The sequence below is a fragment of the Schistocerca serialis genome, chromosome 2 (genome assembly GCF_023864345.2).
Source record: "Schistocerca serialis cubense isolate TAMUIC-IGC-003099 chromosome 2, iqSchSeri2.2, whole genome shotgun sequence".
Taxonomy (NCBI): domain Eukaryota; kingdom Metazoa; phylum Arthropoda; class Insecta; order Orthoptera; family Acrididae; genus Schistocerca; species Schistocerca serialis.
Window position 1 is genome coordinate 146,864,371 of NC_064639.1, and position 134,488 is coordinate 146,998,858.

The 134,488-nt window shown below is 43.0% G+C and overlaps 1 protein-coding gene and 1 non-coding gene across 2 annotated transcripts; both read left to right on the forward strand.

The window, feature by feature from the left end:
- The first annotated feature begins 16,299 nt into the window (after window positions 1–16,299).
- LOC126455809 (cuticle protein 7-like) lies at window positions 16,300–101,680 on the forward strand. The gene is made up of 2 exons (XM_050091569.1): window positions 16,300–16,429; window positions 101,087–101,680. The coding sequence occupies exons 1-2, from the start codon at window positions 16,361–16,363 to the stop codon at window positions 101,678–101,680; spliced, it is 663 nt and encodes a 220-aa protein (XP_049947526.1). The 5' UTR covers window positions 16,300–16,360.
- Window positions 101,681–125,065: 23,385 nt separating this feature from the next.
- On the forward strand, window positions 125,066–125,140 carry Trnas-cga (transfer RNA serine (anticodon CGA)). Its single transcript has one exon. It is a non-coding gene; the product is annotated as a tRNA-Ser (tRNA).
- Window positions 125,141–134,488: the final 9,348 nt, after the last annotated feature.

Sequence of the window (134,488 nt, forward strand, 5' to 3'; positions counted from 1 at the left end):
AAATTGCTTCGCTGGATTAACCATGGCTACAAACCTCAGGAAGAATACTCTGGTATTTGCTTTTGACAAAGAATCCCGTCCTGTTCAGCCGACATCCCTGGAAATTGATGACTGGATTACACAGGTAATTGGTCTAAATTCTGAAACCGTTCATACCTGGCAACTGGATCAGGAAAAATACTGTGTTTTTGTCAAGTTAATCAGTGCTTCGACTGTTGATAAAGTGTTACGAAAGTGGGGCTATGAAGTAGATTTTGTGCATAGAAATGGTTATAAAAGTAAGGTTTCCATCTATAGAGCGGACATTCATTACAAAACCGTTCGTGTCTTGAATCTCCCCATTGAAATTGAAAATGATAAGATTAAGGAAGCTCTTTTAAACTACGGAGACGTTAAATCAATTGCAAATGAAAGATGGTCGCCTCGCTTTAAACTGCAGTGTTTTAACGGGGTCCGCTGTGTAGAGATGGACGTTAAGACGAATATTCCGTCTCACATAACTGTTTGTGGGTATAAGGCACAAATTGTTTATACAGGTCAGGAAGCTACATGTCATATATGTAACGAAACCGGCCACTTCAGACAGGAATGTCCGCGGCGAACTGTTGTGCTTAAAAGTAATTTGATACAGCGTCAGAAGCTTACCTTAAATGATCTGTTACCAAAGAATAGCCCGGAACAACTGGTTGAGGATGTTTACGCAGCGGGACAAGCTGATGTCTCCCTTCACGATAACAGTCAATTTCCCCCGTTAACAACAAAAGGAAACCCCGTTGCCACTACTCGTGAAGCTGAAATGCAACCGAAAAAACGACCTCTGGAGATAACTGATAGTTGCTCAGAGGACGAGCTGTCTTGTCCCACTCCCTCACTTCGCAAGCAAAAACAGTGCGATGAGAAGGCAGAGGAACCTGAAGGCAAAATGCGAATGGAAACTAATGAACAGAAAGATAATACACATACGGTACCAGAAAATGAAAGGGGTGTAAGTAGCATTAATTTGCAAGAAACAACAGGTGCAGTAGCCGATTGCAAAGATCAGAATCTATCTGTTAATAAACAAATTCAGGGAGAGGATGCAAAACTGCAGTCTCCATTTGTTTCCCTCGATCAGAAAGTGAGTGAAATTAATAAAGAACGAGGAAGTGGTGGCCAAACTGAAATCACGGTCAACACCTCAGGGCAGGCGCCGGGAACCGAAATTGCGAAAGCGTCTGCTGCTGCTCCAGATAAGCCGCGAAGTAAAATACCGACGCAACCAAATGAGAATGTAGCTCGTAACCAACGGAAGGGAAAATCCAGTAGGGGCGACCCAAGCCCAAAGAATGTTCCGTCCGAAACGGTCGTACACGAATCACTGGAGGAAAAATCAGAAAGTTTACCAGGAAATCAGTCTGCTTGCGGCACAAGAGAAAACATCAGAAGTCGAAAAAAACGGGACAGTAACTAATAAACTGATTGAAGTGTTATTCCATGTTCAGCCTTCCGAGAAAACTGTTACAGCTTAACTGAACCCTGAACCACAGTAAACTAAATTAGTTCAACAAAACAACTACATAGTGACAGCACAATGACGCAATCTTATTCTGTCACCACTATAAACATAAATAAAATCACGACCGGTTTGAAATTATCGGCCCTTAAGGAATTTTTGTACGAATCCGCGACTGATATTGCCCTGTTACAAGAAGTTCTAATTTCGGATTTGGTAATTCCCGGTTTTGTCAGGTACATAAATGTGTCTCCCGAAACAAGTGTTGGAACAGCTATTTTGGTAAGGGAAGGGATTACAGTAAGCGAGGTGGAACGACTGGAATCCGGAAGGGGAATAGGACTAAATATCTATGATGTGACTATCATCAACTTGTACGCCCCTTCAGGAAGTTCTCATCGAGCTGACAGGGCACGTTTCTTCAAAGATGATCTGATATACTTGTTAAGGAAATCACCAAGACAGTTATTACTTGGAGGTGATTTTAATTGTGTTTTAAATCGAAAAGATCAGTTACCTAATTTTAATTTCTCAAGTGAACTAAAACAATTAGTTACTGGTTTAGAATTAAAGGATATATGGGAAATCAAATACCCCTCCACTGTTGAGTTCACTTATGTCACGGCAACATCACGTAGCAGGATTGATAGACTATATATTTCTAAAAATCTTGTAACTTCCGTGACAAAAGTAGAAACCGTTCCTACGTACTTTTCAGACCATTCAAGTGTCTTAGCTTGCATAAATCTAACAAGACAGCCGGTTCGCCGATTCAAGAATCAGTGGAATTTGAACACTTCCTTGTTAGTTAATCATGATTTAGAAGATCTGATTAAAGAAACATGGGCAATTTGCCTGCGAGCCCGTAGTAGATATGCCACTGCTATTGACTGGTGGGTTAAAATGGCAAAGCCAAAGTTGAGGAAAGTTCTTATTCAATACAGTGCCCAGAGCGCAAGGGAAAGGAAATGCACTATAGAGTATTACTATTCCGTTTTGAGAGATCTATATGATCAAGTCTCAGCAGGTTCCTCATTTCGGATAGCAGACATAAAAAAAGTCAAAGCCAAGTTACTTAATATCAAGAGAAGTCAAATGGAAGGGTTGAAAATAAAATCGAAGGCAAATTCGGTGTCAGCAGATGAAACTACTTCCCTATATCATTTAGTGAAGCATACGAAAAACGGGAGAAGGACTTTTATTGAAGAAATTCGAACACAACACGGCACGATTCTCAGAACCCAGCAGGATATCATGGACGAGATTTATCGCTATTATTGCGAGCTATATTCTGTACATCAAAGTAGTGATGCTTCCTTGGAAGAATTCCTTGACATCCTAGCCCCACAGCTGACAGAAGATGACAACGAAAATTTTCTCGAGGTTGTCAGTGAAGAAGACGTGTATGAGACTCTGTGCGCCTCGCCACCAAAAAAATCCCCAGGACCGGATGGTCTGCCAGCAGAGTTTTACATCCGTTACTGGCCAATAGTAGGTGCGAAAATTACGGACATTGTAAATGAGGTTATTCAGGGTAAAATGATTCCGGCTGAGTTTAAGGAGAGTAAAATTGTTCTGGTGCCAAAAAATAATGGAAACAAAGATTTAAATAATTTTCGTCCAATTTCACTGCTGAATTCTGATTATAAATTAATAGCTAGAATAATAAACAAGAGAATTTCATGCCTTACAGATAAAATTATTAGTCAACATCAGAACTGTGCGCAAGGCAGAACCATTTTTCAAAATCTAGCGGAATTCAGGGATATCATTGCAATAACTTCTGTAACAAACATAAAGTGTGCTTTATTGTTTTTAGATTTTTATAAGGCGTTCGATGTAGTTAACCATGAATATCTTCTACAGACATTGAAGAAAATAGGTTTCAACGATAGGGTTATCCAGTTGATTAAGAACATAGCAACTGGAATAAATGCTAAAATAGCGGTGAATTGTCAACAATCCAGGCCGATGCAAATACAACGAGGTGTTCCTCAAGGAAGTCCTCTGTCCATGTCGCTCTTCGCAATTTCGCTGGAACCTTTCCTCCGACACGTCCATGCTACATTAAAAGGCTTAACATTATCAGGAAACAAAACAGTTATAAGAGCCTATGCTGACGATATAGGGGTCATTATAAGGAATAATGACGAGGTAACCACGCTAGCAACAGTGATTGATTCGTACTGTAGTGCATCTGGAGCCAATGCAAACGGAAAAAAAAGTAAGATGTTAAATCTCAGAGGTTTTGATAATATCAACGTCGAGTGGGCAAAATTAGTCGGACAACATAAAACACTTGGGATCACTCTGACAGCATGCCCTATGAAAATGACGGCTTTAAATTGGAAAGTTGCAGCAGATAAAGTGCAAGGAGCCATTGTAGAGAATTTAACTCGATATATGAACCAAGTTCAACGAACACAGTATATCAACTCATGCATCCTTGCTAAGGCTTATTATACTGCCCAGCTGTTTCCAATACCGAGAATGATAGCGAGAAGAATAATGTCCAAAATCACAAAATTTTTGTGGAGAGGTGAAGTGTTCAGAGTACCTGCTAAAGTAGCCACTTTAGATACTAAAAATGGTGGACTAGGATTAACTGACATAACGGATAAAGCCTCTGCTCTTTTTATCAAAAGGCAAGTTAATTTAATAAGAGACTCGCGAGAAAGCATAACCAGCCAACTTTTCGAGATCATTAAACCTCCAAGCCTGCTTCCCCCGATTGACGTGCAGAATATCAACAGTCGCTTACAGCACGTGAGGATTTTCTATGTTGAGTTTAGTTATGTCAGTGTCGAACTCAGGCAGTCCCGACACTTAACATCGAGAGCCATAATGCGGGAACGAAAGAAAAGCGAAGGAAGAAACAAAGTAGAACGACAGTTTCCAAACATTGAGTGGACTGAGATTTGGAAGAACATTAGTTCTAATGTGCTCACGTCTAATATAAAAACGTCATGGTACAAGACAGTTAACAACATAGTTAGCACCAATGAAAGACTGCACGCAATCGGACTCTGTGAAACAAATTTATGTCAACAATGCCATCTAGTTGACACAGTAATTCATAGATATACTTGCAGTGGTCACATGAATAGTTGGAAGTGGATCCGGGAGCAAATAGCTCTGATTACAAGAACATCCCCTGAGTATATATCGCTGTCATTGATAAACAGGCCTGAAGCACGCTATTTCCCAGAAGCAAAAAATAACGCTGTGTACTGGTTGCTGGGAAATTTTGTTAACTACGTCCTTAACAAATTAGGATCCGATAGCATCATAGAGTTCAAGGTACACATGCTGTGTGAGTTCCACAAAATTAGAAGCTATTCGACTCACAAGAAAAAGTTCGGTAATATGCTAAAAATTGTATTTGAAAGAATGGGCATTGGTTAATATAAAAAAGAAGACTGTGTTGACAGTGATGTATTATAGTTACCTTAAGGATACTATTTAAGATTTTACAGTATATTTATTATGTGTGCTTTCTCTACTTCAGAGAGTAGTTTTTTGAAATTTATAAGCTAATGTACAGAACTTATGTGACATTGAGATTGTGTGTCTAATAGTGCCAAACACAAAACATGAAAGGTGCATTATTGGCTTATACTAGAAATTTGGAAACAGACAGTTTTTTATAGAAATTTCCTTATCGATTGGTTAAAACCATAAGATTCTATCCGATAAATGTAATATTCAATGGCTGGCACATTGCCCTGTTCATTTTTGCAGTGAAAGACTGATTATATAGATCTGATCACTTGAAATACTTAGATTCAATTAATGTCCAGAAAGTGTAGTTGGAAGGCTAATCAACTTTATTATATATCTCCTTTCCGCCATTCTCAAGTATTTATGTTTAATTTAATTCTTTCTCGTGATTTAGTCAGTAACACAATCTTCTGTTGTTTTCCTTAATGTCAGCGCAATTGAAATGATCAAACCGCTTTGTTTAAATAGCTTCATGTATGTATAACTTAGTATGTATTTGCAATGTGTAACATTGTTTCTTTTAATAAAGGTTTTATATATAAAAAAAAAAAAAAAGAGGTCTAGCCGCTGCAGTCATGGACTCTGCGGCTGGTCCCGGCGGAGGTTCGAGTCCTCCCTCGGGCATGGGTGTGTGTGTTTGCCCTTAGGATAATTTAGGTTAAGTAGTGCGTAAGCTTAGGAACTGATGACCTTAGCAGTTAAGTCCCATAACGTTTCACACACATTTGAATATTTGACCAGAAATTCAAATTATTTTTTGGCCAAAGGTCCCAATAGTAATAACTCAAAAACAATTTGAAGCTGAAGTCCTGGATAGCAAATTCTTAAGAACTAGTTAAACTTCTCCAAGAGATACTAAAATATATTTTAATAAAGGACAGTCATCAAAATTTCACTATTAAGAGACAATATATAATTAAAAATTCTTAAGACCAATTGCATTCACGGTTGAAGGCCTAATTGACAAGAAATTCAAATTATTAGTCGTCTGAAGATCCCGATAGTAATAACTCAAAGAACAATTGACGGCTGAAAGCCTGGGTCGCAAATTTTTGAGAAGCAATTCAACTTCTTTGAGAGATATTTAAAGAACAATCATCAAAATTTCAGTTTTAAGATATTTTGTCTAATTAAAATTTCTTAAAACAAGTTACACTCACGGCTGAAGGCCTTATTAACAAGAAATTCAAACTATTTGTCGGCTGAAGGCCCAAATTGTAATAATTAAAAATTAAAATATTTAAAAAAAAGCAATCATCACAATCCGACAAAATCAAGAGAGAAGTGAGTCTCAGGCAGTGCTCCAAGAATCAACCTGGGAAAATCACTCAACTTCGTAAATGATGAGATAGGCAGCCAAGAGCTGTATTCACTTAACCGGATGGCAACTCAATCTAGTTTAAACACGGACCAACACCATGATAGAATTACCCAGGCAATGTGGAACCGGTGGACAGCACTGCGTCTTCACAATCTGATGTTTAGAACATCCAGAAGCAGAAGAAACCACTACGACCAAAGTAGTCCAAAAGAAACAAAATATTCGAACCACAATCGAGGAAGCTGTCGAACTACATGCCTCACTGCACAGTAGTGGCAAGGCGAGGAAAGGTACAATGCCGCGAAAATACGCTAACCTCCAGCGCAGGTAACTGGGGCGTTAGCGGCCCTAGGTAGAAAAATACCGCTGGTTGAACTTCACCACCGGCCGCTGTGGCCGAGCGGTTCTAGGCGCTTCAGTCTGGAACCGCGCGACCGCTACGGTCGCAGGTTCGAATCCTGCCTCGGGCATGGATGTGTGTGATGTCCTTAGGTTAGTTAGGTTTAAGTAGCTCTAAGTTCTAGGGGACTGATGACCTCAGATGTTAAGTCCCATAGTGCTCAGAGCCATTTTTGAACTTCACCATTAATAACACAAGGAATTGAATGATTAATAATAAGAAGTGGAGGACAGCTAATTAATTTCGCCAACTCCAAACACTCCACTCATTGCTCTTCGTCTCAGCGACCCTGCGAGCAGTAACGCGCGAACAAACGGTGTGATCTCAAAATAGTGGAGGTTTCACTACTGGGTTAATGTTCTTTCAACTCAAACGTCCTGGCTCCGGTGGACAATGAGGTTGTGGAGCTCGCAACTGCAGCCCCTCGATCCGGCAGTGCCTGCGTGCCGCCAGCAGTCCCGGCATGTCCTCCCGCTGCCAGACCTCAATGCTGCTCTGCCCCAGCCGAACTCCCCGAGGAGCCGGAAAACACTTGACGTCCCTCCAAAGATAGTACCACCGTACTAGATATCGATAACCGCTGCTGCTGCCACTCGCAGACAGACAACGCTAGCAAACGAAGTTGCGACAGTAAACGCAAGAAGAAAACGAGATGCTACTATGCATATTACCACAACCCACCAACAACACCAACGTGAGCCGCAACACTGCTCAGTAAGTACCTTTCCATTTTATTATGAAAATGTCAATGAACTGTTTTAAATCTATAGACTATATGTGCAAACGAAAAACTTGTTTAATATAGCTGGAAACCCATCGAAAATGCCTAGTAACTAAAGTGAAATGTGCATGGGATACAAGATAAATAAAAAAAAACCTTAATGTGCAGCATGCAAAAGATGATTTAGTTTTGAACTACTGTAATTTAACTGAAATAGTCTCTCTCTCTCTCTCTCTCTCTCTCTCTCTCTCTCTCTCTCTCTCTCTCCCCCCTCCCCTCCCCTCCCCACCCTCCCACACACACACGCGAATAATGATGATAAGTGTTAGCTTTGTGCTTATAGCGTCAAACTCTGCAGTGTGGGTGTCTCCTCAGTTTTGCAATTGGTGACTTGGAGTACAAAAGGGCTTTAAATCATCAGGGCCAAAATGTAGTACATGAATAGCGTTTTTCCGTGCGAGATTGCCCTGCAAAATATCTGACAAAAATGAAACAGCACCTGTCGATGTATATTATCAGCCCCTGTAACCCGATGGCATGCAGAGAAGAACTACTTGTCACCGATGTCTCGTGACTCCACCTCTGGATGTGATTTTCCATGCATCGGAATATTCATTGATCGTGAGAGGGACCCCCCACATACAGCAAGATAGATGCCGCACAACGTGGCACGACCTTCTGTCTTAATAACAAAGTATGATAAGATATATATTCAAATAAAGCGAAAAGAAGTAGAGTCATAAACGTTTATATTCTTACGTGATTTTACGAGCGCCCATGAGAACGCAAACCTACAAGTACAAGATTCAGATCCACAACAAGCAATCGCAACATCATGTTCTCATCTCACGGTTTTGGACAAAGCAAAAACTATTTTATGTTTCAGGAGAGGGTAACAACTTTGAATTTATAGCACGACAAAGTGAAAAGGAAATGTACGGCGATATAACCAGCTTCCACTGGACCAAGTGTGGGCAATCTTTCAGCTTCAATTTTACTGCTTGCAAGCACAGGGCCGCACCTCGGCTAACGGAGTAGTGGTGACCAAGCAAAGGCACTATACCCTCACCACCTTAACTAAGCTTCACCACAGCAAGTGAACTGAGATGGTCCCTCCCAACGCTTTGTTCACTGTAGGATCTTCAGAACAGCGTGGACCAGAGAGCCGTAGTCTTCCTTTCCACACCACAGACGTCCTCCAAACATAGCAGCAGAATCTAGCATCCAGCCGAACCCGGAACGTAAAATGATGTGGCGAATGCTCTTCCAAACAAGACCGACTTCATGGCCTGCAATCCGCGAATGATTCCCACTGGTCGAAAACGGACCATGCAAAGAGATTGCTGCAGCACTCATGTATATTAATCCAAACTTATCATAGCAGACCCTCGTAAAGTGTTCGAATGTGAAGAAATGTAAGTGCCTCGTTAACAGGCAGCTTACAATCTGTAATTATTGCTTTTTCTGTAGTTTTGAGTAGCCTCTTCAAATTTATTGGCTTTCTTAAGAGAATAGTGCCATGACAAAGGATCAGCTTTCTTAGTAATACGTGTGTAGGGTGCTTACTAGCTGGTATTATCAGCTGCAATTAATTTGAGATGATGATCCTATATTTCAGTTTTGATACTTTGGAACATATAGCGATTCGCATTTGAAAATGAGGTATGTCGCATTTGAAAATGAGGTATGTAATTTCGAAAGGACTCTATCCGAAATTCCTTTAGCTGTGGGAGAATATGCGGGTACAGACTCAACACGTTTTTCTTGAAAAATGGATCTCTGAAGATCAAACTCAGCTACTTCGTTTGACAATCAAACACGGTGGCCACCAAATCTTGGCGACGGACTAAATTAGAAGGAAATGAGGATGGAGAATAGACGGGAAAAGTAACGATAACCATAATGAAGGCACAGACAGTTATGAAGGATACATAGAAAAAGGACGAGGAGAAGGCTCTGTCCAGTCACTTGGTAGAAGAAGAACGTAAGATTCACGTGATAGTAGAACGTCATGCCGCTTTGCCGTCTGAAATAGCTGTGCATGACTTCAGTTCATTTAAGCCAGAAGCTGTACATGAGGTACCATATACCTTTGGAGTTATTAATAATCTGTGAGTAGAAAATAGAAAACTATTCAGTGTGGTCAGAATGAGATTTTCACTCTGCAGCGGAGTGTGCGCTGATATGAAACTTCCTGGCAGATTAAAACTGTGTGCCCGATCGAGACTCGAACTCGGGACCGAGTTTATTCAGTGTGGTGTTTATGAAATAACTGAGAGACCACAATGTCATTGAAAGCAAACTACGAAAAACGTGGAAACTACTGCACGAGTTCTTAGTCATCTCACGTTTCTAAACTGTTGACTGCAGTTGATATAGAGAAGGACTGAGCAAGAAAGTTCAGGAGTACAGGCCTGTGATAAGTTTATGGTCAGAAAAGTTAGAGCTAAATAATGGGGGTTGGTGCTTATCCTAAGCTTAATTCTGGTAAAGAGAATAGAGGGAAGTTGAGTATTTTCAAGGCATTTATTGATACAGAGAATGTCGGGGAAACCGCAAAGCGGAAAAATGTGTTTGGGATTCCAGAAAAAAGAAACGATGAAACGCGGACTGTGATAAGCTATGAAAGTGGATACTCAAGAGATACTATGGCGCACTAGAAGTGTAAGAGAGAAATCAACGAAAGAAAAATCGGAATAAGAGTAATAGCGCAACTTCTGTCACAGATTAGGTTCACGTTTAGCGCCGCTTTACTAACTGCCAGCAAAGAAAATTCGCAAGGCCAGGTATTTTTCATAGGGATAAAGGAAGTATTAAGAACGGAAAAAAGGAAATAGAGTTAAAACAAGCAGAAAATTGGGAATACTATAATTAATGAAACAGATTTTTTCGTAGAATCTATGATCTAACATTATGTAAGGACGAGACAAAAAAAGCTTTGTTCGCCAAAATACATCTGTTGAAGCCAAGCATTGTGAAGGCAAGAACTGAGGAAGAAGCTTATGAAAAGATCGTGTAACAACAAAACGTGCACAATGACAACTGGGCGCTATAAAAATTTATTAAACTAAAAGAAAAAATGAAAAGGCATCAGCAGATAAAACTGAAAAATTTCTTACCAGGTGGAGGTCAGGTTGGTTGTCGTTACGTGAAGGTTTAGAAGGCTAGCTAGCTACCTTGAAACTGGAGGGGACGCCAGGTAGTAAAAACTACGGCGGAAGAGAATGATTTGAGCGTGTGACACAAGTTACTAAGGGCGCTACATGTAGCAAAAATACTTTGATTGAGAGACTGGAGCAGGATGTAGATCGGAGACGGATTCACACCCCTCGAAAGACATGAAAATAGATAAATATGCGTATTTCGCCTTTACGTCATGTAGTGAAATTTACTGTTACACGCTTGACGGTTATCTGGGACTTTGCAGAGACGTTTTTGTATGCTGCGAATGTGATTTCTTCTCAGACACATCGGAATTCCGTTTTACATTCAATTATCACTGTGTTGTTGGCATGAATGCATTCTGGTTGAAAGACATTCTACGAATATTTTTTGTTTTTGATGGTGCCCAGAAAGTTTCACAGTTGTGGTAAACGAGAAATCTCCGACAGCTCGTAGATATATTCGTTTTCTATGAACCGTGGATAACAACGTCTCGTGGAGGTCACAGGTTCGATTTATTCCGATTCTTCTGCGGTTTGTCGGCCTAAGACGCTTCGTGAGGCCAAATGAGAAACCGTTAGAAAGTTTCGAAAAATGGCATATTACACCGAAAATAAAAACTTACTTCTACCCTCTGATGTTTTAAATCTATAAATTTTATTCTATTTCCCAAGAACTTTTTTCCATTTCTACATAATATTCGTACACACACATGAGGATCTCGTCACCAACAGAAAAGTTCTTCCTTGCTAAACATTTCTGAGGAGACTGCGTAACAGTACAAGTCAGCAGTGGGCATGTATGGGGAATAGAGTGGCTGGGCACGACGGCTTATGGTACGCAGCCACGTTGTACCGGTGTAACACTTCCAGGAAAGAATGGTAATTTTTCAGTACTTGGAGTTGTATAAATCGTCGTAGAATATAAAACAATTACGGTCGGCTGCACTGTATTAGTCTGGTTTTTGAATTATCTGCATCGTATAAAATAATACATGTAGCGTTCTAGGATGAGATTTAAAATTTGGAAACTCGGTCATCTGAGTCAAAAGTATCCTGACAAAGGCAGAAAAGTTATTCACTGTGTTCTTGGCTCTATAGACCAAGAATACAAATGTTTCCAGGAAGACCTTCAGTAATTTTGTTCCAACTCAGAGGGAGGTACATAAGAAAAATTGCTTGAGCTACTTAAATGATGCTTCGCTTTCTATCAGTTAAATGTAAACTGAACAAGTACGCATTCTAGTAAGAAAAACATATGTTTTAACTTTATCCAAACTAAAAGTTAAGGAGAGACACCAAAGACTTCAGTATAATAAATATGTTCAAGTTAATGTACGTTGCAGTAGTTACGTTGAGTCGAATGGGCATGAATACGGAAATATATCACAAACTTTGATTTTTATCTTGATAATAGCTTACGTTTGTGAATTTTGGTGTGTTATCGCTGGTTATATTAATACTCTAATTTCAGGTGTATGGTCCCCAATCTCTGTTGAGTTCTTTTTTTTTAATGCTCTACTTTGTCTACAGTTGGTATAATGTCAAGATTCCTTAGCTGGAAGTATTGTACCTTACTATATATTGTAAAATAATCTTAAATAACTGATCAAACTCTTTCTGTTGTAATTTATCTACGTAGATATTTTTATGCTCGTACTCAGTGTTAGCAGTGTAGTTCAGTATATCCAAGCGAAATATAATTTTAAAAAATACTAAAAAAATACGTAATTAAGAGATCCTTATCGAATTTGTACCGTGAACGGTTACACTAGGGTTGCCAAAACAGTACATCTTGTAGTTTCCGCAACTGAGTGCAAAAGGTTTTGCAGATAGATCTTTTGTTTGCGTTTATGTAACTGGAGATGACATGTATAACAGTTTTAGAAAAAATATTATATTACTGTTCATTTGTGTCAATGTCGAATATTACTTGGCGGTCACGGCTTAGAGCCGAGAGAATGTTAATGATCTCATAATGTAAAGCCATATAACAGCGTAAGTATACTTAACTAGTTAATGACTGATGATGTAGGGAACCAGACATGTTAGGTTACTTACGCATACGATGATGATTATAAAAGACAGAAAATCAGTGTCTCAATTCCCCTGAACATAGTTTGTATGCTTTTGATTCATTTCACGACATCGACGAGGCGAAATGCAGAGTGATTCTAATTAATCTTTCGCTATTTGAGCCATTGGAGACCGTGAACTGTTTATAGTAAGGGGTACGATACTTTATAGGAATGACATTCAGAATGTGCGCGGCAGGATTTGCATTGTTAATAGTTTTAATGTCACGGCTTGTCGATAGACGCCGGTACTGAAATGGCGACGAAGGGTTGAAATACAAGTATGAGTGTGCATTCCAGTTGCAGGCAGTCAATATGGGTCTGCACAAGGTGAGCGGGACTATATTCGTAAAGCTGTTGTATCAAAAGAACGCCAATAATATTGCTCCTCTTCGCTAGTATCGACACGTTAAAGGAATGCGATATGCCTTACACAGTGAACAAAAAATTAGGATACGTTGTCGACCTGGCCATAGCAGTGCAAAGCAAATCTCTCGAACAAGGGGCAAAGACTTCAACGGATGACCTTGAAATTCTTAACAAATACTACAGAAGATGGCGTCTGCACCCAGACCCTTATAAGACAGAAGTCTGCACTTTTCACCTCAACAATAAAGCAGCCAATGAAAGGCTGACCGTGTTATTTGACCAACAGAGGGTAAAACACAACTTCCACCCTTATTATTGGGCGTAACGCTGGACAGGATCCTAGCCTACAAAAGAACATCTTGAAAACTTTGGTCAGAGGCTCAAAACACGGATAATATTAGGAAATTGGAGGGTAGTACCTACGGTGCAGATGCATCAACTCTGCAAACAGCAGCAACATCAATACTCTACACCACTGCAGAATAGCGTGCTCCTGTCTGGCAGAGAAGACACCATACCAACGTGGTACACGTGCAGCTCCACGATGCCATGCGTATTATCACTGGGACATTAAAATGTACCCCCAATACCATGGCTCTCCGTCATTGCCAACGTAGCACCGCCGAAACAGAGACGGCAAAAATGGTTCAAATGGCTCTGAGCACTATGGGACTTACTTCTGAGGTCATCAGTCCGCTAGAACTTAGAACTATTTAAACCTAACTAACCTAAGGACATCACACACATCCATGCCGAAGCAGGATTCGAACCTGAGACCGTAGCGGTCGCGCGGTTCCAGACTGTAGCGCCTAGAACCACTCGGCCACTCCGGCCGGCAGACGGCAAAAAACTTCTATTAAAGAATGACAGAAAAACACAAACAGACGATGCAAAATGCCTACTTATTCGAGATGTCATTAGAAATTTATCAAGTCACCGACTGAAGTTACGGAACTCGATATGGTGTAACAGCTATATAAAAGGAGAGGATAGCTTCACCCTTACAGACGCTTGGAAAAAGGAATGGGAGAACTCAGTCAGTAATTATCACCTGATAATTGACTCCTCAAAAGCACTAAAAGGGTTCGACTTTGCTAGGAAAGACTGGGCTACGCTCACCCGTATCCGAAGTGGCTACACTAGATGCAAGGCAACCCTCTAAAAATGTGGATTCGCAGATAACCAAAGCTGTGACTGTGGGGCACGTGAGCAAACTCTGGACCACATCACAAAAGTGTGCCCTACTGGGAAATTCAGTTGATCAGAAGTAGAAGCCACACCTCGAGTTATGAAGTGGACCTAAAAACCTGGTCATCGATGTGTAACCAATAGCTTCTAGTCTCGCAAGATACATGTCATATTTCTGTAAATCGTATCACATTGCCCACTTGCATGTATAAGAAATATTTTATTCGCTATTTCATTATTTTAAATATATTTTTATATATATTCCTTTGCATTGTAATGGCAATTTTTGTGTATATGCTGCTGGAATGTTATACGATAAATAAAATAAATAAATAAATAGGAATGCGGAGAGGTCCTCTTTCCGCGTCAGGGTTGACGATGATGATTCGGAAATACGAATTAAGTTGCGACTTGGGAACTGTTCCTCCGCCACAAATTTTTGAAAAAGTTCCTTTTGCCATGGTCGAGAATGCTAGACGCAGTGCACAATCTTCAAGCAGAGCTCTAGAAGAGCATAGCGTTCCAAAAGATTGGAAAGGGGCATAGGTCATCCCCGTTTTCAAGAACAGATGTGCAGAACTATAGACGTATATCTCTAACGTCGATCACTTGTAGAATTTTGGAACACGTATTATGTTCGAGAATAATGACATATCCGGAGACTAGAAATCTACTCTGTAGAAATCAGCATGGGTTTCGAAAAAGACGATCGTGTGAAACTCGGCTCACGCTATTCGTCCACGAGACTCAGAGGACCACAGATACGGGTTCCCAGGTAGATGCCGTGTTTCTTGACTTCTGCAAGGCGTTTGATACAGTTCCCCACAGTCATTTAACGAACAAAGTAAGAGCATATGAACTATCAGACCAATTGTGTGATTCGATTGAAGAGTTCCTAGATAACAGAATGCAGCATGTGATTCTCAATGGAGAGAAGTCTTCTGGAGTAAGAGTGATTTCAGGTGTGCCACAGGGGAGTGTCGTTGGACCGTTGCTATTCACAATATATATAAATGACCTTGTGGATAACATCAGACGTTCACCAAGGCTTTTGCGGATGATGCTGTAGTATATTGAGAGCTGAACATTCAACTGTCCACCTTTCGGAAAGCGCTGCGAATTGTGAAATGGTTTCCCTACAAACGTCACAGGTGTCCGTACAAACTTCACATCGTTACCAACTTTTTTAACGTGATATTTGTAACCTGGAACATATACATGGTACCCAACTCACAACTGTTACCCACTCATGTGGAAATTAAAATATGTTTCTTTCAATGGTTCCTTCGTTATTTCTCTTCCGCATGTCCTTACAAATGTTTTGCACAAACTTGCATTGTCCTACGATCACTCGTTTTTCTTGGAGACTCTCCCAAGTGAGAAAGTTTAATTATAATGACACTGTGTATGCTGTGTACTTAGATCCATAAGAAGCACAGTATCAGAGAAGGAGGGAAAAATAAAGTGCGATAGACAAGTAAAGAAAAGGACTGAAAGGGAGAGAGAGAGAGAGAGAGAGAGAGAGAGAGAGAGAGAGAGAGAGAGAGAGAGAGAAAGAGAGAGAGAGACAGATAAATAGACAGACACACAGATAGATAGATAGTTTGATAGGTGAAAGAGAGAGAGAGAGAGAGAGAGAGTCAGAGAAAGAGAAATGGAGTTACATATGGATCTAAAGAAGCGTATTTAAGAATAAGGCATTCTGGCACTTTGGCAGTTTGTTAGAGAATCTGAGCATATGGTTTAGGCATTCGAAATAAGAAACAAGTTAGATAAGCAGTAGTGTGCGTTGAGTTTGGTGAGTTACTGCCACTGAAAGGAGTTTGCTTCTGCACGATCGGTCTCAAAGGTCAGCACTCAAGGTATCGCTCCGAGCGGTCGGCTCTTGCTTTCGCCGCCGAGGCACCGCCTCAGATACGTTCTCCGGCGCGGCCTTAAGATGCCTGCCCAGTATGGCCAGGGTGGGGGACCTCAGGGAGAAAAAAAATATCCTCCGATAAGTACTTTCCCTCCACTGTGCCGGAGATTAACGAGCTATATAAACCAGCGCAGACGCCTCGAACAGTCACACAACAGCGGACCTCCTCCACTCCCAGGACAGCTGCAGCAGTCGCCTCCCAACCACAGCCGAGATGCAGAGTGTCGCCGTCCTCGCCTGCCTGCTGGCCGCCGCCCACGCCGGGATCGTAGCGCCGGCCCACCTCCCCGCGGCTCCAGCGCCGGCGCCGGCCCACGCCGTCGTCTACGACCACTACGCGCCGCCCAGCTACAAGTTCGACTACGCCGTGGCCGACTCGCACACGGGCGACGCCAAGACGCAGTTCGAGCACCGCGACGGCGACCGCGTGACCGGCGCCTACAGCCTCATCGACGCCGACGGCACGACCCGCATCGTCGAGTACACAGCCGACGACCACAACGGCTTCCAGGCGGTCGTGAAGCGCATCGGACACCCGACGCCGGCGCCGCCCAGGGCCGTGGTCGTGGCCGCCCCCGCTCCGGCACCCGCCGCCCACGCGCCGGTGTACGCCGCCCCCGCTCCTGCTCCCGCTCCCGTCGCCCACGCTGCTGTTTACGCCGCCCCCGCACCGGTGTACGCTGCCCCCGCCCCCGCCGCCCACGCAGCTGTCCTGGCCGCCCCCGCTCCCGCCGCCCACGCATACGCGTACCCGGCTGCCGGCCACGGTCCTGCGCCCTACCACGGTTAGAGGACCTGCCGCCCAACAGACTGCATCGTTGTCCACCACATAGCTCTCGGCACGAGAGCGGTTTACATGAATGACCCGCCACCGCATCGCTTAACTAACTTCGCCACTGTTGACCCATCATCGCACGTTCATCGTCCATTTGCATGTACATTGTAAAACATATGAACACTGTAAAATAAAATTTATTTTCTGAAATTAAGTGCTCTTAGCATCTTTATTTAACCTCTCATTACTGATGTCTGTTCATTCCTACTGTGCTTGTCAAGCCACTGAAAAAATAACTTTAAAATTGTACCCTATGATTTTCATTTTCTAATGTTACTGGATGGGGTGAGACAATAGTCACTACCGATTGTAACTCACTGAAATCGTTAAGGTAATCTTGTTTGTTTGTGGTAATTATAGGCATAAACATCGGAGTGCACTGCTATTAAATCAGTCATCTGACATTACTAGAAAGATGCACCAGATTAGCTGCGTATAACAATTAATCTTTATGAACGACAGACTGTTTCGCTATTTATCGCAGTTGTCAAGTACCTGCGAATACAATTTTGACGAGGCCGTGTATAAATTTGAATGTCACTTGTATTAAAGTGGCTATATTGCACTCACGTCTCTAATGATGTTACTAACTAAATTACTAATTAACTATATTTAGGTACTAAAATAATATAGCTGTTCATCTGGGTAATCTTTATAAACATATAAAGTCGTAAGAGTATAACTGTCAGAGTACTGTCAAACCATAAAAATCGAATGGCTCTGAGCACTATGGAACTTAACTTCTAAGGTCATCAGTCCCCTAGAACTTAGAACTACTTAAACCTAACTAACCTAAGGACATCACACACATCCATGCCCGAGGCAGGATTCGAACCTGCGACCGTAGCGGTTCCAGACTGTAGCACCTAGACCCGCTCGGCCACCCCGGCCGGCTCAAATCACAATTAACATATCATTTATATATATTCACCAAACCTTAAAAGTTCACCAACGACGTAATATGGACGTCACATCGTTCTAGACGTTAGAATAACATGGTCGCTTTAATGTAAATGACATTTATACACTGACTCACCAAAATTCTATTCGCAGAAAATACCGAAACATCTGTCGTTAAAAAAGATTAACTATTATAAACAGCTATCCTGCTACATCTTTCTAATAACCATGTCATTGTCTGACATGTATTACGCTGCTGATCCTAAAGAAGAAAAATCTCTGACATTGTTTTTTGTTGACTCTAGCCTGTTGTGAAGATGTTTTATAATGAAAGAAGTGATTTTGGTTTAAAAGGGTGGTAAGGGTGGTACAGAGGAAGTTATAATTTAATAATAAACGAGTAGAATAATAATTTAACAGTGTTACACTTACAACGAAGGCTGCCTACAATTTACGGATACGTTTTGACAAAAGGGTATCTGTAATGGATTGCCAAAAGTCAGGTAGGCCACCAATAAGTAGTGAAACTAAGCTTAAAGGTCTACAAGAGATTATTCGGTGCCGTATAATGTCTACTCTTAGGCTGGTTCTGGAACAGGATACTTCTAGAACGTAAGTGCGGAGAAAATTCCAAATTCCAACATTGTATACCTCATTTCATACATGGGTTGCTGGAAGACGAACTTGACCATTGGCTTCAATTTTGCGAGAAAATGTTAAATGAATTAATAGAAGGTGATAATGTCAACAGACACAACTCTACCTATTAATATATAAGACCATAGAATTGTTTTTGAGAGGCAGTGAAATAAAAAAAAATTGTTCAAATGGCTCTGAGCACTATTGGACTTTACTTCTGAGGTCATCAGTCCCCTAAAACTTAGAACTACTTAAACCTAACTAACCTAAGGACATCACACACATCCATGCCCGAGACAGGATCCGAACCTGCGACCGTAGCGGTCGCGCGGTTCCAGACTAAAGCGCCTAGAACCGCTCGGCCACCCCGGCCGACCACTGAAATCAAACTGGTGTTATCGTTTGGGGTGGTATGTCGCGGAGTAATATATTGGGCCATGGTTGTTTGATGGAACAATAGCTAGAGAGCACTACGTGGAAATGTTGACAACCTGTGCCATTCCGGGCTATAAATAACTTACGATGACTTCAGCTCACTTTACTTTCAACGTGATGCGGCCCACTGCATTACGTAACAACTGTGTGATGAGGTATTTGGTGGAAACTTTAGTAGACAGCGATGGACAACACAAATGCCATCCAGATCTCCTAACCCTACACCCGTGAACTTCTTCTTTTGGGGGTATGTTAAAGATAAAGTGTATGCTAGAAAAACGCAAACACTTGAGGACGTGAAAGAAGCTATTCGCAACGCTTTTGAAGACAATCATTCTAATAAACGACTGTGTAAACTAGCGTGCTAAAGTGTCCCAGATTGTCTGACTAAATGTATCAACAATGATAGAAAACATTTCGAGAGAGAACGTCATACACAATTCTCTACCTTCAACAAAGTGTTCATTTATTTCAGAGTTCCAATAATTTGTTTTGAATTCAATTAGGTTATGATGATTAGTGAGTTGTGCCCCATGTGGCATTTATTTGTTAGTTTCTTATTTGGGCTGAGCAGACAGGGTCTTAGTACCCTCTGTTACGTCTGACCAAGAACAACAATATACCAAAGCATATTACCAAAACATTCACAATAATAATAACAGTAAAAAAAGGCACTGAGATTGATATTCCTTAGTGTAGCACATTTGAAGCCGTGTTTAGTGATATCAGAAGCGGAAGGGACAATAAAAGAGGAGAAGTTGAAATCAAAATGACAAGGGCTATTATTAAAGAATAGAATTTCAATAGAGAATTCTTGTAGATAAGAGAGAGTGAGCTGCGGACGAGCATATGAATGAGATAGCTGTTGTGATAGAAGGTCTTTTGATGGTTGTAAGAAATTTAATTTCTCTGATAGTTTGACGAAGGTTGTTCCAGAAGTCGGGTTCCAGAGACAGAAAATGATTCAGAGAACATGACAGTGTTATGTAGTGATACAGAGGAAGTTTACGTTGCTGCGAACGAGCATTTTCGCCGTGCTCTTGAAACAATAGTGTAAAAGTTGAGATAAATAAGAGGGAGTGCGGTGACTGAGAAGATGACAGAGCAATCACGAGGTATGATAGTCTCTACACTTATTGGCACGTAACCATGATAATACTGAGTTTGACAACAGCAGCAGGAAAACTGTACAAAGTGTCATATGTTCTGATTGACACCAGTAAATCTTTGTTTTGCCGAGTACCACAGACGTTATCAGTCAGCGAAGAAAACAGATTTACACTATTAGCAATAAAGTTCATTGCAATCAGATATTCGCATCAAACGTTTGTGGCTAAACTGGTCACCACTGAACAATCATTTTCAATAGTCCATGGGTAATTTTGGGCCTAAGGCTGCCACAATACATTCTAGAAATCACCATTTTCGAGAGGCTTTTACCAATATACATGTAGTATTTTGTATGCCACTTCCTTTGCAACATAATCGACAGTTTTTGAGCCACATTTTAAGATCAAGCAAACAGCCCTACCGCAGCGGTAACACCGGTTCCCGTCAGATCACCGAAGTTAAGTGTTGTCGGGAATGCCTGACACTTGGAAGGATCACCCTCAGGGTCTGCCGACTGCTTTTGGCAAGAAGGGTGCACTCAGCCGTTGTGAGGCCAATGGAGGAGCTACCTGACTAAGGAGTAACAGCACAACCGGCCACGAAAACTGACAAGGGCCGCGAAAGTGGTGTGCTGACCACATGCCCCTCCAATCCACATCGGGTGACGCCTAAGGGCTGAGGACGACGCGGCGGCCGGTCGGCGCCGTTGCGCCTTCAAGGCAAGTGTGGTTGGTGTTTCTTTGATTGTTTATTTTAAGATGTGGTCTACATTATAGAAATGTTCATAAGACAGCAAAAGGAAGTAATAACAGACTTCATCTACGGCCAACAACAGTTGACTGCATGGCTTTTGGCGATTTCTTTTAAGTATCTCGAAACAGTCGAGGACTCGGTCTGTGAGTGTAGAAGACACGCAAATTATTTGTTCATTTATTAGTTAAATAGTAACATTACTCTAAACCGTACACAGACCAACAGGTGTCTCACAAGACACGATTACTTTTGAGCCATTCGTGGTGTTAAAGCTGGTATATATAGTTAATCAAGTGGATCTAAAGCACTGTTGTAACAACGCTTGATATCCAATACACATCGGTGGAGTGATCTGGCCAGTTTTCCGTCTGCATGAGGAATGCGTATTCAGGACAGAGATTCGTTCACATACACAGAAGGGAATTGCGAGTGAGAGAAGTTCGATAATGTGCCTCACGAACAGTAGTGACATAATTAAAAATTAACAATTTTCTAATGTTTTCCTTTCGTTGTAGTGTGAAACCTTGTTTCTTGCAAAATTTCATGATTCTACGGTAAGTACACCGTAGGTTTTGACGAGCGAGTTTGCAAAAATCAATATATGTGACTAAATGACCATATCTTTTGACTGCATTGACTTAGAAGCATCCAGTTTTTATACCGCCCAAGGACAACAGGCCTAAGCAAATGACACGCATTTCAGCTTGATGCGTAAACCCATTCCTGAGAAGAATAGATTTTCACCGTTGGACAAACAGGCAGGCAGATAGACACAGATAGACAGGCGGACAACAGAGCTATCGTAGAAGGGTTCCGTTTCCACAGACTGAGGCACAGACGCCTCAAAACAGAAAAATTTTAAGAAATATAATAAATAAGATATTTTATAACCAATGTAGCGCTAAAGAACCTTCATTGTAGGCTTCAGATTGTAGTTGGTATATCTATTACGAAATGTGGAAACAACAAATCTTTAAAATGAATTTAGGATCGATAGTTGTAATCTAGTATTCTGTTCATTCGTAGGCAAACTGAAATTCCACGATCCTTGGAATAGCACATTATCACAGAAAATTAGTTTATTCCGACTCTAGTTCAAAGAACATTATTTACACTACTGGCCATTAAAATTGCTATACCACGAAGATGACGTGCTACAGACGCGAAATTTAACCGACAAAAAGATGGTCCTGTGATATGCAAATGATTAGCTTTTCAGAGCATTCACACAAGGCTGGCGCCGGTGGCGACACCTACAACGTGCTGATGTGAGGAAAGTTTCCAAACGATTTCTCATATACAAACAGCAGTTGACCGACGTTGCCTGGTGAAACGTTGTTGTGACGCCTCGTGTAAGGACGAGAAATGCGAACCATCACGTATCCGATTTTGATAAAGGTCGGATTGTAGCCTATCGCGATAGCGGTTTATCGTATCGCGACATTGCTGCTCGCATAGGTCGAGATCCAATGACTGTATGCAGAATGTGGAATCGATGGGTTCAGGAGCGTAATACGGAACGCCGTGCTGGATCCCAACGGCCTCGTATCACTAGCAGTGGAGATGATAGACATCTTATCCGCATGGCTGTAACGGATCGTGCAGCCACGTTTCAATCCCTGGGTCAACAGATGGGGACGTTTGCAAGACAACAACCATCTGCACGAACAGTTCGACGACGTTTGCAGCAGCATGGACTATCAGCGCGGAGACCCTGGCTTCGGTTACCCTTAACGCCGCATCACAGACAGGAGCGCCTGCGATGGTGTACTCATCGACGAACCTGGGTGCACGAATGGCAAAACGTCATTTTTTTTCAGATGAATGCCGGTCCTGTTTACAGCATCATGATGGTCGCATCCGTGTTTGGAGACATCGCGGTGAACGCACATTGGAAGCGTGTATTCGTCATCGCCATACTGGCGTATCACCCGGAGTGATGATATGGGGTGCCATTGGTTACACGTCTCGGTCACCACTTGTTTCCATTGACGGCACTTTGAACAGTGGACGTTACATTTCAGATGTGTTACGACCCGTGGCTGTACCCTTCATTCGATCCCTGCGAAACACTACATTTCAGCAGGATAATGCACGACCACATGTTGCAAGTCCTGTATGGGCCTTTCTGGATACAGAAAATGTTCGACTGCTGCCCTGACCAGCACATTCTTCAGGGGTCTCACCAATTGAAAACGTCTGGTCAATGGCGGCAGAGCAACTGGCTCGTCACAATACGCCAGTCACTACTCTCGATGAACTGTGGTATCGCGTTGAAGCTGCATGGGCAGCTGTACCTGCACACGCCATCCAAGCTCTGTTTGACTCAATGCCCAGGCGTATGAAGGGCGTTATTAAGGCCAGAGGTGGTTTGTTCTGGCTACCGATTTCTCAGGATCTATGCACCCAAATTGCGTGAAAATGTAATCACATGTCAGTTCTAGTATAATATATTTGTCCAATGAATAGCCGTTTATCATCTGCATTTCTTCTTGGTGTAGTAATTTTAATGGCCAGTAGTGTATTTTGTGTTCATGAAACAGTAGTCAACGTAGGACAGATAGAGTAAACCTGCATTCTACAATTGTTGTGACCAGCGTTACCAAAACTGAGTAATATGTTTTACTGTTCACTATTCTGTGTTACGTTCACTGTGTTTATGTTGCCCTTGAACCCACGCATCCGTCCGAACAGGACACCTTTAGTAATTTTTTTTTTTCAGCGGCAGCGTGATTTTCATCCAAGTGGACGCCCTAATCCACAGCACTTCTCATAAATCATGCGACATATTAAATATAACACTAAAGTGCATATAACAATCAATAATAAAATCTTAATGTCACTTGACAGTGTTCCAAACGATGCAGAACTTGTTATTGTTTGCCAACTAGAGAATCAATGAACTTATACTAAACACAAATTCAGTAACCATAAAAAGAACAGATACAACGCGATATTCTGTTCTAGGACATAACCTTCTACCACATGCATTAACAAATAACGCGCATCAGAACCGCCACAAGAAACTCAGCGTTGAATCACAAGAAAATTTCTTCAGAAAATCGCCGTTCATATACTGCGTCATCGCAGCCAAAATGAAAACACCTTGAATGGCCTTTACCGAGATTTGGAATCCACAGAGCCGTTCACTCGCAAGAAGGATCATGTCTGGGTCTGCTGGCGGCTACGTCTTTTTGAACCAGTTGTAGCTGCAGCTGGCCGTAACCGCCATTCCCACGTGGAACCTCATTGGAGGTTACCAACGTAGCCCGCGGCAGTGCTTGAGTGCTTGATACACAGCCTAGCGGTAAAGATAGAGAGAGAGAGAAGAGGGGGGAGGAGGGGAGGAGCCAGTGCTGTTATCACATGCACAGCGTAGCTCTGTGTTCCTCTTCCGCCGTCTTGCTTCCTTGTTGGGTCTTCCCACACTGTCTTCCAGCTCGGTGCGGATGCTTTAGTTAGCCGTTGGTCAAAGAGATTACCTGTCGATCCCAGCATTAGCTACAAGATGTATCTGAGATCGATAGTTGTAACCATCATAATAATTACTATTTTCATTACATCCTTGGTAAAATAATTGAGAATATGTTGTGTATATAGTTCCGCGTAGTCAGCGCGTACGCAACTTTCCCACTAGAGTGCGCCCTGCTAAGCACAACAGCGCAGGCGCAGCGCTCGTCTGTCTCCGCACTACGACATGGTGCTGCCATAGAGACGGACCAAATTCTGCTTCCGCCGATCCGCATATTAATATGTAACGCAGCCAATGAGATTGCTGCTAACATAGAACCTTTTCTCCTCGCAGATCACACTCGTGCAGTGATAAATGAACGCGCGAGGTATTATAACGAGTGTACAGACCTCCGATTAGCCAGTCTGCATTTGTCTGCACCAGTCTATAGTCAAGATCCAGTCTGCGCCTAATAAGATTACCATATTCCTGTACATAGCCATGAAGATAAATGTATAGACACTCTCGTCAAGTATCAAAGATACATGTGAGAATAAGATTAACGTACCAATACCAAAGGAACTTCGGATTGTCAATTGTAAATAGCATCCAGAACCAAGTTAAGTAATTTTTATGCTTGTTATTATTTTAATAAATGTGTGTGAAAATTAATCAAGTTCTGTTTAAAGTTGGTCACCGTCAATCTGCTACTCTAAGTGTGCAAGTGACATTTCTATCGTCTGACCTAACGGCAGAAGATAAACACGCCACGATAAGACCATGTGACATATTGCTGACACCCGCCTACTTCGTTAGAGCGACAAGTCAAACAATCTGATGGTGTGTGTACTGAAGGTCTTACAGTACGCACACCACAGAATATATCACGGAAAAGTAATAAAAAAAGCTATAACTTTGCACAGACGATAGCAGCTGGCACTTGTAAATTCATAAAACATTGGCAAATATACTTAAATGCTTCAAAGGAAATCCATGCATATTAAAAAAAAACCACAGGACCGATCTCAGTCAAATTTGGTATACATACCGTTACCGTGTAAAGTAAAGCGCCGGCACGCCAGTCGGGAACGAGAGAGAAGCGAGGGATGTGAAGAAGACGTCAACCAATTGCACGCCGACCGACCCCTCTCTAGGACGACAACGCGAGAGCAGTGGCATCTATACGAAGAGAACATAAGCGCCGTGCCCGACTGGCCACTGCCCAGTTCAAGAATAGCTTCAAGACTAGTCATTACGCTTGTCCTATGTATCATTGTGTATAGTGAAGAAACTTGCTTAATTTGTCTGTCGCCCTTTGCTTGCAACACATCTGTTTAACACAAAATTAAGTATTGTAATTTTTCCTTTTGTAATAAAGCTCATTAATACGATTTGTTTGATTGTTGTCTAGCAATCCGGAAAATCAGGTTATCTAGACACTCAATTTCGACGACTAGACAAGATTCAACACATATATGCGGTACCGTGATATAATTTTATTGGTACATTTAGCGGAATATTCGGCTACTGTCCGCAAGAAGTGTTGCAAACAGATAAAGTAGCAAATAAGTAATAAATTGTAATGTCGTGCACAATGCGGCAGGTTTTCACGCGTTCTAGTGTCAGGCAACAATCGCTATGGGGCTAAGAAACACCAAACTAACATAGTGTAGGAGATACGACGTTATAAACAATAAGATGCGTGAAGAACTGCTGTATCATGCATGACGTTTAAATTTATTACTTCTGTGCTACTAACTCTATACGCAATAAATTTCGCAGACAGACATATGCTCAAATTTCGCATGCAGACATATGCTCCTAAGTGAACCTACAAAATTATATCATGATGCCAAACATAGTTCATGGGATATGACGTCATAAACACTGAGATGCAGGGAAAACTGACGCATCGTGCATGACGTTTAAATTTATTACTGCTGTGTAACTAACTCTACTCGCAATAGATTTCGCAGACAGTATCAAAATATGGCGTTATGTGCATCCACAAAGTTATGTCATGTTACCACATATAGATCAGGAGATATGACGCCATAAACACTACAATACCTGAAAAACTGCCGCATTGCGAATGACATTAAAATTTATTACTTCTTTGTTATTAACTCTACTCGCAACACATTTTGCTGACAGTATATGAATATTCCGCTAAATGTACCAACAAAATTACGTACCAGATAGGGTTGATAGAAGAGATAGAGAAGATCCATCGGAGAGCAGCGCGCTTCGTTACAGGATCTTTTAGTAATCGCGAAAGCGTTGATAAGATGATAGATAAACCCCAGTGGAAGACTCTGCAGAAGAGACGCTCAGTAGCTCGGTACGGGCTTTTGTTAAAGTTTCGAGAACATACCTTCACCGAGGAGTCAAGCAGTATATTGCTCCCTCCTACGTATATCTCGCGAAGAGACCATGAGGATAAAATCAGGGAGATTAGGGCCCACACACAGGCATACCGACAATCTTTCTTTCCGCTACCAATACGGGTCTGGAATAGAAGGGAGAACCGATAGAGGTACCCACCGCCACACACCGTCAGTTGGCTTGCGGAGTATAGATGTAGATGTAGATGTAGATGTAGAAGACACTTCTACAGTCGAGTCAGCTTAAGGAAGTCCCTGACCTCTGGCAGCGCTATTGACATCTTTCAACTGCGAATCACAAACGGCTCTAGGCGAAAACAGTAGCCGTCTGTAGAACTATGAATAGGCGTTGACACAGAGACGTTTACAAAATCCGTTTCTAGACGCGCGAAGCAGCTGCTTCCAGGTTACAGAAGTGTACTACAGGAGTACATATAAGGTATCGTTTCTAATAGAAAATTGGCAAAATGAATACCCGGGTAGTGCCGTTAATTATTGATTTAATGAATTGGGAAAGAAGGAAAAATTAAATTACATGTTAATACCTCGGATTTAATGTGTCATTCTGTGTTCTATGAAGAAGATGATACGTGAAAGGAAAGACAAATTAAATTCTGTGTTAATATCTCGAATTTGCTATGTCATTCTATCTTCTGTCTTTTAAGACGTCAGTGGTATAGGACACTCCAGTAGAAACTGGAGAGGAACTGACAGCACAGATGTGACCGCCTGCCTCGAAGTCCATAAGCCAACAAAATTCTATGTGGAGCAGCAGTGCGCGCAATGGGTCGGCGGTCGTCACTTTGAATAGTCGCTTTTTGTTATCAACAGTCTTCTGACTGGTTTAATGCGGCCCGCCAAGACGTTCTATCCTGTACCAACCTCTTCATCTCGTAGTGTCACTTACAGCTAACATCTTCAACTACCTGTTAGATATATTTCAGTCTTGGTCATCTTCTACAATAGCTATGAGATGCGTTTGGTTATTGCTATCCTTCTCCACCTCTCGGTATTGGCAAAATGGCTGTTCCAGTTTCAGACAGTGAGAGGTTCCCATCGTTTCCACCGTTTTCCAAAATATCTGCCTATTATTCACTACAAATCTGTTCTAATGTTCTTCAGTTTCTTGATAGTTTCTTCTAGTTTTGTTCCAGTTTTAATAAAGTCTGATTCTGATCTTTTGGTCGCACTGTTCTGATGCATATGCGATCTACTACGAATTTCTCTCCTGTGCCAACCTTTTTATCTCAGAGTGGCAGTTTCAACCCTACATCCTCAGCTTTTTACTGGATGTATTCCAATCTCTGTCTTTCTCTACAGTTTTTGCCCTCTACAGCCCCTCTAGTACCGTGGAAGTTGTTCCCTGATGTCTCAACATACGTCATATCATCATGTTCCTTCTTCTTCTTAGTGTTTTTCATATATACATTTCGTCGCCGATTCTGCGGAGAACCATCTCACTCCTTTCCTTATCAGTCAACCAAATATTCAACATTCTTCTCTGGCACCACATTTCAAATGCTTCGATTCCCTTCTGGTCAGATTTTCCCACACTTCGTGTTTCACTGTCATACAATGCTGTGCTCCAAACGTGAATTCTCATAAATTTCTCGCTGAAATTTAGGCCTATGTTTGATACTAGTGCACTTCTCTTGGCCCCTTTTGCTTGTGCTAGTTTGTTTTTCATATCCTCCTTGCTCCGTCCATCTTGGGTTATTTCGCTGCCTAGGTAGCAGAATTCCTTTACTTCGACTACTTCGTGATCACCAATTTTGATGTTATGTTCCTCGCTGTTCTCATTTCTGCCACATCTAGTTACTTTCCTCTTTCTTCGATTTCCTCTTAATCCGTATTTTATATTCATTAGATAGTTTATTCCATTCAACACGTAACTTTTAATAATAGCAAAAAAGTCATCAGCAAATTCCATCTTTGATATCCCATCACCCTGCATTTTAATCCCACTCTTTAACATCTCTTTTATTGCCATAATTGCTCCTTCGACATAGATTGAGCCGTAGGGGCGAAGGACTACATCCCTGTCTTACACACTTTATAATCCGAGCGCTTGCTTCTTGGCCTTTTACTCTTATTCTTCCCTTTTGGTTCTTGTATAATTTCTGTATCACTCGTTTTCCCCTATTGCTTTCCCCTATTTTTCTCCGAATTTAGAACATGTTGCGCCATTTGACATTGTCGAACGCTTTTTCCAGGTCAACAAATTCTATGAACGTGTCTTGATTTTTCTTCAGCCCTGCTTTTACTATCGACCGCAACGTCAGAACTGCAGCTATGGTGCCTTTACCTTTCCTAAAGTAAAATTGATCGTCATCTAACACAGCCTCAATTTTATTTTCCATTCTCCTGTACATTATTCTTGTCAGCAACTTGGATGCATGAGCTGTTAAGCTGATTGTGAGGTAATTCTCACACCGATGTGGTACCACAGACGAACGTTGAAAATTAGGTGGACTGATAGGATATGCAGTGAGGAGGTTCTCCGCAGAATCGGCGAGGAACGAAATGTGTGGGAAACAGTGACAGGAAGAAGGGACAGGATGATAGGACATCTGTTACGACATGGGGGAATGACTTCTATGGTACTAGAGGGAGTTGTAGACGGCAAACACCGTAGAGAAAGACACAGATTGAAATAAATGTAGCAAAAAATTGAGAACGTAGGTTGCAAGTGCTACTCTGAGATGAAAAAGTTGCAAAGGAGAGGAAATGGTGGCAAGCCGTATTAAACCAGTCAGAAAATAGATTACTCCAAAAGAAAAAAGAAAATGCGCACCTTTCACTTGTTAAGGTTTCTTCAGTGAAGTAAGGGCCAATAACGTAGTCCCCAAAAGTCCAGCTCCAAACGTGCACAACTGACTGCCTCAATATCCAACCTGCCTCAAAATGGCGAAATATCAGCGGCTCAGTAATGCTTATTTCTCACATTCCGTTTTCCATTACCTGTAAATACAGGATTACAGGCAAAGAGAATTTTTTCTTCAAAGAAACAATTGTCCTGATATCACATCAAAGCAGAGCGATAGAATTCCAGGTGTCATCTGCACTTCCCGCTGGTTAATCTGCTACTAGACTGAGATATCGTGTGCCAATGTATTTCGATCGCTCTGGTCGCTGCGGGCTTGCTACTTACCCTTCCGATAACAATTCAAACGGTTCAAATGGCTCTGAGCACTATGAGACTTAACATCTGAGGTCATAAGTCCCCTAGAACTTAGAACTACTTAAACGTGACTAACCTAAGGACATCACACACACATCCATGCCCGAGGCACGATTCGAACCTGTGACAGTAGCGGTCTCGCGGTCTCAGACTGAAGCGTCTACAACCGCTCGGTCACACCGGCCGGCACGAAACATGTAAATCATAAGTCTGAAATATTGTTAATTACTCCGACGCCGTTGGATTCATGTCTTTAGACCTCCGGCCGAGCGAGGTGGCACAGTGATTATAACACTGGACTTGCATTCGGGAGAACGACGGTTCAACCCTGCTGGGCCGCCCGAGGTAGCCGCACGGTATAGGGAGCCTCGCCGTGGTTCGTGCGGCTGCCCCCGTCGGAGGTTCGGGGGTTCGCGTGGCTGCCCCCGTCGGAGGTTCGAGTCCTCCCTCGGGCATGAGTGTATGTGTGTGTGTGTTGTCCTTAGCGTAAGTTAGTTTAAGTTAAATTAAGTAGTGAGTAAGCCTAGGGACCGATGACCTCAGCGGTTTGGTTCCATTGGAACTCTCCACAAATTTACAAATTTCAGACCTGCGTCTGGCCATCCTGATTTAGGATTTCCGTGATTTCCCTGAATCGCTTCAGGCAAATGCTGGGAAGGTTCCTTAGAAAGGGCACAGCCGACTTCCTGCCCCCATCCTTCCCTAATCCGGTGTGACCTCGCTGTTTGGTCCCTTCCTCCAACTCAGTCAACCAAATTCCGATACAAGCAACAGAAATTATAGTAGCTCCATTTCAAAAAGCGAACTTGGTTCCCATATCTCCGTATTTAATATAGCTATGAACAGAATCTATTCGTAATTTAGCAAGTTTTTTCTTGCCCCCTAGTTTCGAAAAAAAAAATACTTCATTATTTTAAAGGGGAAAAAGAGAGGGGTAGCACCTGAAATCGACAGAAGAAATGTTTATTAATGCTGTTTCGAATTTCTGATAGTGGCTGAAAGGAGTGCTTGTTGACCTGAGGATTACTTTCAGCGCCAAAGAAAAGATGGGAATCGTTACTCGTATCTCAAACCTTAAGCAATACTCACATTAATCATGAAATAAATTCATAAACTCAATATGATTACAGCAGCCAAGAACGTTCCTTCCAAACACATGCTAAATGAAAGAAAATATCGAAGTTTTGTGATAGTACCGTATTAGTACAAAAGAAAAACAGAAAAATGTAAGTTAATGCAGATGAGTAGGAAAAATATTCAAATACAGCATTAGCAGCCCCCTCGATTAAACATCTAGCCGTAACATTGCAAATCGATATGAAATGTAACGAGCACGTAAGGACGGTGGTAGGGAAGGCGAATGTTCAACTTCTGTTTTAAAGGAAGAATTTTACAAAAGAGTAGTCCATCTGTAAAGCAGATGGCGTGTAGAAAGATAGTGGGACGCATTTTTGAGTATTGCTAGAGTGTTTGAGATCCCCACCAGGTGAGATTAAAGGAAGTCATCGATGCTTCGTTACCTCAAGTGGGAAGCCCAGTAGGAAAGACGACGTTCTTTCCGCAGAACACTACTGAGAAAGTTTAGAGAACCGCCTTTTGAAGCTGACTGCAGAACGAGTCTGCTACCACCAACGAACGTATTGTGTAAGGGCAACGAAGATAAGAGAAATTAGGACTCTTATGTAGGTGTATAGCTAACGGCTTTGCAGCAGTTGTAACAGCGGTTCCTGTCGCACCGCCGAAGTTAAGCACTGCCGAGCCGAGCTAGCACTTGGATGGGTGAATATGCGGTCTGCCGAGCGCTGTTGGCGCACGGGGTGCTCTCAACCGCTGTGAGGCAAACTGAGGAGATACGTGACTGAGAAGTAGCGGCTCGTAAACTGACACATGGCCGGAGTGCGATGTGCCGACCTCATGCCCCTCCATATCCGCATCCAGTGACGCCTGTGGGCTGAGAATGACGCGGGGCCAGTCGTTACCATTGAGCCTTCATGAACCGTTCGGGATGAACTTAGTTTTATGGCGATATATAGGCAATCGTTTTCTCCTCGCTCTGTTTGCGAGTAGCACAGAAAAGAAGTGACTAGTGGCAGTAGAATGTACACTCCGCCATGCACTGTGGTGGCTCGCGAGGTATGTATGTAGGTGTAAACGTAGTAAACACGTTATCGAGAAAATGCAAAGATATTGCGATTATGAAATAACGTGTTCTTGTCGTCATGTAGTTTTCACTGGAGCCCATTCGTTATCACACTTCGCCGGTTTCCCCTCCGCTGCGAGTATGACTGAATCGTCTCGCTAGTGAGGGCCTGTGCTCCAGCCACGAGCTTCTCACTGCCTCACTCCTCAGCACTGCCAAGGTCACGAGGAACGAGCAAGTTTGTTGCGCGTGCTTACCGCGTCTGTAAGATGTCGTTATGTGCACTCAAGTTCGTCGAAACGTCACTGCATGCAGTCAGTCCATCAGCGTACGCACATTCTGTGTTGAAGAGGTGACCCAGAAGCGGGCGTTGGCGCCTGCAATTGCGATGCTCTTTAGTGTTGCTGCATCACTTTTCCGGCCGTCAGGTCCAACTCTCAATTTGTTTCCCCCCTTAACACTGCTAGAAATTCGTCGATATCTTTTTGTTCCACGTTCAGTCTGGTTTTATAATCTTCAAATTCCTGGGTTTCTTTTAGTTTCTTTTTCGTTTATGTCACGGTTGCTTTAATACTATTTCTCTGTTAATCTCTTCTTTATTAGTTAGCCTTCTCACGGCATAACTTTCACTTCTGTTTATTTTCTGGGACATTCCAAACTGTATACCCTTTTTTCGATAAGTACGTCTTCTACAGCTACATCTCAGTTCATACTCTGCAAAACTATTGACAAGTGCATGGCAGAGGGTACTATATTATTCCTCCCTCTTTTGGTTACAAAACTTTACTTTTCAACATAATCTCCGTTCGATACAACGGCCTTACGCCATCTTACTGGGAGCACCTGTATGCCCGCATGGTGGGCATTAATAACCTCCCCATCACCCACGTACTGCTTCACGCGGAGTACATCCACCAAACAGATGGAAGTGGGAACGTGCGAGATACGGGCTGTAGGGTGGATGAAGAAGAACAGTCCAATGAAATTCTATGAACCTCTGTCGGATGTGCAGGCCCGTATAAGGCATTGCGTCACCATGGAGAAGTCCGTTTCCATTTTTGTGGCGAGAAAAACATAAAAGGAGTCACAGCTAGGTGCGACCGGCCGGCACGGGGGAGCTCGGACAGGTCTGCGCGGCTTCGTTGCGATGATGATAGACGCCTCGCCCAACGACTCTCCGTGCTTTTGTTCACTGCCAAGTCTCCGTAGACACTCCGCAAGCGCCTATGAATATCTGCGATGTTCTGCTTTTCCGCCAAGAGAAACTGAACGCCAACTCTCTACTTGGAACGCACCTCCGCTAGAGACGCCGTTTTGAAGATTGCATGCCGGCAATTGTGGCCGAGCGGTTGTAGGCGCTTCAGTCTGGCACCGCGCGGCGGCTACGGTCGCAGGTTCGAATCCTGCCTCGGGCATGGATGTGTGTGATGTCCTTAGGTTAGTTAGGTTTAGGTAGTTATAAGTTCTAGGGGATTGATGACCTCAGATGTTAAGTCTCATAGTGATCAGAGCCATTTGAACCATTTGAAGGCTGCGTATAGCGTCACCAAGTAAAAATGAAATGATCGTATGGCATTTGTTAGCTAGGATATCTCCTTCGGGATTCGGCAGCCGTATTGCTAGTCTTTTTAGTTGACGCTGACGCTGAAAAGACGAGCTTATCCATGGCAGTTTGGACAAAATTTGTCATTCCTGCGGTTCCTGTAAAGAGTGAAAGATATAGTACCACTCTTGTTGATTGGTCCTAGCTGGTGTAACCTGAAAACGAGAAAGACACACTCTGGAGGGGAATTAGTAAACTTATCCCTCAGCAGGTCAGGCCAACGCGTGGTTGGCCTGTGATAAGGCTGTTGGCCCAGTCCACTGATGAGCCGGTTGCGGGAGTGGCCCACTTTCTCGTAGAACTTCTTGGCGATGGCGCGAAACCTGTCTCAGAGAGGCAGGATCCCGGTGTCCTCGTGGAGTTGGCGCGTCGAGAAGCGCCTCGGAATATGCATAGCAGTCTTCAGGGCGCGGTTCTAAATCCGCTGCAGAGTCACAATGTGAGCATCTGCGGCTGCTGGTTTAGTTGACGCTAATTCAGCGACTTGCGTGTCGATGGTGAAGGACACACACAACACCTAGTCCCCTCTCGGGAATCGAACCAGGGCCCCCTAGCGTGGTAGGCGGTAACGCTACTGCTGCTCTACGGAGGCGGACGTTATCGGAACTACATGAAACTATAGGAGCTGAAGCGGGAACATTCTACACTGTTCCAAAACAAATTCGGCATTTTTCAACCAAAACTGGCTGAGAAAAAATGTATTGCACTACTTATTGAACGCCCCTTGTAGATGCTCACGACAGTAGCACGCGAACAGTTGTCCAGCCCCACCGAGTCTCTGGTTCCCAGACGCCAGAGCATAACAATCTGCTCTTTGTCGATGTCGCCTGTCAGCTGATTTCATAATTTTCGGCCCGTATCGTCGCTAGAGTGATTCCTCATTCGTCTCTGCTCCGCTGATATATTTTCCATCCCGCGTCATGTACCCGCAACGCGGCCACGTGGCGCTCAATGTCGCTTGGACAGTGGTCATAACTTTCCGGTTCATCAGTATACTTCTGCTTAGCAAGTGGCACTAGCAACATATTCAAGAACAAATGGTTCAAATGGCTCTGAGGACAACCACCCGGCCGGCCATTGAAGAACACCTGAACGGTCAGCACCAAATTCTGTGGGTTTAAATATGTAGAGCATTAGTAGATAATAAATACTGTGTAATAAACCTTCCATAAGTATGTGCCTAGCAATGTTTTTGGGGTTGGGCAGGTACGGCAATGTTTCAAGAATCTTGTTAGTAAGTTCCTTCGAAATCAAAGAAAGTTCATTCTATATTTAAATGAAATCAGATTTAGTTCACAGAAAAACGGACCAAGCGAAATGAGAACAATTAGTTAGTTAGCCGTGTTGCTATGGCCTACCGTTGGGTAGACCGTTCGCCTGGTGCAAGTCTTTCGAGTTGAGAACAATGCAATTTTTTTAACGGATCAAAGTCATCTACACAAGCAGTAGGTGATCGTGACCACCCAACAATGAGCCAGCGACTTTTCTCTTCGATGCAGCCTGAAACTGGACTAAAAAAAGCATAATAAAATTGCATATAACATTAATAGCAAGGAAGCGGATCTTCAAATGAAACGCGGCTACTTATTACAAAATTAACATAATTATTCAACAAAAGCATGCAACTTACGAAGCTTATCTCGGTAGCGGAGAACAAAAGACAGGGAGCGTTAGGCAAACGGATGTACCTACTACATTTTGTTTCACAGAGTTTCCTTTAAAAATTTTAAGTCATAATTACTTCTTTACAAAATAATTCACGAATAATTAAAAATACATCATTCAATTAGTACATCGTATCTTTCAATTAATACACAAATTTATTTATACACGTAAAATTATTTATATGCTTTCAGGCGTTAATTATAATCTGGGCTAATTTTATACGCATTTATAAGGTAACACTTCACAGAGAAAGGCAAAATACTCAATTCTGTAATCTGAAATCGTGTCGCCGAAGAAAAACGTAATACGGCTCCTGTTTTCAACAATCACATTAAAGTGCAAACGACAGAGTTATCACGGAATAAGAAATTAACTACAATCTCTCAACGAAAAGCAGGCGACTCGACCAGATGTTATACCTGTAAGATTCTATTCAGATTATGCGAAGAAACGTGTTCCCCTTCTAGAAACAGTTTATCGTAAATCGCCGGAGCAACGAAGCGTTCAGAGCTAATGGGAAAAGGCGCGGGTTGTAACAGTTTTCAAGAAGGGTCGTGGATAGGTGCGTATATCGCAAATGTAAATCTGCTGTAGGATTATGTAAGTCATTTTATTCGCGCGTACTGTGACCTTTACGAAAACAGAAAATCTCCTCTGTACGAATCAAAATACATTTCGAAAACAACGATTTTGTGAAACTCAGTTCGATCCGTTCCTCCCAGATTGTTGACTCGACTTCCGGAAGGCGTTTGATACATTTCTACACATTGACCTAGTGAATAAATTACGAGATTACCGAATACTGAATTACTCTTGTGATTTTCTTGCAGGCTTCTTACCGGGTAGAAGTTCGCACGTCATTCTTCGCAGGGAGAAAATGTAAGCGGTGAAAGTAACTTCAAAGGAATGTTGAAGTCATTAACCGTTCAAGGTGATCTGGTGAATATCGTCGGAAGCTCAGTGAGGCTGCTTGTGGATGCTGCTGTTGTGTATAGGGAAGCAGCAACGCCAGAAGATTGACTCAGAATGCAGGAAGACCTGTCGATAATCGACCCTTGGCACAACTGGCAGCTACCCTCAAACAATGCTCATCCGCTGGAAGAATCGTAAAGTATAACTCCTCCACGAAACAGGTATCTTACAAATCCTACGTTTGACTGACTCTTCATCACTAATCGTCAGTCAGGAACGCTTACCTGTAGAGATTGTTAGGGATTGTGAGAAGAGAGTACGTGTTGTGGGTTTACTGCAGACACTGTTGTGCTGCGATCGGTTAACAGCTAGGGATGGGAAAAACCGACCAGTTGAAACCGATACCGGTATTTTAATTATGAATAACCGGTTTTTTCGGTATTTGCATAGTCTCGGTTATAACAGGTTGTAAGTAGGCTGTTTAGGTTTTTATGTTGGTAACGCCATGCAGCGCTCTATATGAAAATCATTGACTGTGCTGTGTGCAGTCTGTGGCTGGGTGGCATTGTTGGAATATTCGCTATTGTAGTGTTGGGCAGTTGGCTGTTAATAGCGCTCAGCGTTGCACAGTTGGAGGTGAGCCGCCAGCAGTGGTGGATGTGCGGAGAGAAATGGCAGAATTTTGAGAGCGGACGATCTGGACATGTGTCCATCAGAAGGAGTAAATTTGTAATATTGGATATCATGAACTGAAATATATATATATATATATATATATATATATATATATATATATATATATATATATATATATGATGACTTTGGAACATTATGAAGGTAAATATATTGTTTGCTCTCTATCAAAATCTTTCATTTGCTGACTATGCCTATCAGTAGTTAGTGCCTTCAGTAGTTAGAATCTTTTGTTTAGCTGGCAGTAGTGGCGCTCGCTGTATTGCAGTAGTTCGAGTAATGAAGATTTTTGTGAGGTAAGTGATTCATGAAAGGAATAGGTTATTGTTAATCAGGGCCATTATTTTGTAGGGATTTTTGAAAGTCAGATTGCGTTGCGCTAAAAATATTGTGTGTCTGTTTAGTGTTGATCAGAATAGGTGAAGAGCGAAATGTCTGAGTACGTTCAGTTTTGCTCAGCTGTTTGAAAATCAAATAATGTAAGAGGTTTATCAGCACAGTCATTCATTAATTTTTCTAAGGGGATGTTTCAAGGTGTTCTTATTTTTTACTAACAATTGCGTAAAAAACCGATATATCAATTAGCCATAGCAGCAGTGCTACAATTTTTCGTTCCGAAATAAACCTTTTTTTAAAAAAGAATTGAAACGGTACAGTAGTTTCCGCTCTATAAGCAGCAGGTTTCGGTGCTCGTTCGCACCGGGAAATTGCACTTCGCGGACAGCCGCGGGTGCAATACAACCCATGTGCACGGGTGGAAAGAAATGTGTCAGGCTTCATAATACGTATTTATATGTGTCGCGTATTATGCATTTCTTGCAGGTGAATGTGAATCTGCACATGAACTTTCCTAATCCTCCTCACACCTTTCCGTATAGCGTGGCCAAATCTTAGTTGGGAAGTAATTCTGTAGTATAGTAGTGCCAACCACACTCCTGGGTAGGGGATCAGAGAGACAGCACAGGCAGGTAAAAGTGAAAGACTTTCCAGTGTCACAAGATTTGGGGTGGAGAGGTTGGTCACGGCCAAGTGGTTCGACCACCCCCTCCACCGGGGCCCAGGAAGACCTCCGGGTGCCCGCCATATTCTGAGAGTGTTACGGAAAACGGGTAAGTGAGCAGACGTGCCCTCAGTGCGTCTGTCTCAATGTTCAAGCATGGAAGAGAGGTATTTGAATATTTGTACTAATTCTTTTATTTCCAGCTTCGGATTGTGTAAGGAAATGAATGTTCTCGTTTAATTTCGGAAATTTGACCCCCTGTGTTAATGTAGCTGGTCCCCAGTTTGCCCGTATTCCTCCTCACGTAGTGGATGTCCTATGTAAAATATTGGGAGACTTTGGTGGTATACATTTGGCCAATGCAATTCCGTCTTGCCCGTAGAAATGTGCGTGCAGATTAGTATATAATATACCTGAGCTGTAAGTTGTAAAACTGTAATATCTGTAAACTGGAACAATTGCTGTAAAATCGAGTGATAATGTTTAAAATAAATAGGTAATCAATTATCATCAATCTTTAACATACCATAAAAATCTCATAGGAGTCCAGTTAACGGAATTCATTTAAAAATGGAAGATATAGAATGTAGAAGGGGCCCACACATCAGCGTGTGAGCCCTCCAGCCCCTTGCCTAATATCGTACAGAAAGGGCACGATCTCTAGGTAGCGCTCTCAAGCTCCCCTCCCCAGTTATCCATTGCACAGTTTTCATTTAGGACTTGACGACATCAACTTACGTCTGGCTCCCTAGGCAAGGAGGTTAGACGGTAATCTTTCAGAACAAATAACTTTCACATGTAAAATTTGCATTGCTTTGAAATATAGAGGTATTATAGAAAATTGGGAAAGCGATTCAGTGCTGTTTTAGTAGCAATGCGTACAGAAAAGAGAAACAAACACATGGCATAAGACTTGGTATAGTGTTGCCCGAGGCAATAGTGCAGCTGCTACCATGTGGCGTGACCTGTTGCGTGGTATGCGTGTACATGCAGTGTGCGAGGTCTGCCCCCATGTAATCTATCTCTTAGTTTCTCACTGTCGTCGTTGAACATCAGTTTTATTTTATGGTGGTACCATTCCTACCTAGTCTGGAAGCTTTTACGAAGTGCGGAATCAGTGACACACAATGCTCCACTTGCTTTAATAGAATAAAAATGGGAGGATCGACAACAAACTTGCGGCAAAATATGAAGAGAAAACTTAAAACATTATCAGTTCGGTTACAGTTTCCAATAAAAATAGAAAACAACTGATCTACTGCATATGTCTACATAATATCCCTTAGTTCGCTTGTAGCCCTTGAAAACGGGCAAAGTAACACGAAAATCAGAGTTCTTCAACCTCAGTTTTCGACCTTTAGCACTGACTATTTTTAATGTCCAAATAGTGGTGTGATCTCCTAGTAAAACATGATTTTTGAGGAGAGTTTCAAATAATTAGTATCGGTAGGAGGATCTTGGTGATTTTTAGTAGTAGTAAACCATATGTCACTTTTCGAAAAAAGCATCGAAAGGTGGACAGACAAAGTTTTCTTCTGAATCCATATTTAATTTAACATTTTGATTGTTTCCTATCTTGAAACTCAAGGAGTCAAAATTTTTCAATCTTTGTTTGAGTTCTACGTTTATTACAGGAAGTAATAGGAATACAAAACCGAAAAACGGTTATTTTAGAAACCGGTTACTTTGAAGGGTTTTAATAGTCCGGTTGAACTGGCTTTGAAGAAAATCGATACAACCAAAAAACTGGATGTTTCAGTTAGCGATAACCGCTACCTCTGATAACAGTTGCGCCACGCTATGCGAGAGAGATGGCGCGTGCATCGATGTAGAAGTATGCGAGACATTACGATTATTGCATGCAATACTTCTACATTTCACACAGGTTAACCGTGAAATTCTGGATGTATACAGAGTGGTCAGAAACAGTCTGAAAAGCTTGTACGGGTGTTGCAGGCGAATCTGTACTGAGAAATAACTGTCAAGAAAGAAATTCGATACGTTGCGCCGTTTCCGAATTATTTAGCATTGCAGTTAGCCAGTGAGGTCTTTGAGCGCGCAAATTCAAGCACCTTTGTCCTCCCTCGGGCATGGGTTTGTGTTTTGTTATTAGCATAAGTTAGTTTAGGTAGTGCGTAAGTCTAGGGACCGATGACCTCAGCAGTTTGGTCCCTTAGAAATTCACACACATTTGAACATTTGAGTTGCTACTTGTTGAAATGCTTATTACCAGTTCAAATGCGCCTTTTTGAATATGATGAATTTAAGCTAGATGAGAAAAAGCTCTTTCGTCAAGTTTGAGGAATAAAACAAACAACACATTTGGCAACGCCGCCTATGGCAGGCTGCTTGAATGTACGTGCGCAACAACCTGATTCGTTAACTTCAATGCTAAATAACTCGGAAACGACGTAGTCTATCAAATTGTTGTCTTAACAATTATTTCCCAGCATAATTTCCCCTGAGATACCTTTACAAGCTTTTCAGACTGTTTCTGACCACCCTATACACAGGGTGATTTTTTCTCACTGTTAACAGATTCTAGATATTGACCGATGAAAGGATACTTGAATTCGGTAATGCATGTTTCCATGCTAGAGACGAGTCATTCAATAATACATTGTTACAGAGACTACGGTCTAATACTCGCTGTACCATGCACCCACAGTTACAAACTGTGTTGAAAATGGTTTCCATGTGCCTCAAGGCATGCGTGTACGCCTGTAGTGCGTTCCGTCTCACACGTTCACATCGGCCAGGCTGCATCCGAACAGTGTCAAAGGCAGCTTGAATACGCTGTTCCAGTGTCTCCACATCTGGAATGGGTTCTGTATATACAATACTTTTCAGATGGCACCATAACCAGAAATCGTGCAGGTTGAGACCCAGTGAACGAGCAGCCCATGCAACTGGACCCCCTCGTCCGATACATCGACCAGAGAAGACACCATTGAGATGCGTCCGGATGTTAACGGCGAACTGGGCTGGAGCGCCATCATGTAGCAGCCGCATAACCCTTAGAATCATCAGTAGCACTTCTTCCAGCAGGAGAGGCAAAGTCACCTACGAGAAATGGCGATAGTTCCAGTCTGTTAGGCGCCGTGGAAGGACAACTGGTCTCAAAATACGATCGCCAATTATTCCGGTCCACACATTCCTGATGCTTATGATTCACTGTCACCATATCATGGGGATGAGACAAATCTCGGAATAGTGGTTGTCTGGTGAAGAAATCAGTGACAAAACTGCTCCCGATGTGGAAAGCCCGTCGCTAGTAAGCCCTACACACGCAGTAAGTGATAAGGGTAGTAACAACTATCATAGAGAATGTTCCACACTGTCGTGCTGGCGAGCCGGCTGCCTGGTAGTGCCACAGAGATCGCCTTCCACAGTGTTAACAACATTTCTCTCCAAGTCTGGTGTCCGAACATTTCGGGTACGTTCGTCTTGATTTCCTGCCTCCTGAAACGACCCTGTGTCAGACAAACGGCGAAATGCTGTCGCAAGCATTGAATGCTGTGGTTGTTGTCAGCGGGGGTAGGTTTCCTGATACAACTTTGCTGCCTGCCGTTCGTTGCCATTTGCCTCTCCGTAAGTAAACACTATGTCGGCAAGCTCTCGATTCGAATATGAAACCATTGTGTACTGCCGCTGTATCACATCCACTATAAGGCAAGTCAGCAAGAGAAATGAATGGGACACAACATTACCAGTTACTATGGGAGGAGAAGGTGCTAGGGCATGAGGAAAAGTACCACCCTCTAGGAGGAAACTATGCAAACTTTAGTTCTGAGTGTATGGTACAGCGCGTATTGCACTGCAGTGTGTGTAACCAAGTGTAACTGATTAAATGGTCTCTAGCATGGAAACCATGCATTTCCGGACGTAAGTTCATTAGATCTTTTTTGTTCCGAATCCTGTCATCGATCAATTTCTAGAGTTTGTACACTGTGAAAAAATCACGTTGTAGCTCAAACGCAATAGTGCGTGCAGCCGCAGTGAAGTGGTGCCAATAGTTTGACGATGATCGCTCAGACGTCGGTGATGCTGATCAGCAAGTAAGGCCATAGACATCCACCACAGACGGCAATGCCCAGACAATCGAGGAACTGATTCGCAGCAGTCACGGAGTACAGAGGTTTTCCACCGATGAGGACGCCCACACAGCGGTTCTCCAATGGCTGAGTGACCGAAGAGCAGATTTCTGTCCTCGAGAAATTGAACACTTAGTAGAACTTTGCACTGCATGATATGCTACTACTGATTTATCCGTATTCTGCAGACGACAATTGCTTCTGTGCTCCTTAGGGCGGGTGTTAACGCTCCGTTTGTAATTACTGTGAATACCTTAAACCAAGAAGAAAGGTGGGCGCATATTTGAAGACATGCAACAGTACGAGTATACAAAATGCCTTGTACGGGGGTAATCCCAAAAGAAAGTTTTCCTATTTTTTTTATAAGTACAGAACTCTGTTTGTGTGGCAGTTGGTCACACTGTTACGAAGAGTGATTCACGCGCTGAGTGTAAACATGCGCACGCCGCGCCCGTTGGATGCTACCGCCAAGTGCGAATTGCGCGCAGTTATTCAGTTTTTGAACGCAAAGGGCACTGCGCCGATTGAAATCCATCGCCAATTGACGGAAGTGTATGGTGAGTCGTGCATGGATGTAAAACTGTTCGCAAGTGGTGTAGAGAGTTTGCAGCTGATCGGACCGAAATTCACGACGAACAAAGGAGCTGGATACCGTCAATTTCTGAGGAGACAGTGTTGAAGGTTGAGCAAAGCATGTGTGAAGATCGGCGGATCACCCTGGATGATCTCTGCACGTTGGTTCCTGAGTTTTCTCGAAACACCGCTTATAGGATTTTACCGGAAACAGTGAACTATCGGAAGGTGTGCGCAAGATGGGTGCCACGCATGCTGACTGAGGATCACATGCGGCAGGGAGTTGATGCTTTCCTCGCATTTCTTACCGCCTTGCAGCCGAACAGGACAACTTTCTGGACTCAATTGCGACGGGTGACGAAACCTGGGCATACCACTTTACACCTGAGACCAAGCAACAATGACGCCAGCGGCGGTATCCTTCTTCGCCAAAGCCGCGGAAATTCAGACAAACACAGCCTGCCGGTAAAGTCATGACAACCGCTTTTTGGGATCGGAAAGGGGTATTGTTGGTCGACTTTATGCCCACTGGGACCACAATTAACGCTGACAGTTACTGTGAGACTCTGAAAAAGCTCAACGGGCAATTCAGAACCGGAGAAGAGGAATGTTGAGCAAGGGCGTACACATTCTCCATGACAACGCTCGCCCACACATCGCTCGAAAAATGGCCCTGAGCCCTATGGCACTTAAACATCTAGGTCATCAGTCCCCTAGAACTTAGAACTGCTTAAACCTAACTAACCTAAGGACAGCACACAACAACCAGCCATCACGAGGCAGAGAAAATCCCTGACCCCGCCGGGAATCGAACCCGGGAACCCGGGCGTGGGAAGCGAGAACGCTACCGCACGACCACGAGATGCGGGCACACATCGCTCGGCAGACCGTTGTTCTCCTGCAACAGTTTCAGTGGAACACAATCGCTCACCCACCCTATAGTCCTGAGTTGGCGCCCTATTCCCTAAGTTAAAAGAACATTTGGCCGGTAAGCGATTCAGCTCCGACGAAGAGGTGAAAGAATAGGTTCACAACTTTCTGAACTGATAGATAGAGAAGATCCAAAGAAGAGCGGCGCGTTTCGTCACAGGGTTATTTGGTAACCGTGATAGCGTTACGGAGATGTTTAACAAACTCAAGTGGCAGACTCTGCAAGAGAGGCGCTCTGCATCGTGGTGTAGCTTGCTCGCCAGGTTTCCAGAGGGTGCGTTTCTGGATGAGGTATCGAATATATTGCTTCCTCCTACTTATACCTCCCGAGGAGATCACGAATGTAAAATACGTTGACGCGACTCCGCGACGTTAGGCAGCGATGTGACGACGTCACGAACCGACCGATGATAACGTGTAAACAGTTCGGTATGTTGCGCTTATTTGAGACTTAACTGCTTTTTAAATCGTTAAATCCTCTGAAGATGTAGCCAGCGTTGGAAGACGAAACTTTAGGCAGAGGATTACGTCTTGGACGAAGACCTGATGGCCGAAAAACAAAAATCACCATGATCTATAGATGGTTGCTTTTCACAACTAAAATTTCTACTTACAGATCCTTCGTCGATTACAGTTTGAACACTGTCGTACGCAATTATGGAACACAGATTGCAATTTACATCATTCCGAATCTCAAAATTAAATGAACAACTTGAATACTACATTAACTAACTATTATATCTTTGAGTTTCGCCTCTATTTAAAATATTTCGTTTCCGATGTTACACAATATAAAGGTGAGCGAAACTATTTTCATTTAAAAAGTAGTAGTAACAGCAATATCGCTCATCCTGCCGTAAGTCTGTTCACGTTACGAAAATAAATACGTAACTTAGGAATGCCTCGACGGAAGACGTGGCTGAAAAGGATCGAAATTTTGTTTATGGAAATTAACAAATATTTCACAAGTCTCCCGCTGCGATTATCGTTATTAACATTCAATTACTGCACACTGACATGTTCTAGAATATCTGTAGAGCATAAGCTTAAATACTCGTAAATATGTTCTCATATCGCACCATAAATTTACAGAGTTACAACGTCTGTCTACTATTGTGCTGACCAGTACTTCTTAAAAAGGTTCTGTAGCAGACAATAGTTGCACTAACGCGTCATGAGCTGGCTCACAAGAGAGTCACATTTATAAGAGTTACCTGGAATGGCGGTTGTTAACGTCCGTGTAACTTAGTGCTTTGCTGTAATTTAATTTGATGTGGTTCCTTTGTCATTCTCAAGTCAGGTGACTATTAGGAAACTACTACTGCATCGCACGTTGGTGGCCTTCCTTGAGATCTCCGGTACAGTCACCTTGCGACCTCTACACTCTCCTACAGCAATGCCGCCAAGGACGAAGGTTACGCGACGCCGAAATACTTTCTCCCGTCCCTGCCGGACGTTAGACACGTACTTAAGCGGGAGCAGCGACCATACAGCCACACCACACCCACCTCCCACGTTGCCAGGACAGCTGCAGCAGTCGCCCGAGATGCAGAGTGTCGCCGTCCTCGCCTGCCTGCTGGCCGCCGCCCACGCCGGGATCGTAGCGCCGGCCCACCTCCCCGCGGCTCCAGCACCGGCGCCGGCCCACGCCGTCGTCTACGACCACTACGCGCCGCCCAGCTACAGGTTCGACTACGCCGTAGCCGACTCGCACACGGGCGATGCCAAGACGCAGTTCGAGCACCGCGACGGCGACCGCGTGACCGGCGCCTACAGCCTCATCGACGCCGACGGCACGACCCGCATCGTCGAGTACACGGCCAACGACCACAACGGCTTCCAGGCGGTCGTGAAGCGCGTCGGACACCCTACGCCGGCGCCGCCCAGGGCCGTGGTCGTGGCCGCCCCCGCTCCGGCACCCGCCGCCCACGCGCCCGTGTACGCCGCCCCCGCCCCTGCTCCCGCTCCCGTCGCCCACCCCGCTGTTTACGCCGCCCCCGCGCCGGTGTACGCCGCCCCAGCTCCCGCCCCCGCCGCCCACGCAGCTGTCCTGGCCGCTCCCGCTCCCGCCGCCCACGCATACGCGTACCCGGCTGCTGGCCACGGTCCTGCGCCTCACCACGGTTAGAGGACCTGCCGCCCAACAGACTGCATCGTTGTCCACCACATAGCTCTCGGCACGAGAGCGGTTTACATGAATGACCCGCCACCGCATCGATTAACTAACTTCGCCACTGTTGACCCATCGTCGTACGTTCATCGTCCATCTGCATGTACATTGTAAAACATATGAACACTGTAAAATAAAATTTATTTTCTGAAATTAAGTGCTCTTAGCATCTTTATTTAACTTCTCATTACATGTCTGTTCATTCCTACTGTGCTTGTCAAGCCACTGAAAAAATAACTTTAAATCTGTACCCTATGATTTTCATTTTCTTATGTTACTGGACGGGGTGAGACAAAAGCCACTGAAATCGTTAAGGTAATCTTGGTTGTTTGTGGTAATTATAGACATAAACATTGGAGTGCACTGCTATTATATCAGTCATCTGACATTACTAGAAAGATGCTTCAGATTAGCTGCTTATAACAATTAATCTTTATGAACGACAGACTGTTTCGCCATTTATCGCAGTTGTCAAGTACCTGCGAATACAATTTTGACGAGGCCGTGTATAAATTTGAATGTCACTTGTATTAAAGTGGCTATATTGCACTCACGTCTCGAATGATGTTACTAACTAAATTACTAATTAACTATATTTAGGTACTAAAATAGTATAGCTGTTCATCTGTGTAATCTTTGTAAACATATAAAGTCGTGAGAGTATAACAGTCAGACTACTGTCAAACTATAAATAACATATTATTTATATATATTTACCAAAGCATTAAAAGTTCACCAACGACGTAATATGGACCGCACATCGTTCTAGACGTGAAAACAAGATGGTCACTTTAATGTAAATGACATTTATATACCGGCTCACCAAAACTGTATTCGCAGAAAGTACCGAAGTATCTGTCGTTGAAAAAGATTAATTATTATAAACATCTTTCTAATAATCATGTCATTACCTGACGTCTTTTATACTGCTGGCCCTAAAGAAGACAAATCTCTGACATAGTTCTTTGTTGACTCTAGCCTGTTGTGAAGATGTTTTATAATGAAAGAAGTGTGGTACAGAGGTGGTTATAATTTAATAACAAACGAGTGGAATAATAATTTAAACACTGTTACACTTACAACGAAGGCTGTCTATAATTTACGGAAACGTTTTGAGAAAAGTGGTTTTGTAATGGATTGCCAAAGGTCAGGCAGGCCAACAATAACTGTTGATACTAAGCTTAAAGGTCTACAAGCGGTTATCCGGAGCCGTATAATGTCTACTCTGAGGCTGGTTCTGGAACAGGATACTTCTAGAACGTACGCGCGGAGAATTTTACGTAAGGCCAAATTCCAACATGAGATGTTAGAAGACGATCTTGATCGTAGGCTTCAATTTTGCGGGAAAATGTTGAATGAATCAATATAAGGTGATAATGTCAACAGACCTAACTATACCTATTAATAGATAAGAATAGAATTGTTTCTGAGAGGCAGTGAAATCAACTTGGTGTTATCGTTTGGGGTGGTATGTCGTGGAGTAATATACTGGACCATGGTTGTTTGATGGAATAATTACTAGAGAGCACTACGTGGAAATACTGACAACCTGTGCCATTCCGGGCTATAAATAACTTATGATAACTTCAGCTGAATTTACTTTCAACGTAATGCGGCCCACTGCTTTCTGTAACACCTGTATGAAACTCTGTTGGTTGATGAGGTACTTAGTGGGAACGTTAGTGGACTGCGATGGACAATACAAATGCCATCCAGATCTCCTAACCTTGCACCGGTGAATTTCTTCTTTTGGGGTATGTTAAAGATAAAGTGTATGCTAGAAAACTGCAAACAGCTGAGGACTTGAAAGAAGCTATTTGCAACGCTTTTGAAGACAGTAATTTTAGTAAACGACTGTGTAAACTAACGTGCTTAAGCGTCCCACATTGTCTGACTAAATGTATCAACAATGATAGAAAACATTTCGAGAGAGAACGTCATACACAATTCTGTACCTTCAACAAAGTGTTCATTTATTTCAGAGTTCCAATCATTTGTTTTGAATTCAATTAGGTAATGATGATTAGTGAGTTGTGCCCCATGTGGCATTTATTTATTAGTTTCTTATTTGGGCTGAGCAGACAGGGTCTTAGTACCTTCTGTTACGTCTGACCAAGAAGTTAAAGTAACCTCTGGCGTGCCACAGGGGAGAGTTATGGGGCCATTGCTTTTCACAATATATATAAATGACCTAGTAGATAGTGTCGGAAGTTCCATGCGGCTTTTCGCGGATGATGCTGTAGTATACAGAGAAGTTGCAGCATTAGATAATTGTAGCGAAATGCAGGAAGATCTGCAGCTGATAGGCACTTGGTGCAGGGAGTGGCAACTGACCCTTAACATAGACAAATGTAATGTATTGCGAATACATAGAAAGAAGGATCCTTTATTGTATGATTATATGATAGCAGAACAAACACTGGTAGCAGTTACTTCTGTAAAATATCTGGGAGTATGCGTGCGGAACGATTTGAAGTGGAATGATCATATAAAATTAATTGTTGGTAAGGCGGGTACCAGGTTGAGATTCATTGGGAGAATCCTTAGAAAATGTAGCCCATCAACAACGGAGGTGGCTTACAAAACACTCGTTCGACGTATACTTGAGTATTGCTCATCAGTGTGGGATCCGTACCAGATCGAGTTGACGGAGGAGATAGAGAAGATCGAAAGAAGAGCGGCGCGTTTCGTCACAGGGTTATTTGGTAACCGTGATAGCGTTACGGAGATGTTTAATAAACTCAAGTGGCAGACTCTGCAAGAGAGGCGCTCTGCATCGCGGTGTAGCATGCTCGCCAGGTTTCGAGAGGGTGCGTTTCTGGATGAGGTATCGAATATATTGCTTCCCCCTACTTATACCTCCCGAGGAGATCGCGAATGTAAAATTAGAGAGATTCGAGCGCGCACGGAGGCTTTCAGACAGTCGTTCTTCCCGCGAGCCATACGCGACTGGAACAGAAAAGGGAGGTAATGACAGTGGCACGCAAAGTGCCCTCCGCCACACACCGTTGGGTGGCTTGCGGAGTATAAATGTAGATGTGGATGTAGAACAACAATATACCAAAACATATTACCAAAACATTCACAATATTAATAACAGTGCAAAAAGGCACTGAGATTGACATTCGTTAGCGTAGCACGTTTGAAGCCGTGTTTAGTATTATCAGAAGCGGAAGGGACAATAAAAGAGGAGAAGTTGAAATCAGAATGACAAGGGCTATTATTAAAGAATAGAACTTCAATAGAGAATTCTGTAGATAAGAGAGAGTGAGCTGCGGGCGGGCATATAAATGAGATAGCTGTTGTGATATAATGTCTTTTGATGTTTGTAAGATATTTAATTTCTCTGATACTTTGACGGAGGTTGTTCCAGAAGTCGGCTTCCAGAGACAGAAAATGATTCAGAGAACATGGCAGTGTTATGTAGTGATACAGAGGAATTTTACGTTGTTGCGAACGAGCATTTTCGCCGTGCTCTTGAAACAATAGTGTAAAAGTTGAGATAAATAAGAGGGAGTGCGGTGACTGAGAAGATGACAGAGCAAACACGAGGTATGATAGTCTCTACACTTATTGGCACGGAACCATGATAATACTGTGTTTGGTAACAGCAGCAGGAAAACTGTACAAAGTGTCATATGTTCTGATTGACACCAGTAAATCTTTGTTTTGCCGAGTACCACAGACGTTATCAGTCAGCGAAGAAAACAGATTTACACTATTAGCAATAAAGTTTATTGCAATCAGATATTCGCATCAAACGTTTGTGGCTAAACTGGTCACCACTGAACAATCATTTTCAATAGTCCATGTGTAATTTTGGGCCTAAGACTGCCACAATACATTCTAGAAATCAACATTTTCGGGAAGCTTTTACCAATATACATGTAGTATCTTGTTTGCAACTTCCTTTGCAATAAAATCGACAGTTTTTGAGCCACATTTTAAGATCAAGCAACAGCCCTACCGCAGCGGTAACACCGGCTCCCGTCAGATCACCGGTGCACTCAGCCGTTGTGAGGCCAATGGAGGAGCTACCTGACTAAGGAGTAACAGCACAACCGGCCACGAAAACTGACAAGGGCCGCGAAAGTGGTGTGCTGACCACATGCCCCTCCAATCCACATCGGGTGACGCCTAAGGGCTGAGGACGACACGGCGGCCGGTCGGTACTGTTGGGCCTTCAAGGAATGTGCTGTTGGTGTTTCTTTGTTTGTTTATTTTAAGATGTGGTCTACTTTATAGGAATGTTCATAAGACCGCAACAGGAAGTAATAACAGACTTCATCTACGGCCAACAACAGTTCACAACATGGCTTTTAGCGATTTCTTTTAAGTATCTCGAAACAGTCGAGGACTCAGTCTGTGAGTGTAGAAGACACGCAAATTATTTGTTCATTTATTGGTTAAATAGTAACATTACTCTAAACCGTACACAGACCAACAGGTGTCGCACAAGACACGATTACTTTTGAGCCATTCGTGGTGTTAAAGCTGGAATACATAGTTAATCAAGTGGATCTAAAGCACTGTCGTAACAACGCTTGATATCCGATACACACCGGTGGAGTGATCTGGCCAGTTTTCCGTCTGCATGAGGAATGCGTATCCAGGACAGAGATTCGTTCACATACACAGAAGGGAATTGCGAGTGAGAGAAGTTCGATAATGTGCCTCACGAACAGTAGTGACATAATTAAAAATTAACAATTTTCTAATGTTTTCCTTTCGTTGTAGTGAGAAACCTTGTTTCTTGCAAAATTTCATGATTCTACGGTAAGTACACCGTAGGTTTTGACGAGCGAGTTTGCAAAAATCAAAATATGTGACTAAATGACCATATCTTTTGACTGCATTGATTTAGAAGCATCCAGTTTTTATACCGCCCAAGGACAACAGGCCTAAGCAAATGACACACATTTCAGCTTGATGCGTAAACCCATTCCTGGGAAGAATAGTTTTTCACCGTTGGACAAACAGGCAGACAGATAGACAAAGATAGACAGACGGACAACAGAGCTATCGTAGAAGGGTTCCGTTTTCACAGACTGCAGCACAGAAACCTCAAAACAGAAAATTTTTTAAAAATATAATAAATAAGATATTTTATAACCAATGTAGCGCTAAAGAACCTTCATTGTAGACTTCAGATTGTAGTCGGTATATTCATTACGAAATGTGGAAACAACAATTCTTTAAGATGAATTTAGGATCGATAGTTGTAATCTAGTAATCTGTTCATTCGTAGGCAAACTGAAATTCCACGATCCTTGGAATAGTACATTATCACAGAAAATTAGTTTATTCCGACTCTAGTTCAAAGAACATTATTTACACTGCTGGCCATTAAAATTGCTATACCACGAACATGACGTGCTACAGACACGAAATTTAACCGACAAGAGGATGATGCTGTGATATGCAAATGATTAGCTTTTCAGAGCATTCACACAAGGTTGGCGCAGGTGGCGACACCTACAACGTGCTGATATGAGGAAAGTTTCCAAACGATTTCTCATACACAAACAGCAGTTGACCGACGTTGCCTGGTGAAACGTTGTTGTGATGCCTCGTGTAACGAGGAGAAATGCGTACCATCACGTTTCCGGCTTTGATAAAGGTCGGATTGTAGCCTATCGCGATTGCGGTTTATCGTATCGCGACATTGCTGCTCGCGTTGGTCGAGATCCAATGACTCTAAGCAGAATATGGAATCGGTGGGTTCAGGAGGGTAATACGGAACGCCGTGCTGGATCCCAACGGCCTCGTATCACTAGCAGTCGAGATGATAGGCATCTTATCCGCATGGCTGTAACGGATCGTGCAGCCACGTTTCGATCCCTGGGTCAACAGATGCGGAAGTTTGCAAGACAACAACCATCTGCACGAACAGTTCGACGACGTTTGCAGCAGCATGGACTATCAGCGCGGAGACCATGGCTGCGGTTACCCTTGACGCTGCATCACAGACAGGAGCGCCAGCGATGGTGTACTCGTCGACGAACCTGGGTGCACGAATGGCAAAACGTCATTTTTTCAGATGAATCCAGCTTCTGTTTACAGCATCATGATGGTCGCATTCGTGTTTGGCGACATCGCGGTGAACGCACATTAGAAGCGTGTATTCGTCATCGCCATACTGGCGTATCACCCGGAGTGATGATATGGGGTGCCATTGGTTACACGTCTCGGTCGCCTCTTGTTCGCATTGACGGCACTTTTAACAGTGGACGTTACATTTCAGATGTGTTACGACCCGTGGCTGTACCCTTCATTCGATCCCTGCGAAACCCTACATTTCAGCAGGATAATGTACGACCACATGTTGCAGGTCCTGTACGGGCCTTTCTGGATACAGAAAATGTTCGACTGCTGCCCTGACCAGCACATTCTTCAGGTGTCTCACCAATTGAAAACGTCTGGTCAATGGCGGCAGAGCAACTGGCTCGTCACAATACGCCAGTCACTACTCTTGATGAACTGTGGTATCGTGTTGAAGCTGCATGGGCAGCTGTACCTGCACACGCCATCCAAGCTCTGTTTGATTCAATGCCCAGGCGTATGAAGGGCGTTATTACGGCCAGAGGTGGTTTGTTCTGGCTACTGCTTTCTCAGGATCTATGCACCCAAATTGCGTGAAAATGTAATCACATGTCAGTTCTAGCACAATATATTTGTCCAATGAATACCCGTTTATCATCTGCATTTCTTCTTGGTGTAGCAATTTTAATGGCCAGTAGTACATTTTCTGTTCATGAAACAGTAGTCAACGTAGGACAGATAGAGTAAACCTGCATTTTACAATTGTTGTGACCAGCGTTACCAAAACTGAGTAATATGTTTTACTGTTCACTATTCTGTGTTACGTTCATTGTGTTTGTGTTGCCCTTGAACCCACGCATCCGTCCGAACAGGACACCTTTATTAGTTTTTTTTTTTTCAGCGGCAGCGTGATTTTCATCCAAGTGGACGCCCTAATCCACAGCACTTCTCATAAATCATGCGACATATTAAATATAACACTAAAGTGCATATAACAATCAATAATAAAATCTTAATGTCACTTGACAGTGTTCCAAACGATGCAGAACTTGTTATTGTTTGCCAACTAGAGAATCAATGAACTTATACTAAACACAAATTCAGTAACCATAAAAAGAACAGATACAACGCGATATTATGTTCTAGGACATAACCTTCTACCACATGCATGAACAAACAACGTGCATTAGAACCGCCACAAGAAATTCAGTGTTGAACCACAAGAAAATTTCTTCAGAAAATCGCCGTTCATATACTGCGTCATCGCAGCCGGCCGTTGGTGGCCGAGCGGTTCTGGGCGCTACAGTCTGGAACCGCGCGACTGCTACGGTCGCAGGTTCAAATCCAGCCTCGGGCATGGATGTGTGTAATGTCCTTAGGTTAGTTAGGTTTAAGTAGTTCTAAGTTCTAGGGGACTGCTGACCTCAGATGTTAAGTCCCATAGTGCTCAGAGCCATTTGAACCACTTTTTTTGCGTCATCGCAGCCAAAAAGAAAACACCTTGAATGGCCTTTACCGAGATTTGGAATCCACAGAGCCGTTCACTCGCAAGAAGAATCATGTCTGGGTCTGCTGGCGGCTACGTCTTCTTGAACCAGTTGTAACTGCAGCTGGCCGTAATCGCCACTCTCACGTGGAACCTTATCGGAGCTTACCAACATAGCCCGCGGCAGTGCGTCGTGTTGATACACAGGGTAGCGGTAAGGTGTGAGAGAAATGGTTGGGGGGGGGGGGGGGGGGGGGGAGAGGAGCCAGCGCTGTTATCACAGGCACACCGTAACTGTCAGTGTTTCTCTTCTGCCTTGCTTCCTTGTTGGGTCTTCCCATACTGTCTTCCAGCTTGGTGCGGATGCTTTACTTAGCCGTTGGTCAAAGAGATTACCTATCGATCCCAGCATTAGCTACAAGATATATCTGAGATCGATAGTTGTAGCCATTATAATAATCACTATTTTCATATCATTACATCCTTGGTAAAATAATCGAAAATATATACGGAGAAGTAATAAAAAAAAGCTATAACTTTGCAGACTTTGTAGACAATTGCAGCTGGCACTTGTACATTCATAAAACATTGGCAAATATACTTAAATGCTTCAAAGGAAATCCATGCATATTAAAAAAAACACACAGGACCGATGTCAGTCAAATTTGGTATACATATCGTTACGGCGTAAAGTAAAGCGCCGGCACGCCAGTCGGGAACGAGAGATAAGCGAGGGATGTGAAGAAGACGTCAGCCAATTGCACGCCGACCGACCCCTCTCTAGGACGACAACGCGACAGCAGTGGCATCTATACGAAGAGAACATAAGCGCCGTGCCCGACTAGCCACTGCCCAGTTCAAGAATAGCTTCAAGACAAATCATTACGCTTGTCCTATGTATCATTGTCCTTAGTGAAGAAACTTGCTTAATTTGTCTGTCGCCCTTTGATTGCAACACATCTGTTAATTGAGTATTGTAATTTTTCCTTTTGTAATAAAGCTCATTAATACGATTTGCTTGATTGTTGCCTAGCAATCCGGGAAAGAAAGTTTCCTAGACACAGCATTTCGACGACTAGGCAAGATTCAACACATATATGTGGTACCGTGATATAATTTTGTTGGTACATTTAGCAGAATATTCGGCTACTGTCTGCAAGAAGTGTTGCGAACAGAGTAAGTAGCAAATAAGTAATAAATTATAATGTCGTGCACAATGCGAAGGTTTCCACGCGTAGTCGTGTCAGGCAACAATCGCTATGGGGATAAGAAACACCAAACATAGTTTAGGAGTTACGACGTTATAAACAATAAGATGCGTGAAGAACTGCCGTATTATGCATGACGTTCAAATTTATTACTTCTGTGCTACTAACTCTATTCGCAACAAATTTCGCAGACAGACATACACTCCTCATTGAGCCTACAAAATTATATCAAGATACTAAGCATAGTTCAGGGGATATGACGTCATAAACACTGAAATGCGGGGAAAAACTCCCGCATCGTGCATGACGTTTAAATTTATTATTGCTGTGTAACTAACTCTATTCGCAATAGATTACGCAGACAGTATCAAAATATGGCGTTAAATGCATCTACAAAGTTATGTCATGTTACCACATATAGATCAGGAGATATGACGTCGTAAAACTGCCGCATTGCGCATGACCTTAAAATTGATTACTTCTTTGCTATTAACTCTACTCGCAACACATTTTGCTGACAGTATCTGAATATTCCGCTAAATGTACCAACAAAATTATATCACGACAAGGGAGATATGATGTCATAAACACCGAAATGAGGTTAACTGCGGCATCATGCATATTGTTTAAATTAATTACTGCTTTGCTACTAACTCTATTCGCAACATATTTCACAGACGAAATTCACGTATGCAGGTAGATGTACCTACACAAATACACCATTGTACGATACATAGTTCAAGAGATTCGACGTCACGAACACTGAGATGCGTGAAAGAATGCCTCATCCTGCATGAAGTTGTAACATGTTTTTTTTCTTTACTGCTAAGACAGGGAATGGCAATAGATTTTCAATATAGACTAGTGTTATGTGCTGCGAATACATAGAAAGAAAGATCCTTAATCATTTAGCTATAATATAGCAGGTCAGCAACTGGAAGCAGTTAATTCCATAAATTATTTGGGAGTAGGCATTAGGAGTGATCTAAAATGGAATGACCATATAAAATTAATTGTCGGTAAAGCAGATGCCAGACTGAGATTCATTGGAAGAATCCTAAGGAAATGCAGTCCGAAAACAAAGGAAGTAGGGTACAGTACACTTGTTCGCCCATGGCTTGAATACTGCCCACCGGTGTGGGATCTGTATCAGATAGGGTTGATAGAAGAGATGGAGAAGATCCAACGGCGAGCAGCGCGCTTCGTTACAGGATCATTTAGTAATGGCGAAAGCGTTACGAGGATGATAGATAAACTCCATTGGAAGACTCTGCAAGAGAGACGCTCAGTAGCTCGGTACGGGCTTTTGTTGAAGTTTCGAGAACATACCTCCACTGAGGAATCAAGCAGTATATTGCTCCCTCCTGCGTATATCTCGCGAAGAGACCTAGAGGATAAAATCAGAGAGATTAGAGCCCACACAGAGGCATACCGACAATCTTTCTTTCCGCTAACAATACGGGTCTGGAATAGAAGGGAGAACCGATAGAGGTACTAAAGGTACCCTCCGCCACACACCGTCAGGTGGCTTGCGGAGTATAGACGTAGATGTAGATGTAGAAGATACTTCTACAGTCGAGTCAACTTAAGGAAGTCCCTGACCTCTGGCAGCGCTATTGCCATCTTTCTACTGCGAAGCACAAACGGCTCTAGGCGAAAACAGTAGCCGTCTATAGAACTATGAATAGGCGTTGACACAGAGACGCGCAAAACAGCTGCGCCCAGCTTACACAAGTTTACTACAGGAGTACATATAAGGTAATGTTTCTAATAGAAAATTGGCAAAATGAATACCCGGCTAGTGCCGCTAATTCGTGATTTAATGAATTGGGAAAGAAAAGAAGGAAAAATTAAATTACATGTTAATACCTCGGATTTAATGTGTCATTCTGTGTTCTATGAAGTCTGTGATACGTGAAAGTAAAGACAAATTATATTTTGTGTTAATATCTCGAATTTACTATCTCATTCTATCTTCTGTCTTTTAAGAAGTCAGTGGTATAGTAAACTCCAGTAGAAACTGAAGAGGAACTGACACCACAGTTGTGACCGGCTGCCTCGAAGTCCATAAGCCAACAAAATTCTACGTGGAGCAGCAGTGCGCGCAATGGGTCGGCGGTCGTCACTTTGAATAGTCCCTTTTTGTTATCAACAGTCTTCTGACTGGTTTAATGCGGCCCGCCAAGACGTTCTCTCCTGTACCAACCTCTTCATCTCATAGTGTCACTTACACCCAACATCTTCAACTACCTGTTGGATATATTCCAGTCTTGGTCATCTTCTACAATAGCTATGAGGTGCGTTTGTTTATTGCTATCCTTCTCCACCTCTCGGTATTGGCAAAACCCAGTTTCAGACTGTGAAACGTTCCCATCTTTCCCACGGTTTTCCAACATATCTGCCTACGTATTTACTACAAATCTGTTCTTATGTTCTTCAGTTTCTTGATAGTTTCTTCTAATTTTGTTCTAGTTTTAATAAAGTCTGATTCTGATCTTTTGGTTGCACTGTTCTGATGCACATGCGATCCACCACAAATTCCTCTGCTGTGCCAACCTTTTTATCTCAGAGTGGCAGTTCCAACCCTACATCCTCAATTTTTTACTGGATGTATTTCAGTCTCTGTCTTCCTCTACAGTTTTTACCCTCTACAGCCTCCTCTAGTACCAAGGAAGTTGTTCCCTGATGTCTCAAAAATGGTTCAAATGGCTCTGAGCGCTATGGGACTTAACGTCTGAGGTCATCAGTCCCCTAGAACTTAGAATTACTTAAACCTAACTAACCCAAGGACATCACACACATCCATGCCCGAGACAGGATTCGAACCTGCGACCGTAGCGGTCGCGCGGTTCCAGACCGTAGCGCCTAGAACCGCTCGACCACTCCAGCCGGCATGTCTCAACAGACGTAATATCATCATGTTCCTTCTTCTTCTTTGTGTTTTTCATATATACGTTTCCTCGCCGATTCTGCGGAGAACCACCTCATTCCTTTCCTTATCAGTCCACCTAATATTCAACATTCTTCTCTGGCACCACATTTCAAATGCTTCGATTCCCCTCTGGTCAGATTTTCCCACACTTCGTGTTTCACTGTCATACAATGCTGTGCTCCAAACGGGCATTCTCAGAAATTTCGTCCTGAAATTAAGGCCTATGTTTGACACTAGTACACTTCTCTTGGCCCCGTTTGGTTGTGCTAGTTTGTTTTTCATATCCTCCTTGCTCCGCCCATCTTGGGTTATTTCGCTGCCTAGGTAGCAGAATTCCTTTACTTCGACTACTTCGTGATCACCAATTTTGATGTTACGTTCCTCGCTGTTCTCATTTCTGCCACATCTAGTTACTTTCCTCTTTCTTCGATTTCCTCTTAATCCGTAATTTATATTCATTAGATTGTTTATTCCATTCAACACGTAACTTTTAATAATAGCACTAAAGTCATCAGCAAATTCCATATTTGATATCCCTTCACCTTGCATTTTAATCCCACTCTTTAACATCTCTTTTATTGCCATAATTGCTCCTTCGACATAGACTGAGCAGTAGGGGCGAAAGACTACATCCCTGTCTTACACACTTTATAATCCGAGCGCTTCGTTCTTGGCCTTTCACTCTTATTCTTCCCTTTTGGTTCTTGTATAATTTCTGTATCACTCGTTTTTCCCTATTGCTTTCCCCTATTTTTCTCCGAATTTTGAACATGTTGCACCATTGTCGAACGCTTTTTCCAGGTCAACAAATTCTGTGGACGTGTCTTGATTTTTCTTCAGCTCTGCTTTTACTATCGACCGCAACGTCAGAACTGCAGCTATGGTGCCTTTACCTTTCCTAAAGTAAAATTGATCGTCATCTAACACAGCCTCAATTTTATTTTCCATTCTTCTGTACATTATTCTTGTCAGCAATTTGGATGCATGAGCTGTTAAGCTGATTGTGAGGTAATTCCCACACCGATGTGGTACCACAGACGAATGTTGAAAATTAGGTGGACTGATAGGATATGCAGTGCGGAGGTTCTCCGCAGAATCGGCGAGGAAAGAAATGTGTGGGAAACAGTGACAGGAAGAAGGGACAGGATGATAGGACATCTGTTACGACATGGGGGAATGACTTCTATGGTACTAGAGGGAGTTGTAGACGGCAAACACCGTAGACAAAGACACAGATTGAAATAAATGTAGCAAAAAATTGAGAACGTAGGTTGCAAGTGCTACACTGAGATGAAGAAGTTGCAAAGGAGAGGAAATGGTGGCAAGCCGTATCAAACCAGTCAGAAGATTGATTACTCCAAAAGAAAAAAGAAAATGCACACCTTTCACTTGTTAAGATTTCTTCAGTGAAGTAAGGGCCAATCACGTAGTCCCCAAAAGTCCAGCTCCAAACGTGCACAACTGACTGTCTCAATATCCAACCTGCCTCAAAATGGCGAAATATCATCGGCTCAGTAATGCTTATTTCTCACATTCCGTTTTCCATTACCTGTAAATACAGGATTACAGGCAAAGAGAATTTTTTCTTCAAAGAAACAATTGTCCTGATATCGCATCAAAGCAGAGCGACAGAATTCCAGGTGTCATCTGCATTCCCGCTGGTTAATGGCTCTGATCACTATGGGACCCAACATCTTAGGTCATAAGTCCCCTAGAACTTAGAACTACTTAAACCTAACTAACCTAAGGACATCACACACACCCATGCCCGAGGCAGGATTCGAACCTGCGACCGTAGCAGTCCCGCGGTTCCGGACTGCAGCGCCAGAACCGCTAGACCACCGCGGCCGGCCCCGCTGGTTAATCTGCTACTAGACTGAGATATCATGTGCCAATGTATTTCGATCGCTCTGGTCGCTGCGGGCTTGCTACTTACCCTTCCGATAACAATTCAAATGGTTAAAATGGCTCTGAGCACAATGAGACTTAACATCTGAGGTCATAAGTTCCCTAGAACTTAGAACTACTTACACCTAACTAACCTAAGGACATCACACATCCATGCCCGAAGCAGGATTCGAACCTGTGACAGTAGCGGTCCCGCTGTCTCAGACTGAAGCGTCTAGAACCGCTCGGCCACACTGGCCGGCTCAAAACATATAAATCATAAGTCTGAAATATTGTTAATTACTCCGACGCCGTTGGATTCATGTCTTTAGACCTCCGGCCGAGCGAGGTGGCACAGTGATTATAACACTGGACTCGCATTCGGGAGAACGACGGTTCAAACCTGCTGGGCCGCGCGAGGTAGCCGCACGGTCTGGGGAGCCTCGCCATGGTTCGTGCGGCTGCCCCCGTCAGAGGTTCGGGGGTTCGCGCGGCTGCTCCCGTCGGAGGTTCGAGTCCTCCCTCGGGCATGGGTGTATGTGTGTGTGTTGTCCTTAGCGTAAGTTAGTTTAAGTTAGATTAAGTAGTGAGTAAGCCTAGGGACCGATGACCTCAGCGGTTAGGTTCCATTGGAACTCTCCACAAATTTACAAATATCAGACCTGCGTCTGGCCATCATGATTTACGATTTCCCTGATTTCCCTGAATCGATTCAGGCAAATCCCGGGATGGTTCCTTGGAAAGGGCACAGCTGACTTCCTGCCCCCATCCTTCCCTAATTCGGTGGGACCTCGCTGTTTGGTCCCTTCCTCCAACTCAGTCAACCAACTTCCGATACAAGCAACAGAAATTACAGTAGCTCCATTTCAAAAAGCGAACTTGGTTCCGATATCTTCGTATTTAATATAGCTACGAACAGAATCTATTCGTCATTTAGCAAGTTTTTTCTTGCACCCTAGTTTCGAAAAAAAGTACTTCTTTATTTTAAAGGGGAAAAAGAGAGGGGTAGCACCTGAAATCGACAGAAGAAATGTTCATTAATGCTGTTTCGAATTTCTGATAGTGGCTGAAAGGAGTGCTTGTTGACCTGAGGATTACTTTCAGTGGCAAAGAAAAGATGCAAATCGTTACTCGTATCTCAAACCTTAAGCAATACTCACATTAATCATGATATAAATTCATAAACTCAATATGATTACAGCAGCCAAGAAGTTTCCTTTCAAACACATGCTAAATGAAAGAAAATATCGATGTTTTGTGATAGTACCGTATTAGTACAAAAGAAAAACAGAAAAATGTAAGTTAATGCAGATGAGTAGGAAAAATATTCAAATACAGCATTAGCAGCCACCTCGATTAAACATCTAGCCGTAACATTGCAAATCGATATGAAATGTAACGAGCACGTAAGGACGGTGGTAGGGAAGGCGAATGTTCAACTTCTGTTTTAAAGGAAGAATTTTACAAAAGAGTAGTCCATCTGTGAAGCAGATGGCGTGTAGAAAGATAGTGGGACGCATTTTTAAGTATTGCTAGAGTGTTTGAGATCCCCACCAGGTCAGATTAAAGGAAGTCATCGATGCTTCGTTACCTCAAGTGGGAAGCCCAGTAGGAAAGACGACGTTCTTTCCGCAGAACACTACTGAGAAAGTTTAGAGAACCGCCTTTTGAAGCTGACTGCAGAACGAGTCTGCTACCACCAACGAACGTCTTGTGTAAGGACAACGAAGATAAGAGAAATTAGGACTCGTATGTAGGTGTATAGCCAACGGCCTTTGCGCAATGGTAACACTGGTTCCCGTCACACCACCGAAGTGAAGCGCTGTCGGGCCGAGGGTGACCATCCGGTCTGCCGAGCGCTGTTGGCGCAAGGGGTGCACTCAATCGTTGTGAGGCAGACTGAGGAGCTACTTGACTGAGAACTAGCAGTTCCGGTCTCGTAAACTGACACATGGTCGGAGTGCGGTGTGCTGACCACATGACTCTCCATATCCGCATCCAGTGACGCCTGTGGGCTGAGAATGACAAGGCGGCCAGTCGTTACCGTTGGGCCTTCATGGTCTGTTCAGGATGAGCTTAGCCGGCCGGGATGGCCGAGCGGTTCTAGGCGCTACAGTCTGGAACCGCGCGACCGCTACGGTCGCAGGTTCGAATCCTGCCTCGGGCATGGATGTGTGTGATGTCCGTAGGTCAGTTAGGTTTAAGTAGTTCTAAGTTCTACGGTACTGATGACCTCATAAGTTAAGTCCCATAGTGCTCAGAGCCCAGGATGAGCTTAGTTTTATGGCGATATATAGGCAGTCATTTTCCCCTCGCTCTGTTTGCGAGTAGGACAGAAAAGAAAATGACTAGTGGCGGTAGAATGTACACTCCGCCATGCACTGTGGTGGCTTGCGAGGTATGTATGTAAGTGTATATGTAGTAAACACGTTATCGAGAAAATGCAAAGATATTGTGATTATGAAATAATGATTTCGTTAAACGTGTACTTGTCGTCATGTAGTTTTCACTGGAGCCCATTCGTTGTCACACTTCGCCGGTTTCCCCTCCGCTGCGAGTATGACTGAATCGTCTCGCCTGTGAGCGCCTGTGCTCCAGCCACGAGCTTCTCGCTGCCCCACTCCTCACCACTGCCAAGGTCACGAGAGGGCCGGCCGTGGTGGCCGAGCGGTTCTAGGCGCTACAGTCTGGAACAACGCGACCGCTACCGTCGCAGGCTGGAATCCTGCCTCGGGCATGGATGTGTGTGATGTCCTTAGGTTAGTTAGGTTTAAGTAGTTCTAAGTTCTAGGGGACTGATGACGACAGCAGTTAAGTCCCATAGTGCTCAGAGCCATTTGAACCAAGGTCACGAGGAACGAGCAAGTTCGTTGCGCGTGCATACCGCGTCTGAAAGACCTGCACTCATGTTTGTCGCAACGTCTCTGCTTACAGTCCGTCAGCGTACGCACTCACATTCTGTGTTGGAGAGGTGACCCAGAAGCGGGCGTTGGCGCCTGTAATTGCGATGGTCTATAGTGTCGCTGCATTACTTTTCCGGACGTCAGTTACAACTCTCAGTTTGTTTCCCCCTCTAACACTGCTAGAAATTCGTCGGTATCCTTTTGTTCCACGTTACATCTCATTACATAATATTCAAATTCCTGGGTTCCTTTCAGTTTCTTTTTCGTGTATGTCACCGTTGCTTTAATATTATTTCTCTGTTAATCGCTTCTTTGTTAGTTTACCCTCTCACGGCGTAACATTCACTTCTGTTTATTTTCTGGGACATTCCAAATTTTTCGATTAGTACGTCTTCTACAGCTACCTCTCAGTTCATACTCTGCAAACCATTGAGAAGTGCATGGCAGAGGGTACCGGTGCACTGTATTATTCCTCCCTTATCTGGCTACAAAACCGTACTTTTCAACATAATCTCCGTTCAATACAACGGCCTTACGCCATTTTACTGGGAGCGCCCGTATGCCCGCATGGTAGGCATTAATAACCTCCCCATCAACCACGTACTGCTTCACGCGGAGTGCATCCTTCAAACAGATGGAAGCGGGAACGTGCGAGGTACGGGCTATAGGGTGGATGAGGAAGGACAGTCCAATGAAATTTTGTGAACTTCTGTCGGGTGTGCAGGCCCGTATAAGACCTTGAGTCATCACGGAAAAGTTTTTTGCATTTTTGTGGCGAGAAAAACTTTGCAGAAGTCATAGCTGTGTGCGACCGGCCGGCACGCAGGAGTTCGGACAGGTTTGCGCGGCTTCGTTGCGATGAAGATAGACGCCTCGCCAAACGACTCACCGTGCTTTTGTTTACTGCCAGGTCTCCGTAGGCACTCTGCAAGCGCCTATGAATATCTGCGATGTTCTGATTTTCCGCCAAGAGAAACTAAAGGAGAACTATCTGCTTGGAACGTACATCCGCTGCAGACGCAGTTTTGAAGGCTGCGTATACCGCCGCCAAGTAAAAATGAAATGATGGTATGGCATTTATTGGCTGGGATATCCCCTTCGGGATTCGGCCGCCGTATTGCAAGTCTTTTTAGTTGATGCTACTTCGGCGACTTGCGTGTCGATGATGAAGGACACGCAACACCCAGAATCGAACCCGGGCCCCCTTGCGTGGTAGGCGGTAACGCTACCGATGCGTTACGGAGGCGATGTTATCGGAACTACATGAAACTGTAGGAGCTGAAGCGGGAGCATTCTACACTGTTCCAAAACAAATTCCGCGCGTATTCAACCAAAACTGGCTGAGAAAAAATGTATTGCACTACTTATTGAATGGCCCTCTTAGATGCTCACGACAGTAGCACGTGAACAGTTGTCGAGACCCACCGAGACGCTGGTTCCCAGACGCCGGACCATAACAATCCGCTCTTTATCGGTGTCGCCTATGTCAAGCCGGCTGGAGTGGCCGAGCGGTTCTAGGCGCTTCAGTCTCGAACTGCGCGACTGCTACGGTCGCAGGTTCGAATCCTGCCTCGGGCATTGATGTTGGTTCTAGGCGCTTCAGTCTGGACCGCGCGACCGCTACGGTGGCAGGTTCGAATCCTGCCTCGGGCATGGATGTGTGTGATGTCCTTAGGTTAGTTAGGTTTAAGTAGTTCCAAGTTCTAGGGGACTGATGACCTCAGATGTTAAGTCCCATAGTGCTCAGAGCCATTTGAACCATTTTTTTTTAAGTCCCATAGAGCTCAGCTGATTTCATAATTTTCGGCCCGTATAGTCGCTAGAATGATTACTTATTCGTCTCTGCTCCGCTGATATATTTTCCATCCCGCGTCACGTACCTGCAACGCGGGTCATAACGTTCCGGTTCATCAGTTTACTTCTGCTTAGCAAGTGGCACAAGCAACATATTCAAGAACACCTGAACGGTCAGCACCAAATTCGTCTGTGGGTTTGAAAATGTAGAGCATCAGTAGAAAATAAATACGGTATAATAAAGCTTCCACAAGTACGTGCCTAGCAATGTTTTTGAGGTTGGGAAAGTACGGCAACGTTTCAAGAGTCTTGTTAGGAAGTTCCTTCGAAATCAAAGAAAGCTCATTATATATTTAAATGAAACCAGATATAGTTCTCTAAAAAAAATGGACGTTGCGAAATGAGAACAATTAGTTAGTTAGCCGTGTTGCTAGGGCCTCCCGTCGGGTAGACCGTTCACCTTTTTTTTTTAACGAATCAAAGTCATCTACACAAGCAGTAGGTGATCGTGACCACCCAACAACGAGCCAGCGACTTCTCTTCGATGCAGCCTGAAACTGGACTAAAAAAATGCACAATAAAATCGCATATAACATTAATAGCAAGGAAACGGATCTCCAAATGAAACACGGCTACTTAATATGAAATTAACATAATTATTCAGCAAAAGCATACAACTTAACGCAACTTATCTCGATAGCGGTGGACAAAAGGGGGGGGGGGGGGGGGGAGCGTCAGACAAACGAATGTACATACTGCATTTTGTTTCACAGAGTTTTCTTTAAATATTTTAACTCATAGAAACTTCTTTACAAAATAATTCATGAATAATTAAAAATACATAATCTAATTAGTATATCGTTTCTTTCAATTAATACACAAATTTATTTATATACGTAAAATTATTTATATAGTTTCAGGCGTTAATTATAATTGGGGCTACTTTCGTTACACATTTATAAACATTTCACAGAGAAAGGCAAAATACTCAATTCTATATTCTGAAATCGTGTCGCCAAAGAAAAACGTAATAAGACTCCTGTTTTCAACGGTCACATGAAAGCGTAAACGACAGAGTTATCACGGAATAAGAAATTAACTACAGTCTCTCAACGAAAAGCAGGCGACTCGACTAGATGTTATACCTGTAAGATTCTATACAGATTATGCGAAGAAACCTGTTCCCTTCTAGAAACAGTTTATCGTAAATCGCCGGAGCAATGAAGCATTCAGAGCTAATGGGAAAAGGCGCGGGTTGTAACAGTTTTCAAGAAGGGTTGTGAGTAGGTGCGTATATCGCAAATGTAAATCTGCTGTAGGATTATGTAACTCATTTTATTCGCGTGTACTGTGACCTTTTCGAAAACAGAATATCTCCTCTGTACGAATCAAAATACATTTCGAAAACAACGTTTTTGTGAAACTCAGTTCGATCCGTTCCTCCCAGATTGTTGACTCGACTTTCGAAGGCGTTTGATACATTTCTACACGTTGACCTAGTGAATAAATTACGAGATTACCGAATACGGAATTACGCTTATGATTTTCTTGTAGGCTTCTTACCGGGTAGAACTTCGCACGTCATTCTTCACAGTGAGGAAATGTAAGCAGTGAAAGTAACTTCAAGGGAATGTTGAAGTTATTAACCGTTCAAGGTGATCTGGTGAATGTCGTCGGAAGCTCAGTGAGGCTGCTTGTGGATGCTGCTGTTGTGTATAGGGAAGCAGCAACGCCAGAAGATTGACTCAGAATGCAGGAAGACCTGTCGATAATCGACCCTTGGCGCAACTGGCAGCTAACCTCGAATGCTGATCCGCTGGAAGAATCGTAAAGAAGTATAGCTCCTCCACGAAACTGGTATCTTACAAATCCTACGTTTGACCCACTCTTCATCACTAATCGTCAGTCTGGAACGCTTACCTGTAGGGATTGTCAGGGATGACATAAAATATCCACAGACGACCGGCACATTTGATACAGGCTCATTTAGTGGACGTGACATGCTCACCAGTCTCCAGTCTAGAATTGTAGATGGTTTACACTGGGTAATCAAAAAGTCAGTATAAATTTGAAAACTGAATAAATCACGGAATATTGTAGATAGAGAGGTACAAATTGACACACATGCTTGAAATGACATGGGGTTTTATTAGATCCAAAAAAATACAAACATTCAAAAAATGACCGACAGATGGCACTTCATCTGATCAGAATAGCAATAATTAGCATAACAAAGTAAGACAAAGCAAAAATGTTGTTTTTACAGGAAATGCTCAATATGTCCACCATCATTCCTCAACAATAGCTGTAGTCGAGGAATGATGTTGTGAACAGCACTGTAAAGCATGTCCGGGGTTATGGTGAGGCATTGGCGTCGGATGTTGTCTTTCAAAAAAAATGGGCTCTGAGCACTATGGGACTCAACTGCTGTGGTCATCAGTCCCCTAGAACTTAGAACTATTTAAACCTAACTAACCTAAGGACATCACACACATCCATGCCCGAGGCAGGATTCGAACCTGCGACCGTAGCAGTCGCACGGTTCCGGACTGCGCGCCTAGAACCGCGAGACCACCGCGGCCGGCTGTTGTCTTTCAGTATCCCTAGAGATGTCGGTCGATCACGATACACTTGCGACCTCAGGTAATCCCAAAGCCAATAATCGCACGGACTGAGGTCTGGGGACCTGGGAGGCCAAGCATGACGAAAGTGGCAGCTGAGCACACGATCATCACCAAACGACGCGCGCAAAAGATCTTTCACACGTCTAGCTATACTTTTTTTTTGTTCTAATAAAACCCCATGTCATTTCAAGCATGTGTGTCAATTTTTACCTCTCTATCCACACTATTCCGTGGTTTATTAAGTTTTCAAATTTATACTGACTTTTTGGTCACCCAGTATGATACTTAAGTACTTCAGAAAGTCAGTTACGCATGTCATCCCACCGTAAAATCTTAACGAGAGTGGTGCATTGTGAGAAGAGAATACGTGTCCCGGGTTTACTGCATACACAGTTGTGCTGCGGTACGGATGACAGCTAGGGGTGGGAAAAACCGACCAGTTAAAACAGATACCGGAATTTTAAATCTGAATAACCAGTTGTAAGTAGGCTGTTTATGTTTTCTCTATGTAAGTAGGCTGTTTATGTTTTCTTATTGGCAACGTTACGTAGCGCTCAATATGAAAATCACTGGCTGTGCTGTGTGCAGTCTGTGGCTAGTTTGCATTGTTGTCTGCCATTGTAGTGTTGGGCAGCGGCAGCTGGATGTGAACAGCGCGTAGCGTTGCGCAGTTGGAGGTGAGCCGCCAGCAGTGGTGGATGTGGGGAGAGAGATGGCGGAGTTTTGAAATTTGTCATGAACTGCTATATTTATATATGATGATATCAAGGTAAATACATTGTTTGTTCTCTATTAATATCTTTCATTTGCTAACTATCCCTATCAGTAGTTAGTGCCTTCCATAGTTTGAATCTTTTATTTAGCTGGCAGTAGTGGCGCTCGCTGTATTGCAGTAGCTTGAGCAGCGAAGATTTTTGTGAGGTAAGTGATTTGTGAAAGGTATAGTTTAATGTTAGTCAGGGCCATTCTTTTGCAGGGAATTTTGAAAGTCAGATTGCGTTGCGCTAACAAAATATTGTGTGTCAGTTTAAGCACAGTCATGTATAATTGTTTAAAGGGGACGTTTCATATGTCGACCCTTAGCCGAGGATACCTCACTGGAATCTTCTGATTTTTTCTTCTTGTAGTTTGTGTAATTAGTGTAGCTTTTGTTTATTGCTAGCGCGTAATTGTAGAGAAAATCTCCTTTGTAGTTGCAGTCTTTCATTGTTGTACAGTAAAACAGTTGTGGCATGCATGTAGATTTGCACCAAGTATTTCGCAGCTGCAATTAACTAGATATTATTTTCAGTGTTATGTTAATGTGTTTTTTTTTTTTTTTTGCTCTTCAAATTGTGCTTTTCTGTGTTATCGTGAAATATTGTGACAATAATGGCGTGTGAAAAACGTAATACTAGGCTCCAAAGTAAATTGAGAAATGACAGTGAAGACGAAAGCAGTGTGTTAGCGCCGCAGAGTAATGAATTAACTAATGTTCAAAGTAGTAATTTGGTAATTGTGCATAGGGAAATGGAGCGGGCGGCAAACAATGGTGTAGACAGTGAAACAATTAGAGAACAGGGAAGCATTATCGATCGATCGGTCGGCAACAGCTCGCATCAGGAATCCGAAATGACAGGAAACAATCTCGCAAATACTGTAGATTCAGGTTTTGGATCCTCACCGTTTTCTGAAATAAGTCAAGACACATTTTCTGCTTGTCAAAATGTGAATGTTTCCGGTGCAAATTCACTGCCGAAAAGCACTGAGGAACATGTTCCAGACACCAGTGCATTGTTATTACAATTAATACAGCAAATGGGACAAACACAGCAAAAGCTTCAGAAGTTAGACACAATGGAACAAAATCTTCGAAAGTTAGATACAGTGGAACAAAATCTTAAAAAGTTAGACACAGTGGAACAAAATCTTAAAAAGTTAGACACCACACTTGAACAAACACGTGAAGATTTAACTACTGAGTTACATAACATTGAATCGAAATGTCAAAAAGTCTGTAATGACGTAAAAACACAAATTTGTGAGCATTTTCAACTTATTTTTTCGCGGCATGAAAATGCATTACAGAATCACGAAGCAGCCATAAAAGAACTGTAAGCCATTGTTCATGAAAATCATGAGACCTTGTGGGCTAAAATTGACTCAGTTGCATCTACCGATTCGGTTACGCAACTTGCAATAACTCAGGAAAACTTAAAGGACACAGTAGATTCGATTTCAACACAAATGGACACTCTGAAACTTGGTTCAGAAAAACACACTGAGGAAATGTGTTCACTATCGGAGAAAGTAGCCGAACTTTCGGATCAGGTCACTAACTTATCTACAAAGGTAGATGATGATCTGAATGACACAAGACCTGTAGCCTTCACTGACACAGAAGAGTATGAACAAATTAGAAAATTCAAACAGAATCAAAATCAAATCAATACACAGTACAAAACAGAAATCCGGGAAGTACAAGATCAGCTGACACAGGTAATACAAGAATTACGTATTTCAGAGGATACTCGCGCCCCAATACGGGAAGAGGGACACAGAAATACGGAACAGCCACAAAATAATAACACAGAATATTTCGGAAGTTATGAAAGTAATTGGCAATGTGCACCGAATTTTGGTATGGAACGGCCGACACGACCTAACAATGACCGATATGCGACTCGCCGACATGATGATTTTGACTATAGGCTGTTCATTACTACACGTAAATTCAAAACATTTAAGAATTCTGGCAACGACATTCATCCACAAGCATGGCTCCATCAATTCTCGCATTGTTTTCCTCCCAACTGGTCGTTAGAACACAGATTAGAATTTATGTGTGGCTACTTGGAGAATGACCCAGCTGTAAGAATGCGATCGGTAATTCACGATTGCCACAGTGAAGGAGAGTTTTACCATGCCTTCCTCTCAGCATATTGGTCTCAAGCCACACAAGACCGAGTAAAACATAGCATCATAATGATGAAACGTTTCGAACAATCTGAATTTTCCAGTCTTATGAAATATTTTGAAGACATGTTGCATAAGAATCAGTATCTTTCAAACCCATACAGCCCCTCAGAACTCATCCGCATTTGCTTAATCAAACTGCCTGAACATTTACGACATATTATTTTGGCAGGACGTTGCAAAGACGACATTGAAGCATTTCAGAGACTTTTACAAGAATTAGAAATTGACACTGACAATCGCGGAACGCGAAACCAGGAACACAACAATTACAGGTCACATCCGTCGCAATTCCACGATGAAAGAAGTAATAACTTGACACGACAAGGCTATTCTCACAACACAAATCGTGACCAAAACAGACACCACCCGTATGACAACCATTAGCAGAGTAGTAATAACTACAGGGAAAGATCACCTCTCCGTGGTAATGACTATCACAGAGACAATAAGAGAAACAGACAATATGGGAACCAAAATAAATACTATCAAGGGAGACAGAATAACTTTAGACGCAACGGACCAGCGCGCAGTTACGATCCAGGGAGAAATTCTCCACCATGTGACCGACAAGAAAGAAACTATGGAATCTACCGACATGACGACAGACGATATGCTTGTAACGACAGACCTGAATTGCATCAGAACTGGCGGGATTCAAACAGAGCACTGCCCTCTCGTCACGGTGAATTTGTAGAAGTTAGGTCTCCAAATCCCAATAACGACGCGTGCCAACAAAGAGACAATAGGCAATGACTCACACCGCTGGCAGCAACAAAACGTACTTATGAAACTGATGACGCAGCTGCCGTAGCTAGTAATTACGTAAAAATGGAAGACATTAGGGACATCTTATTCCAGGAACACGACGTAAAACTTAACAACATTGCATATCCTGTGATTCACATTACTGTAAATGACGTAAAATTTACGGCAGTACTTGACTCTGGCAGTCCCATCTCAGTAATTAGTGAAACAGCCTTTAGCAAATGCAACAAATCGAACGATTGCCCCACACTTCCGTTACGTAAGATTAAATTACAAGGTGCAATCTTTGGAAAAAGTGTAGATGTACGCCAACAATCCAACTTAGAATTCTTTTGTCAAAGCCACAGCTTCTCTACGAACTTTCTTATTGTTCCATTATTGTCGACGGAAATTATATTGGGCGTAGACTTTTTGAATGAATTCAAAGCAATCTTAAACTTTCATGATGCTGAAATAAGTTTAGAGAAGGAAGGTAAGTCAATAGCTTTGAAATTTGAAGATTGGCTCTCAAACCATGACGAAGAAATCAATCGGCTTTACCTTCTGTTGGACAACAGTTCGGAATTTTCTACGGAACTAGACACTAACAATCACTCTGCAAGAACTGACAGGGATGATATCGACGGCATATTTGAAATTAATGAGTTAATTCAGAATAAAATTCAAACAATTGAGAATTGTAATGACACTGATAGGCAGGACCTTTTTGAGATTTTACAAGAACATTCCACAGTTTTTACTCATAAAACAGGAACAATCAAGGGATTTCAATACCAATTTCGTGTTCGTGAGCATACTAAATTTTGTGTTAGACCATATGTAATTCCAGCACATTATAGGGACCGTGTTAGAACAGAAATACAATCTATGCTTGACGAGGGCATTATTGAGCCTGCAGTAAGCTCATACAACAATCCATTATATGTTGTTGAGAAGAAAAATGGATCGATCAGGCTTGTCTTAGATTCGAGACAAATCAATACGATCATTATTCCTGAAACAGACAGGCCGCAAACGTTGGAAGAACTTCTTCAAAATTTTAGTGGTGTAAAAGTGTTGTCTTCCATTGATCTCAGATCCAGCTTTTATCAGATCGAACTTCATCCAGAATGTAGAAAATACACAGCTTTCCTTTGTTTCGGCGTTTGTTATCAGTTTCGGAAACTTCCCTTTGGTTTGAACATTTCTTCAGCAGCATTCATTCGCGGGCTAAATTTCATATTACCTGAGTTCTTAAAACGTCACATCACCTTATATGTGGACGATATTCTAATAGCAGAAGCTTCATGGGAACTACATAATCGCATCCTCAACAGTTTGTTACGTATTTTTGCAGAATCTGGAATTACAGTTAACTTGGAAAAGTCTGAATTCGGTAGGACAAAGGTGAAGTTTTTGGGACATATTATTTCTTCTGAAGGCATTCAGCTGGATCCTGAAAAGTTAGAAGCAATCAGAGCCATTCCAGTTCCATCCACAAAAAGACAAGTCCGCAGTTTTCTAGGTCTCGTAAATTTTTACCGTCGTTTTCTGAGTATGCAAATTCTTGTTACACCAAAACTTTGTTCTCTCACTGGAAAAAATACTATTTGGAACTGGGACGAACAAGCACAATTGGAATTCAATTCTTTGAAAGAAGCGTTACTTCACGCGCCAATCTTAGCTCATCCAGATCTGTCGCAAGATTTCTGCCTTAGCACGGATTCTTCTAAAGTCGGCCTTGGTGCCCATTTATTTCAAGAAGCCATAGAAAATGACACTACCATTCAGAAAACCATTGCTTTTGCTAGCCGAGTGCTAACAAAATCTGAAAAAAATTATTCCGTTACTGAATTAGAAGCTTTAGCTATCGTTTGGGCATTTAACAAATTCCGTTTCTTTCTTTCCGGTAAGCACGTAAAAGTATACAGTGATCATCGTGCATTACAATTTCTTATGTCTTCAAAATTAAATCATGACAGGTTAAAACGTTGGGCATTGTTTCTGCAAGAATTCCGCTTCACAATAGTCTACATTCCCGGCAAGGAGAACATTGTTGCGGACGCACTGTCACGCGCACCGGCTGGGCTTGAGAAAAGTACCACAGAAGGCAACCTCGAGAAAAATTTCAGTATTATTTACATTCAGAAAGTCGCCTTTGAAAACTTCATCACCACATCTTTAAAGGACATTGCTCATGAACAAGATAAAGATCCGATTTGGAAAGACATCAAGAGCAAATGGCATGAAAAGACACACACACAGATTCGGCATTATTATCTGGTTAGAAACAACATACTGTTCAAACGCTGCACTGTTGATGACAAGCTATGGGTACTTTGCATTCCTGACGATTTTGTTAATAAGCTCATTTGGTACATTCATTTCAGCTACGCACATTATGGTCCACGAAAATGTTATCATATTCTTCGAACGACTTGTTATTTTAACAATATGGAAAAAAGAATTCGAAGAGTCTTGTCTATTTGTAAACTTTGTCAAAAGGCGAAACCATCTACTGTCTCACATCGTGCTCCGTTGTTTCCTATTATTCCTTCTAAATTAAAAGAATTTGCTGCTGTTGATCTCTTGGGACCGCTTGTTAGAACATCCAATGGATTTTCGTACGTTCTAGTCGCTGTTGAACTTACTTCAAAATTTGTTTCTTTCACTCCGTTACGTAAAGCCACTGGACGATCTGTATCCAACGCCTTTGTTAAAAATTTCTTACGTGAAGTTGGCCACGTTGCTAAAGTCATTTCAGATAACGGACCGCAATTTAGATCTGCTGTTTGGTCACGCACGCTTCGGAATCATAAAATCAAACCTGTTTTTATTTCATTGTACTCACCACATTGCAACCCGTCTGAACGGATTATGAAAGAAATCAATAAGCTTTGCAGACTTTATTGTCACAGAAAGCATCAGCATTGGGACAGATATCTACAATTATTTCAAAATGTGCTGAATGAAATGCCTCATGATTCCACTGCTTTACCACCTACTCTTGTACTGAAGAATGAAGAACCACCGAACAGAATCAGAGAGCTTGTACCTTTCCCGAATACACGTAAACTTCGACACAAAGACATAATTGATTTGGCTCTTAAAATTATAAAATCTGCAGCAGACAAAAGGAGAGAACTACACGGTAAAGCAAATGCAAAGAAATTATATATTGGTCAGAAAGTTCTCATTAAAGCTCATTCATTGTCACATAAGAAGAAACACTTGAGTCACAAATTCTTTCTAGTTTACAATGGACCTTACAGAATCCGACTTATACCACATGATAATTGCGTTGAAGTTGAAACTCTGCGTACTAGGAAGAGTAAAGGTTTACACCACATTTCACATGTAAAACCGTTTATTGAAAGATAATCTGCTTTTTAACTTTGTCATTGCCATAAAACTTTTCACTTTACATTACTAGTATGCTTGTCAGACTTAGAATCTGTTAACATGCAACAATGTTTGAAGTTAAATATACAGTCAAGAACCAAGAGAACTTATTGAAACAGAAATGATGAATGCATTGTTATAGTGAACAGACGTCACAGTGTTATTGTGTGTGTACATTCTTGCTTGTTAGTTGCACGATTATGGAACGACTATAAGGCTTACATACTTAGAACATTTACCAGTACTGCTAATGAGATTTTAATGCAACATTTTGGTTTACTTGAAAATATATTCTGGATTTTAAGTACTTTCAGTGAGATACCAGATGGCACAGTGGTTAGTTTATGTGACAGCTACACGATTTTATCACGACGCTACTAATGAGTGACAATTTACAATGTTGCTTTTGCAGTGTTTCTGTTTTATATCTGCACAGTTTTCTGTTTTATTCTGGAAAGTAAAACAGGTTTTAGTAGTAACTTTTGTGGTATAGCTACAATGAGACTGTCTTTTCCGTAGCACAACAATACGTTACAGCACAGTACTTTCCTCATCACGGCAATAAGTGTAATAACTAAGACATTTATACGCAAAGCATTTCACTTTTGTGTATTATGAGGTAAGTACATTGACTTCTGCAGAACTTAGCTTTCGGAGGACGATAACTACGACACTTCCACACAGATTATGTTGCAACAAGACGCACATTTAGCGCTACAGTACACGTATTTGAGTGATTAATTTTGTACTTGAAACATTTATTTTTAAAGATTTTTGAATTACAAAGAAAGTTTTCCATGATACATTTCATTCCATTGCTGTAATCTGTAACACCTGAGGGTATAATTACATTAATCCTCAGGGGGGTACACGCTTACTTTGTGTACCATGTGTGTGGCAACCACAAGGAACCCTAGCTAATATGGTATTTGCTTATACAACTTTACACATCGGTACCATATTTCTCTAACACACAAATTACACAGCTATCTAAACTTTTTTTTATTACATCAGTGACAGATGTTTACGCAATTACACAGTTGGATAACTTCACACTTATGAAATTGTATTTTGTCTGTACTTTGTGAAATGCTCATATTTTTTCGGAACCATTGTGATACTATGAGAGCTTTGAATGATATATTTGGTAAGGGAGCATGATTTTAAAGTACGTTTGAGGCAAATGACACTTTTGACATGAGCAGAGAATTTTTTTAATTATTGGAGGAAGCTACGACGATTTTGAGATTTGACTGAGGTGTTATGATGTTATTTTTACGACGACGATGTGTATTATGCTGCTGAGGTATGTTTATGATTAATAGGCTGAGGCTATATGAGTTATTTGATTATGCTTCATATTTATAATGACGAAATATTGACGAGTGTCGATGGATACGTATATGTGTAATAAGGTAAGGAGTAATGAATAGTGGGTAGGGACTCTTGACTTGTGAAACAGGATGTTGGAAACCAAGAATCGTACTTTAAGAGTTATGAAATGTGTGTAAATGCGTGAATGTATCACAATGCCGGCGAAAATTTTTTTTGGACACTTATATTTATAGGATTTTGTTTCTACAGATTTGCAACGCTAATTCTTGACCTGTGAAATATTTTTATGTGAGACTGTCACTGTAGCGGAAACTGCTGTCGTAAATATTTCCGTAAGAAAGTTAAGTGACCACCTGCACGTAATGCGTCGCGGGCACCCACCTGGGCGACAGCCGCCCGAAACAAAAAAAAAAAAAAAACATTAGCCTTTCAGCGGCACAGGTAAAAAAAAAAAAAGGGGGAAGCCATTGTCCGCACTACTGACATTTCCTTGTTGAAAGCATACTGTGGAGCTCGTAATTTATGATATTTACTGAAATGCCTAATAAAATGACAAGAAATATTTTTACATCTGCACACCTGATTATGACAAGCGTCTTTCTATGAGAGTTGAGAGAATTTCTACTAACTTATGAAATGTCACATGACTACTGAATGATATTTTTATGCTTTGCTTTTCATAGTTGCTTATTTCATTTGATATCTGGTTTCCAGCTGTGTTGCAGCATTGCTTTTATAAAATGAAATGCATTTGCTAATGTGAACACTTTCTGTCAACAGATCTATTAAATAATTATTTTATGATCCACATTCTTTAAAAAAGGAGCACTTGGAAAGGAAAGAACAATAAGAAGGAACTGGTAACAGTAACACAATTTTCTTTTCAAGTACATGGTAATATTTCCTTTTACAATCAGTTGTTGTGGTGCACCACTTTAATTACATAGACATTAAGATGTGAATATACATTTCCCTTATCTGCATTGTTGTTTTTACTGTAATATTTTTTTTGCTTGAGCTATGTCATGTTTAGGTATAAGTTGCTGCTGTTTGCCAGGCATAGTGTTATTGAATTTGACTTTACATTATTCTGTTAAGCCAGTTTTACTAATGATTTATTTTTATTGTTTGCTGCACATTGCCTTAGATTAGTTGTAATATTACAATTGCTTTGCTAATTTCTTAATGCTGCTTGCTTCGCAAATCTGCGTTTTTTTTCATTGCTGTTTATATTAATTGTTTTATGTGATGCTGCATTGCCTCGTCCCTTAGTTTAGCATCTGAGCTCAGTAGATTTAAGTTAGCTTAAGAGGGGGTAGCCTATAAGAGAATGAGTTGCGATGAATTTGAAGAAATGCACTGAGAGGCTATACGAGAAAAGTACAGAAAGCAGGTATAGATAGGACTTTTGGTAATAATGATGAACGAAGGGAGATCTCCGAGAAGTAAAGAAAGTTTTGTTTGCAAAATACTGCAGTAAAACAAACCCTGTCCTTTCCTTGAATTATTCCGCTATATGTTTGTGTACCCTTGGGTATTTATGTTTTTCCTGTATTTATATGTTTATCTGACAAGACTTATATTGTAGAATTTTTCTAATACTAAGCTACATTCACTATGATGAGGAATACTGTTATCCTCAAATATAATTGGCATTAATAATATGTTATTTACCTTATAAATATGCTTACACATTATTTATTCTGTTTTGTTTTAATGCTCATGTGTGAAGTTGATGTTTCGAAAGTGATTCTGATCTTTTATTTTTGTACTCATGTCATAATTCCTGTAACACTGATGTATATGTTTATTTCTATTCTTTTGTAAAGCCTGTACCACGAATGTTATCTGTATTGTTATGTTCTTTAATGATGTATTTTGTACCTTTGTAATTGTATTCTCATGTTATAAAATTGTAATTGAAACCAGTTTATCAAACTAAGTAACTTGTAAGCATTCATTTCACTGCACACATTTCCGTTGGTCATAGTATATGGACAATATGTGAGAAGTAGGGACTGTTAGTGTTTGCACATGTGTTGATAATTCAGCAAGGGACTGGATAACAGCATTGCTCGTTCTAAGGACAATTCCAAAAAACTTTGTGAGTGCACAAGTGGTGGTTATGGACTTGCTATATTCTCCGCACGACTCTTCGATGGTGATTGTGCACCTGCACAGTCGAACCAGATGGCTGCTGGCCGTCTCTACATGGACTACAGTGGGTCTACATCTTTGATGATCCATCAATACCATTATTTCTACAAGGACTGCAGTGGGTCTGCACCTCTAGTAGCCCACCAATACCGTAATCTCTACCAGGACTACAGTGGGTCTGCTCTGTGATGACCTACCTACCAATACTCTTCAAAATTTCGACTGACTCTGCTGTGGGTTTGCTCTGTTGTGGCCCATTACCTGTATGCATGTCAAGAGTCAGCACTGTCTTTCCGTTGGAAGGACAACACTACTTCTTCAAGACTGCATGGAAATCCACTACTTCCGTGTGCATTTTCTTTTACTGCTCAGACTTTGAGAAAAACTCTCCATTTTTACTGTGATGAACAATCTGGACTGTCTTTATGGACTGTGAGAAATTTTTAGCTTTTGACCAACATTGTATCAATAAGTGTGTGCATTTGATTTCTTTGTTATTGTAATTATGAAAAATTTTATCAAATCATTATTGGCCACTGCCCAAAAAAAATTTGTAAAATGGGCAGTGGCAGCTGGATGTGAACAGCGCGTAGCGTTGCGCAGTTGGAGGTGAGCCGCCAGCAGTGGTGGATGTGGGGAGAGAGATGGCGGAGTTTTGAAATTTGTCATGAACTGCTATATTTATATATGATGATATCAAGGTAAATACATTGTTTGTTCTCTATTAATATCTTTCATTTGCTAACTATCCCTATCAGTAGTTAGTGCCTTCCATAGTTTGAATCTTTTATTTAGCTGGCAGTAGTGGCGCTCGCTGTATTGCAGTAGCTTGAGCAGCGAAGATTTTTGTGAGGTAAGTGATTTGTGAAAGGTATAGTTTAATGTTAGTCAGGGCCATTCTTTTGTAGGGAATTTTGAAAGTCAGATTGCGTTGCGCTAACAAAATATTGTGTGTCAGTTTAAGCACAGTCATGTACAATTGTTTAAAGGGGACGTTTCACAGTTTTTTCGGTATTTGTATAGTCTAGGGCATAACAGGTGTTCTTTCTTTTTACGAACAACTGGTTAAAAAACCGAAATATCGGTTAGCCATAGCAGCAGTGCTAAAATTTTTCTTTCCTAAATAAACCTTTTTTTAAAAAGAATAAGTAACTTTCATATGTATAATTTGCATTGCTTTGAAATATTGCGGTATTATAAAAAAAGGGGAAAGCGATTCAGTGTTGTTTTAATAGCAATGCCGACAGAAAAGAGACAAACGCATGGCATAAGATTTGATACAATGTTGCCGAGACAATAATGCACCTGTTATCATGTGGCCCATATGATCTATCTGGTAGTTTATCACTGTCGTCGTTGAACATCAGTTGTATTACAGTGTGGCAACATTCCTACCTAGTCTGGAAGTTTTTACAAAGTGCGGCATCAGTGACATACAATGCTCCACTTGCATTAAAAGAATAAAAATGGGATAATCGACAACAAACTTGCGACAAAATATGACGAGAAATCTTAAAACTTAACATTTCAGCTACAGTTTCCAATAAAAATAGAAAGCAATCGATCTGCTGCCTGTGTCTACATAGTACCCATTAGTTCGCTTGTAGCCATTAGAAAAGGACAAATTAACACGAAAAATACAGTTATTCAACCTCAAAAACATGGCTCTGAGCACTATGGGACTTAACTTCTGAGGTCATCAGTCCCCTAGAACTTAGAACTACTTAAACCTAACTAACCTAAGGACATCATACACATCCATGCCCGAGGCAGGATTCGAACCTGCGACCGTAGCGGTCTCGCGGTTCCAAACTGAAGCGCTTAGAACCGCACGGCCACACTGGCCGGCTTCTTCAACCTGTTTTCGCCCTTTAGCACTGACTATTTTTAATGTCCAAATAGTGGTGTGATCTTATTAAAACATGATTTTTGAGAAGAGTTTCAAATAATTAGTATCGGTAGGAGAATCTTGGTAATTATTTGTAGTAGTCAACCACTTGTCACTTTTCGGAAAAAGGATCGAAAGGTGGACAGACAAAGTCTTCTTCTGATTTTGAGTTTTTGTATCTTGAAACTGAAGGAGTAAAAATTTTTCAATCTTTGATTTCTACGTTTATTACAGGAAATAATAGGAATAAAAAACCGGAAAACGATTATTTTAGAAAGCGGTTATTTTGAGGGGTTTTAATAGTCCGGTTGAACTGGCTTTGAAGAAAATCGATATAACCAAAAACTGGATGTTTCAGCCATAACCGCTATCTCTGATAACAGTTGCGTCACGCTATGCGAGAGAGATGGCGTGGTAGGTGGAAACGTGCTTCGAAGTTGAAGTAGGCGAGACACTACGATTATTTCATGCAAAACTCCTACATTTCACACAGATTAACCGTCAAATTCTGGATGTATACAGAGTGGTCAGAAACAGTCTGAAAAGCTTGTAAGTGTGTTGCAGGCGAATCTGTACTGAGAAATAACTGTCAAGAAAGAAATTCGATACGTTGCGCCGTTTCCGAATTATTTAGCATTGTAGTTAGCCAGTGAGGTCTTGGCGCGCGCAAATTCAAGCACTTGCGTGTTCTAAAATGAGGTAATGTACAGACATCTGTGGATCCGTGAGTTACTACTTGTTGAAATGATTATTACCAGTTAAAATGCAACATTTTTAATATGATGAATTTAAGCTAGATGAGAAAGAGCTACTTTCGTTAAGTTTGAGGAAATCAAACAAACAACACATCTGGCAACACCGCCTCTGGCAGGCTGCTTGAATCTGCGTGCGCAGCGACCGGATTCATTAACTTCAATGTTAAATAACTCGGAAACGGCGCACCCTATCGAATTGTTGTCTTAATAATTATTTCTCAGCATAGTCTCCCCTGAGATACCTTTACAACCTTTTCAGACTGTTTCTGACCACCCTATACACAGGGTGATTTTTTTCCACTGTTTACAGACTCTAGAAATTGACCGATGAAAGGATACTTGAATTCGGTAATGCATGTTTCCATGCTAGAGACGAGTCATTCAATAATACATTGTTACAGAGACTACGGTCTAATACGCGCTTACCATGCACCTACAGTTACAATATGTGTTGAAAATGGTTTCCATGTGAGTCAACGCATGCGTGTGCGCGCCGTAGCATGTTGCGTCTCACACGTTCACATCGGCCAGGCTGCATCCGAACAGTGTCAAAGGCAGCATGAATGCGCTGCTCCAGTGTCTCCACATCTGGAATGGGCTCTGTATACACGATACAATTTTGAGATCGCGCCATAACCAGAAATCGCGCGGGTTGAAATGAAATGAAATTTGTGTGAAATCTTATAGGACTTAACTGCTAAGGTTATCAGTCCCTAAGCTTACACACTACTTAACCTAAATTATCCTAAGGACAAACACACACACCCATGCCCGAGGGAGGACTCGAACCTCCGCCGGGACCAGCCGCACAGTCCATGACTGCAGCGTCTTAGACCGCTCAGCTAATGAATGAGCAGCCCACGCAAGTGGACCCTCTCGTCCGATCCATCGACCAAGGAAGACACGATTGAGATGCGTCCGGACGTTAACGGTGAAATGGGGTAGAACATCATCATGTAGCAGCCACATAACCCTTCGAATCATCAACAGCACTTATTCCAGCGGGGGAAACAAACTCATCCGCGAGAAACGCCGGTAGTTCCAGTCTGTTAGGCGACGTGGAAGGGAAACTGGTCCCAAAATACAGTCGCCAATTATGCCGGTCCACACATTCCTGCTGCACCGATGGTTACGATTCACTGTCATCATACCATGGGGGTTCTGCATACTATCCTATGGATAACTTATGAAAGTTGAAGATACCACTCCGCGTAAAGGTGGTCTCATCTGTGAATGAGATGGATGACACGCAGTAAGTGATAAGGGTAGTAACAACTGTCATGGAGAATGTTCCACACCGTCGTCAGGCTTAGCCTGTACTGGCGGGCCGGCTGCCTGGTACTGACACGGAGGTCGCCTTCCACAGTGTTAACCACGTTTCTCTCCAAGTCTGGTGTCCGAACATTTCCCGTACGTCCGTCATGATTTCCGGCTTCCTGAAGCGACCCTGTCTCAGACAAACGGAGAAACGCTGTTGCAAGCACTGAATGTAGGAGTTGTTGTCGGTGGGAGTAGGTCTCCTGATACAGCCTTGCTGCCCGCCGTTCGTTGCCATTTGCCTGTCCGTAAGTAAACACTATGTCGGTAAGCTCTCGATTCGATTACGAAATCATTGTGTATGTCGCTGTATCACATCCACTCCAAGGCAAGTCAGCAAGAGAAATGAGTGTGACAACATTACCAATTACTAGGGCAGGAGAAGGCGCTAGGGCATGAGGAAAAGTACCACCCTCTAGGAGGAAACTATGCGAACTGTAGTTCTGAGTGTATGGTACAGCGCGTATTGCACTGCAGTGTGTGAAACAAAGTGTGATTCAATAAATGGTTTCTATCGTGGAAACAATGCATTTCCGGAAGTAAGTTCATTAGATTTTTTTTGTTCCGTATCCTCCCATCGATCAATTTCTAGAGTTTGTACAAAAAAATGGTTCAAATGGCTCTGAGCACTATGGGACTTAACTTCTGTGGTCATCAGTCCCCTAGAACTTAGAACTACTTAAACCTAACTAACCTAAGGACACCACACACATCCATGCCCGAGGCAGAATTCGAACCTGCGACCGTAGCAATCCCGCGGTTCTGGACTGCGCGCCTAGAACCACTAGACCACCGCGGCCGGCGGGGAGTTTGTACACTGTGGAAAAAATCACGCTGTAGCTCAAACGCAATAGTGCGTGCAGCCGAAGTGAAATGGTGCCAATAATTTGACAAACACCGCGTGGACGTCGGTGATGCAGATCGGCAAGTAAGACCATTGACATCGACCACAGGCGACAATGCCTAGGCAGTCGAGGAAATGATTCGCAGCAGTCACGGAGTACAGAGGTTTTCCACCGATGAGGACGCCCACACAGCGGTTCTGCAATGGCTGAGTGACCGAAGAGCAGGTTTCTATCGTCGAGAAACTGAACGCTTAGTAGAACTTTCCAGTGCACAATCTGCTACTGTTGATTTATCCGTATTCCGCAGACGACAATTGCTTCTGTGCTCCTTAAGGCAGGTGTTAACGCTCCATTTTGCAAATACTGTGAATACCTTAAACCAAGAAGAAAACCGAGCGAGGTGGCGCAGTGGCTAACACACTGGACTCGCATTCGGGAGGACGATGGTTCAGTGCCGTGTCTGGCCATCTTGATTAAGGTTTTATGTGATTTTCCCTAAATCGCTCCAGGCAAATGCCGGGATGGTTCCTTCGAAAGGGCACGACCGACTTCCTTTCCTAATCCGATGAGACCGATGACTTCGCTGTCTGGTCTCCTCCCCCGAAACAACCCAACCAAGAAGAAAGGTGGGCGCATATTTGAAGAGATGCAACAGCCTTGTAGTTGCCAGTGTACACAGGAAATACAAAAACATACTGTGGTTTTTTCAAGAACTAATGATTGGTATGGTAGGATGTACAGAGAGGCCATAGAAATTCAAAAGCCCAAAATCAACTTTAACGGAAGAGAAGAAGGATTGAAATAGGAAAAATTGTGGACCTTAGTGCTAAATAAAACTAATAGCCCCAAATTTTCCCCACTACAAACTCCACAATATACATCGATGAGACTCCGCGGTGTTAGCCAGCGATCTGACGACGTCACGAACCGACCGCAGTGTGGATACGTGTAAACAGTTCGGTATGCTGCGCTTATTTGAGACTTTAACTGCTTTTTAAGTAGTTAATTCTTCTGAAGATGTCCCCAGTGTTGGAAGACGAAACGTTAGGCAGAGAACTACGTCTTGGTCCAAGACCTGATGCCCGCAAAACAAAAATCACGATGGTCTATAGATGATTACTTTTCACAATTAAAATTTCTACTTACAGTTCCTTTGTCGATTAAAGTTTGAGCATTATAGTACACAATTATGGAACACAGATTGCAATTTACAGCATTCTGAATCTCAAAATTAAACGAACAGCTTGAATACTACATTAACTGTCTACCCATTGGATCTCTGAGTTTCTCCTCTATTTAAAAGATTTCGTTTCCGATGTTACACAATACCAAGGAGGGTGAAACTATCTTCATTGAAAGTAGTAGTAACAGCAGTATCGCCCATCCTGCCATAAGTCTGTTCCCAGGATCACGTTACGAAAATAAATATTTAACTTATGAATGCCTCGACGGAAGACGTGGATGAAAAGGATCGAAATCTTGTTTATGGAAATTAACAAATATTTCACAAGTCTCCCGCTACGATTATCGTTATTTACATTCAATTACTGCACACTGTCCGCAGCTCGTGGTCTTGCGGTAGCGTTCTCGCTTCCCGCGCACGGGGTTCCGGGTTCGATTCCCGATGGGGTCAGGGATTTTCTCTGCCTCGTGATGACTGGGTGTTGTGTGTTCATCATCATTGACGCACGCAAGTCTCCGAAGTGGCGTCAACCAAAAAGAACTTGCAATACGGCGGCCGAACTTCCCGCATGGGGCATCCAGGCCTACAATGCCATACGATCATTTCATTTCATTCACTGCACACTGACATGTTCTAGAATATCCATATAGCATAAGCTAAATACTCGTAAGTATGCTCTCATGTCGCACCATAAATTTACAGAGTTACAACGTCTGTCTATTATTGTGCTGACCAGTACTTCTCAAAAAGGTTCCGTAGGAGACAATAGTAGTACTAACGCGTCATGAGCTGGCTGCCAAGAGAGTCACATTTATAACAGTTACGTGGAATGGCGGTTGTTAACGTCCGTGTATGTTAGTGCTTTGCTGTAATTTAATTCGATGTGGTTCCTTTGTCATTCTCAAGTCAGGTGACGATTTGGAAACTGCTACTGCATCGCACGTTGGTGGCCTTCCTTGAGATCTCCGGTACAATCACCTTGCGACCTCTACACTCTCCTACAGCAACGCCGCCAAGGACGAAGGTTACGCGACGCCGAAATACTTTCTCCCGTCTCTGCCGGACGTTAGACACGTACTTAAGCGGGAGCAGCGACCACACGGCCACACCACACCCACCTCCCCCGTTGCCAGGACAGCTGCAGCAGTCGCCCGAGATGCAGAGTGTCGCCGCCCTCGCCTGCCTGCTGGCCGCCGCCCACGCCGGGATCGTAGCGCCGGCCCACCTCCCCGCGGCTCCAGCGCCGGCGCCGGCCCACGCCGTCGTCTACGACCACTACGCGCCGCCCAGCTACAAGTTCGACTACGCCGTGGCCGACTCGCACACGGGCGACGCCAAGACGCAGTTCGAGCACCGCGACGGAGACCGCGTGACCGGCGCCTACAGCCTCATCGACGCCGACGGCACGACCCGCATCGTCGAGTACACGGCCGACGACCACAACGGCTTCCAGGCGGTCGTGAAGCGCGTCGGACACCCGACGCCGGCGCCGCCCAGGGCCGTGGTCGTGGCCGCCCCTGCTCCGGCACCCGCCGCCCACGCGCCGGTGTACGCCGCCCCCGCCCCTGCTCCAGCCCCCCTCGCCCACGCTGCTGTTTATGCTGTCCCTGCCGCCCACGCTCCGGTGCATGCCGCCCCCGCCGGCCACGCAGCTGTTCTGGTCGCCCACGCTCCCGCCGCCCACGCATACGCGTACCCGGCACCAGCGCACGGTCCCGCGCCTTACCACGTGTAGGCGTGAGCCCATCAGAATTCATCGTTTTTCTCCGCATAGTTGTCCGTAAGAGAGTTGTATGTTTACATAAACGACCCGTCGCCATCTCGCATACCAACTTCAGCACTGTTGACTCATCACTCTTTTATCGTCCATTACCATGTATTTTCTAAAACGAACATGTACTGTAAAATAAACTATATTTTCTAAAGTCTGTTGTTAAAATTTATTTACTACTTTTTGCTGTTTTCTGTTTGATTTCTAACCTATCATTTCTTTTACCCAGTCCGGAACAGCGTGATCCGGCCGTGGTGGTCTTGCGGTTCTAGGCGCTACAGTCCGGAACCGCGGGACTGCTACGCTCGCAGGTTCGAATCCTGCCGCGGGCATGGATGTGTGTGATGTCCTTAGGTTAGTTAGGTTTAAGTAGTTCTAATTTCTAGGGGACTGATGACCTAAGATGTTAAGTCCCATAGTGCTCAGAGCCATTTGAACAGCGCGACTGCTACGGTAGGTATATTGATGTGCGGTTTTCACAGAAAGGGTTGATAGTTAGATGCTCGTATTTTTAGCCAATAAACAGATCGTAATAATGCTTCGAAAGTGTATTTTTTGTGCAAACAGACACTTTTTCAAATGGAACAATACCTTTTGGCACTAACAAACTAAAAGTAGGTTAAATTAGAATTTCAGTGGTGTATGTTGTAGATTTCTAGTGCGAGTCGTTTACAAGATATTGTGTTTTGAAAAGTTTCCAGGCCGACACGTGTTTGTGCCATGCAACCTGCGTAACTGTTAGGTATGAGGTTACGTTTGCTTGCCGGCTGGTGTGGCCGAGCGGTTCTAGGCGCTTCAGTCTGGAACCTCGCGACCGCTACGGTCGCAGGTTCGAATCCTGCCTCGGGCATGGATGTGTGTGATATCCTTAGGTTAATTAGGTTTAAGTAGTTCTAAGTTCTAGGGGACTGATGACCTCAGATATTAAGTCCCATAGTGCTCAGAGCCATTTGAACCATTTCTTTTACGCCAGCGTAACGGGAGAAATTTTTACTACTTTATTCCGCTTTATGCAGGTAAAGGTAAGGAGTTTTTCTTAGTTAGTCCTAAGTGTAACTCAATATAAAAGTTAAACAACACAGTGCATTTTGGTAAGAATGGGCTACAGATTTGGTAACAATGGCGTGCAGATTAATCCACAGCGTAAATTTTTCGTTGCATTGAAGTACAAGCCTTATTAATGCTTTGTAATGGACAACATAGAATTCACTACATAGAATGCAAGAACTTGGAAAAATAACCACGTCGAAAAGATTTTGATACTGTTTCTGTGGTGCTCATAAAAAGGAGGACAGCGTTACTGATATTTCTCAAATGGATTTAAGTAGATCACTGCTTCCAGAAACCAATCAGCTCCATTCGAGCAAAGAACGAAAGCTGTATCTTCATTCTAAGTAGGGTAAATGAGTTACGTGGAAGTTCACATTACTGTGTGACAGACGAAGTCTGAGTAAAAGAGATTATGTAACTTGTAACATTTATGTCTTACGTGAGGTGTGATGTTTATGCCTAACAAAGAACCGTTCTTTCAAGTGATGTGCTGCCTGCGTATCTGAATACGTGTATCTGTTTATTCACCTGACCCTGTTTTAAACAGTCTGTCTACTAGGAAGACAGCAATACCAGTAAACCAAAACTAATTAAAACCTGTGTGCGATAATGACAAATTAGAGATCTACTCGATCTTACTACAGCCCTGTAAATTTGAATAAGTACAAAAGTGGTCCCTGTGGGAAAATTCATAAACTGTGTTGAAATAAATTTCTTCCCTGATATTTGTGTTGCCTTAGATAACGCGTTGTTCTGCACTACTAAACTAACTACAGGTGCAGAAGCCAAAATGCAAGATATTTGACTGAGACACATTTAGAATTTGTTTAAATAAAAACGACTTGGAATTGGGAGGCGGAATATGACTGAGGATAATGATTGTAATATCTTACGTGAAAATCTTACTATATTGTTAAACTGACTTGCAACTGTTTAAGCCATATCATCAAAATTACATTTACGCAGATAAATGATCTTTACAAAAAAAATACAATAAAGTATTTGGGGTTACATACAAAGCTGGTCTTATTAAAATTCGTTCTACAGCAAAGCCCATAAATAAATGAATATTGATTACCTTATTGTGGATCGATGTAACAATACGTCGAAAGATTCTTAATCAAAATTTCATAACAATCTTTGTAGCATTTTCTTAATTAATTTTACTTCAGATCTTATTTCCTCCCTAAATCATTAAAACACAACACTGAAATTATTACACTGAATATTTAATACTAAGCGACTGCCCACTCCGGAGCATCGAAACAGACACTAGCAGCCTCTGACGCGCTACTCCAGCTCCTCCTGAGCAACAACTGCCTACTACTGCGCGACCTAAGCTCTTTGTTACACGTACTCTGCCTCAGCGATAGCTGCCTCGCAGCATTCAATCACACGTGTATCTTTGTAATCGAGATATCGCTTATGCTCGTGGAAAATGTTAAAATTTACAGTTTTCATTATATGTACCTATTTCGAACTTGGCCAAAACTGACATAAATCCTGTCGCAATGACCCAGCGTATTTGTGTTAGGAAAAAAACAAGCTCTTTATGAAGATGTGAGCTGAAGGAAGTCGCAAGCAGTGAAGGGATAGCGTGATATAACCAGTGATCAGTCTTAATAGAAAGAAGGTTGTGTAATGAATTTTTCATGCATTCCGTATAATGCTTCAGTTATGCATCAGACATACTGCTTCAATTTGTTTACTGCGACAAAAGCTTGCACTACTTTTATTCGACCCATTTTTAACCATTTTGAGCTTGAGAGCTGATTTTAAAAGAATAGAGCATATTACATCGAACGCTACTTTCTGTTACATTTTTCTGTGTTTGAGCTGTCGCTCCTTCATTGTCTGTCTTACGTGCACCGTATTTCACAACAATACCCGCTTCTGTAGCTGGGATCGCTAGCGCACGCCTGTCTGACGGCGCCTGACTAGGAGGTAAACTTGTTTCCAATCCTTTGTGGTCAAAGAAATTTTCACTGCGTGTATTCGGGTGGCAAGGGAAGGAGTTGTGGTAGCATTAACTCCCGATTACCAAACGTTACTCCAATGATCTGGGTTAAATTCCAGTCCCCTCCTGGAGTGAGGTCATGTGATACTGTTGATGGTGATCAGTTCGTCGAATGATAAGTCGGCGGGCCCTTGGTGCTATTTCGTAGGAATACACTAGCAACACACATTTTCTCACACACCACGAGGAAAGCGGCTAACGTACGCGGAGGAGGGAAACTCTTCACGATTAGGCGACTAGTTTCACCCATACGCTGCCTCAGCCAACAATGCCATATAGTTAATTGTTTCCAGAACGAAATTTTGACTCTGCAGCCGAGTGAGTGCTGATATGTAACTTCGTGGTATAAAACTGGGTATCGGGCCGAGACTGGAACTCAGTATTCCATTTCACAGGCGAGTGCTTCACCGACTGAGCTTGGTAGCGCAAGGCAAATGTCCAGAGTTCGAGTCGCGGACTGGCACACAGTTTCTATCCGACAGGAAGTTTCAACTTATTGTTTCTTTTCTGTCACAGTCTTTTCTGTCGTGTCACTCTTGTTCTATTCATTTTGGAATGTTTTAAGTAATTACTGTGGTCTCACTGCTTGCACGACTCATGGCTTCGTTCAGTTTCTCACTTTATGCTAATAAAACTATTCCATTACAAAATTAGTCTGCACATAATACTTATTTGTGTTACACAGGCCGCTAACTTCGGATGAGATGGGAGACACAATGGTTAAGACTCTGGTCTTGAACAAACCAGGGACTGTTTTGTATTATTTCCACAATAATTATAGGTGACATGGGCATCCGTAGAATCTTTTCCAGGAGGAGGCAAGCTTCAAAACTTGCCAGTTTTTGTATAACTAATTCCACACACTTCTTCGCTGGTCGTGGGGTCAGTTCAAAACCGGACTCATCCCTGAAGACAATGATCCAAAGAGATTCTAGGCCGAAGACGTGTCTGGAGATGCCCCGGGCAGCGATGGGATACCAACCTGACTGTCGTTAGCCATGCGGTCCGACAACCAAGAGTGATGACCCGGAGTATCATTTCTTTTCGTAGCAAGACTTCTTTGGTTGTCAACCGCCGTAATCTTACAGCCCAGCAGTACGTCGACAATATTCTACGTCCCGTTTTGTTGCCCGTCATATCAACCCATCCTGGGCTTCCATTTCAGCAAGATAATGCCCGGCCGCACGGAGAGAGTCTCTACTGCTTGTCTTCGTGCTTCCCAAACCCTACATTAGACAGCAAGGTCTCCGGATCTCTCCCCAGGTAATAACGCTTGGAGCATTATGGGCAGGGCCCTGGAGCCATCTTGAGCATCTAATGCTCCCACTGTGCAGAATTTAGCACGATGTCCCCCAGGAGAACATTTAACAACTATGTCAATCAATGCTAAGTCGAATAACTGCTTGTTAAGGACTAGAGGTAGGCCAACAGGTTATTGACCTGCTCAATTTGTGAAGCTCTCTCTCTCTTCAATAAATCATCCACTTTTTCTGAAATTGTAATTATTTGTTTGTCTGTACATCACATCTATCGATTTCCGTCTCATTCGAATAATTACTTCATGCTCCATCTTTTATTTGTCTTAGAGTGTGTATTTTTTTCCAGAGTGGACTAATACACACATCAAAAAAATGTTTTCCCTCACCCCAATTCCCAGAACTCCTAAAGATAGACACTGATTGTGGGTACTGTATCACAGACACAGTCCCTTTGACTGTTCAGAGATGTCGCTAAACCCGCCCAAAGATGTAAACAACCATGCATGAGCAGCGCCTATTAGACCAATTCCAGTCGTTCCACCAGGAAGGAGGTATACAGCTCGTGTTGTCTGTAGTTCAACAATGCCTAGGCGGTCAATACCGCGGTTCGATCGCGTCCGCATTGCTACTTTATGCCAGGAAGGGCTCTCAACAAGGGAACTGTCCAGGTGTTGTTTGGACATGTAGGAGACACAGAGAGACATGAACTGTCGATAACACGCCTCGCTCAGGCCGCCCAAAGGCTACTACTGCAGTGGATGACCGCTACCTACGGATTATGGCTCGGAGGAACCCAGACAGCAACGCTACTATGTTGAATAATGCTTTTCGTACAGCCACAGGACGTCGTTTTACGACTCAAACTGTGTGCTATAGGGTGCATGATGCGCAACTTCACTCCCAACGTCCACGGCGAGGAATTCCACATCCTAGATTTCCAGTTCTCCGCTGCAGACTGCTGACGAAGGTCCGAGCATACTGTTTCGATTCATAGATATGTGGGTGGCTCGAAGAGTTTTTTAAGTAACAGAACCCAGTGCGTGCACCTTGGCGGCGAGTGTTCATTGGAGACGAGGGTATCGTCTGGAGTGCCGCAGGGAAGCGTGATCTGACCGCTTTTATTTTCTGTAGATGGCTTGGCGGACAGGGTGAACAGAAACTTACAGGAGTTTGCTGATGACGCTATAATATACGGAAAGGTGTGCCTGGTGTTACAGTGTGGAAGGAATTACGGAAACGGCCGTCATTCAGACACTACAAATTGGAATTGTTGGAAGCCTTAAGAGAAAGTGACAACGAAAAATGATCTGAGTTTTGTGTAGAGACGATGAAACTTCCGCCAGTTACATTAAACACAGGTGTGTGTAACGATGCCAACCCCGTTAAGAAGATTTGAAACGACAGACGATGTAAAAGAAAACTCGCAGACGGCGCTTTGAGCGATTCAGCAAAAGGCGTATCGAGACTGCTTTCGAAAGTGAAAACGCCGTTGGGAGCGTTGTATCAATTGTGGAGGAGAGTATTTAAGAAGACCACGCACAAGAAGTAAAAGCTAAGTGTAGAAAAGTTTTGTGGACAAAGTTCCGGAATTTTTTGAACAGACCTCGTATTCACTAGGGACAACAGAATTTTTCCACAGTCCACTCAGGGTACCGCTTCTCAAAGATTTCGCGACAGGGTTTCACCGTAACAACGTCCCCTTTATTTGAACGATTCCCATTCAAGTTACAATAGCTTCTCTATTACACTTTCGCGAGGGTAGTACCTATCAGTTGCGATTTCAAACCTGCATCTGCGAATTCGATCGGTGCCTTACCGACCTTACAAGGAGCGCAACCATACAGCAAAGAAATTAAGTTAATACGTTAGCCCTTTCTTTACCCGCAAGTGTGTCACTAACGTGAGCGCAATTAGAATCCAGTAACGCACCGTAGGTGTCCTTCCTTGAGTTCTCGGGTACATTCACCTGGCGACCTCTACACTGTCTCAATGTGCGGCCACCAAGGTCTAAGGTAAGGTGACTTTCTCCTCTCTCAGCCGGACATTAGACACGTAATGAGGCAGTCGTAGCAGCCCCTAGCACTGTACATAGCCACCTCCTCATTACCAGGTACGCCAACAGATGTTTCCGACCAATCCAAAGCAGCAGTAACGATGCATCCTGTAACTTGTCTCGCGTGCCGAATTTCACCGAGAGTGGGTGAATCCGGCTGTCAGTGTGACGACAGACGAGAATGAACGTTTCGGTGTGTCATCAAGAAGCAAAACGTGAAATGTCGACCTTACAATTAGCGTGAACTGCGCTGAATATATAGTTTCCCGTAGCGACGTTCTATTAAATGCCTACCCTATTGTAGCAAGAAATATCACTAGACTCGACACGTAGATAAACTCCAGCATCTGCAGCTGCAAAGCAAAGAGAACTGCTACTGCACATTATGCCTTTTTTCCAATTGATTACACTATCTCGAACTAGTCCCGAACAGCCTGATACGAAAGTACGAAATTAGAATTATATTAATACCTTCAGCTGCTAATCGGCGTTGATATATATCAACGGGGACAGGAGAAAATGTGTGCCCCGACCGGGACTCGAACACGGGATCTCCTACTTACATGGCCGACACTCTGTCCATCTGAGCCACCGAGGGCACAGAGAATAGCGCGCCTGCAGGGACTATCTCGCGCACGCCTCCCGCGAGGCCCACATTCTCACCTTGTATGTCCACACACTCCATTCGTAGTGTCCCACCCCAACACACTCATTACTCGTGGAAGGCATTCTTACCAAGTCCAGTAAGAGTTCGGGGAATATGTGTGCATCTGCACAGAAGAAGAAGGTCATGGCCGGTGTTGCCAGAACTATATACTTACATGGATGTGGTGTATGTTCTTTCGGATATGTCCGAAAGAACGGACACCATATACATATACGTATATGATACGAAAGTGGTACGACAGTGATATGTAATAAATACAATGTTGCGCAAAACTTAAGGACGAAAGTAAATCACGCATGATGTGCCACTGCTAAGTAACGTAGCTCGATAAACCTTGCACTATACATAGAAAGAACTGTTACGCTATAGTACAGAAGATAACTAAAACGAATAGGCAATGAGACGAACAGAAATGACATATTTATTCAAAGACACCGCGACTTGTGATGGTCCAGTGGACATTACGAAAGGTGGGACATGGTTCTTAATAGGACATGTGATCACCTTGGACGACAGTGCATTCATTTACTGTATATGTAGTACGTACTCCGCAACCACTGTACGGTGTATGGTGGAGCGTAGCACTTCTAGTCATTTCAGTTTCCTGTTCCACTCGCAGACAGAGCGAGGAAAAAGAGACTGCCTAAAGGCCTCCGTACGAAGAATAATTTCTCGCATTTATCTTCATAGACATTATGAGAAATGTAGGATGGCGACAGTGGAGTCGTTCAGCAGTCAGCCTCAAATGCCGATTCTCTAAATTTAGGCAATAGAATCTTACGGAAAGCACGTCGTCTTCCCTTCAGGGATTGCCAGTTGAGTTCACAAATGATCTCCGTAACATTTGCATCCTCATCGAACCTACCGGCAACAAATCTATCAACACGCCTCTGAACTGCTTCGATTTCGTCCTTTAATTCGACATGGTAGGGATCCAAAACACTCGAACAATACTCAAGAATAGATCGCACTAGCGTTCCATACGCCGTCTCCTTCAGGGATGAGCTACGCTTTCCCAAAGTTCTCCCAAAAAAACGAAGGCAAGCATTCTCCTTCGCTACTAGTAACTTGACGTGCCAATTCCATTTCATATAGCTTTGCAACGCCATGTCTAAAGGTAGATATTTAATCTAAGTTACAGTGCCAAGCTGCACCCTGCCAATGGCGCATTCGAATGTTATAGGACGGTTTTTTCTATTCATCCGCGTAAACTTAACAACCTGCCAGTCATCACTCCAACTACAAATTTTACCTAAGTGGACTTGTTTATTCTTACAGTCATTCAGCAACGACACCTTTCTGTACACCACAGCGACATCCGCAAACAGCTGTAAGTTTCTGTTCACCCTGTCCGCCAGGCCACCTACAGAAAATAAAAGTGGCCATATCAGGCTTCCCCGCGGCACTCCAGACGGTACCCTCGTCTCCAATGAACACTCGCCGCCTAGGTGCACACACTGGGTTCTGTTACTTAAAAAAATCTTCGAGCCACCCACATACCTAGGAATCTAAACCGTATGCTCGGACCTTTGTCAGCAGTCTGCAGTGGGGAACAGTGTCAAAGGCTTTCTGGAAATCTAGGATGTGGAATTCGCCTGTTACCCTCCATCTATAGTTTGTAGGGTATCATGCCGAGTTTCACACGAGCTCTCATGGTTGGTAACGAGCTCTTGTGGTATGGCGTACCATCCCTTCATCAGAGCGGTTGACAACTACCGAACGGACGCATCCCACAGGTGCAAGATGGGATTTAAGCCAGGAAACGGGCAGGCCAGGCAATTTGCAACACGCCCGGGGGTACAAATAGCGGGGGCGGGGGGGGGGGGGGTCTCTCTAACTGGTTGTCGCTTCTCGTTTCGTGACTGCGCGCCCTGTCCACACCACGTACCTGATAATCCCGCGGCGGTCGTATTGTTCTGCTCCACGCTGCTGACCGACCTGCCTGAAATTATGTATCTAAATATGCCAGCAGGTTAGGGGAGCCACTCACCGTCAAACACAACACTGTCCTACGTCTGGTATGAACATCTATATTCTGAGACGATATGAAAATCACAGGGGTTGCACTGTTTACACTCTAAGTCAAAAGTGTTTATGCCAACTTCTAGATAATTAACTGTGCACAATATCACTTGGAGGAGGGTACGTGTAACCGAACACAGCGCGGATGATTGTTAATGATGCGGAAGCCGTATGATCGAACGAACGTTCTTACGCTCGCCACGCTTTCACAGATTTCTTTTGATACCAGTCCTCCTTGACACTAGTGTTGATATAACATTGCTCATAAAGTTAAATTACAGTTCACAATTGTACGAGCGTGCGCGTAACCGTCGCGGCGCGGCTGATTGTTGATGATGCTAAAAACGCGATGACCGAACGCGCGTTCTCACGCTCGCTACAAGACACTGGCACTTGATTGCAGTCTTTTATGGTAACTAAGTTTTACGATTCACCTCAGTTCATTCTGAGGGACCGAACACTGCGCGGATAATTGATGCTATGCGACACGCAACGAGAGGTTACACAAATACTTTATCGGCCGCACCGCTCACTTTTATTTACATCATTACGCACTTTCCTCTGAATCACTTCCATATTTCATCACCTTACTGTAATAGCACTTGTAGTAAAACTTGAACTTCCATAGTAACAATGCCTCTCACACGCAGAGCTACCACAACACAACAGTTCCGTGTCCATCGCTCGACTCTGCAAAAGCGCTGCCCGCAAAGATACTCCGCAAATAAGCCTGCGATATGACAATAAGCTTACACATTCAACGAATAGCCTCCCGTTCCGTGAGCTCCTCCACCTGTGCTGTTCGATGCGGTCGCGCATTGTCATCCATGAAAATGAAGTCAGGGCCGAATGTACCCCTGAAAAGACGCACATGGGGAAAGAGTACTGTGCCAAAATAGCGTTGACCGGTGAGTATAACATGTTTAAAGATTTCGAGCTCAATACGCCAATGCAGTATTATGGCTCCCCAAGTCGTGACACCTGGACCACGAAAACGATCATATTCGACAATGCTGTATGTACCCTCATATGGCAAGAGATGGCAACAACTAATTCACCCAGGAACACTGTTCCTCATTTTGAAACTTCTGTTGATGCTGTTAGCTCAATTTAAAGCCACCCTGAAGATAGTGATGTCAGCAACAGCACATCTGCGCAAACCTTGAAGTTACCTAAAGAATACAATGTTGAGACAACGGTGGAAATATAAAATTTAACTTGTAGGAGGCGAGAAGCTTGATGTCCGAAAATTGGAAGTAAGAAACTTGCAGAATAGGTGTAATTATAAACATACTGAACAAATTTGGCAACTGTGGAGGTTGGAATACGATGTGGAGAGTACAGGGGGACGAGGAATGAAAAATCTCAAACAGCAAATATATACAGGGTGTTGCAAAAAGGTATGGCCAAACTTTCAGGAAACATTCCTCACACACAAATAAAGAAAAGATGTTATGTGGACATGTGTCCGGAAACGCTTAATTTCCATGTTAGAGCTCATTTTAGTTTCGTCAGTATGTACTGTACTTCCTCGATTCACCGCCAGTTGACCCAATTGAAGGAAGGTATTGTTGACTTCGGTGCTTGTGTTGACATGCGACTCATTGCTCTACAGTACTAGCATCAAGCACATCAGTATTCGTACGCTTCTCAACAACAGACTCGGTGACCGATGGATTGGTAGAGGCGGACCAATTCCATGGCCTCCACGCTCTCCTGACCTCAACCCTCTTGACTTTCATTTATGGGGGCATTTGAAAGCTCTTGTCTACGCAACCCCGGTACCAAATGTAGAGACTCTTCGTGCTCGTATTGTGGACGACTGTGATACAATACACCATTCTCCAGGGCTGCATCAACGCATCAGGGATTCCATGCGACGGAGGGTGGATGCATGTATCCTCGCTTACGGAGGACATTTTGAACATTTCCTATAACAAAGTGTTTGAAGTGACGCTGGTTAAGTTCTGTTGCTGTGTGTTTCCATTCCATGATTAATGTGATTTGAAGAGAAGTAATTGTGGTGTCACCGCCAGACACCACACTTGCTAGGTGGTAGCCTTTAAATCGGCCGCGGTCCGTTAGTATACGTCGGACCCGCGTGTCGCCACTATCAGTGATTGCAGACCGAGCGCCGCCACACGGCAGGTCTAGAGAGTCTTTCTAGCACTCGCCCCAGTTGTACAGCCGACTTTGCTAGCGATGGTTCACTGACAAATTACGCTCTCATTTGCCGAGACGATAGTTAGCATAGCCTTCAGCTACGTCATTTGCTACGACCTAGCAAGGCGCCATTATCATTTGCTATTTATCTTGTGATGCATGTACCGTCAGACCGATGTTTACCAATTATGGATTAAAGTTAAGTATTCCAGAAGCTACGTACTTCTTTTACTAGACTCAACTCCTTTAACAGTTCCAGACCTCACGCCAGCCTGCGTGAGCTTAAACGCGTGCCTTTCGGCTATCTCATAGTGGCTTGGCTGTCTTGCCAAGTCACAACAGTAATAAAATGAGCTCTAACAGGGAAAGTAAGCGTTTCCGGACACATGTCCACATAACATATTTTCTTTCTTTGTGTGTGAGGAATGTTTCCTGAAAGTTTGGCCGTACCTTTTTGTCTCTATATATATAATAAAATGAGTCACACATTAGCGTATTTTCTTTCCTTACAGTGTTCCCAAATTTTTAAGATCCGTGAATAATTCCGACGTCATTCTTAGGTGACTGAATAGGCTTCTAGAATCAAAAAAATTCGTCGCTGAGGACGTGAGTTGACATCGTCTCTTTCTCCTGTCACAAAATGAAACACATTTGTTCTTTCTGTGTTTTACTGATTTCAAACAGACAAGCTCGAACTCCGACATTACGAATGTCCATGCAACAATATTCGTTTCGATGACGAAAATAGAGCTTCGGCACGCACGAAATGTCGAAACTGAAGTGTACGCTGATGTCGCTGTGTAGACAGCCATTTACGCAACGCTGGTTTCGGAAAACGGGTTTCGCAACTCAGTGTCTCCGAGTAATCTTGGCATAAATGAACAGATCTGGAGGCTGTGTCGGAATGTTGTTTACGAAATATACGTTATTTTCGCTGAAGGCTGTAATTGGCAGTTACTATTGGAAAACTAATGTATCAACAGGTGCAATGAACCGCTAGCGTAATAATAACCTTTGTGGTCAAAATGAAAAGCATTTGCTGCATTTCCTCTCGTATGATACAATAAAATGCTTGAAACTGTAAGAACAGGGAATGGTCAGTCTCTTTGTCGGGTACGAAATATTTTGCCGAAGAAGGCTGCGTTATCCATGTTCTTCACTGATTGTTTCTTATTCGGTACTCAAGTACGTAAGACGAGCTACTGGAGAACTTCGCTATCTTATTAACTGTAATGCACTAGAAAATATGAGTAATGTGATTTAAGCTTCCCTTCTTCTTCTCAATACCTTGGTAGCAACCGGAAACATTTTTTCGCGCGCAGTAATACTGTTGTAGTGAAACGTATGTAAGCGAAGTGTATGCGAATGTTCCTGCTGGATGTGTCCGTGTGTGAGAAACAGATTTTGGAGAGACGAGCTGCATAGGCTGTGTTGGATTGTAGGCTCACGAGGTGATTGGATTTCATTCGATAGGAACCTTTTCACCTAACTGAGGAGCTACTTGATTGAGAAGTAGCGGCTCCAGTCTCGAAACTGTCATACAGCCAAGAGAGTGGTGCGCTGACCACATGGCCCTCAATATCCTCATCTAGTGATGTCTGTGGACTGAGGATGACACGGCGGCCGGTCGGTGCCATTGGGACTTCATGACCTGTTCGGGCGGAGTTTAGTTTTCGTTTTTTTAGTAGCCTTTCTACACAGGATACAGAAATGTGAAAACTGTATATCTGCTGCTGTCAATGAATGGAAGTGACGTGGCTACTGATGAATTAGTAATTAAGCAGAGCTGGAGAAAGCACAAACAATGCAGGTCGCCCCATACAACAGCTGTAGGCTACGCTGACATTTGTAATAAGTACGATAATCACCAGAAACGATATAAAATGGGGCGTAGAAAATAGCGTAGTCTTTGGCTAGGCTTACTCAACCTTTTGTTTATAACGTCTGATAAGCATTACTTGTGGTTCGACGTACCTCATCGGAAATGCCGTATTATGGTGGTAGAAGGTGACAAAAACAGAGGAAAAAGAGCCGTTGAGCAGACCCGATCTCTTTTCACATCTCTCACATAACAGGTAGTATATAGGTGGCGGGAATCTATACAGGGTGTTACAAAAAGGTACGGCCAGACTTTCAGGAAACATTCCTCACACACAAATAAAGAAAAGATGTTATGTGGACATGTGTCCGGAAACGCTTAATTTCCATGTTAGAGCTCATTTTAGTTTCGTCCACCTACGCTAAATGAGCACGTTATCATGATTTCATACGGGATGGTTCAAATGGCTCTGAGCACTATGGGACTCAACTTCTGAGGTCATTAGTCCCCTAGAACTTAGAACTAGTTAAACCTGCCCGAGGCAGGATTCGAACCTGCGACCGTAGCGGTCTTGCGGCTCCAGACTGCAGCGCCTTTAACCGCACGGCCACTTCGGCCGGCTCATACGGGATACTCTACCTGTGCTGCTAGAACATGTGCCTTTACAAGTACGACACAACGTGTGGTTCATGCACGATGGAGCTCCTCCACATTTCAGTCGAGGTGTTCGTACGCTTCTCAACAACAGATTCGGTGACCGATGGATTGGTAGAGGCGGACCAATTCCTTGGCCTCCACCCTCTTGACTTTCATTTATGGGGGCATTTGAAAGCTCTTGTCTACGCAACCCCGGTACCAAATGTAGAGACTCTTCGTGCTCGTATTGTGGACGGCTGTGATACAATACGCCATTCTCCAGGGCTGCATCAGCGCATCAGGGATTCCATGCGACGGAGGGTGGATGCATGTATCCTCGCTAACGGAGGACATTTTGAACATTTACTGTAACAAAGCGTTTGAAGTCACGCTGGTACGTTCTGTTGCTGTGTGTTTCCATTCGATGATTAATGTGGTTTGAAGAGAAGTAATAAAATGAGCTCTAACATGGAAAGTAAGCGTTTCCGGACACATGTCCACATAAAATATTTTCTTTCTTTGTGTGTGAGGAATGTTTCCTGAAAGTTTGGCCGTACCTTTTTATAACAACCTGTATATTAGGTTATCACTTACTGGAAGGATTATCCAGTTTGAAGAAGTGCAGTGTATGACAGCCAAAGATGCGTCTACATGCGGTGTGTGATACGAGTGTGGTGAGCAATCTGTATGTAGTGATCATTACTAACCGACTCTGAGTGTGAAACGATAATCAGTGCAAGACGCGCGCGTCACAGGATGTTGGAATTACTATATCAGCAGTGTCTTTACAGAAACAATGTTGCCACATATGTAAACATCTCCACAAGACTACTGCAAATGTTTGGCGATGTGGAGCTTCAGGCATTTTCCTATGCACAGGATGGGTTCAGCAGCTGATGAGCGATATCATATTCCATGACTTCCGAGCTCCTTGTACAACTGTACAATAGAAACCTGACGTTATGAATAACATCTTCTATTTTGCGGCTTAAAATTATTAAAAATGCGTAATCTGTGAACCGTTCTGGGATGGGAGATGTAGATACAGAAAACAGAATTATTCCGGCTGACGTATTTAGTATTCTTCAGGATCCCACTCCAACGATTTTACACCCTTCTTTTCTACATCATAATATTCTTACAAATCCCGATTATATCTTAGAGCTTTAGTGTCATGGATAGAGGGTAATCTCATGATTAAGAAATATGATCTGTTATATTTTTCAACTAATAATGATCTTTAGTATATTTGTTATGTATCTAACATCCTGGAATGGATGGAGACTGAATACTTTCATGCAGTATACTTTAAATAATTAAAGCATTATATAAATTCAATGGAAACAAAGAAATTCATTGTATGGAGTACTTCATTTTCCGTCGGTTTCTGTACTATATTCTTTCATTCTTTTCAAATTCTTTTTATACTATTATTTCCATTATGTTGCTTAAAACATTTATATTCTTTTTTACGACCACACAGTCCTCTCTTTGGTTTTGGCAGACCAATGGCATAAATATTCGTGTCTGACGACAAAAATTAGAACATGAATTAAAAATGTTCTGAAGACGGTGAATAGATATTAATTATTACCTTTGGTTTATTATTTATCTTTCCACACAGGTAAGCGAATGGACATTAACAAATTCTTCTAAATGTTAGTACTTTAACATCCTGCAGTATCGGTAAAGTTGCACCTAATGCCGAATTATAGTTTCCATTCAATAAACTGCTGCCACTGGCGGACGAGCTGTTAATGATTCTTATCTAACTACTTTGCTTATCAGAGGTTGAAAATACCGCTTCAGTTGTTCTGCGCTAATAGGCAGCACACCGCGCCTGATACACGCGGCGTTCGGGGACCACAGCACAGCTACGACACCTGAGGATGGGATTATAACAGTCTGAAACCGGTCGTGTGAAAATAAAGAAATTTGCAACTGAAGCGGTATTTTCAACCTCTGCTAAAATGCTCAGTTGCGGATGTTCTTCCAAAAGGATTGTTTGTACTTTGATTATATCTTCGTGAAGACGGAGACAATAAAAAAAATGAATCCACGGTGAATTATTTTTATGAGCTGTGGATTACGTTATAGCAGATCGTGTCAACTCATTCTTAAAAGCTTTACTTATTTCAGAATTACTGACTTGATTGATAAGAACTTCGGAGGCAGAAGGTGAAAAGATATTGCAGCTACTGCTGCTGTTAAATATTCCATCACTATTGATCACCACGAGCGCAAACGGATATCAGAATCCTTAGCTGTTGGCCTTTCTGGAAAATTTGGAGTATGTCTCGTACATTCTCTTCGGCGACCTCTACACTCTCTAACAATGCAGCCCCAATGACGAAGGTAACGTGACACAGGATACTTTCTCCCGTCTCTGCCGGACGTTAGACACGTACTTAAGCGGGAGCAGCGACCAAACAGCCACACCACACCCACCTCCTCCACTCCCAGGACAGCTGCACCAGTAGCCCGAGATGCAGAGTGTCGTCGCCCTCGCCTGCCTGCTGGCCGCCGCCCACGCCGGGATCGTAGCGCCGGCCCACCTCCCCGCGGCTCCAGCGCCGGCGCCGGCCCACGGCGTCATCTACGACCACTACGCGCCGCCCAGCTACAGATTCGACTACGCCGTGGCCGACTCGCACACGGGCGACGCCAAGACGCAGTTCGAGCACCGCGACGGCGACCGCGTGACCGGCGCCTACAGCCTCATCGACGCCGACGGCACGACCCGCATCGTCGAGTACATGGCCGACGACCACAACGGCTTCCAGGCGGTCGTGAAGCGCGTCGGACACCCGACGCCGGCGCCGCCCAGGGCCGTGGTCGTGGCCGCCCCTGCTCCGGCACCCGCCGCCCACGGTCCAGTGCACGCCGCCCCCGCCGCCGTCCCTGTCGCCCATGCTGCGGTCCACGCCGCCCCCGCAGCCCACGGTCCCGTGTACGCCACCCCTGCTCCGTCTCCTGTCGCCCATGCCGCTGTTTACGCCGCCTCTGCCGCCCACGCGCCGGTGTACGCAGCTCCCGCTCCTCCCGCAGCTGTCCTGGCCGCCCCCGCTCCTGCCGCCCATGCGTACACGCACCCGGCACCAGCACACGTTGCTGCAGCACGTGGCAGCCACCTCCCCTACCATGGGTAGAACAATAACATCGTGTACAGCGGCAAGTCAGCCCCCTGTATCAAACCACTACGTAAAAATGACAGGAGTTTATAATTTTTGTCGCGGTTCTAGGCGCGCAGTCCGGAACCGCGCGACTGCTACGGTCGCAGGTTCGAATCCTGCCTCGGGCATGGATGTGTGTGATGTCCTTAGGTTAGTTAGGTTTAAGTAGTTCTAAGTTCTAGGGGACTGATGACCACAGCTGTTAAGTCCCATAGTGCTCAGAGCCTTCTGAACCATTTTTATAATTTTTGTCATTGTTGACTCATCATTACGTACTAATAATTCATATCTTGTACTGTACAAGCAAGTGGCGTAAAATAAATCATAAATTACGAAGTAACGTTCAGTGCATTTATTACTTGCAATATTTTCTTTCTTTTCAAATTCTGTTAGTCATTTAGGGAGTCCGCAGCTCGTGTTCTAGACGCCGGCACGGTAGCTCAGCGTGTTCGGCCAGTGAGGTGGAGGCCCTCTACAACATCATTCATGAAAGTGGTTGAGCACCCCATGAACCAAAGATCACCATCATTTTGGGAACTCGCTGATAATTATCCACCATATACGGAATCCATCAATTTGAAGACATAAAATCTATCTATGAGTTATCGATCATATTTTCCCCTTTGTAAGGTTAATTTAGAAGTATTGCATAGAGCTGTAAAAGCACAATTATTAATAATCCACTGGGGGAAAGTGGAGCACAGAATAGTGGACTGAGAGTAAATCGAAGAAAGACGTTAGTAACGAGAAGTAGCGGAAATGAGCACGGCGAGAAACATTGTATCAGAATCGGGGATCACATGGTAGGCGAAGTTGCAGAAAAAAACTTGACATTCGAACTGGAGATCATAAAGCAGACGAAGTTAACGAATTCTGCTGTCTATGCAGCAAAATAATCCAAGATGGTTGGAACAAGGACGACATAAAACACAGACTAGCGTCGGGAAAAAGGGTAATACTGGCCAAGAGAATTCTTGTAGTATCAAACATTGGTCTTAATTTGAGAAAGAAATTCCTGAGAATGTATGTTTGCAGCACAGTATTATACGGTAGTGAAACATGGAGGAAACAGGAAGAGAAGAGAATCAAAGCTCTTGAGATAAGCTGTTACAGAAGAATGCTGAAAATTATGTGGACTGATAAGGTATGGAATGAGGAGGTTCTACACAGAACTAGCCAGTGCGGAAAACACTGACAAGAAGAAGGGACAGAATAATAACACCACTGTTAAGACATCAGGGAATAAGTTCCATGTTACTACAGCGAGCTGTCGAGCATAAAAACTGTAGAGGAGACAGAGATTGGAATACGTGCCGCATATAAATGAGGATGAATCGATGAAAGAGCTAATCTAAGATGAAAAGGTTGGTGCACGAGAGTAAATCTTGGCGGGTCGCATCAAATCAGTCAGAAGCCTGAAGAGAAAGAAAAAGAAAAAAATTAACCGAAATTATTGTTTAATAGACAGACTATGTATAACTTGAATGACTGTGTCGATATACTCAGGATCTTACTACATTCTACAGTTTCGCACATGGTTCAAATGGCTCTGAGCACTATGGGACTCAACTGCTGTGGTCATTAAGTCCCCTAGAACTTAGAACTACTTAAACCTAACTAACCTAAGGACATCACACACATCCATGCCCGAGGCAGGATTCGAAACTGCGACCGTAGCGGTCGTGCGGTTCCAGACTGTAGCGTCTTTAACCGCTCGGCCACTCCGGCCGGCGTTTCGCACATGACATAGGACCGCATGCTCTGGTGACTGGGGGCATGGCGGAGCCCATGAGAAATACATGAACATGTGTAGTCGCACTAATCGCCTTGCGAGACATACATTGCGAATGCTCGGCTCCAGACAGTATCCATGTGAAATCATTCTATCGGTGAAAAGGTACCGACTACAGATCTTAACTATTCGTAAGTTATCGAGAGTGCACGTCACGAACTCTCGGCCTCATGCAGGGCCCACAGGAAATCAATATTTAATTGGAGAAGTACCCACTAAAGGTTTTAACTTTGTCGAGTGAAATCGAGAACTTGCATGCTTTTAAACACGCAGTCAAAAATTATTGTCGTCTGAAGCAGTTACTCGCTCCCCACCGGAGAGGGGTGTCACTCGTAAGACCTCCAGTGTCACGTGCTATGACGTACGAGCAACGGCCTGTCTTTCTCGTGGGTCTCGCATAGCAGGAAGTGACGTCACAGAACTTGTAGAGCGCCGCTCCAACGTTGCCGATGCATTCACACCTGTGGTGTCAAAAGAGTTCTGACGCTCGCTGCGAGGCCCGTATGTCTCGTTGGCCCTCGGCGTGGAAAGTGGGTTTCTTTTTGCAGGCACTTCCACAAGAAAACGGCAGAGGGCGGCGCCAGCTGGACTGTCCTCTGAATGGACTATCGACCATCAAAACTTTTGTTGAGATATTTACTGCTTCGTCCAGTCTTCACACTATCACAATATCTTGTTTTATTTAGCTTGTCATGCTAAAAGGTATTCTATAAGTAGATTGTGCAGCACTTTTACAAATTTTATCCTAATTTTAAGGATGGAATTGTTGCTACACTTTATATTATACCTTACGTCATCCTGTGAGCCATGCAATTTAGCGACGTGAAAACCATTTGAATTAATGACCACGTATAACCTGTTTTAACCACTGATTTTCTAATATTTTTCCCCTTAGTAGACCCTATCTGTATTATTTAAATTTATGAAAATCTCCAGCCGGCCGGTGTGGCCGAGCGGTTCTAGGCGCTACAGTCTGGAACCGCGCGACCGCTACGGTTGCAGCTTCGAATCCTGCCTCGGGCATGGATGTGTGTGATGTCCTTAGGTTAGTTAGGTTTGAGTAGTTCTAAGTTCTAGGGGACCGATGACCGCAGCAGTTAAGTCCCATAGTGCTCAGAGCCATTTCAACCATTTTTTTTTAAATCTCCATATTTTGTCTTACACACTTAACTGAGAATTATATCATTTTTGGTAGGAATTCTTTATAAATCGATCCTTATTATTTTTTGCAGTGATGAGGAATTAAGATAACACTGTTTTAGAAGTTTTGTTGTTGTGGTACACCCGGAAAATTACAGGCAAGTGCAACGCGATTAGACATTTCTCACACTCATACCGCGTATCACCTCTCTTCTTCCTTGCTCTCCACACTACACAGTTTCTGAAGGATGTTTTCTTGATGAGACTGGAAGGTATAAGCCTAAGAAAACAAACTGATTGCTTATAACTCGCAAAATATAAAAAGAAATCGAGTGTGTTATATAACGAGAAACAGACAGATTTCTACATCTACATCTACATCCATACTCCGCAAGCGTGTGGCGGAGGGTACTTTGAGTACCTCTGTCGGTTCTCTCTTCTATTCCAGTCTCGTGTTGTTCGTGGGAAAAAAGATTTTCGGTACGCCTCTGTGTGGGCTCTAATCTCTCTGATTTATATACGTAGGAGGGAGCATTATACTGCTTGACTCCTCGGTGAAGGTATGTTCTCGAAACTTCAACAAAAGCCCGTACCGAGCTACTGAGCGTCTCTCTTGCAGAGTCTTCCACTGGAGTTTATCTATCACCTCCGTAACGCTTTCTCGATTACTAAATGATCCTTTAACGAAGCTCGCTGCTCTCCGTTGGATCTTCTCTCTCTCTTCTATCACCCTGTTTCTGGTACGGATCCCACACCGTTGAGCAGTATTCAAGCAGTGGGCGAACAAGTGTACTGTAACCTACATCCTTTGTTTTCGGATTGCATTTACTTAGAAGTGTTCCAATGAATCTCAGTCTGGCATCTGCTTTACCGACGATTAATTTCATATGGTCATTCCATTTTAAATCACTCCTAATGCCTACTCCCAGATAATTTTTGGAATTAACTGCTTCTAGTTGCTGACCTGATATATTGTAGCTAAATGATAAAGGATCTTTCTTTCTATGTATTCGCAGCACATTACACTTGTCTACATTGAGATTCAATTGCCATTCCATGCATCATGCGTCAATACTTTGCAGATCCTCTTGCATTTCAGTACAATTTTCCATTGTTACAACCTCTCGATATACTACAGCATCGTCCGCAAAAAGCCTCAGTGAACTTCCGATGTTATCCACAAGGCCATTTATATATATTGTGAATAGCAACGGTTCTACGACAGTCCCTGCGGCAAACCTGAAATCACTCTTACTTCGGAAGACTTCTCTCTACTGAGAATGACGTGCTGTGTTCTGTTATCTAGGAACTCTTCAATCCAATTACACAATTGCTCTGATAGTCCATATGCTCTTACTTTGTTCATTAAACGACTGTGGGGAACTGTATCAAACGCCTTGCGGAAGTCAAGAAACACGGCATCCACGTAGCAACCCGTGTCAATGGGCCGCTGAGTCTCGTGGACGAATAGCGCGAGCTGGATTTCACACGATCGTCTTTTACGAAACCCATGCTGATTCCTACAGAGTAGATTTCTAGTCTCCAGAAAAGTCATTATACTCGAACATAATACGTGTTCCAAAATTCTACAACTGATCGACATTAGAGATATAGGTCTATAGTTCTGCACATCTGTTCGACGTCCCTTCTTGAAAACGGGGATGACCTGTGCCATTTTCCAATCTTTTGGAACATTACGCTCTTCTAGAGACCCACGGTACACCGCTGCAAGAAGGGGGGCAAGTTCTTTCTCGTACTCTGTGTAAAATCGAACTGGTATCCCATCAGGTCCAGCGGCCTTTCCTCATTTGAGCGATTTTAATTGTTTTTCTATCCCTCTGTCATCTATTTCGATATCTACCATTTTGTCATCTGTGCGACAATCTAGAGAAGGAACTACAGTGCAGTCTTCCTCTGTGAAACAGCTTTGGAAAAAGACATTTAGTATCTCGGTCTTTAGTCTGTCATCCTCTGTTTCAGTACTATTTTGGTCACAGGGTGTCTGGACATTTTGTTTTGGTCCACCTACCGGTTTGACATAAGACCAAAATTTCTTAGGATTTTCTGCCAAGTCAGTACATAGAACTTTACTTTCGATTTCGTTGGAAGCCTCTCGCATAGCCTTCCTCACACTACATTTCGCTTCGTGTAATTTTTCTTTGTCTGCAAGGCTTTGGCCATGGTTATGTTTGCTGTGAAGTTCCCTTTGCTTCCGTAGCATCTTTCTAACTCGGTTGTTGTACCACGGTGGCTCTTTTCCGTCTCTTACGTTTTTTCTTGGTACATACTTATCTAATGCATATTGTAGGATGGTTTTGAACTTTGTCCACTGATCCTCAGCTTTCCAGTGGTATAGGAGAAGAAACACTAATAAGCTATTAGCTGCTAGGGCTGTTTCACTGTATGGTGAATTATTTAACAAACCAAAATAAAAAAATGCTTCTATTGTAGCACAAATAAGGCGAACTTCAAAGGCATTGATATGGAAACAAATATTCGCGCTTTTTTTCCTTGTTAGTATAATGCCCATGTCGTGTAATATAATGGATCGTTTCAAGTAAAGTAACATGATACATGATGTCATATGATATCACATGACACTTGCCATCACGTCATTCAACAAGGCAATTGTCAGGCCATGTTTTTTTCCTTCTTTTTTGTCACCAGCCTTCTGACTTGTTTGATGCGAACCTCCACGAATTCCTCCCGTGTGTCATTCTCTTCTCAGCTGCATCCTATGTTCCCAATTAAGTGCTGAATTTATTCCATTCCCTGTCTTCCTCTACACTTTTTACCTTCTACAGCTCCTTCTAGTACCATGGGCATTATTCCCGATGTCTTAATAGGTGTCATATCATCCAGTCCCTTCTTCTTATCAATGTTTTCCGCATATTCCTTTCCGATTCTGCTCAAAATCTCCTCTTCCTTTACCTTACCAGTCCACCTAATGTTCAGCACTCGTCTATAGCATCTATTCTTCGATTCTCTTGTGTTCCGGTTTTCCCACAGTTTTTGTTTCACTACCATACAATGCTGTGCTTCAAAACTACGTTCTCAGAAATTTCTTCCTCAAATTAAGGCCTGTGTTTGATACTAGCAGACTTCTGTTGGCCAGGAATGCAATTTTTGCCAGTGCTAGCCTGCTTTTGATGTCCTCCCTGCTCCATCGGTCACTGGTTATTTTGCTGCCTAGGTAGCAGAATTCCTTAACCTAATCTACTTCGTGACCAGTCCTAATGTTAAGTTTCTCGCTGTTCTCATTCCTGCTAATACTCATTACTTTAGTCTTTCTTCGATTTACTCTCAATCCATATTCCGTACTCATTAGACTGTTCCATTCAGTAGATCATGTAAATCTTTCTCACTTTCATTCAGGACAGTAATGTCAGCAACGAATCGTATCATTGATATCCTTTCACCTTGAATTTAACTCCACTCTTGAATCTTTCTTTTATTTCCATCATTTCTTCTTCGCAGTATAGAATGAACAGTAGGGACGAAAGATTACATTCCTGCCTTACATCCATTTTAATGCGAGCACTTCGTTCTTCGTCTTCCAATCTTTATTATTCCCTCTTGGCTCTTGTGTATATTGTACAAGTTATATGTTACCCGTCTCTCCCTATAGCGTAACCAAGTTTTTCTCAGAATTTCGAACATCTTGCACAATTTCTCACTGCCGATCGCTTTTTCAGTTCGACAGATCCTGTAAACGTGTCTTGATTTTTCTTTAGTCTTGCTTCCATTACAAACCGCAACGTCATAATTGCCTCTCTGGCGCCTTTACCTTTCCTAAAGCGAATCTGATCATCATCCAACACATTTTCAATTAATTTTCCATTCTTCTCTATATTATTCTTGTCAGCAACTTGGATGCATAAGCTGTCAAATTGATTGTGTGATAATTATCTTATTTGTCTCTTGCAGTCTTCGGAATTGTGTGTCTGATATTTTTCCGAAAATATCAGACACACTACACACCAACGTGAACAATAATATTCTTGTCACTTCTCGCAATGATTTTAGGAATTCTGGTGAAATGTTATCTATCCCTTGTCCCTTGTTGGTCTTAAATCTACCAAAGCTCTATTAAATTCTGATTCTAATATTGGACCACCTATCTCGTCTGTATCGATTCTGTTTCTTCTCCTATCACGTCAGACTAAGCTTCCCCCTTATAGAGGCCTTCAATGTACTCTTTCTACGTATCCGCTCTCTCCTCTTTTTTTAACTGTGAAATTCCTATTGCAGTTCTAATTTTAACACTTCTGCTTTTAATTTGACCGAACGTTGTTTTGACCTTTCTACATGCTAAGACAGTCCTTCCGACACTCATTTCTTCACATTTTTCATGCAGCCATTTCGTCTTAGCTTCCTTGAACTGCCTATTTATTTTATTCCCCAGCAGCTTGTATTTCTGTATTCCTGAACTTCCCTCAATATTTTTGTACTTCCTCCTTTCATCAATCAACTGAAGTAGTTCATCTGTTACCCAAGGTTCCTTCGCAGTTGTCAACTTAGTACCAGTGCATTTCTTTCCAACTTCTGTGATGGCCCTTTTAAGAGATGTCCAGTCCTCTTCAACTGCACTGCCTACTCAGGTATTCCTTATTGCTGTATGTATAGCCTTAGAGAACTTCAGGCGTATCTCGTCATTCCTTAGTACTTCCGTATCCCACTTCTTTGCATATTCGTTCTTCCTGACTAATCTTAAACTTCAGCCTACTCTTCATTACCACTACATTGTGATCTGAGTCTATATCTGCTACTGGGTTCACATTACAATATTGTATTTGATTTCGGGACCTCTGCCTGACCATGACGTAATCTAACTGGAATTTTCCCCATATCTCCCGGCCTTTTCGTAGTATACCTCTCCCTCTTGTGATTCTTGAAGAGTATTGGCTATTACTATCTGAAATTTATTGCAGAACTCAATCTTTCTCCTCTGTCATTTCTAGTAATAAGTCCGTATTCTTCCGTAACCCTTCCTTCTCTGCATTAATCTACAACCGCATTCCAGTCCCCCACGACCATTAGATTTTTGTCTCTCTTTACGTACTTTACCCGTTCAATATCGTCATATGCTTTCTCTATCTCTCCGTCTTCAGGTTGCAACGTCGCGATGTTTATCTGAACTGTAGTTGTTGGTGTTGGTTTGCTGCCGATTCTGATGGGAATAACCCTATCACTGAACTGTTCACAGTAACACACCCTCTGTCCTACCTTCCTATTCATACCGAATCCTAGTCCCGTTACATCATTATTTGCTTCTGTTGAAATTACCCTACACTCATCTGACCAGAAACCTTTGTCTTCTTTCCATTTCATTTACTGACCTCCACTATATCTCGATTGACGCTTTGTATTTCACTTTTAAAATTTTCTAGCTTCCCAAGCACTTTCAGACTTCTGACATTCCACGCTCCGAGTCGTAGAACGTTATCCTTTTGTTGCTTTTCTGTGTTTTTCTTGTGGTCATCTCCCTCTTGGTTGTCTCCTCCTGGAGATCCGAATGGGGGACTTCCTAGAAGCATATAAATTTCTTCTTACTCACTTTACTATACATGTAACAGGTTGTGAGTCAAAAAGAGCTCACTCCACTGGGAAAGTGGGGTTAACGCGTAAATAAGTACGAATATGTCAAGATGTTTCGATTTAAACATCTCTGAAGCTGCCAGATAAGTCAAAAAGTTAGTTTTCTTCTTTTAAATCCCTACGTCTGCCCAATGTGCTATGATAGCAGCATTTTGTACTATGGTTCGTAACTTCGACATTAAACGACCGTAGCTTTGCGACAGATGGTCATTTTTGTTGACTCGGGCGACGACTGATCCGTTGTAGGTTTCTTGCATTCTCTTTCGAACCATGTTGTTTATCGTGGGAACAGATAAAGCTTTCACAAAATAACAGGACAACTGTTAATTAACTTCTTATAAAATTTGAACTGATTCGTATAAATTTGAAACTTAGAACTGGCGCACGTAAAAAAAAAAAAAAAACAAAAAACGTGTTTTACACGTCAAATACGAATGAAGCTAGATTTTTTACATCGATTTTTCAGTTTATTCGTAAGAATGCATTTTTTATTTCTTTGGTTCACTTTATACCGTTTCCGTGTATTCAGTTCACGTAAGAAAGAATTTTACGTGCTACATTTAGCTCGACTTTAAACCATCGACCTCGACAACGGATAAAGAATATTGGATAAAAAAAATTCGTTTTGACTTTATCTATTTATCTACCTTCGTGCAGAATTTCAACCGATTCGTACGGGTTTAAACGATAGCAGGGCCGCACCTCAAATACCTCCCAGGAAAACGAGTTTTTGTACGTAAAATCCAAACGAAGCCACATTATTTCAAATGATTAAAACTTAGTTTAAGATCCGAGACACCGGTGGACCAAAGCCCTGGTAGAAATTCAAACACTCGAGCAGTACTCAAGAATGCGTTGCATTAGTGTTCTATACGCTGTCTCCTTTATAGATGAGCTACACTTTCCTAAAATTCTCCCAATATATCGAAGTCTACAATTCCCTACTACTGACCTTCCGGGTTCGTTCCATTTCATATCGCTTTGTACCGTTACGCCAAGATATTCAACCAACGTGACTGTGTCAAGCAGCACACCACTGATACTGTATTCGAACACTGTGGGATTCCTCTCCTACTCATCTTCATAAAGTTATGTTTACCCACATTTAGAGTAAGTTGCCATTAACCAGACAAAAACTTTTTCATCCTTCTGGTTTCTCCTACAGTCTGTTAACGGTGACACTTTCTTGGACAAAGTATCGTCCTCAGCAATCAGTCGCGATTTGCTGCTCAGCCTCCGTCAGATCGTTTATGTACATACGCCAAGATATTCAACCAACGTGACTGTGTCAAGCAGCACACCACTGATACTGTATTCGAACACTGTGGGATTCCTCTCCTACTCATCTTCATAAAGTTATGTTTACCCACATTTAGAGTAAGTTGCCATTAACCAGACAAAAACTTTTTCATCCTTCTGGTTTCTCCTACAGTCTGTTAACGGTGACACTTTCTTGGACAAAGTATCGTCCTCAGCAATCAGTCGCGATTTGCTGCTCAGCCTCCGTCAGATCGTTTATGTACATACAGAACAAGAGCGGTTTTATAAACTTCCCCAGGACAACGTATTGGATTGTATTACTTTCTAAGTCTTCGAGGCACTCACATATCTGAGAACTTTCTCCGTTCGCTCGGTCCTTCGTTAACAGTCTGCAGTGAGACACTGTGTCAAAAACATTCCGTAAATGGAGGAAGTTAGTATCTGTCTGCTACCCTTTTTCCATGCTTCGCAAGTTATCTTGAGCGAAAAGGGCAAGCTGACCTTCGACCAGACGATGACAGGAACTTTTCTATCTTAAGAAACTTTATTAGATTCGAACTTAAAATATGCTCAAGGAATACGCAGGAATATGCTGTTAAGGATACTGGTTTGCAATTTTGCGTACCTATTGTTTTAGTCTCCTGGTATACCGTCGCAACTCTATATACGAATGACTTCAGCTATGGACAAAGAAATGCGTACGATACGTTGTGAAATAGTAACACTGTTCATTAAAAAAGCGATAGAATGCACGTAAGTCCCATTCGCAGTTGGGAAAACTTTCGGACAAATATTTCTTTATTTACAAATAACTTGTTTCGACAGACTTTGTTGTCATCTTAAGGTCTTCGGAAGTTTTTGTTATAAAATGTGTTCATTCTGAGCTGGACTGCACACCAAGTTGTCATGTAAATGTAGCACTTTATAGAAAAATTTTTCATAAATAACACATTTAAAATCAAAAAGTACCTTATGCAGATGGCCATGTCATATGCGTAGCGCTCACAGATAATTGTTACGTCATAAAAAATGCAGAATACAAGACAAAATGAGCACATTTTATAAAAAAAAAATTCGAAGACCTGAAGAAGACAGCAAAGTCTGTCGAAACCGGTTGTTTGGGAATATAGAAATATTTATGGGATATTGGCTTTAGAAAGTTGTTACTAAGTAAAACAGATCTCTCCTTCTGATTTCTCAACATGAGAAGATTCAGCCATTAGTAACTGCTGTGGGGTAGTCACTGAGTATTTCCTTCGGTGCTGCTACAGCTTGCTTCAGCAGTGTCGTGTACCGGACTGTCATTGTCTGCGAGGACGTGCGGGCTTTTTGCCCACGATATACCCCACAGACGACCTTCCTTCCATTTCGGACAGTCCCAGACACATTCACCTCAGAGACGACCTCGCGAGCTCCGCTGCAGCCAGAATAGAGGCTAAAGCCCTGTCCAGCACTTTCTCAAGCCTGAGCGCGACAATAAACTTAATACAAAGGACTATCAGTAAAATGACGGTAAGTCCCGTCTCAAATATAATAAACGTGATTACCGAAAGGGACGTTGAGGAAAAAACCACGAAAAGACAGTTGTAAGATAAGCCGTAATATAAAGCCGAGATTACAAGCTAAAAGTAGACTCAATCCTCAGGTTCTGTCAGAGGCCTTCTTTAGATATCAGCGGAATGGCGGAACTGGAAATCTCCTCCTAAGTGCACTCTAAGACAAATGAAACGACGTGCCAAGAAAGAATTATTCGAATGGGGACGGAAATCGGTTGATGTGCTGTTCATGCACAGAGAAACAAATGATTAAAATTTCAGAAAACTGTGTGATTTACTCAAGAGAGAGAGCTTCCAAAACTGAGGAAGTCAAAAACTTGTTGGTCCACCTTTGGCCCTTATACAGGTTGGTCCACTGATCGTGACCGGGCCAAATATCTCGCGAAATAAGCGTCACACTAAAAAACTAAAAAGAACGAAACTTGTCCAGCTTGAAGAGGGAAACCAAATGGCGCGACAGTTGGTCCGCTAGATGGCGCTGCCATAGGACAAACGGATATCAACTGTTTTTTTTTTAAATAGAAACCCCCATTTTTTATTACATATTCGTGTAGTACGTAAAGAAATATGAACGTTTTAATTGGACCACTTTTTTCGCTTTGTGACAGATGGCGCTGTAATAGTCACAAACATATGGCTCACAATTTTAGATGCACAGTTGGTAACAGGTAAATTTTTTAAATTAAAATACAGAATGTAGGTACGTTTGAACATTTTATTTCGGTTGTTCCAATGTGATACATGTACCTTTGTGGACTTAGCATTTCTGAGAACGCATGCTGTTACAGCGTGATTACCTGTAAATATCACATTAATGCAATGAATGCTCAAAATGATGTCCGTCAATCTCAATGCATTTGGCAATACGTGTAACGACATCCTCTCAACAGCGAGTAGTTCTCCTTCCGTAAGGTTCAAACATGCATTGAAAATGCGCTGACGCATGTTGTCAGGCGTTGTCGGTGGATTACGATGGCAAATATCCTTCAACTTTGTCCACAGAAAGAAATCCGGGGACGTCAGATCCGGTGAGCATGCGGGCCATGATATGGTGCTTCGACGACCAATCCACCTGTCACGAAATATGCTATTCAATACCGCTTCAACCGCACGCCAGCTATCTGTCGGACATCCATCATCTTGGAAGTACATCGTCATTCTGTCATGCAGTGAAACATCTTGTAGCAACATCGGTAGAAAATTACGTAGGAAATCAGCATACACTGCACCATTTAGAATGCCGTCGATAAAAAGGGGGCCAATTATCCTTCCTCCCATAATGCCGCACCATACATTAACCCGCCAAGGTCGCTGATGTTGCACTTGTCGCAGCCATCGTGGATTTTCCGTTGTCCAATAGTGCATATTATGCCGGTTTGCGTTACCGCTGTTGGTGAATGACGCTACGTCGCTAAATAGGACGCGTGCCAAAAATATGTCATCGTCCCGTAATTTCTCTTGTGCCCAGTGGCAGAACTGTACACGACGTTCAAAGTCGTCGCCATGCAATTCCTGGTGCATAGAAATATGGTACGGGTGCAATCTATGTTGATGTAGCATTCTCAACACCGGCGTTTTTGAGATTTCCGATTGTCACGCAATTTGTCTGCTACTGATGTGCGGATTAGCCGCGACAGCAGCTAAAACACCTACTTTTGCATTATCATTTGTTGCAGGTCGTGGTTGACGTTTCACATGTGGCTGAACACTTCATGTTTCCTTAAATAACGTAACTACACGTCGAACGGTCCGGACACTTGGATGATGTCGTCCAGGATGCCGGGCAGCATACAAAACTCACGCCCGGTGGGCATTTTGATCACAGTAGCCATACATCAACACGATATCGACCTTTTCCGCAACTGGTAAACGGTCCATTTTAACATGGGTAATGTATCACGAAGCAAATACCGTCCGCACTGCCGGAATGTTATGTGATACCACGTACTTATACGTTTGTGACTATTACAGCGTCATCAATCACAAAGCGAAAAAAGTGGTCCAACTAAAACATTCGTATTTCTTTACGTACTACACGAATATGTAATAAAAAGCCGGCCGGAGTGGCCGTTCAGTTCTAGGCGCTACAGTCTGGAACCGAGCGACCGCTGCGGTCGCAGGTTCGAATCCTGCCTCGGGCATGGATGTGTGTGATGTCCTTAGGTTAGTTAGGTTTAATTAGTTCTAAGTTCTAGGCGACTGATGACCTCAGAAGTTAAGTCGCATAGTGCTCAGAGCCATTTGAACCATTTTTTGCAATAAAAATGGGGGTTCCTATTTAAAAAAAAAACGCAGTTGATATCCGTTTGACCTATGGCAGCGCCATCTAGCGGGCCAACCATAGCGCCATCTGGTTTCACCGTTGAAGCTAGACGAGTTTCGTTCTTTGTAGTTTTTTCGTTTGACGCTTATTTCGTGACATATTTGGCACGGTCACTATCAATAGACAATCCTGTATAAGCAATTAATCGACTTGTCATGGACTGAGATGTCCTCATGAGGGATATCGTGCCGAATTCTGTCCAAATGACAAGTTGGATTGTCAAAATCGAGCTGGTTAGTGGGCGCTGCCCATAATGCTCCAAACGTTCTCAATTGCGATCTGGCGATGCAGCTTGTGTACGGGCGGACATTACCTTGCTGAAATGTAAGCCTAGTATACTTGCCATGAAGGGCAACAAAACTGGGCGTACAATACTGTCGGCTTACCGCTGTGCTGTAACGGTGACAGCTAGAGAGGTCCTGCTGTGAAAAGAAATGGCACCCGAGACCATCATCCCTGGTTATTGGGCCGTATGGCGGAAGAAAATGAGGTTGGTATCCCAACGCCGTCTGGGGCGTCTCCACACATGTCTTCGGCCTGGAGTCTTATTCACTCGAGTATAATTTGTAAGTAGGCTGTTTAGGTTTTTATGTTGGTAACGCCTCGTAGCGCTCTGTATGAAAATCACTGACTGTGCTGTGTGCAGTCTGTGGCTGGTTGGCATTGTTAGAATATTCGCTATTGTACTGTTGGGCAGTTGGATGTGAACAGCGCGTAGCGTTGTGCAGTTGGAGGTGAGCCGCCAGCACTGGTGGATGTGGAGAGAGAGATGCCAGAGTTTTGAGAGGTTGCTATAAGCGGACGGTCTGGACGTGTGTCCGTCAGAAAAAGGAAATTTGTAAAGATGGAGGTCATGAATTGATATATAATGACTTTTGAACATTATTAAGGTAAATATATTGATTGTTCTGTATCAAAATCTGTCATTTGCTAACTATGCCTATCAGTAGTCAGTGCCTTCAGTAGTTACAATCTTCTAATTAGCTGGCAGTATTGGCACTTTCTGTATTGCAGTAATTCGAGTCACGAAGATTTTTGTGAGGTAAGTGATTCATGAAAGATATAAGTTATTGCTAGTCAAGGCCATTCTTTTGTAGGGATTATTGACAGCCAGACTGCGTTGCGTTAAAAATATTGTGTGTCAGTTTAGTGATGATCAGAATAAGTAAAGGGAGAAATGTCGGAGTACGCTGAATTTTGCTCAGTTGTTTGAAAATCAAATAACGTAAGAGGTTTACCAGCACAGTAATTCATAATTTTTCTAAGGGGACGTTTCAAATTGTCTTCAGTGCAGCGTCCCACTTCGAACTGACCCCCGAGAACCAGTAAAAACGTATCTAGAGATGCTCCAGGCAGCGGTGGTTCAAATGGTTCAAATGGCTCTGAGCACTATGGGACTCAACATCTGAGGTCATCAGTCCCCTAGAACTTAGAACTACTTAAACCTAACTAACCTAAGGACATCACACACATCCATGCCCGAGGCAGCGTTCGAACCTGCGACCGTAGCAGTCACGCGGTTCCGGACTGAAGTGTCTAGAACTGCACGGCCACCGCGGCCGGCGGTAACGGTGGTATATCAATCTGACTGTCGCGCAACGTAGGGTCCGACTACTAGGTTTGATAGTCTGGGTGCCTTTTCTTTTCAGGCAGTATACCCCTTCGGTTCTCTTCCGCGCCATCGTTACAGCACAGCAGTATGTTCTACGCCCCGATTTGTTGCTCTTCTTTGGAAGCCATCAGGGATTTACATTTCAGCAGGATCATGCGCGCCAGCACCTGGCGAGAGTTTCTACTGCTTGTCTTCGTTCTTGTAAAACTCAACCTCGGCCAGCAAGGTCTCCGAACCTCTTTCCAATTGAGAACGTATGGAGTATTAGGGATTTTGAAGATCTAACGCGCCAGTTGGACAGAATTTGGTACAATATCGCTCAGGAGGACGTCCAACAGCTGTGTCACTCGATGACAAGCAGACTAAATTCTTGCATAAGGCCAAAGGTACACCAAAGCGTTTTTGATTTACTCAATTTGTGAAGCTCTTTTTCTTGAAAAAAGAAATTGTCCAGTTTTTGTGAAACTGTAATCATTTGCTTGTCTGTACATGTAAACACATTACAAATTTTCGTGCCTTTCGGTTAATTCCTTCATGGTGGGTGGTTGTTTATTTTATTTTTTATTCTTTAGACTTTAGAGTGTATTTTCAATTGCGATCCCTCTTCTTCATTCTCAGCTTACTGGGAGTTTGGGAAAAGAACAAAGTTCTGCAACAGTTCTCTCACCAGTCTGGACTGAAACATTTAAAAAATGTGCATAGTAACCGGTAATAATGGTACAGTTTTTTACTGTATTCTGCTTCTATCATTTTAACTAGTGGCGTGAGTAGTTATGTAAACTACTCCGCAGTACTTGTGGTTGGCTATTACACTGGGCTAGGGACGCCACCACGGTGCTGCTCAGTTAGAGACGCCTGCTTTCTACCACAAACGCGACAATGGGAGGACCGGGGGGAATCCGCTGCCGTGGCCACTTTTCATGAACATTGTATCACTTAGTGGTAGTTCTTGGGAATAAAACCAATTTTTCTCTGAATCTTGTCATTTATCATTTTACGTGTAGGAAAAAGACCCCAGATGCCCACCTGCTACCATCCTGACATGTACAAAAAGCAAACTTAAGGACGACGGCACTGCTGGAGCAGACAAATCGGTGCCGAACCAAAAGCACCGCTGACCACTTGCATCGAATCCGCATCGAATTCTCGAATTATGGATTCTGGCTCTTTGCGCTAGTCTCGCCGGAACGTTGGTGATAATTCGAATTACTGGGTAGCGTATTAATCTAGACATTGACAGCTGTGGAACTGGTTTCTGAGGGTCTTGTGCAAAGTTTATGCCCTTGTGGTTTTGTAAGTAGGCTGTGGGGGCTGTGTAAATAGGCTGTTTAGGATACTATGTTGGTAACGCCACGTAGCGCTCTGTATGAAAATCACTGACTGTGCTGTGTGCAGTCTGTGGCTGATTTGCATTGTTGGAATATTCGCTTGTGTAGGGTAGTTGGATGTGAGCAGCGCTTAGCATTGGGCAGTTGGAGGTGAGCCGCTAGCAGTGGTGGATGTGGGGAGAGAGATGCCAGAGTTTTGGGCGGACGATCTGGAAGTGTGTCCCTCAGGAAAAGGAAATATGTGTAATTGGATGTCACAAAATTATACAGGGTGTTATAAAAAGGTGCGGCCAAACTTTCAGGGAACATTCCTCACACACAAATAAAGAAAAGATGTTATGTGGACATGTGTCCGGAAATGCTTAATTTCCATGTTAGAGCTCATTTTAGTTTCCTCAGTATGTTCTTCCACCTACGTTCAATGGAGCACGTTACCATGATTTCATACGGGATACTCTACCCGTGCTGCTAGAACATGTGCCTTTACAAGTACGACACAACATGTGGTTCTGCACGATGGAGCTCCTGCACATTTTAGTCGAAGTGTTCGTACGCTTCTCAACAACAGATTCGGTGACAGATGGATTGGTAGAGGCGGACCAATTCCATGGCCTTCACGCTCTCCTGACCTCAACCCTCTTGACTTTCATTTATGGGGGCATTTGAAAGCTCTTGTCTACGCAACCCCGGTACCCAATGTAGAGACTCTTCGTGCTCGTATTGTGGACGGCTGTGATACAATACGCCATTCTCCAGGGCTGTATCAGCGCATCAGGGATTCCGTGCTACGGAGGGTGGATGCATGTATCCTCGCTAACGGAGGAAATTTTGAACATTTCCTGTAACAAAGTGTTTGAAGTCACGCTGGTACGTTCTGTTGCTGTGTGTTTCCATTCCATGGAAAGTAAGCGTTTCCGGACACATGTCCACATAACATATTTTCTTTCTTTGTGTGTGAGGAATGTTTCCTGAAAGTTTGGCCGTACCTTTTTGTAACACCCTGTATATACAGGGTGAGTCACCTAACATTACCGCTGGATATATTTCGTAAACCACATCAAATACTGGCGAATCGATTCCACAGACCAAACGTGAGGAGAGGGGCTAGTGTAATTGGTTAATACAAACCATAAAAAAGTGCGCGGAAGTATGTTTTTTAACACAAACCAACTTTTTTTTTAAAATGGAACCCCGTTAGTTTTGTTAGCACATCTGAACATATAAACAAATACGTAAGCAGTGCCGTTCGTTGCATTGTAAAATCTTAATTACATCCGGAGATATTGTAGCCTAAAGTTGACGCTTGAGTACCACTTCTCCGCTGTTCGATCGTGTGTATCGGAGAGCACCGAATTACGTAGGGATCCACAGGAAACGGTGATGGACCTTAGGCACAGAAGAGACTGGACCAGCACATTACGTCCACATGCTAACACCTTTTTATTGGTCTTTTTCACTGACGCACATGTACATTACCATGAGGGGTGAGGTACACGTTCGACGGGCGTTTCATAGGACGTGGAGGACGCATAAATTGGCCAGCCCGTTCTCCTGGTCTTACACCTCCGGACTTCTTTCTGTGGGGTACGTTAAAGGAGAATGTGTACCGTGATGTGCCTACAACCCCAGAGGATATGAAACAACGTATTGTGGCAGCCTGCGGCGACATTACACCAGATGTACTGCGGCGTGTACGACATTCATTACGCCAGAGATTGCAGTTGTGTGGAGCAAATGATGGCCACCACATTGAACATCTATTGGCCTGACATGTTGGGACACACTCTATTCCACTCCGTAACTGAAAACGGAAACCACGTGTGTACGTGTACCTCACCCCTCATGGTAATGTACATGTGCGTCAGTGAAAAAGACCAATAAAAAGGTGTTAGCATGTGGACGTACTGTGCTGTTCCAGTCGCTTCTGTACCTAAGGTCCGTCACCGTTCCCTTTGGATCCCAACGTAATTCGGTGCTCTCCGATACACACGATCGAACAGCGGAGGAGTGGTACTCAAGCGTCAACTTTAGGTTACAATATCTCCGGATGTAATTAACATTTTACAATGCAACAAACAGCACTGATTACGTATTTGTTTATATGTTCAGATGTGCTATCAAAACTAACGGGGTTCCATTAAAAAAAACGTAGTTTTTTTTTAAAAAACATACTTCTGTGCATTTTTTATGGTTTGTATTAACCAATTACACTAGCCCCTCTCCTCACGTTCGGTCTGTGGAATCGATTCGTCAGTATTTGATGTGGTTTACGAAATATATCTAGCGGTAACGTTAGGTGATTCACCCTATATATAATATATATATATATATATATATATATATATATATATATATATATATATATATGACTTTTGAAGGCTATTAAGGTAAATACATTGTCTGTTCTCCAAATCTTTCATTTGCTAACATTGTTAGTGATGGCCCTTCTTTTGAAGGGATTACTGATAGACTGCGTTGAGCTAAAAAATATTGTGTGTCAGTTTAGTGATGATCAGAATAAGTAAAGGGAGAACTGTCTGAGTACGTTCAGTTTTACTCAGCTGTCTTTGTATCAAATAACGTAGAAGTTTACCAGCACAGTCATTCATAATTTTTCTAAGGGAACGTTTCACTTTATCGATAAATGTTGTGCTTTGTTGCCAACTGGATTCGAGCTAACCAGTTCTACAAATACTTGATTTATAAATCTGAAAGAACAGTGCGTTCGAGAGTCCACATACGGAGCGACCGATTATATTAAATGTATGCTCCCCAAAGGACCGCCTTCAGCATTTCGAGGGACCTCTTAATAGAATTTTACCATAAGAAATTTTTTACAACTCTGCATCCGCTTGTGTGTTCAATTTCCCAAATGCGAAACAGCATACTCCATAGAAAACTGTTTATTTGAGTTTCGCTCTTCGCGTCCCATACTGGTGCACGTCCGAACTCCGACAAAGAGGCGAGAGGCACGAAACGTTTATAGGAGCCGGTTCCGCCACGTGCCGACACAATGACGGCCAGCGTAAACCAGAGAACAATGCAGCGGCTCACCGCGGCGGCCGCGCTGAACAATAAAAACGGCCCGTCCCACGACCCTGGGTCTAAATCAAGGAGCAGTTTAGCAGACCTGTCACTCTGTGGACGAACCGCCGACTATGTTACCACGCGTGCCAGCGAAACGCCAGCACGGGCTGTAATGGACGGCGGCCAGTGGGTTCGACAGCCTATCCCCCAGGAAACGTTTCCTCCTGTTGACTGGACCCCTAAACAAACGTATTTCGTAGGTCAGTTGTAATACCAGTGGCTGAAGCCCATCGAGATTGGCTTATCTCACTGGTTACCAACGACAACACGTTGGCGTTATCAGTAACCTAGTTCGTCTAAATAGTGTGAACGTCAGAACCATACAAATAACAAAAGCAATGTCGTCACTGTAGAGCTGTTCCTCATTTATGTTATATACGAGAGACTGTGAAGCAAAGTTCTACAGTTTGATGCCTCATTTCTCCTATATCATCACCAAATTATTATTATTATTATTATTATTATTATTATTATTTTATATGTAGAGAATTCTATGCAAATGGCATACACAAGTCAAAGAGGAATATAACCTGACACAGCGGATGCGGAAATAAATACATATGTGTGTTAAATATATAGAAGTACACTGAATAACGTCCCAATCCTATCAAATAACTACATCTAAGCTAATTTATGCATACACACACCGACCATAAATCACACTAGTTCAGCGCCATCACTTCTGGTATATCTTCTTCGCCAGACTCTCAATACAACTGTCTGATGCGCACAGGATAGTGCTGGAACAATCTGAACAGAAAGCAGCAGAAGGAAAATTTTTATAACTGACGTTTCAACTCAACGCACACTTTGTTTAACGAAGAGGTAGATTTAAGCCAGAGAGAATGGTTTACTAGTCAGTCTACTATGTCAACCACTACACATTACAATTTTTTAAACTCTTTGTAAAATAAACCGAATTTCTTATAGTTTTAAGTTCTTCAGGCAAAGTACTGCAAATTACTCTCAGATAAGTTGCTTTTCTCTCTGATTACTCTCACAAGTGAAAGGATTCTTTATTTAGGTAGGAAATCGTCAGAAGGGTTACACTTTCTGCAGAGTTATGAACATAGTTTATTTTAATATTTCTCAGAGACTTTAGCAATGAGTTATAATTATTTAAATGGAAAGTTTTTTTTATCATGTAACTAATGTAATTGAACCAACAGTGTCAATTTGAGCCCAATATATATTAATTTTAGTGAGGCAGCTAGAAGCGTTCAAAGTTTTAGAGGCGGCTGAAACACGCTGTGTATACACTGGTCAGCCAGAACATTATGACTAACGGCCTACCATCGATATAAATCTGACCAGGCGATAGCAGCGTCACCTGGCGAGGTATGACTGCTGGTTAGACACACGTACGGTTCGTGTAGTATCAGTTAAGAGTGCTTACCGTGTGTACAGGGTGATTCAAAAAGAATACAACTTTAAAAATGTGTATTTAATGAAAGAAACATAATATAACCTTCTGTTATACATCATTACAAAGAGTATTTAAAAAGGTTTTTTTTCACTCAAAAACAAGTTCAGAGATGTTCAATATGGCCCCCTCCAGACACTCGAGCAATATCAAATCGATACTCCAACTCGTTCCACACTCTCTGTAGCATATCAGGCGTAACAGTTTGGATAGCTGCTGTTATTTCTCGTTTCAAATCATCAATGGTGGCTGGGAGAGGTGGCCGAACACCATATCCTTAACATACCCCCACAAGAAAAAATCGCAGGGGGTAAGATCAGGGCTTCTTGGAGGCCAGTGATGAAGTGCTCTGTCACGGGCTGCCTGGCGGCCGATCCATCGCCTCGGGTAGTTGACGTTCAGGTAGTTACGGACAGATAAGTGCCAATGTGGACTCTCCATACAGTTGATTGTGGAATTTGCAGTTCTCTGCTAGCTCTGCGAGTCGATTTTCCTGGGCTGCGAACAAATGCTTGCTGGATGCGTGCTACATTTTCATCACTCGTTCTCGGCCGTCCAGAACTTTTCCCTTTGCACAAACACCCATTCTCTGTAAACTGTTTATACCAACGTTTAATACACCACCTATCAGTAGGTTTAACACCATACTTCGTTCGAAATGCACGCTGAACAACTGTCGTCGATTCACTTCTGCTGTACTCAATAACACAAAAAGCTTTCTGTTGAGCGGTCGCCATCTTAGCATCAACTGACGCTGACGCCTAGTCAACAGCGCCTCAAGCGAACAAATGTACAACTAAATGAAACTTTATAGCTCCCTTAATTCGCCGACAGATAGTGCTTAGCTCTGCCTTTTGTCGTTGCAGAGTTTTAAATTCCTAAAGTTGTGGTATTCTTTTTGAATCACCCTGTACTATGGGAAGGCGCGTGATCTGTCTCAGTCTGACCGAGAGCAGTTTGTGATGGCCCGGAGGCTCGGCACGAGCATTTCGGAAACTGCACGACTTGTCGGGTGTACGAGAAGTGCTGTGGTAAGTGTCTTCAACACGTGGCGAAACCAAGGTGAAACGATATCCAGACATCGTGGTGTTCATGGACATTCTTCATTATAGATGTCAGACATCGTAGGCTGGGCAGACTGGTAAAACAGGACAGGCGGTGAACTGTGGCGGACTTTAATGCTGGGCAGAGTACAAGTGTGTCTGTACCCGCAGTGCACCGAAAACTCCTAACAATGGGCCTCCAGAACCGACGACCTGTGCATGTGCCAATTTTAACACAGCATCGGCAATTACGACTGAAATGGCTACTTGACCATCAGCACTGGACGTTGGCGCAGTAGCAGAGCGTTGCATGGTCTGACTAATCCCGATGCCTTCTTCGTCACGCCAGTGGGAGGCCGTGAATCCGTCGTCTTCCATGGGAACAGCTCCTTCACACCTGTACTGTGGGTCGGAGACAAGCTGGATGCGGCTTCATTATGCTTTGGGAAATATTCACGTTGGCGTCCATGGATCCAGTGGAACTCGTGCAAGGCGCCATGACGGCCAAAGAGTATCGTACGGTGCTTGCAGGCCCGTACACCCCTTCTTGACGATCATGTTTCGCATTTGCAGTGGCATTTTTCAGCAGGATAATGCATCATGGCACAAGGCCAGGAGTGTGATGGAGTGGTTCGAGGGACACAGTGGTGAGTTCTAATTGATGTGATGGCCCCCCATCTCGGCAGATCTGAACCCAGTCGAACACATCTGGGATGTGATTGAACGAAATGTCAGAGTTCGTCGCTCCCCTTCCCGGAACTTACGAGAATTAGTTGACCCGCATGCGGAGATGTGATGCCAACTTTCTCCAGCGACCTACCCGGGCCTCATTGCTTCCATGCCACGACGTGTCGCAGTTGTTATCCGTGCCAAAGGTGGACATACCGGCTATTACGCAGGTGGTCATAAAGTTCTGGCTGATCAGTGTAATTGACTGTTGAGATATGCAATGTGGTGTACGAAACTTCCTGGCAGATTAAAACTGTGTGCCCGACCGAGACTCGAACTCGGGACCTTTGCCTTTCGCGGGCAAGTGCTCTACCAACTGAGCTACCGAAGCACGACTCACGCCCGGTACTCACAGCTTTGCTTCTGCCAGTACCTCGTCTCCTACCTTCCAAACTTTACAGAAGCTCTTCTGCGAACCTTGCAGAACTAGCACTCCTGAAAGAAAGCTGTGGGTACCGGGCGTGAGTCGTGCCTCGGTAGCTCAGTTGGTAGAGCACTTGCCCGCGAAAGGCAAAGGTCCCGAGTTCGAGTCTCGGTCGGGCACACAGTTTTAATCTGCCAGGAAGTTTCATATCAGCGCACACTCCGCTGCAGAGTGAAAATCTCATTCTGGAATGTGGTGTACGTTCATGTGAGTGAGGTGTTCAAATGAGTTCCCACTATCCTCAATGCACAACTCAAAGTACTTTTTCATCAAAATTTCAATTTTATGTCACTGATGCACATTATACTTCTGGCTCTCATTCTCGAGCAAGATTAGTACTTAGTGTTTAGCACGCAAACACTTTTATAGTTAGCTTTGCCATTTCTGTTTCGTTTGTTTAAATATAGAGTTTGTAGATATTTTCCCAGTTTCCAATAAAAAGAAACGCTGGCCAGCTAGGATGGTTCAATATGAAAGTTAGACTACCCAGTTACTAGCTAAAGTGATCGCTAGTCTCGTACATGGGAAGAAATAAACGATCAACCTTCTCAGAATATTCTCCGTGTTCGTTGGAGCCTCTCAGAAATTAATATCGCGGTCATAAGGAGGAAACACGTAACATACTTTTCATGTACTCTTGTGGCAGTATGACCACAGTTAACTTCATGCATGAAGGCATCGGTATTTTCCTTGTAACCGACACATAAAATACGTCCATTATTATCGTTGAGTTATTGTGCTGACTGGATCTATCAAATTACTAGTACATTTCTTTATTGTAGCATCAGATAATTTCAAGCTTAAAATAAGTCTCCATTTTTTTACCATCACAGCTATTCAGAATTGTCCCAAACTCAGGAAATGATCCTAGGAAAGCCAATGAGGAAATCAGGTATTGTCGTTCTAGTCAGGTCCCAGTGGAGGTGGTTTACTGTTAAATTCCTACGACCTGTCAAAGTGTCAAGTGGGTGTCAGAGTTGTGTAGATGTGATGTTGTAAGATGGCAAGAATTATGCCCCTTACATGAAGTCATTAAAGATCACCTAACTCACGTTGACCGAACAGTGGGGATGAACAAAAATGACTGACAAGGCACAATGCATCTTGTAGAGGGTATAGTATGGACGTATTGAAATAATTAATGTCAGGTGATGGTTTTAAACTAATTCACACGACATGAAAACTTTGTGGACACACGTCGATTTACTGGAGACTAGTTTACCCCAGGGAAGTACTCAGAATTGACCGTGGCCGCCGGGGCAGCGGTTAAGGGAAGAGACAATAGGCAGCTTAGGGCGGCTCAAGCTCTGAGAAAGCGGTAACGGGGCGCGGCCTCCAGCCGCCTTAAGATGAGTGACAGCATGGGTGGTTGACCCCGACCCCATGCTGGTGTACTGGGAAGCAGATGGAGAACTTGTACACCTGTTGATAAATGTCCGTCGTCCCGTTTTCAGTGAAATATGCGAGAAAACCGCGCAAAGCTATGGTGGAGCGGTCAACAGAGATCAAAATATGCGTGTTCGTGACTATAGCAACTTCACGCTGAGTTCACGGTCCACAGAATCTGAAGAAAATCAGGTGAAGAGCGACAGAATGAAATACGCTGGCCTCCGATGGGAACGTAGGACCGAGGAATTTGAAGTACTCTCCTGGGAGTCAGAATTCCGGAAAAATTGGTGTTTGTGCAGATGCTAACCTTGATGGGTGGCCTGGGGGGAGCTAAATAGCAGAAGTTGAGAGGAAAGGAAATTTTGTGGGAATTTGTTCACTTCCCAGAGAAGGCATTGGTCGGCACTGGGAAGCGAGGCATAATTAACGCGACTTGCACTGCAATTGGCGTAAGTGATTTTGCTGGAGGGGAAACTGAGGTGAAGAGCGGACTGTGAGAAGTCTCCGTAGAGGTCTTCCATTCCCAGCTTGCCTAGAGTGCGGATGTAGCGTTCTTGACTCAGCCTGCCTGAGACAGAGTGAGCATCTCTGCAGTTTAGGACTTAGCAAATGGAACGATTGAGCTTGGAGATAGGAAGTTTTGGTGCAGCTATGTACTGAGCAAGATAGCTAGGAGTGAACAGACGAGCGCAGCCCTGCAGCACCACGAGGTTGGCCGACATCAGCACGACGACGACGCTCTTCCACGCTGAATTCGGTGATATTGCGCCCGCTCCGGCCTCTGATTAATTTGTTGGGTCACGTCGGCAAAGTTTCCACGAGGGTTTCATGGGCCTTGTATTTTAGAATTCTTCTCGCACTTCGCATGACGCCTGGGTCAGTCGATAGGAATTACTTTTGATTTATCGCACTTTACTCCATGCAAACGCAATTTATTACCACTGTCTGTTAGGACAGTCATGTAACGTGATGATTGAAGGTCGTGAGTTAAAATAAATCTGTGCTAATCGTTTGCATCTGTTTTCAATCAAGTAGTTGAAATCCTAAGTCATTTTCTTAATTGATTGTATGTTCAACATTTGCATCTGGTGTTCAATAGCTGAATATAACATCAATGTGCACCCCTTTTTAATTAAAAGTGATCAATTAATGTCAACACTGCCACCGCAGTTCAATCGGGAGTCACAGGGCCTTACTACTTTCTTTGCGTTATCCGACATTGCGACAATTTTGCACTCTCTGTTGATCTGTTAGTCAGTTACCTGGGGTGAACACACACCAAAACCAGATAACTGCTGGGTGTGGTGTTACAATGTTTGTACCATATAGTGTCGGGTTTGTGTTTTTATGGGTGAAGGGAAGGTAGTGGTTGAAACCCGATACTGGCACATAGCCTACTCGTCTCTAATTTCACTAAGGGTCCCGTGAAGCTCAACATCCCCATTTGAGGGACGAATCATCTTCAACACTATCACATTCCCACACTTCACGATACAGTGGGAAAAGGTTTGGAATTTAATCCAGGACATCGGTGCAAGACTGGTGATCAGGAACTTTACAGTATCACCTCTCCTCCAAATGGTGGCCAGGTACTGGCTGCGAAAATTTGCAATCATCGTGATTTGAACCCGTGTACCTCCGAGCCGAGGGGCATTGCACAAGCAGAAGCATGGGACTCATTCCCCGATGTCTTAAGATCCTCTCTCTTGCCGTCTGTGTTTTCCGTGTGTTCCTTCTTCGGCGAACCTCCTCATTCCCTGTCTGATCAGTCAACCTGATGTTCAGTATTCTTCTGTAGCATCACATCTCACTTCTATGTAACGCTTTTCTCCAAACATATAATTTGAGAAATTTCGTGCTCAAGTTAAGGCCTATGTTTCATATCAGTAGGATTCTCTTGGCCTGGAATGGCCTCTTTCTCGGTGCTAGTCTGCATCTTACATCGTCCTTGCTTTGTCCATCATAGGTTATACTGTTTCTAAGTTCTCAGAATTCCTTATCTTTGTCTGCTTCATGACCACACATTTCAATGTTAAGTTTCTCGCTATTCTCATTTCACCTACTTATCGTTCCTTTTGTCAGCTACCGGTTAACTGTCAATTCGTTTCTATACTCATTAGACAGTTCATTCCATTCAACAGGTCCAGTAATTCTTCTTCGCCTTCACTGACGACAACAATGCCATCGGCGAATCTTATTATTGGCATCCTTTCACCCTGAATTTTAATCCCACTCTTAAGCCTTTCTTTTATTTCCATACTGCTTCTTCCATGCATATATCGAACAGTAGGGGCGAAACACCGCGTCCCTGTCTTACAACCTTCTCGGTCCGAAAACTTTGTTCTTGGTCTTTCAGTCTTACTGTTCCCTCTTGTTTCTTATACATATTGTATGTTACCCATCTCTCCCTATAGCTTACTACTATTTTTCTCAGAATTCCTAACATCTTGCACCATTCTACACTGTTGAACGCTTTTTCTAGGCTGACAAATCCTACGGACGTTGGAATTCTTCGGACGATACATTTCCAAAATTCGGATGGTATGTCTCCAGTCTCATACATTGTACACACCTACCTAAATAATCTTTTTGTTGCTGTTTGCCCCAATGATTGTAGTTTTATTTCATCTCACGTCTTCGAAAGCTCTTTAAAATTCTGACTATTATTTGGGTCCCCTATTTCTTCCATACCTATTTCAATTTCTTCTTCTATTACGTCCTCCAACAAGTTCTTCTTATAGAGGCTTTCAGTATACTCTTTGCCCTCTCCTTTGCGATTAACAGTGGAATTCACTCTGCACTCTCAATGTTGCCGCCTTTGCTTTTAATTGTAATGAAGACTGTTTTGACTGTTCTGTACATGAAGTCAGATCTCCCGATGACCATCACTTTTCGACTTCTTTACATTTTTCGTGCTGCCTATTTGCCTTGGCTGCCCTACGCTTAATATCTCTTTTATTCCTTAGTGATTTATATTCAAATGGCTCTGGGCACTATGGGCCTTAACATCTGAGGTCGTCAGTCCCCTAGAACTTAGAACTACTTAAACCTAACCAACCTAAGGACATCACACACATCCATGCCCGAGGCAGGATTCGAACCTGCGACCGTAGCGGTCGCGCGGTTCCAGACTGAAGCGCCTAGAACCGCTCGGCCACACCGGCCGGCGCCACTCTTCAATCAGAACCTCTTCTACTCCTGTAGTGACGAGGGAGGCGGAAATCTGGTCCGGAGTCTGCGCTCCAGTACCGCCCACAAGGGTTCGATAACGTTTAAGTCCGGGGACAGTGCTGGCCAGGGAAGACGCTGCAGTTCAGTTGTATGCTCCTCACACCACAATTGTACTGTCCTGACTGTGAGAATGGGCGCATTATCGTCCTGAAATAGGTCATCATTGTTGGGGAACAACGTCTGAATCATTGGTGTGCACCTGATCACTTAAAATTTTCACATAATCGTTGATTGTAACGCGGCCTTTGAGATTAATGTTGGGACCTGCAGAATACCATGATATGGCTGCCCACAATATCACACCTCCATTTCCATGCTTAACCGTTGGAATCAAGCAATCAGGATTGTAGGCTTCTTTTGGCGTTCGCCGGACGTAAACCCGGCCCGATGTTGGAAATATCGAAAACGCTGACTCGTCGGACCAGATGACGTGTTCCCACTGATCAGCCGTCCAGGATTTATGCTTCTGTTTTACGCTTCTTTGCCCTGGCTGTCGTCACTAATGGTTTCAGTATAGCAGCTCGTCCATGAATATTCGCTTTATGGTGTTCTCGGCGGACAGTGTCGATAGATACGGGGTCTCGAAGGTGGTTACTTATTTCTGCAGTCACTTTAGCCGCCGTAGTTTTGTGTTGTTTTTACGCAGTTCGTGTGAGCGTACGACGATCTCTGTCATTTAGTTTTGATTTGCGCCCACAATTACGTTTACAAGATGATGTCTTTCCATGTTTTGTGTAGGTGGTCATGACTGTTGAAACAGCTGCTCTTAAAAAATTCAGTAAGTTTGCTGTCTTGGTTACAGATGCTCCAGATAATCGGGCCCCCGCAATCTACCCTCTGTGGAACTCTGTTAGGTCTTTCATTGCACGTCGACCTCGGCCCCTGACTGCAAATACGAAGTGTGCGCTACTCGTAAACAACTAGTACTGATGCCTAGTCCGTACTGAACACTCACAGTCCAGCGCGACATGTGCCTTACCTGCGTTGTTGACTGCCAAACACAACCATCCCATTACTGCCAGTGTTCACATTATTTTGCCGATCCCCTTTAATTAAGCGTACATATAGCCCATCCATCACGGAAATCGAGAATCTCGACAAATTTTGCCTTTCATCGACATTGATACTGACGCGATATCGATCCCGGGGATTCCAAGACTTTCGAGAATGTTTTAATTTTAGTTTTGAAGTCAGTTAACAAATGATAAAGTAAATGCGTTTTGTGTGATTAAAATTCACAATTTTATGGTTTTTACCTTTAATTTTACTATGGAACTTTGCTTTTTTCGAAATGTCATGACTGTAGGTCAACGGGAAGTACCCTCTAGCCTATTATGAGTGAGTTTGCGAGTATCAAAATATGTGACATCAATAGCCGTATCTTTTGATTGCATTGACGTAGAAGCTTAACCTTGTTACACAACACAGGGATCATAGGTCTTAGTATGTGACATAAATTTCAACTTGATACGTCTAGCCCTTCCTGACAAAAAGAGGTCTTAACAGACGGACCGTCAGACAGCCTAATAACAAATAACAAAAAGGTTTTGTTCTTGTAATAGAGTTACAGATTAATGATTTTCGGACTTTTCCCTTTGCTTGTACTGTGAAACCTTGCTTCTTGCCTAATTTTATAATCCAGATAAACGGGAAGTACCCTTTAGGTTCCGACGAGAGTCTGCAACCATAATAATATGTTAAATAAACGAGCCTATCCTTAGATTGCATCAACTTAGAAGCTTCAATTGTTTACAGTGCCAAGGGACCTTGGACCTTTGTATGTGACCTACATTTGAACTCGATACATCTACCCGTTACTGAGAAAAATGGTTTTTAACACACAGGCAAACGGACAACAAAGTGATCCTGTGAGGACACCATCGTTGCCGACTGATATACGAAACCCAAAAATGAACGGAATTAAACATAGAACTCTGTAGACAAGTTGTTGAAAAGGGTGGGAGTTGACAAGAGTGAGCTGCAGACAAGAATATTGGAGATATAGCTATAGTGACAGGTGGCCCAGTAGTTGTTTGCTGGAGTTTGAAACATTATTGCCGGCCACGGTGGTCTAGCGGTTCTAGGCGCGCAGTCCGGAACCGCGCGACTGCTGCGGTCGCAGGTTCGAATCCTGCCTCGGGCATGGATGTGTGTGATGTTCTTAGGTTAGTTAGGTTTAAGTAGTTCTAAGTTCTAGGGGACTGATGACCACAGATGTTAAGTCCCACAGTGCTCAGAGCCATTTGCACCATTTTTTGAAACATTATTTCTCCCATAGTTTGAGGAAGAGCGTTCTAAAATAGAGTTCCTAAGACAGAAAATGATTTAAAGGACGTGGCAGTGTGATGCAGTGGTACACAGTGTCTAAGTTTATCGGCACATAGCCATGATCGTAAGCAGGAGTGATATGGCGGAAACAGCGTACATCACAAATGATCGTATATAAGCATTCATCGCCAGATCCAGCCGGTTCTCTTACGACAGTTCCTGTTACTGGTAAATCAGATATATGTACAGTATTTAACAATCATTTTCTGAGAATTGTTGGTGAATCAAATAAAAATTTAGTTTCTAAAGGAAATCATATAACTTTCTTCGCAAATGCCTTTCCGAGATTGATGTCTGAAATACTCCTCTGTGATACAGAGAAGAGGGAGATTGAGTCAATAATTAAATCACTGAAGACTAAGGACTCTCATGGCTATGATGGAGTGTCTAGCAGAATATTTAAGTATTGTGCTGCACATGTTAGCCCTGCATTTAGCCATATTTCTAACTTTTCCTTTAGCAATGGTCAGTTTCCTGAGCGATTAAAGTACTCAGTAGTAAAGCCGCTTTATAAAAAGGCAGAAAGGGATAATGTAGATAACTTTAGACCTATTTCTATACCATCAGTATTTGCAAAAGTTTTTGAAAAGGCTGTGTATATGAGGATAACTGATAATTTTATATCACACGAGTTGCTATCAAATGTACAGTTCAGCTTTAGAAGTCGTTCAACAACGGAAAACGCTACATTCTCTTTTCTCTGTGAGGTACTGGATGCGCTACACAAAAGGTTTCGAAAGCTTGGCATATTTTTTATTTAACTAAGGCATGTGATTGTGTTGATCACCAAATATTGCTCCAGAAGTTGGACCATTACAGAATACGGGGAGTAGCTCACAATTGATTCACCTCTTACTTTAGCTGCAGGCAGCAAAAGGTCATTATTCACAATGTTGATAACGGCTGTGACGAGGGGTCTGAGTGGGGTACTGTCAAGTTGGGGGGGGGGGGGGGGGAAGGTGAGGGGAGATGCCTCAGGGATCAGGGTTGGGGCCACTGCTGTTCCTTAGTTATATAAACGATATGCCCTCTAGTATTACGGATAACTCTAAAATATTTGTTTACTGATGACACTAGTTTGGCAATTGTGCAATACATGATATAAGTTCATGGCTTGTAGAAGATAAACTAACGCTAAATCACAGTAAGGGTCATTTTTTTACTGATCGTACAACACAATTCAACAAAACCTGACGTTTTAATTTCATAGAAAGGGCATATGATTAGTGAAACTGAACAGTTCGGATTTCTAGGTGTTCATATAGATAGTAAGCTGTCGTGGAAAGCCCACGTTCAGGATCTTGTTCAAAGACTTAGTCATTTTTACTATTCGGACGGTATTAGAAATGAGTGATCGTTCAACACGAAAATTAGTCTACTTCGCTTATTTTCATTCGCTTATGTCGTATGGTATTATAGTTTTGGGTAACTCTTCCCAGTATAAAAGGATATTTTTGGCTCAGAAACGTGCGGTTTGGGCAACAAGTGGTGTAAGTTCACGAACCTCTTGTCGACCCCTGTTCACGATTCTGGGTATTTTGACATTGGTCTCTCAATATCCAGGGTGTTACAAAAAGGTACGGCCAAACTTTCAGGAAACATTCCTCACACACAAAGAAAGAAAATGTGTTATGTGGACATGTGACCGGAAACGCTTACTTTCCGTGTTAGAGCTCATTTTATTACTTCTCTTCAAATCACATTAATCATGGAATGGAAACACACAGCAACAGAACGTACCGGCGTGACTTCAAACACTTTGTTACAGGAAATGTTCAAAATGTCCTCCGTTAGCGAGGATACATGCATCCACCCTCCGTCGCATGGGATCCCTGATGCGCTGACGCAGCCCTGGAGAATGGCGTATTGTATCACAGCCGTCCACAATACGAGCACGAAGAGTCTCTACATTTGGTACCGGGGTTGCGTAGACAAGAGCTTTCAAATGCCCCAATAAATGGAAGTCAAGAGGGTTGAGGTCAGGAGAGCGTGGAGGCCATGGAATTGGTCCGCCTCTACCATTCCATCGGTCACCGAATCTGTTGTTGAGAAGCGTACGAACACTTCGAGTGAAATGTGTAGGAGCTCCATCGTGCATGAACCACATGTTGTGTCGTACTTGTAAAGGCACATGTTCTAGCAGCACGGGTAGAGTATCCCGTATGAAACCGTGATAACGTGCTCCATTGAGCGTAGGTGGAAGAACGAAACTAAAATGAGCTCTAACATGGAAATTAAGCGTTTCCGGACACATCTCCACATAACATCTTTTCTTTATTTGTGTGTGAGGAATGTTTCCTGAAAGTTTGGCCGTACCTTTTTGTAACACCCTGTATATATTCTTTACTGTCATTTCTTGTTACCAATATTAGTTTATTCCCAAGAATAAGCAGCTTTCACTCGGTTAATACTCGGCAGAAATAAAACGTGCATTTGGATCGAACTTCTTTAACTCTTGTGCAAAAAGGTGTGCAGTATACTGCTGCATCCATTTTCAATAAGCTACCACTCGAATTCAAAA

What these genes read in the sequence shown, in the direction of transcription:
- LOC126455809 (XM_050091569.1), top strand. Translation starts at nt 16,361, where the DNA reads ATGCAGAGTGTCGCCGTCCTCGCCTGCCTGCTGGCCGCCGCCCACGCC. An exon ending in GGATCGTAGCGCCGGCCCAC is followed by an intron (nt 16,430 to 101,086) that starts CTCCCCGCGGCT and finishes GCGCCGGCCCAC; the next exon opens with CTCCCCGCGGCTCCAGCGCC.